General features: G+C 37.4%; 1 long non-coding RNA gene across 4 annotated transcripts; it reads right to left on the bottom strand.

Annotated features, from left to right (window-relative positions):
• Positions 1-44504: 44504 nt before the first annotated feature.
• On the bottom strand, positions 44505-92903 carry LOC134761382 (uncharacterized). Of its 4 annotated transcripts, XR_010139934.1 has the most exons (5): positions 90300-90386; positions 83210-83250; positions 82292-82382; positions 46676-46792; positions 44505-44634 (listed from the first exon to the last, which is right to left on the bottom strand). It is a non-coding gene; the product is annotated as an uncharacterized LOC134761382 (long non-coding RNA). The 4 variants fall into 4 exon arrangements; XR_010139932.1 differs by lacking the exon at positions 83210-83250 and having other exon boundaries at positions 90300-92903; XR_010139933.1 differs by lacking the exons at positions 83210-83250; positions 90300-90386 and adding an exon at positions 90406-92903.
• Between the last annotated feature and the right edge of the window lie 51276 nt (positions 92904-144179).

Here is a 144179-nt window from a genome sequence, read left to right as displayed (position 1 = left end):
ACCACTCAAAATAGACACAGCTATGGCACTGAGACAGAGTCCTGTACATCCTGTGCTGTGAATATACCTTTATTCATTGGATATATTCCGGGATCACCGGAATCCTGGGGGAAGGACCTGGGAGACTAGGGTGGTGGTGGATCACCTGGAAAACTTCAGATAGCAGCTATTTGCCAACTTATACAAACATATTTAAATATTTTAACAACAGATTTAGCCATTCTAGTGTGTAGGGATGAATGTGAGCTCTGAAAATAGCTATGCTCCAGAGAAAGAATAAATGATACTGTGAAGTAGAGAAGTTACAGTTATTGTAAAAATTGATGTCACTAAACTAAAGCCAAATTTCTTTTTGGCATCTGGATGACTTTATGATGGGGCAGGCTATAATCATTTCTTATTCTTTCCCCCTCCTACATACTGCTGATGCTAAGTTGTGGGTGAACTTAGCTAAGATCTAGAGGCTCCTTTCTTCTGCCCAGCCCCAACTCATGGGACAGACGCTGTACCTTGGTTGTGGTACTGTTGAGAATACTGGAGCCTTCATTAGCCTAGGTAATTCTCAGACCTACCTTATGGTCTGAGAGTTTCACAGTGAGAGAAGCAAGCCCGGGACACCTTTGACTGTTGCCCTCTATCAACTGAGTGTTCAGCTCTCAAGAAGGTATTTCACTCAGAAAGAAGCTCCCATTGTTCCTATCCCTAGCACCGGAGAAATGGATCCATCATTCTCAGCAAACTATCGCCAAGGACAAAAAACCAAACACTGCATGTTCTCACTCATAGGTGGGAATTGAACAATGAGATCACATGGACACAGGAAGGGGAACATCACACATGGGGGCCTGTTGTGGGGTGGGGGGAGGGGGAGGGATAGTATTGGGAGATATACCTGATGTTGGATGACGAGTGAATGGGTGCAGCACACCAACATGGCACGTGTATACATATGTAACTAACCTGCATGTTGTGCATGTGTACCCTAAAACTTAAAGTATAATAAAAAAAAGATTCTTTCCTAGGGAAGAGAGGAGAAAGCAGGTAGAATATATAACTCCAGCTGCTACCCAAAGGAACTGACTTCATTTGCAAGGAAAGATGGAAAAGTTCAAACCTAAGAACACTCAAAAGCAGTGGTGAAAGGCAACTGGGAGGAGATGGATGGGCTCACTTTAGATATAGAATAAATTGTAGGCTAACTAGTTCTCTGGGGAAAACTAAGGAAAGGGATACCTGAGAAAAGCCTTTTTTGGGTCAGAACAAATCTAAAACACCGAGGAACTATCCCTTAAAATGAGCCTGAATTTAAATGGATTAGTCTGTGAACCAATTTATACCTCAGGGCATTGTTGAAAAAAATAGAGCAATCAGCCCTCAATTAGTGGAACTTAACAGCTGAATATGGTCAGGGAAAAAGACAAAGAGGGCCCTGCCAAAATTATTGTTATCCCAGGGTGACTGTGAGCATAAGCAAGAATGCACGCCCTGAGGAGCAACATCAGAGGCGTCACACACTGTAGAAGTGGATAGACTTAGCTAAAATAATCTAGGTCATCTCCAAACAGCTAAACAAGCAACCAGCCATAACAAGCCCCAGAAGGAATACCCAGCGTCGCTACAATATATTATCTAAAATATCCAGTTTCAAACAAAAAAAATATACATGCAAAGAAACTGGAAAGTATGACCCATACACCGGAAAAAATGCAACAGAAATGGTCAGTGAGAGCAACCTGATGCCAGATTAAACAGACAATAACTTCAAAGTAGCCATTATAAATATGTTCAAAGAACTAAAGGAAGCTGGGATTAAGAAACAAAGGAGATATGATGACAATATCAAATGAAATAAAGTCCATCAATAAAGTAAAACAATTTTTTTAAAACAACCAGTTAGAAGCTCTAGGGTTAAAAAGTACAATAATTGAAATGAAAAATTTACTAGAAGGGGGACAGATTCACGGTAGATTCACAGTGGAATCACAGTAGATTTCAGGTGTCAGAAAAAAATGATTAGTTAGCTTGAAGATAGAACAATATGTATTATGCAATCTGAAGAGCAGAGAGAAAAAAAAAGAATGAAGATAAAAGAATAGAGCCTCTGGAAAATGTGGGACACTGTTAAGTGCACCAATATATGCATAATGAAAGTGTTAGAGAGGGCGAAAAAAAGAAAACAAAAAAATTATTGAAGGAAATAATGGCTGGAAATTTCCAAAATTTATTGAAAAATGCATCCAGGAAGCTCAGCAAACTTCAAATACAATAAATGCAAAGAGATCCACAAATAGACACATCACAATAAATATTCTGAAAGCCAAAGATAGGGGAAAATCTTGAAAGCTTCAAGAGAAAAATGATTCATTACTTACAGTGGAACCCCAATAAGATTAACACTCACTTCTTATTGGAAACTGTTGTTGGCCAGAAGGCAGTATGTTAACACTTTTGAAGTGCTGAAAGAAAAACAAAACAAAACAAAAATAAAGAAAAAAAACTGTCAACGAAGAATTCTATACCTAGCAAAGCTGTCTTTCAAACATGAAGGCAAAAAAAGACATTCCCAGGTAAGCAAAAACTGTGCAAATGTGTTGCCAGTAGACCACCACTACAAAAAATACTAAAGAATTCATTCAGGCTGAAAGTGGCCCCAGACAATAATGTAAATAAATAAATAAATAGCACCAGTAAAAGTAATTAGGTAATTATAAAAGACATAAAAGTATAAGTGTATGTTTCTTCTCCTTTTTAAACCTATGTAATACTGAGTATAAAAACCAATATGTATATAAAATATAAACATACTGAGCTATAGCACATAGAAATCTAATCTATCTGCCAATAATAATACAAAGGATATGAATGGGAGCAAAGCCATACTGGGCTAAGAAAATGACTCCAAATGGTAATTTGAACCCATAGGAATAAAGAAAAAGAACCAGATAAAAATATGAACATTAATATAACAATACCTATAAATGTATATTTGCTCTCCTTTCTTAGAGTCTCTTTTTTTAAAAAGTCTTTTATAGTAATAATTAAAACAATAACTCTAACCAAAAATAGTCAGGTTTTTAAAATTTATGGATATAATATGTATAACAATAATGCCACGTAAGGGGGAAAAGAGAATAGAGCTATATAGGAGTAATGTTTCTATATCACACTGGAATTAAGTTAGCATAAATATGAAGCTATTTCTGATAAGTTAAGATGTATATAGTAAGACTTGGAGCAAGAATTAAGGAAATAACAAAAAATATACCAAAAAATAATTTTAAAAATTGAACTGCTACATTTGAAAATATTCACTTAATACAAAAGAAAGCAGTAAAAAAGAATAGAAGAACAAAAATACACGAGGCATATAGAAAACAAAAAGTAAAATGGCAGATTTAAATCTATATCAGTTATAACACTGAATATAACATGGATTAAAGATTTCAACAAAGGGTAGAGTTTCTCAGACTAGATTAAAAGACAAGATCTGACTGTATGCTATCTAAAGGTGACACACTTTAGATACAAACAAATCAAAAATGAACGGATGAAGAAAGGTATGTAAACAGAACTACAAGAAAGTTGGAGATTCTGTACTAATATCAGACAAAACGACTTTAGTTGTTATAAAGAGAGGTCTTTTCTAATGATGAAAGGATCCATCTGTCAGAAAGATGTGGCAATTCCAGGTTAAGCATCTCTATTCCAAAAATTTGAAATTTGAAATATTCCAAAATGCAAAATCTTTTGGGCCAACATAATGCCATGAGCGGAAAATTCCACACCTGACCTCATGTGATAGGCCATAATCAAAACATTGTCAAAAAGTTGTTTCATGTACAAAATTATTTAAAATATTGTGTAAAATTACCTTTGGTCTATATGTATAAGGCGTATATGAGACATAAACGATTTTGTGTTTAGACTTGGATCTCAGTCTCAAGATATCTCATTATGTATATGTAAATATTCCAAAATCTGAAACACTTCTGATCCCAAGTGTTTTGGATTAAAGGATACTCAACCAGTATATACATATGTGCAGCTAATAGCAGAAAAGTAAAATACATGAAGCAAATACTAACAAAAATGAAATAAGAAATAGACAATTCAACAACATAGTTGGAAACTTCAATATTCTACTTTTAGTAACGGCTAGAACCACTAGGTAGAAAGTCAACACAGATCTAGAAGATTTTAACAATGCTAGACCTAATACATATCTATAGATAACACTCAACAGCAGCAGACTACATTTTTCTCAAGTGCGCATAAAACATTATTCAAAATAGAACATATACTAAGCCATAAAATAAAGCTCAATAAATTTAAAAACATAAAAAATAATACAAAGTATGTTTTCTGACCACAAAGGAATGAAATTAGATATAAAAAACAAAGAAATATGGGGAACTCCCAAATATGTGGAAATTATGTGACACACCAGTTTCAATGAAGATATCAAAAGATACATTTTGATATAATTTTAGGTGAATAAAAAAAGGCCAGGCACGGTGGCTTACACCTGTAATCCCAGCACTTTGGGAGACCGAGATGGGTGGATCACTTGAGGTCAGGAGTTCGAGACTAGCCTGGCCAACGTGGTGAAACCCCATCTCTACTAAACACACAAAAAATTAGCCGGGCATGGTGGCACATGCTTGTAATCCCAGCTACTTGGGAGGCCGAGGCAGGAGAATTGCTTGAACCCAGGAGGTGGAGGTTGCAGTGACCTGAGATCGTGCCATGCCATTACACTCCAGCTGAGCAACAAGAGCAAAACTCTGTCTCAAAAAAAAAAGAATATTACATGATAGAGTAAAAGCAGTACTTAGAGGTAAATTTATACCACAAATGACCATATTAAAATATATCGTACCCTTTCGTATTAAGACATTGGGAAAAGGAGAGTAAACTAAATCTAAAACTAGCAGAAGCAAGGAAATAAATATTAGAAAGGAAATTAATGAGATATAGAATAGAAAAACAGAGAAAAATAATGAAACCAAAAGCTGGTTCCCTGAAATGACTAATGAAATTGACAAACCTTTAGCTCAATTAACCAAGAACAAAAAAAGGACTCAAATTACTAGAATCAGAAATGAAAAGGGGGACAAAACTACTAACCCTAGAGAAATAAAGAAGATTACAAAGGAATAATTGAATAACTGTATATTAAAGTATTAGACACCTTAGATGAAATGGGCAAATTCCATTTTAGAAGGACTATATTAAAATAGATCCTAACCTTCCATATTAAATCAATTCAAGGAGAATAAGGATTAATTAAACCAATTGTTTGGCATAATTGCATTTTAATAATTTCAGTTCATTATACAGGCTTCATATATTTAGGTTTTGAATCCCATGTAGCCATGGATACTTCTTTGTCTTTTTCCCTAATAATCAACCCATTATTGATTTCAGGGCTTTAATTGGGTTGAAGAATGAGTACAAATATTAACTATTCCAGTCTGAAGAATGACGATTATTGTGAAAGGACTTTTTAACGTGTGCAACAAATGATCATAATTTCTCTTTGATTTTTCTTTATGATAAAGGAAAAAAGCATAGCATTAGTAATTGTTATAGAAGGTAGTAATAATATATAATAATTATATAATAATGGCAGAGTTAAGTTGAACACAATTTAGTAATCGTTTTGTTCTACAATATTTGTAAGATTATTTTTCCTTTTCTAGTAAGTTTGTGTCTAAATTTTAAACATCAGACAAATTGTTTTTAATTTTAGTGATGATCAGAGGAAATTAATGAGAAGCATTTGACTTTGCTTGTCATGCAAAGTATACTGGTTTTGGTTGGTTTTTGTTTGTTTGACATTTGACACATTCTAAGAGGTACAATTGTTTCAGTTACCTAAACTGTGTTTTATACTATATGAATGAACTTACCCAGGGAATGGAGTAGATGAAAAAGAGAAAGCAGGAAGGAAATCTCAAAGGGATATTTTTATTTCTACAAAACAGCAGACTTGTAGCTTTCCTATCAAAGAAAGAATAATAATTAATTATGGACCAGCAGCATGAACATGGGCAGCTCCTGGGAGCTTGTTGGAAATACAGACTATCAAATACCACCACAGACTCACTGAATGTGCATTTTCACAAGATCATGTGATTCCTGTGCATATTTAAATGTGAGTAGCCCTGATAATGTACCCCTCCCCTGTACTATCTAGAAGCACTTTCTGTATTTGTGGTATTCTGCTAGGTGGGGGGTTCTACCCACCTAGCCCAGTGTTTACATTTAGATAAAAGGCTTTAAGCCTTAAGCTATGAAAGATGTTTATGTAATTTACAACATTATTGATTAAAAAAGAAAGATGTATAAAGCACCAGGAGCTCTAGCTCCATTAAAACTGAACCATAGGTGTGGTATCTGTTTCACGTGTAAGTAAGCCAGCTTTTTTTCAGTTAACCAGTACAAAGTAATTTAAATTCTTTGGGTCTTGGATTTCGCTTGTTGTTAGAAGCTCTGGGCCTAAAAGTTATTATGCAATTTTGAATGAATCTTATAGGGGGTCAGTTTCTACAGACATTTGTGTCTCAAGACTGAGGATGCTATCTGCGCAAGGGGAGAGGGTATACTTTGGAAATTTTGGCACCTTTGGCTGAAAGGAATGTTTGTGGCCTGACTATATTTACTCATCCTGCCTGAGATGATTCTGTTAGTATTTTGATATAAACCCATGGTAAAAAAGATGAGTATTAAGGAAGATTCGTAAATTATGCTTGCATCGGATTGAGAATTTTGCATTCCACTATCATTGCCTGAGGACATTTGGAGAACTATTAATATATTTAAATGATATAATAGTCCCTAAATGCAGAACCGCAGAGAGTGTATTAACCTAAGTATTCTGGACAAATGTTCGCAGATTGAATGATGTCACTATGAACTAAGCAGCTGCCAGCTTGAATCTGTTGATACAATTTGCGGTCACATTAAATAGTCAGTTTTATTCATTAAATGACAACTTCATCATCCAAAAACCCATCTTGTTTGTAGTGTGATATGAATGGAGAAAAGCAGATAAAATGCAAATATCAGGGCTTTGTTCTTAGCAGTACAGTTTAAGCAATTTTCTCAACACCCTCGTTTAATTTTCTTTCAAGGAATACCTACTATCTGTTAAACACTTTCCACCTGCCCAGTATTCTAAACTTAATGAAACAACGTGGCAGTAATTTTTGCAAAAGGCAGCATTTTCTAATGAAAATGCTCTTCAGTTAAGGAACACCAGAAACACACTTTTAGTTGAACAAGTTGATTATTTATTATTTGATAAAATCAAAGAGAATAAATCCCATGGAATCGTGGCACATCTCAGTAATAGTGTTGTTATGGGTGAATATTTGTGTCCCCTCAAAATTCATATGTTGAATGAAGCCCTGATCTTGATGTAATTGTATTTGGAGATAGGGCCTTTGGGAGGAAATTAGACTTAGATGAAGTCATGAAGATGTGGCCATCATGATGGGATCAGTGCCGTTATAAGAAGAGATATGGTGGGAGTTTCCTTTTCCTCCCACCCCTGCCATATGTGGACACAACGAGAAGGCAGCAGCCATCTACAAGTCAGGAAGTCACCCCTCACCACAAACAGACCATGGTAGCACCCTGACCTTAGACTTCCAGGCTCCAGAACTGTAAGAAAATAAATTCTACTGTTTAAGGCACCCATTCTAGGGCATTTTGTATGGCAGCCTGAGCAGACCAATACAAGGGTGCTGGAAAGAACCTATAATAGCATTTGAGCATTGGTGGGGTGACTTTTGGGAGGGTCCAAGAAAGCAGAGATTTGCTCTAGATTGGGTACTCTCAAAAAGTGGGGACAATTCCATGACTGGGTATCTCATATTAGCCAGGAGATAGGGAGGTTGGGTATTTCGTGGGGGGACATAATGACCTTGATTTTGTCTATGCTGAGATAAAATTAAAAACTGACCTTGTTTTGTCTCACTTTATCATGGTCTCAGAGTGACCTTTTCTGATATTGGTGTTATGTGAAATTGTTTATGTCCCACAGGGGAATAACATGGCCTAACTGTGAGTACAAGGCCAGCTTCTTAACAACAGTGAAGCCCAGACACACATGTCAGACTAGTTCCAGATATTACAGGCTGATTTCCTTTTCACTAGCTAGAAAATTGTTTTCTAGATGTTTTGGAAGAATCATTCCTTCCAGTAGTAAAAGATATTTTATTGTAATAAAAGTATTTTTAATTTAGAGTATTTAATTCATTCAATAAGCAAACATTAAATAGATAAAAGGACCATACAGAGACTCTTAAAATTTCAGTTATGAAATAAAGCTTAAACAGCATCTAATTCAATCTCTCATTTGATACTGGTATCCTTTCTCTGACATTGCTGCCTAGTAATTGCCTAGTCTGTGTTGGAATGGTTCCAATAAAAGGAAGCACTCACCTTCCTGAGAGAATTCATTCCATAAGTTGAATAATCAAGTTAGACTCTGATACTTTGTATATTTCATCTATTGGCTTTATTTGTACCCCTGAAGCAACAGAGAGCTAAACTAATGTTTTCCATAAGAAAGGCATTCTAATCAAGGAAAAAATAATTCACACGAACTAATTCAACGAAAGAAGTATTTTTTTTTAAAAAAAGGCTACAACAGGCAATATCAAAGACAATAAAAAGAAATTCCCATCACACTGAAGCAAGCTAAGCCTCTTCCTCACATCTTCCAGAGTCATACCATCCTCATTTCTATTTTTCACTGAGTGTCCTTCCCATTTTTTCCTCCTTGCCAATCAGCATTCTGTTTCCCATTTTACTCATAGCTTCAGCCAGCTGATTACTTTGGCTTATGGTGGTCCTAGCTCCAACGGAAACTGAAATCCCAAATCTACAGGATATTTTATCTTAAGAGCTTATGAATTTATGAGGTTAAGTGACTCAGTCTTGGATTAGTTCAAATGTAAGGGTAAGGGAAATCTGCTTGGATCAGTTCAGCCTATGATTTTTCTTCCTCTAGGTCAGGTGTTCAGTCTTGTCTAATTGTTCTACTTCTTAAAATGCAGCTTTTGTAGACAAGGGCCAGCATTGTGTTCATTACAGAAACTATTCAAGGTTCAAACAGTTATTTAGAAATGTACCAGATTAGGGTAAAGGATGTGAAAATACAGAACCATTTAAGAAAATGGTCCCTAAACATATGAAAAATGCTCAACTCACTCATAATATGAATATAAAATAAAACTACTCTGTAATGCCACTTTTCACAGGCCTGTAAAATTGTGGAGTAAAATGTTAGGTATGTTAGCCAATATAGCATTTCAGAGGCTGTGAGGAAGTAGACCTTTTTACACATTGCTAGTAGGAGTATATATTAGTACAGTTTCTATGGAGATTAATTTGACAATGTGTTCGGTTTAGATTTTCATCATTAGGTACTGAATAAATTCATTAAGACGCAGTCATAGAATGAAAACCTATGTAAAAATAATAAACATAGAAATACTTTACTTAGTGATATGGTATTTCCACATAAAAAAAAAAATCCCACCTTCCTGGGCCCTTCCCCCACCCCCAAAATATCCATTAAAGAAACTAGACTCTGCTACGCTGACAGAAGAGGGCACCATTGAACTAAAAATTTTGTAAGCCTCCACAGATCTACGAAATGGATTAGAAAAAAGTGAATAAATCTATACAAATCTGCTATCTACTATAACAAAATCAAAATCAAAATTTTCATCTGATAAAAATTTGTCTTCAGAAAGCGTCACGAAGCAGAAGAAAAATGTAATAAAAAGCTCCAAACTTGATTTAGAATTCTTAAGCATTTGTTGATATGAAAACATTGAAGTCAAAGTGGACAAAAAGCTATAGAAATCAAAAGAGATTGACTAAACTCATGAAAGAAATTAAGAAAAGGAGAAAATTATCATAAATATAAAGACTAAATTATAGAGTGCCTAAGGGAGGACAGACTGAAATGAAAATTTTATGATATATCAAAGTAGGAAAACATAAAAGATATTGAAAAGTGACACACAGAAAAGTAAAATGGAACAGAAAAGAAGTGGCTGAAATGGAAGACAGGCAAAGAAGAAGACATATTAATTATAGTCTTTGTGGGTACACTAACGTGTCAGAAATCATCACTAAAGAACTTATCCATGTAACCAAAAGCCACCAGTCCCCCAAAAACTATCGAAATAATAATAATAAAAAAACTGTAGTCCCTGAAGCAGAAAAAGAAAACAATAGAACAGGGCTAATATTTAAAACTTTAATTCGAGAACACTTTCCAGAAATAAATGAAGACCTGAATGTACATATAGTAAGAGCTCAGTGGGTAGCTGGAAAAATCAACCTGGAATGGTGAACTTTGAGGCACATCCTAGTAAAACTATTAGATTTTGAAATCTAAAAAATAATTTTCTTAAGCCCTCCTACCAAAAATATTAAATGATTTACAAGGAGGAAAACATAGACTAGAGTCAGACTTCTCCAAAACAACATACAAAGTAAGAGAGCAATAGAGCAACTGTGCAGAGTGGGGAGTGTGGAACTAGGAAGAAATTTTGCAATGGGGATTCTTTATTCAGATCTTAGAACGATAGGTAAAGTCTACTAGGGATGTTTTTCTAAATAAAGGGACAACTGGGAAAACTTCAGAAATGGGGTATATGGTAAACATCTACTATATTTTATCATAGATATAAGATTAAAAGAAATATGGATACAAGGATATAAGTATAATGTAGAAATATTACATGTTCTGACAATGTAATGATGCAAACAAAAGAGAGAGGATAAAAGAGGTAAAGGTAAATAGGAAAGAGAAATAAGCTCTTGGTAGTATATTTTATATGTGAGAGTTAAAGGATCATTAAAAACTGATAAATAAGAAGGTAACAGGCAACTGAAAAAAATTATTTGCAATATACAGCCAAATAAAGGGCTAATATCCCTAATGTATAAAGAACTATTAAAATTGAGAAGAAACACCAAAAGCTTGGTAGAAAATATATGAACAATTTACAAAAAGGGATAAAAAAGTATTTGAAAGTTATTCAGCCTCACTGATAATACAGAAGTGCAAATTGAAACTACAGAAATATATTTTTCATCTCTCAGATTGGAAAAAACTAAAAAGTATGGCAACACATTTGTTGGCAAGGTTGTATGTAATCTGGCACTCTCATACTGACAACCTCAAACATGCCAGTTGGTACAGCCTTTGGAGAGGGAATTTGGCAGTATCTAGTAAAAATATTTAGACATTTACCTTTCAATGCAGACACCTTTTCTAGGAATTTATTCTGAAGATTTTCATTCAACAATTAAAAAAAATGCACGCATAAAGTTGTTTACTACAGCATTTTTTGTAATCGCAACATATTGGAAATAACCTAAATGCCTTTATGTAGGAGAGAAGTTGAGCAAATTAGAGACTGTTCATCCAATGTAGTACTATACAGCTTAAAAAGAATAAGGAAGACCTCTATTCTGATATAGAATAACTTGTGGTATACTGTTTTATGAATTTTTAGAAAGCACAATGCAAAAGAGTAACACCTATAACTTTTATTTAAGAAAAAAGGGAAATAGAAATGTATACATATTTGCTTATTTGTGCAGAGAAAAACACAAGAAACATAAATTAGAATTAAAAAATAATGAGCTAGTTGCCACCAGTGATGATTAGGAATATGAGAGAGAGAGGAAGAGAGAGAGAAGGAATGAGGTAGAATGCATGGGTTCGGGGGAGAGATAGTTCTCTAAGTATACGTATTTGTATAGTTCTGACATTTAGTACCAAGATGATGTTGCACATCCTAAAATAAATGAAGGAATGGATGAAATCGATAGGGTAGGGGGGATGATGGAATACTAACAGGATAAATGAGGCTAATTGTATTTCAAATGAATAACATAACTACACTGAATGGGAAGGGAGCAGACTCATTTAAAGAGCTTTGAACATTGTATTTTGATTATATATCCTCAGGTTACAGACAAAAAGAACTTTAAACAAACATTTATTCTAGTTAGTAGGTTTATTTTTCACAGGGAGTATTAATCTGTTGTCATGCTGCTAATAAAGGCATACCAGAGATTGGGTAATTTATAAAGAAAAAGAGGTTTAATGGATTCACAGTTTCAGATGGCTGGGGAGGGATCACAATCATGGCAAAAAGCAAATCATAGAAAAGGCATGTCTTACATGGTGGCAGGCAAGAGAGCTTGTGTAGGGGGAACTCCCATTTATAAAACTATCATATGTCCTGAGACTTATTCACTACCATGAGAACGGTATGAGGGAAAATGCCCCCATGATTTAATTATCTCCACCTGGCCCTGCCCTTGACACATGGGGATTATTAAATTCAAGATGAGATTTGGGTGGGGACACAGCCAAACCATATCACAGGGGTATAAGTTAGCAATTCTGAAACTATTTGAAGTGTATTCTAGTATAGAGTGAATATACATAGTAGTATGTGAGACAAGTTTTTTAATTATCAAAGAAGCAAGTTACAGATACATAAAGTGGAGACTAGAATGAAGTTTTTGATGTTACATTAGAATTTGAGATGCCATTATGAACTCATGGCTTTAAAACATATAATAAAATATATGTAAATAGAAACAGATCTGTGTGTGTGTGTGTGTGTGTGTGTTCTATCTTTGTCCACCAAGATAACCTAGAAACAACACTATTTAATACCATTCAGCATCCCTGCCATCCAGATAGTAGTTTCTAAATACCATTGTTTACTAAAAGGAATAGGGGTTCCTTAAAAAAAAATGACTGGTTCCAGGGCTGGTGTAGAGAAAGTTCAAGTTCAATTAGAACATCTTTTTGTGTGCTAGTAACTAAGGAAGTGATCAAATAGTGACAGAGACATGACAAAAAGGCATAGGAACTACTTTAAAGGGCCCTCACTGACCAAATTTTGGACAATTGATCATCAAAATAAACAGTGATAGATTAAAAGTCATGAGTTTTTTATATAAACACATAAATGAACATAAATGGAATAAAGGAACACTCTGTCTAATAGTGAAATATTAAGTAGTAAATGTACATGAATGATGGAATTAGAAACAAATATTGAAACACCCACCATAGTAATAAATATTTCAGTTAAGAATCATCAATCAAATTAGCGAGTAGAAATATGCTGATGAGAAACAAGTTTTTACATAATCTCAAAGTATCACCCCATAAGATACTTATTAATTACAAAAGGAAAAATAGTAACTTTATCGTGGACAAACTTTCAGACACCATCATAACCAAATAATATAAGTCAGCATTGTTAGTGATAGGACAAATGTCATGTACTTCCAGCTATGATGTACCTAGAAGACATGTATTTTCTGTTATTCCTGCCGAAAGCGAAAATGTGAATCTATACTTGAAGAAACATCAGACAAACCTAAATTGAGGGATATTCTACAAAATATCAAGGTTATTAAAGACTGAGACATTGTTCTAGAATAAAGGAGACCTGACAACTAAATCCAATATATAATCTTGAATTGGATCCTAGGCAAGGAAAAAATTATATTTCTATAAAAGACATTAGTGAGACGGTTATATTTGAATAAGGGCTATAGATGAGATAATATTGTATCAGTATTAATTTTCTGATTTGGTAATTGCACTGTGGTTATGTCTGACAATGTCCTTGACTTTGTGATATATACACTGACATATTTAGGGGTAAAGCAGCAATATGTCTGCTAAGCGAGGGTAGCTGGGGAGGAAATGATAACACAGATGTAGTAAAATGTTTACATTTGGGGAATCTGGGTGAAGGATATGCAGAAATTCTTTGTACTATTTTGTAACTTCTAAGTCTGAAATTATTTCTAAATATAAAAATATAAATTTAAGATATATAGAAATCAAAATATTATAATTTACTGTCAAAAGCAAGGTTAAAATTTCCACTTTAGGAATTTTGCTAAAGTATAAGTAAATTGAAATATATTATGGGCCAGGCATGGTGGCTCATGCCTGTAATCCCAGCACTTTGGGAGGCCAAGTCTGGTGGATCACTTGAGGTCAGGAGTTCGAGACCAGTCTGGCCAACATGGTGAAACCCCCTCTCTCTAAAAATACAAAAATTAGCCCAGCATGGTGGCACATGCCTGTAAGCCCAGCTACTAGGGAGGCTGAGGCAGGAGAATCGCTTGAACCCAGAAGGTGGAGGTTGCAGTGAGCCGAGATTGTGCCACTGCACTCCAGCCCATGTGACAAAGTGAGACTCTGTCTCACAAAAAAAAAAAAAAAGAAAAAAAGAAAAGAAAAGAAATATATTAGGTATATATAATTTTCAGGTGTTTCAAAACTCTAGTTTGTCCACTTATTTGTTAATTCATTAAAATGGTGTGAGCTGTGCTAAATGGTAGGTGCTGCACTTAAAGATATAATCAAGCTAGAAAAATCTCTTGGCACTCATAGATCTTACATTTGTAAAGGAATGACGTGTTATGGGAGACAAAAACAACAAATGTAATAATTACTATGAGGTATATGGTTATGAGGTATAAAGTAAAATAAGATGGTGTGATAGTGACAGTCACAGAGGTGTATGTGTGGAGTTGGTCAGGAGAGATCTTTCTGAGAGAGTAGCATTTGTTATACTTGAATAATGAGAAAAAGCCAATATCTTGAACCACCAGGAGAAAACTTCATAGAGGAATGTCTTAAATTTATAATAGACGTAAAGTTGAACACCATATTAGCAACCATTTGGTCTACAGGAATAATATGAAGCTTAATGCCAACTAGAAAATTGCCTCATAAGTTACTGAAACATAAGAGACATGGAATATCATTGGAAATAAAATTAGTATATATGGGGTCTGTTCTTTTTATCACTATGTAGCTAGGTCTTATATTGTGCAAATCACTGAAATTCCCTGGCTCTCAATTGTATCTGTAATAAAGGCTATGAGTAGATAATATTTATAATTTTATAATCTTATAAAATCTCACTGTGTATGATTTTACAATATAATTATGGAAGTATACATATATATAAGATAAATTAAAGTAGATAATAAAGAATAAATGATGTTTTACAGTCTGCCATTGTCCATTATCTGTACTCTCTGGGCTAGACCATACTTTGATTTTTAATAACAGAAAGGGGATAGTTCCAGGACACCAAGAAACAGAAACTTGCCAAAGAGTTTTACAAACTCCTATTAAAATCAATATTCAAACAGTACTTCAAACTTCAACAACATCTTTCCCTTTTCACTTTTTTTTTTTTTTTTTTTTTTTGAGACAGGGTATAGCTCTATCACCCAGGCAGGAATGCAGTGGCTTGATCTCGGTTCATTGCAACCTCTGCTTTCCAAGCTCAAGCAATCCTCCCACCTCCGCCTCCCAAGTAGCTGGGACTACAGGCGCACACCATGGTACCCGGCTAATTTTTTGTCTATTTTGGTAGCGATGGGGTTTCACCATGTTGCCCAGGCTGGTCTTCAACTCCTGAGCTCAAGCTATTTGCCTGTCTTGGCCTCCCAAAGTGCTGGGGTTGCAGATATGAACCACTGCGCCCAGCCCCTTTTCACTCTTAATTGATGACTTTATATCTTATTTCACTGAAAAAAAAATATAATCAGATTTGACTCTCTATATTCTTCTAACAGCAAATGTACCAACCTATTCACATCTGTCCTAGTATTTTCCGCTTTAAGTCCTGTTACAGTGAATGCGTTTTCCCTGCTTCTATCTAAGGTGAAACCATCTATGTATGCACTGAATTCCATGCTGCTGCAGCTATTATTCTCCCTCTCTTTCTTACATCATTAGTTATTCCTTCCAGCCTAGATATTCCTATCAGTATATACAAAACAGCAGCTAGCACAGAGCAAGTGTTAGTTAACCTAACAATAATAATAACCCATCAATTCCCATGGCTTTAGAAATCATCAATATGCTGATCCATCTAAAGATATATCTTAGCACAGGACTTCTGTACTTTTGAATCATATATTCAAATCCACTAAACATCTCCAATTGGATGTGCAATAGCTACCAAAAAAAAAAAACCTTAAAATGTCCAAAATTGAATCTTGGTTCTTGCTCTCCAGCCAGCTCCTTTTGTAATCTCCCTTATCTCAGTAAATCACACCTCTATTCTTCTAGTTGCTTTGGTCAAAACTTTTGAAGCCATTTTTGACTCGTCTGTTATTCTCTCATATTCCATATCCAAATCATCAGCAGCCCTTCTTGTGAGCTCCTCTTTGAAACTTAATGAAACTTACCACAATGCAATAAAGTCATGTGCAAAGAATTCAGTTTAAAAATGTGCATCATGTTATTGGAACATTAATGAAATGGCAGAGAGCAGCCTTCAGTTAGCAGGTTGGAGGCTCTAGGGTCCTGCTGCAATCCAATCCATCTTAGTCTTTACTGTGGCTTGGTACTACCTTTTGATAGTTTTCCATTTCAGTTTATATATCCATGGGACCATTCTGGAATCTCAGTTTATGAGGAACTTTCAAGGACAGGAGCAGCAGTTCCAGTAATCTCTTGTTGCCTGTTTTATTGATCTTATACCGACAGAATAGGCCAAGAGACTATTTGGGATTCAGAGACTCACCCTTTGCCTCTTCACTTCTCAAAGTTGACTACTATTTTTCTGTCTTGGTTCACTCCTTTCTCCATGTTTCCCCAATTTCTCCAAAAGATAAGAACTTTAGCCTACTCCTTTTGAGAACAGAGGGCGTATGCAGAGGCTGGGAGGCAGTTATCAAACAATTTATACTGAAGTCCAATCACTTACTTCCACTCCTATTTCCCTGATCCTAGCTACTTGATTGTTGCACCACCTTTCTGATTGACACCGTTGCTTTTACTATTGCTTTCCTGTAAACTGTTCTTAACACTGGAGTCATAGTGAGCTTAAGTCAGATCATGTGACTCTTCTGTTCAAAAGTCATTAATATCTTTCCATCTCTTCAAGAGTAAAAGCCAAAGTCTTCACAGTGATCTGCCCGTCTGTCCCACTGCTGCTTTAACTTCACCTTCTTCACTCTCTACTTCAAAAAGCTCTGAAGGACTCTTCTGCACCAGAGCCTTTATACTCACTGATTGCTCTGCCTGAAATATACTTCTTTCAGATGTTTATTTCCCTTACCTGCTTCTGGATCTATGCTCAGTATCACTTATCAGAGTTTTTTCACTGGCCACCTCTTATATAATACTCCCTCCTATCACAATTGCTCTTATTCCCTATATTAGTTATTTATTATTGTACAAATTACCCTAGACTCAGAGGTTTAAATCAATAAATATATATTGTCTCCATTTCTGTGGATCAGGAATTTAGTAGTGGCTTAGCTGAGTGATTCTGTTTAGGCCCTCTAGTCATGTTGCAAGCAAGAGGTCAGCTGAAGAAACAACCATAAGTCATGAGTGAGGCTGAAAGATCCACTTCCAAGGTATCTCACTCACATGCCTAGAAAGTTGATGCTAGTTTTGGTTGGAGGTCTCAGCTTTTCCCCATGTTGCTCTTTCCATAGGACTGCACAAGTCTCTTCATGACATGAGGGCTTCCACCAGCATGAGTGATCCCAGGCCAGAATAAAGGGAAAGCTCAGTGTCTTTTATGACCTAGCCCTTACCATTTCTGCAAAACCCTATTGGTTATATAGGTCATCTCTATTCAGTGTAGCAGAGGGCTACACAAAGGCATGCATACCAACAGGCAAGAATCACTAAGGACCATTTCAGAAGCTGACTTCTAAATCCTTTATATTCTACTTTATTTGTCTACATAGTTCTTAATTTCAACTAACTTATTATATATTTATTTTTAATTTGTGATTTATTTGCTTTTCCTCACTTGTCTCGTTTATGCCCAGCACCTTGAAATTGTTTATTTGAATTGAGTATTATCAACACTGCAATCAGGTTTTTGTTTGAAAATAGAAAATATCCATAGTTGGATAACTTTGTTAGGATAATTATACACGGATTAAGTAATAGGAGAATGTTCATACTGTGTACACCTGAAACTCTGTAGGAAATACTTTTCTACTCCTTCATCAAGGTAGAATATAGACCTAGAAATTGCCAAAAATATGGTGGCATTGACTTTTACTCCTCCATAGCCTATTCCCAAGCTCCTTCCAAAGAATAGTCTCTTATGCTTAACAAAGAGAAATGGATTTTTAAATCTTGTCAACCTTAGTAGGCCTCCCCCACCCCCATTAATAGGGTTATTTGAGGATTAAATCAGTTTTATGAATATTAGGAGACTCTCTGTCTCTGAGTGTCTATTATGTCTTCAACTTCTTTGAAGAAATTTGATTTAATTTTGGAATATTAAGGTTTTTGGTAGCTACTAGACGTTCATGTGATCCTAGCTGGTTTGTCAGAATATCAAGCTGTAGGCACAGGCTTTTGATATGGCCTGGACTGAAATCCCTTCCCAGTAAGGACAATAGTAATAAACTGAACCAGTAAAATTTTCTGTCTTGGGACTGGGAGTCATGCTTCCTTAGGGGGATGCGTCAAATCTCTCTCAAGGTCTCCATATTGATTTTCTCAAAGAAATCTCCACTGATTCTGCTATTTAGCCGCACCCCTGCCCTCCCCATCACTGAACTATATAACCTGTAAGCTTCATTTCAGCAATAAGTTCTTTGTTATTTGATGCGAATCAAAAGTTTAATGTGGGCTGGGTGCGGTGGCTCACACCTGTAATCCTAGCACTTCGGGAGGCCAAGGCGGGAGGATCACTTGAGCTCAAGAGTTCAAGACCAGTCTGGGCAACATAGTGAAATTTTGTCTCTATATATTTAAAATTAAAAAATTGAAAAAAGTTTAATGTGGTCCAAAATCACCTGACTTCAAGATTTTATTAAAGGTTGTTTCCTGGTGAGAAATTGGTAGTTGAGAAAAAAATAAATATAAAAGAAAAACGAAATATATACCTGGAGGTAGCTTACCTACTATGGAGTATCTATATAGTATTTTATGAATCTGCCTCTTCTCTAGAAGGTGAGCATCTTAAGGGCAGAAGCTAGGATTTACTCTTGAGATATATGCCTATATAGCGTTAGGGCTGACTCAGCATATCTCTTGGCGAGAGAATCTGGGAGCCATTGGAATTCTCCCCTCAACAGCTGGATTCTCCAGCCTGTAGCAGGTAATGGAGGGCTTGATGGGATGCAAATGAAACAGTTCAGGCTTGGTCAGTTTTTCAGAACAAGTAGGGGCTGAGAAGCTAGAATATAGTTCATTGATGCTAGTTTGAAATGCATGTTAATGTGCTGATTCACGTCAAAGATAAGTATGGCTTTATAAATAGTCTTTCTCTCTCTCCCAGCAAATAGGCTAGAAAAGATGATTCTCTGACAGGAATGATACTCAGGACTAGGAACCTCCTAAATGAAAGGGCCTATTTAGTTAATTATGGGGCCAATCTGTGAATGTGTTGCTAGAGGCTTGGAAATGAATACTTTCCCTTGTAGTAAAGGAGCAGTAGATGATGGTTTCAGCCAACTTCAGCTCCCTCTATGAAGAGCCCACACTTCCCTGGATAAGCAGCCCAACTGTTAGGTCTCTTTAATAATTAGAGAAGCCACTTGTTGGTCAGAGCTGACAAGAAAAAGTAGGGAGCAAATAAGGGTAATTTTTTTTCATCTCTTTCATTAGAGAATGTTCGTGTATATATGTATGTTCTGGGTTGAGAGTCAGAATCATGTTCTGAGTGAGGCATTGGGAGGGTTCTACTTCAGGAACTCTGAAATTAGCTCACAGTTTATCATATGGCACTCTAGTTCTGTCTTCTGTTCAGAAACTTTTAAAGGAAATAATGCAAACAAAAATTTCTACAGGACTTATGTATTCTAGAAAATTCTACATTTGGAACACATGAAATCAATGCAAGGAATTAAACTGTTTTGTACAGTATCTAGTCATTTATTTCTTTTCACTACCTTTTACTCAATACTTATATCTTAGTCCATTTGGACTGCTATAACAAAAATACCATGAACTGAGTAGCTTATAAACAACAGAAATTTATTTCTCACAGTTTTGGAGGCAAGGTAGTCTGAGATCAAGGTACCAGCAGATTCAGTGTCTGATGAGGGTCTGCTGTCTAGTTCATAGGTGATTTCTTCTGTCTATGTCTTCATATGGTAGAAGTGCAAGGAAGCTCTTTGGAGCCTCATATATAAGTGCACAAATCCCACTCATGAGATCTTAACCCTCATGACCTAATCACTTCCCTAAAGACCCCACTTCCAAATACCATAATACTGGTGATTAGGTTTCAACACATCATTTTGGGGGACACAAACCTTCAGGCCATAGGAACCTATTAGGTGTGATAAGAAGCTCTACTGGTCCTGTATCGAGTTCCCAATTTCTATCAATTTTGTTTCCTGAGGTCAAAAAATATGAGTGTTTGTATTCTGGTTACATATTTATATAACCTCAGAGTCTTCATTTGTAAATTAGTACCTACTTCATAGGAATGTTGTAAATAAATAAATGTGTTAATACATGTTAGATATTTAGATCAGTGGCTGCATACAATAAGTGATTTTTTAAACTTAGCCAATTATCTCTTGAACCTGTCCTATCTTTGTTTTCCTTGTTCCCTTAACTTAATCTAGGATATTATTTTTTTTCTGGATTGCAGTTCTCTCCACTAACCTCCTAGCCTCTAGTATTTCTCCTCTCAGATCCCTTTTCTACATAGCTACCAGGGTAATTTTTCTGAAATGCAAGTATTACCATGCAACTCTCTTGGTTATTTTTTTTTAATTTTGTTTTATTATTATTATACTTTAAGTTTTAGGGTACATGTGCACAACGTGCAGGTTAGTTACATATGTATACATGTGCCATGTTGGTGTGCTGCACCCATAAACTTGTCATTTAGCACTACGTATATCTCTTAATGCTATCCCTCCCCCCTCCCCCCATCTCAGAATAGTCCCCGGCGTGTGATGTTCCCTTCCTGTGTCCATGTGTTCTCATTGTTCAATTCCCACCTATGAGTGAGAACATGCGGTGTTTGGTTTTTTGTCCTTGCGATAGTTTGCTCAGAATGATGGTTTCCAGCTTCATCCATATCCCTACAAAGGACATGAACTCATCATTTTTTATGGCTGCATAGTATTCCATGGTGTCTATGTGCCACCTTTTCTTAATCCAGTCTATCATTGTTGGACATTTGGGTTGGTTCCAAGTCTTTGCTATCGTGAAGAGTGCCGCAATAAACATACGTGTGCATGTGTCTTTATAGCAGCATTATTTATAATGCTTTGGGTATATACCCAGTAATGGGATGGCTGGGTCAAATGGTATTTCTAGTTCTAGGTCCCTGAGGAATCGCCACACTGACTTCCACAAGGGTTGAATTAGTTTACAGTCCCACCAACAGTGTAAAAGTGTTCCTATTTCTCCACATCCTCTCCAGCACCTGTTGTTTCCTGACTTTTTAATGATCACCATTCTAACTGGTGTGAGATGGTATCTCATCATGGTTTTGATTTGCATTTCTCTGATGACCAGTGATGATGAGCATTTTTTCATGTGTTTTTTGGCTGCATAAGTGTCTCCTTTTGAGAAGTGTCTGTTCATATCCTTCACCCACTTTTTGATGGGGTTGTTTGTTTTTTTCTTGTAAATTTGTTTGAGTTCATCGTAGATTCTGGATATTAGCCCTTTGTCAGATGAGTAGATTGCAAAAATTTTCTCCCATTCTGTAGGTTGCCTGTTCACTCTAATGGTGGTTTCTTTTGCTGTGCAGAAGCTCTTTAGTTTAATGAGATCCCATTTGTCAATTTTGGCTTTTGTTGCCATTGCTTTTGGTATTTTAGACATGAAGTCCTTGCCCATGCCTATGTCCTGAATGGTATTGCCTAGGTTTTCTTCTAGGGTTTTTATGGTTTTAGGTCTAACATGTAAGTCTTTAATCCATCTTGAATTAATTTTTGTATAAGGTGTAAGGAAGGGATCCAGTTTCAGCTTTCTACATATGGCTAGCCAGTTTTCCCAGCACCATTTATTAAATACGGAATCCTTTCCCCATTTCTTGTTTTTGTCAGGTTTGTCAAAGATCAGATAGTTGTAGATATGTGGCATTATATGACATGTTACAAGGCATTTCCCTCTCTAACCTCAGTCTTCTGTCTATTCTTCCCATTTTTCTCTTTCACAATACTGAAAGCATTTCAGTAACCCCATTATAACAGACTCTCTTTTGCTTCCATTATTCCAATATATTCTTTTCCTTCTTGCCCAGCTGATGGGCATCTTTCAGACTCCTTCTTAGGATTCCCCTTCTATTGATGGCCTTCTGCAAGCTTCCTTAATCTGTGCCTGAGCTAATTACTTCTTCCTCTGTATTTTTTCTAATTATCAATTATGTCTTTCTTTAAATTTCACATAGTCACAGTATTGTGGCCGCACATGAGAGTAGGGTAGTTGTTTCAGTAAGTATCCAAGTAGGTGACTGCACACTCTTCGCAGGTGGAGGGCAATACTATTTGCTTAGAAAAGCGGTTGTCTGAAATTAGAGATCCAAACCTCACTTATACTAAAATAGCTGTAGTTCTGAGATGTGTAGTCTCTGAAAGGGGAACAATTGTAGAAATATTTATTTATACCCTGTGTTTGGAAGTGTGATTTAAAGTGGCTATTGTGAACTATGGAATTCAAGAAGGTACTAGTAAAAAAGTGGAATAGGATCTTTTGTTTGATTGAGAATATTCAAGTAATAGAGACTTTTGGTTGCACTCCAATTCCATTTGTCTCTTCCTGAGTATGTGTAATTAGAGTCCTATAAGAAGATGATTAGGAAGGATTATAGAAAAATATTTGAAGAAATGTTGGAGGGCATTTAAAAATGTGATACAAATTAAAAGCAAGCTCAACAAAATGCAAGTGGAAAAAAATTGCAGGACATCATAATCAAACTGCTCAAAGCCAGTGATGAAGAGAAAATCTTAAAAGTAAAAAGAGGAAAAAAGACATGTTATATAATAAGGAACAGAAATAAGAGTGACAACAGATTTCACATGGGAAACAATGCATGTCAGAAAACAGTGGAGTGACATTTTTAAGGTACTGAAAGAACAAAAAACTGTAAAGCAAGAATTCTAGAGCCAACACAAATATCTGTCAATAATGAAAAAGTAATGACTATTTCAGACATAAAAGCAAAAATACAACAGACAAGATCTGCAAAACATATCAAAACAAGTCCAGATAGAAGTAAAATGAGAGCAGATAGTAATCTAGCTATACAAAAGATAAAAGACCACTGGAAATGTTAAATATGAGGCTAAGTATAAAAACATTTGTCTTATTTTAAAAATGAATTTAAAAGATAATATATTATTTAAAACAATGATAATAACAATATAACTATATAACACATGTAGAAGTAAAATGTATAGTGATAGTACAAAGGCCAGAATATTATATTGCTGTAAAATTCCTTTACTATGAAGATGTGCTGTAATATTAACTGAATGTTGACTATAATAATGTAAAGATCTATATTATAAACCCTAAATCAACTACTAAAGGAACAAAAGAAAAAATATATATAGCCAATGCTGTAGATAATATAGAATCATAAAAATGTTCTGTTAATCCAAAATAAGGCAAAAGGGGGAAATAAAAAAGTATGGACAAATTGAAATCAAATAGCAAGATGGCAGCCTCTAAGCTAATACACAATAATCACATTAAATATAAATGGTCTAATCAGCCCAATTTAAAAAGCAAATATTGTCAGATTGATAAAAAGTGAGACCTAATTATATGCTGTCTGTGAGAAACTGACTTTAAATATAAAGACATGTGTAGGTTAAAAGTAAAAGACTGGAGGGCAGTATATTATGCCTATATTAATCTAAGAAAGCTAGAGTGGCTATATTAATACCAGGCAAAGTAAATGCCATGTGCTATTTCTAGAGCTAAAGAAGGTCATTTTGTAATGATAAGTCAATTCATAAAGAGTACATAACAGAGCTAAATATGTATGCAACTAATAACAGATATTTTAAAAATATGAAGCAAATATTGATAGAACTGAAAAAATATACACAGCCACAATATTAATCAGAGATTACAACATCCTTGTCTCAATAATTGGTAGAACAATGAGAAGTAAAATAAGAAAATAGAAGACTTGAAACAACACTGCCCCCATCTTGACTTCACTGACATTTATAGAAGTCTCCACTCAACAATATGGGCAAATGTTATTTTCAAGTGCACACAGAACATTTACTGAAATAGACCATATTCTTCACTCCCTAAAAATGTCTCAAAGTATTCAAAAGGATTTAAATTATATAAAGTGTGGAATCTGACTGCAAGGGAATCACATTAGAAATCAGTAACAGAACTTCACACTTCGGGGACTCTTGTGGGGTGGGGGGAGGGGGGAGGGATAGCATTGGGAGATATACCTAATGCTAGATGACGAGTTGGTGGGTGCAGCGCACCAGCATGGCACATGTATACATATGTAACTTACCTGCACGTTGTGCACATGTACCATAGAGCCTAAAGTATAATAATAATAATAATAATAATAATAATAATAATAATAAAAGAAATCAGTAACAGAAAAGTATTTGGAAAATTTTCAACGATTTGAAAACTAAGCAGGATCTTTTTTAAATAACACATCAGTCAAAGAAGAGTTTATAAGGAAAATTTAAAAATATTGTGATTTGACTGAAAACTAAAGCAAGACATATCATAATTTGTGTGATACTGCTAAATCGGTGCTTTGAGGAAAATTTATTACATTAAACACATATTAGAAAAGAGAAAATTTTCATTTCAATGCTCTAAGCTTCTACCTTAAGAAACCAAAAAATAAGAGTTAGTTATACCCTGCAAAGAAGTAATGGGAAAAAAATCCTAAGTGCAGAAATAAATGAAATAGAATTTAGGAAAATAGAGAAAATTTGTAGCCTGAAACCAAAATTTGATTAGAGAAAATCAACGAAGTTGCCAAATCTCTAGCTATATTGATCAAATAAATAAAGAGAAAAGGCACAAATTACCAATATCAGGAAACAGAGGGTCATCTGTATAAATCTTAGAGACTTTAAAAGAATATGGGAATATTAAAACAACTTTATGAATACGCTTGATAATTAGATGAAACGGGAAATTTCCTTGAAAGACAAAAATTGCCAAAGTCCCTCAAGAGAAAAGATAACCTGAATAGCCCTATGTTTTTTAAAGACACTGAATTTATGTTTAGATATATTTACACAGACACAAAAACACATGCACAAATAAATAAATGCCAAACTCAGAAAATTTCACTGGTGAATTCTACATTAAAGCAGCAAACAATAGCAATTTTACACAAATGTCTCAAGAAAACCAAAGAGAGAATATTTCTCAACTCATTCCATGAGTTCAACCCTTCCCTAATACCAAAACTAGACAAAGGTATTAATTACAATAAAAGACAACTGCAGACCAATATCTCTCATTAACACAGATTTAAAAATTAAAAATTTTAGCAAATGGAATATAACAATATGTTGAAAAGTTAATGCATCATAATCAAGAAAGGTTTATCCCAAGAAAGAAGGCACAGTTGGTTTAGTATTTGAAAATTAATCAATGTAATTTACCATATTAACATTTTAAAAATAAAAATTGTATGATCATCAGAATAGATGTAGAAAATGCATTTGACAAAGTCCAAATTCATTCCTGATAGAACTCTCAGCAATCTAGAAATAGAGCATTTCTCAACCTAATAAAGGACGTATATGTGCTCCCACTCTGAGGCAGACAGCACAGCATGTGGAAACTCACATCGGGAACTTTTGCTCCAAATACTACCACAGGAACATACCAGGAAACCCAAAAGAATTCACAGACCGTTTGAAAGAAGTGGCTTGTCACTGCAAACTTCATGAGACAGCCAAAAAACTATGAGTTCCCAAAGTGTGAGGGTGGAAGGTCTACCTCCATACACACATCCTCACTGGGGAACCTGAAAATCCAGATCATGGGAGAAGGATATAACCTTACCTAGAGCTGAAATGAATTTAGAGAGCCAAGCAAAACATAAGAGTAGAAGAAACTGCAAGAAGAACCCTGTAGACACTCCTGGTACCTAGGGAAGCCATTTCTGACTTTATCTCACAGGTGTCCTTGGGGAGGGCTGCCAGTGGAATTGGGGAAAGACCACAGGGAAAAGGAAACTTCCAGTGAACTTTGTAATAATTTTGACTGAATGTAAATTTTCTAGGGCAATATCCAGGAGTGAAGGGGCAGTGAATGGGAAGTGCAGCACAGAAGCTTTGGCAGGTGGGGAGGCCAAACCCTGAAAGCCCTGCTTGCTTTCTCTCAGTGAGGAGGCTTGTAGCCTGAGGCAAGATATCAGCCCTGCTCACCAGCTGCCTGGCTGTAAGCTCAGTACTTTTGGTGGGGCACACTGGGAGTGAGACTGGCCTTGCTGACTGTGTGGGAATTGGGTGAGGCCTGTCACTGTTTGCTTTCTCCCAGTTCCCTGGTGACCTGTATATGCAGCAGAAGCAGCCATAATTCCTCTGGGAACCTAACTCCATTGGCCTGAGAACCACACCCCTATCCCCCACAGCAGCCATAGCAAACCCCTTCCAAGGGGAGTCTGAGCTTAGATATGCCTAAGCCTGCCCCCACCTAATGGTCTTTCTGTACCTGCCCTCATAGCCAAAGACAAAAGACATAATCTCTTGGGAGCTCTATGACCCTGCCAATTGCCTAAGAAACCCAAATACTTATCCGAGTGACCTTAGGACAAGCTTGTATCCCCCCATGCTACTGCAGCTGATGCTGTCTTGAAAGTGCCACCTCCTGGCTGGTGGCCAACCAACTCAAACCATTACAGCAACTCATGAAAGAAAAACCGTGCTCCAAGAAAGGAGAAAACAACAGCTATTTCCACTGCCTGCCACATCCTGGCTAACCAGAGGTCCTGAGTCTGACCACATGACAACTTCACTGCTAGCACAACCAGCATTTGAGAAAACTGGTGCACTAAACAAAACTACAGCCAAGGACCCTCACAGAGTCCACATCGTTCCCCTGCTACCTCCACTGGAGCAGGTGCTGGTATCCATGATTGAGAGACCTGAAGATGGATCACATCACAGGACTCTTTGCAGACACTCTCCAGTACCAGTCCAGAGCCTGGTAGCTCTGCTGGGTGGCTAGACCTAGAAGGGCAATGACAGTCACTGCAATCCAGCTCCCAGAAAGCTCCATCCCTAGGGGAAGGGGGAGAGCACATCAAGAGAGTACCCATGGGAGAGCAGCGCTTGAGCCCCAGATCTTTTCTTTGAAATAGCCAAATGCGAAGGAACCAGAAAAATAATTCTGGTAATATGACAAAACAGAGTTCTTTAACACCCCCAAAAGATCACACTAGCTCACCCACAATGGATATAAACCAAGAAGAAATCTCTGAATTGCCAGAAAAAAAGAATTCAGAAGCTCAGTTATTAAGCTACTCAAGGAGGCCTAAGAGAAAGGTGAAAACCAACTTAAAGAAATTTTGAAAAATGCAGGATGTGGACAAAAAAATCTCCAGAGAAATAGACAGAATAAATAAAAAACAAGGACAACTTTTGGAAATGACACACATTGAGAAATACAAAATACACTGGAAACTTTCAACAATAGAATCGAACAAGTAGAAGAAAGAACTTCAGAGCTCAAAAACAAGGCTTTTGAATTATCCAATCCAACAAAGACAAAGAAAAAAGAATTTAAAAAAATGAACAAAACCTCCAGGAAGTTTGGGAACTATGTTAAACAACCAAACCTAAGCATAATTGGTGTTCCCAAGGAAGATGGGAAATCTAAAAGTTTGGAAAACGTATTTGAGGCAATAATTGAGAAAAACTTCCCTGGCTTTGTTAGAGGTCTAGACACCCAAATATAAGAAGCTCAAAGAGCAACAGGGAAATTCATTGGGAAAAGATCATCACCTATGCACATAGTCACCACGTTACCTAAAGTCAAGACGAAGGAAAGAATCTTAAGAGCTGTGAGACAAAAACATCAGGTAACCTATAAAGGAAAGCCTATCAGATTAACAGCAGATTTCTCAGCAGAAACCTTACAAACTAGAAGGGATTGGGATCCTATCGGCCAGGAATTTTGTATCCAGAGAAACTAAGCTTTATAAATGAAGGAAAGATGAAGTATTTTCCAGACAAACAAATACTGAGAGAATTTGTCACTATCAAGCCAGCACTACAAGAACTGCTAAAAGGAGCTCTAAATCTTGAAACAAAACCTTTAAATACACCAAAATAGAACCTCCTTAAAGCATACATCTCACAAGACCCATGAAACAGTAACACAATGAAAAAAAAAAAAGCCAAGGTATTCAGGCAACAACTAGCATGATGAATAGAATAGTACCTCACAATCTCAATACTGATGTTGAATGTAAATGGCCCGAATGCTCCACTTAAAGGATACATAATGGCAGAATGGATAAGAATTCACCAACCAAGTATCTACTGTCTTCAAGAGACTCACCTAACACATAAGAACTCACATAAACTCAAGATAAAGGGATGGAAAAAGATATTTCACGTAAATGGACATCAAAAGTGAGCAGGAGTAGCTATTCTTATATCAGACAGAACGGACTTTTTAACAACCATTAAAAAAGACCAAGAGGGACGTTGTATAATGGTAAGAGGACTAGTCCAACAGGAAAATATTACAATTCAAAATATATATGGACCTAACACTGGAGCTCCCAAATTTATAAAACAATTGCTACTATACCTAAGAAATGAGATAGTTACCAACATGATAATAGTGGGGGACTTCAGTACTCCACTGACAGCCCTAGGCAGGCCATCAAGACATAAAGTCAACAAAGAAACAGTGGACTTAAACTATACCCTAGAACAAATAGACTTAACAGATATTTACAGAGCATTCTACCCAACAACTGCAGAATATGCATTCTTTTCATGAGTATGTGGAACATTCTCCAAGATAGACCATATGATAGACCACAACCAGTCTCAATAAACTTAAGAAAATCAGAATTATAGCAAGTACTCTCCCAGGCCACAGTTCAATCAGTAGAAAACCTAGAGGAGATGGATAAATTCCTGGAAATGTACAACCCTCCTAGATTGAACCAGGAAGAAAGGTCATACCTTAAAGTAATAAAAGCCATCAGTGACAAACCCACAGCCAACATTATACCAACTGAGGAAGAGTTGAAAGCATTCCCACTGAGAACTGGAAGAAAACAAGGATGCCCACTTTCAGCACTTCTAGTCAACATAATAAATGAATTTGGTAAAGTTTCAGGATGCAAAATCAATGTATGCAAATCAGTAGCACTGCTATACACCAGCAGCAGCCAAGCTGAGAACCAAGTCAAGAACTCAACCCTTTTTACAATAGCTGCAAAAAAAAAAAATAAAATACTTAGGAACATACCTAACCAAGGAGAAGAATGACCTCTACAGCGATAAGTACAAACACTGCTGAGAGAAATCATAGACAACACAAACAAATGGAAATGCATCCAATGCTCATGGATGGATACAATCAGTACTGTGAAAATGACCATACTATCAAAAGCAGTCTGCAAATTCAATGCCATTCCCATCAAAATACCATCATCATTCTTCACAGAACTAGAAAAAACAAATCTAAAATTCATATGGAACCAAAAAAGAGCCTGCATAGCCAAAGCAAGACTAAGCAAAAAGAACAAATCTGGATGTATCACATTACCCAACTTCAAACTATACTATAAGGGTATATTCACTGAAACAGCATGGTACTTATATAAAAATGGGCACACAGACCAGGGGAACAGAATAGAGAGCCCAGAAATAAAGCCAACCACTTAGAGCCAACCAATCATCTACAAAGCAAACAAAAACATAAAGTGGGATTTTGGGATTTCTCTGTACCTTCAATTTATCTGTACATCTAAAATTATTGAAAATAAAAGCATATTAATAAAATGTAATTTGTTACTTATGAAGTAGAGAAGTATTAGAATTATTTATACAGACATACAGATCAATAGAACAGAATTCAAATTCAAGAAATAGGTTGACATATACAGTCAACTGATTTTCAACAAAGTTGTCAAGGCATTCAGTGGATCTTTTCAACAAATGGTGCTAGGTCAATTGATTGGATATAAGCAATAAAGTAAAATATATAAAGAAAATCTTCACACCATTTACAAAATTAACTCAAAATGGATCAGAGACCTAAGTGTAAAAGCTGAAACTATAAAACCTCTAAAAGAAAATATGGCAGAAAAATTTAAAAATCATGAATTAGGCAAAGATTTATTAAGTAAAACACAAGAAGCATAAACTAGAAAAGAAAAAAATTGATGTTACATTTTATCAAATTTAATAATTTTGGTTCTTCAAAACATTGTTACAAAATTAAAAGCCAATCTAAATATTGGAGAAAATATTTGCAAAATATTTACAGATGCTCCTTCACTTACAATTGAGTTACATCTCGATAAACTCATCATAAGTCAAGAATATTATAAGTCAAAAGTGCATTTAATACCTTGGCAAACCCACTGTAACATCAAAAAATCATAAGTCAAGCCATTATAAGGCTAGATGCTCCTTGACTTATGATAGGTTTATATCTTGATAAACCAATCATAAACTCAAAAAAATCTTAAGCCAAAATCTTAAGTTGGAGACTGTCTGTATTCAATAAAGGAATTGTATCTAGAATACGTAAGAAATTCTTACAACTTAACAATTAGAAGACCTCAAAATAATCAAGGCTGGGTGTGGTAGCTCTCACCTATAATCCCAGCACTTTGGGAGGCTGAGGCAGGCAGATCGCTTGAGTTCTGCATTTTGAGACCAGCCTGGGCAACATGGTAAAACCTCATCTTTACAAAACATACAAAAAAATTAGCCAGGTGTGGTGGTGCATGCCTGTAGTCCTAGCTATTTCAGAGTCTGAGGCAGGAAGGTCACCTGAACCTGGGAGGTGGAGGTTTCAGTGAGCCAAGATTGAGCCACTGCACCCCAGCCTGGGAGACAGGGCGAGAACTTGTCTCAAAAAAAAAAAAAAAAATCACTGAAAATTGAGCAAAAGATTTGAAAAGACACTTTAACAAGAAGACATGCATATAGAAAGTAAGCATAAGAACAGATGTTGAACATTATTGATCATTAGGGACATGTAAAACAAAACCACAATGACATACCACTATATTTCCACTGAATATCTAACATTAACAAGACTGAATATACCAAGGGTTGGTGATAATGTAAAACAACTGAAATTCTCATACACCAGTATTAGTAATTTTAAATGGTCATTAAAGTATGTAATTTTAAATAGTCTAAGTAGTAATTTTAAATACCTTTCATTTTGAAAGTCTTTTTTTTTGAGGTGTTATTCACATAACATGATGTTTTTAAAGTGTACATTTCAGTGGCATTTAGTACATTTACAATGTTGTGCAAGCACCACCCCTATGTAGTTCCAAAACATTTTCATAACCCCAAAAGAAATTCTCAATACTTCTTATATTCCCTTTTTAAAATTGTGGCTATCTTTGTGGGTATTCAGTAGCAACTCTTTGTAGTTTTAATTCTTCCTGACATTAAAACAAGTTAGATATACATCTACCATATCATCTAGTCATTGTAATGTTACACATTTACTCGAAAGAAATGAAAGCATTTGTGCTCACAAAGACTTGTACATGAATGATCATGTTTTATTTGCAATAGCCCAAACCTGGAAACAACCCAAATGTCCATCAATCAGTGAATGGGTAAACAAATTGTGGTATGGTTATATAATGGAACCACTGAGCAATATGGCTGAATTTCAAAAATGTCACTGAGTGAAATAACTCAGAAAAAGCCAATTTATAATTCTAATAATGTAAAATTCTAGAAAAAGACAAACCATTCTATGGTGACAGAAAGACCATAATTTGTTCCCTATGGATTTAGATTTGGAGATTAAGAGAAGAATGGATTACAAAGGGACAGGAGGTAGCTCTAGGGAGTGACGGGTATGTTCACTATTTTGATAGTGATGATATTTTCACAGGTATATACAACAATCATCAGATTGTCCACTTTATACACAATTTATTGTACATGAATTATTCAAAAACATTGCCAATTAAAAAAACTCCATAATTTCTACATCAGAGGAGGGAAGAGAATGGAGAACTCAAGCCTTCTCTTATTCTGTCTTAGAAGTATGAAAGGTCATTACTATTCACAGTTCATTGAGAAGAACTCATCGTGTGTTCCCACCTAATAGCAATGGCACTGGTAATGTAGGAAGCACATGGCCATTCAGTGAGCTATAAATACCTCAGTCACATTTATAGTAGAATCTAGACACCTCCAAGGTAATTATTGGGAGATGCAAAAAATTGATATTAGTCAAGGAATGTATTTAAGTTACAATGTCCTTGGAATGTAATAAGAGATTCCCTCTGAAAATTTAAGTGGGGTTAAATAAATTTTGTCCGTAGATGTGCATCCTTCTTTTTCATGAATGTTGCTGAGGGATAATTTTTCTTGAGTATCTTATGTTTCTGTGTATCTTGCAAGCAGAATAACTAACTTTTCTTTTTCTGGACTATCTCTTTAAAGATATTGATATAGTGAATATACCTGGAAAGATAGAGTGTCCCACTCTAAAGCAAAGGTAAGCTATGCTTACTGTCCCTTATAAAAGATTTGGGTTCCCTAAGCTCAGGTTTTATCTCCTGTAGTGTAACCCACTGTATGTCCAGGCATCCATCTGGGCCAATTTGTGTTGCCTTTGTGGGACCTGGAGCAGGGGGAAATATTGTAAATTATGCTGGTACTCTGGCTATTGTTACTGCTATAACAGTCTGTCCTTTTACTCTACCCTAGTGTTGTGCTTTCTTTTGCCAGCATCTACGAGACTGCTTTGGGCTAAATTATTACCTTGGAAGTAGGATAGAATCTCAGACCTTTCATGATTCTTGTATAATAAACACAGTTGATATATAACCAAAATGGTTGATAAGACCTCTAAAGGTTCATTCATTTAATAAGTTACAGGCCTAATATATGTGAGATATTATACCAGGTATTAGAGAATAATAAAGCTGGACAGGCATGGCCTTGATACTAGGATTATTTACAGTCTAGTTGGAAGACATGCATGGAAACAACAATGATAATACAGTAGCAGAACCATTGTAATAAAATGATAGACAAAAATGCAATAAGACTCTAAGGAGTAAGAGGAGCCCATTCCACTGGCAGGAGTTTTACATTGAGGAGATAGTGTTTTAATTGAAATATGTAAGATAAATACAAGTTACCCTGATGGTCAAAAAGAGAATACAAATTCTAGGCAGAATAAAAGTCTTGAACAAAAGTCCGGAGTTATGGCCTGTTTAGGGAACTGCAAGTTGTTGAGCATGACTGAAGTTTTAAGTGCCAGAGAGGATGAATGGAGAAAAGGGTGGCTTGAGAAACAGCAACAGCACTGTGAAAATGTATTGTGGTGACTATAGTAAATGATAATGTATACATGAAAATTGTGAAGACAGATTTTAAAAGTTCTTATCACAAAAAGTGATACATATAAGAGGTGAGGGATTATGTTAATGAGCTTGATTTAATCATCTCACAAGGCATACATCGAAAAATCACATTGGACATTACAAATATGTATAATTTTATTTTCCAATCAAAATAATAACAATGAAAATAAAGTGGTTTTTTTTTCAATCCTGTGGGCCACACAGAACTATTTAAGTGCACTTTGAAAAAATAACAAAAATAGGCCCAGCACGGTGGCTCATGCCTATAATCCTAGCACTTTGGGAGGCCAAGGCGGGCAGATTGTCTGAGGTCAGGAGTTCAAAACCAGCCTGACCAACATGGTGAAACACTATCTCTACTAAAAATACAACAAAATTAGCCGGGCGTGGTGGTGGGCGCCTGATATCCCAGCTACTCGGGAGTCTGAGGCAGGAGAGTCGTTTAAACCCGGGAGGCAGAGGTTGCAGTGAGCGGAGATGGTGCCATTGCACTCCAGCTTGGGCGACAGAACGAGACTCTGTCTCAAAAAACAAACAAACAAAAAAGCCCAAAAATAATTTGTGGTAATAAGACTCTCAAGAGGGTTTTAAGGAGTAAATCTTACTCTTTCTAGAATAATGATTTACTGAATTACTATGATCATCCTCCTTTTCATATAAGGTCATTCTTTTATTGATGTTTAGAATAATTTTCTTCTTATAAATAAATAAGTTATCTGTAATATTGCATATAGACTTAAAACTGATATTTAAGACAGTTTTCAAATTGCAGTTACATAGCCAAGCTGCAACAGAGCTATATCCTTAAAAGTGAGTTTTGTTTATTAAAGTCAAAGCTAATGAGGAAAGACAAGATTTTATTAAACAATAATTATATCAATTCTTTTGTACTAAAGAGGCATGATCTTTTCTATTTTTATGAAAATTTTTTCTTTTATGGAAGACTATTCAGTTTAATTTTTATATACAGTTTTGATGAAATACATTTGGATCCCTTCTAACGTACTTCTGAAAAGACTTAAATTGAAATACAGTTGGCACTCCGTGTGAAAAGTGTGTCATCTGTGTATGTTACATAGGTTACCTTAAACTTGATGGTTCCAAAACAGTATTTACATATTCTTTGAAGATGCGATGGGCACCTTTTTCCTGAAGAATGGGGTTTTCCTTGTGGTGAGACAGAGTTGAGTATGGGAAACCTAAAGAATATATTTGTTAAAACATCCCTGGTATTTGCTCAGGCACTTGCCAAGTTTGTTGAATGAGACACTGTCTTTTGTTGTTACTGGAATTTATAAAGGTAAGGCAGTTTTCATCCTATGTAGCTGCTCACCTTTTATCTTTTTGTTGTTGTTGTTGTTGTTGTTGTTACTCTGGAAAAACAAGTAAAGAAAAAAATCTATGAGCAGAGTAGGGAAAGGCACATCTTACAAAAGTGGACTGTAGGTAGCAATGTTAGAGTAACAGAGATGATGCCACAGTAAAGTAGTCTCTTACATTATAGTGTGAATTACCAAATCTCAAATAATGGCTCAACCTGGAGCTTTACTTACCTCTAATTAGAAAATAGCCAACCTATTGTGATTTTAAGAATGCTACACAGGCTTCCTGACAAGCAATATAGTTTTCTAAGTATTTATTGGTATACTGGTAGACAACTCATTCTACAATTACAGATAAAATTTAAGGTACAAATTCCCCTAGGTGAGGGAGCACATATACTTAATACACTGTATTTGAAATGCATTATAAAATCAAATGTTGTTGATAGAGATTTTTGAAAAGGTTAAATCACTTGAGTACCAGATGTATGAAGGGGAAAAGGATTTGGAAGATGAAATGAAGAGTAGTGATTCCAAAGACAAATGAAATTAAATTAGCTAATACTTACTGAGTGCCTATTGTATATCAGGCATCTAAGTTCTTTGAATGGGCCGTCTCTTAACCCACCCCAACAAACTTATGAGACAGGTACTGTTCTTATCCCACATTTTAGAGATGTGGCAACTGAAGCACAGAGAGATTAAGTTACTTTCTCAAGGTTATATAGTAGGTAAGTTGTAGAGATTCTGATTCAGACAACCTGACACTAATGCTGCACTCTTAACCATCATACTATACTTCATTGTATCACAATGCTGTGCAATAGTATGTGGATTACAGCTACTTGCATTGCACGGAGGAGTTGGAGCAGCAAGCTACAGTCAATTTACCGCAGAAGTGGTAGGGTAAATAACTGTGTGTGTGTGTGTGTGTGTGTGTGTGTGTGTTTGGTGTAATGTGAGATGACAGGAAATTTCTGTTGTTTTTTTAAAACCAATTTCCTTTATCTGCTAGCACTGTAAAAAAGAATTCAGTAAATGTTTGAATGAATCCGCAATTTAAGCATCAATTTGTAGTTTTGGATCATAAATGTAGACATTGTCAACATGCTCACTAAATTTTTTATTTCCCCACGAGCAGTACCTTAAGCTATTAGTCTTATACATCTCATAGAGAGGAGATGGGAGGGAAGCCTGGTAGAAAAGCTCTGAATAGATGAGAGAGGGCACCCCATGAAGGGGGAGAGATTCTTTTATTCTATCTTTTCTCATTTTCTCTTTCATTAGGGACAAAAACAGTCAGGTTATTAATAATTTGAGTTTTCAGCTTTTCTATTACTAAATTTTCCTTTTCTTTACCATGAAGATTCTTTTTCTTTAACATAAGAATGGATTTACCTTCTACTTTGCCCCTTTTCATGCAAGAAGAGTGAGGAAACACTACCAGTATGTTGAGATGTTTAAGAGCTCAAGCTTTTTTTTTCATTGTCAACTTTTTTTTTTTTTTTCTTTTTTGAGACGGAGTCTCTCTCTGTCGCCCAGGCTGGAGTGCAGTGGCGCGATCTCGGCTCACTGCAAGCTCTGCCTCCCGGGTTCACGCCATTCTCCTGCCTCAGCCTCCCTAATAGCTGGGACTACAGGCGCCCACCACCACGCCTGGCTAATTTTTTGTACTTTTAGTAGAGACAGGGTTTCACCGTGTTAGCCAGGATGGTCTCGATCTCCTGACCTCGTGATCTGCCTGCCTCAGCCTACCAAAGTGCTGAGATTACAGGCGTGTGTCACCGCGCCTGGCCCGTCAACTTTTATTTTTGTTTCAGGGGCTACATGTGCATGTTTGTTATATAGGCAAATTGTGTGTCACTAAGGTTTCATGTATGAATGATCCCATCACCCAGGTAGTGAGCGTGAGCATTGTAGCTGATAGTTTTTCAATCCTTGCTTCCCTCTCACCCTTCCTTCTATAGCCATCCCCAGTGTCTATTGTTCCCATCTTTATATCCATGTGTACTCAATGTTTAGCTCCCACTTATAAGTGAGAACATATGGTATTTGGTTTTCTCTTCCTGCATTAATTCATTTATAATTATGGCCTCCAGCTCCATCCATGTTGCTGCAAAGGACAGGATTTCATTCTTTCCTATGGCTATGTAGTATTCCATGGTATATATATATAACATTTTCTTTATCTAATCCTAGATTGATTACATATCTTTGGTATTGTGAATGGCGCAACGACAACGTCATTCTTCATGGAGTTAGAAAAACTATTGTAAAATTCATATGGAACGAAAAAAGAGCCCAAATAGCCAAAGCAATACTAAGCAAAAAGAACAAAGCCAGAGGCTTCACACTACCTGATTTCAAATTATACTAGAAGGCTACAGTAATTAAAACATCATGGTATGGTAGAAAACTTACACATAGACCAAGGAAACAGAAAATAAAGCCACACACCTGTAACCATCTGATTTTTTTTTTTTTTTTTTTTTTTTTTTGTGATGGAGTCTCGTGCTGTGGCCCAGGCTGGAGTGCAGTAGTGTGATCTTGGCTCATTGCAAACTCTACCTCCCGGGTTCAAGTGATTTTCCCTGCCTCAGCCTCCCGAGTAGCTAGGATTACAGGTGCACACCACCACACCTGGCTAATTTTTTTTTGTGTTGTTAGTAGAGATGGGGCCTTGCCATATTGGTCAGGCTGGTCTTGAACTCCTGACCTCAGGTGATCCACTCGCCTTGGCCTCCCAAAGTGCTGGGATTACAGGCATGAGCCACCATGCCTGGCCAACCATCTGATTTTTGACAAAGTCAATAATAGCAAGTAATGAGGAAAGGATTCCCTATTCAATAAATGTACTGGGATAGCTCACTAGCCATATGAAGAAGAATGAAACTGGACCCTTCCCTTTCACCATACACAAAAATTAACTTAAGATGGAGGAAGAATTTAAATATAAGACCTCAAACTATAAAAATTCTAGAAGAAAAACCTAGGAAATACCATTCTGGACATTGGCCATGGAGAAGAATGTATTGCTAAGTCCCCAAAAGCAATTACAACAAAAACAAAATTTGACAAGTGGGACCTAGCTAAACTAAAGAGCTTCTGCACAGCGAAAGAAACTATCAACAGAGTAAACAGAAAACTTAAAGAATGGGAGAAAATATTCACAAACTGTGCATCTCATAGAAGTCTAATGTCCGGAATCTATAAGAAACTTAATTCAAGAAACAAAAAACAAACAGCCCCATTAAAAAATGGGCAAATGACATGATCAGACACTTCTCCCAAGAAGACATCCATGCAGACAACAAACATGAAAAAATGCTCATCACTACTAATCACCAGAGAAATGCATATCAAAACCACAATTGAGATACCGTCTCACATCAGTTAGAATGGCTATTATTAGAAAGGCAAAAAAACAACAGATGCTGGTGAGGTTGAGGAGTAAAGGGAACATTTATGCACCGTTGGTGGGAATGTAAATTAGTTCAGCCACTGTGGAAAGCATTTTGGAGATTTATCAAAGAACTTAGCATTTGACTCAGCAATCCCATTACCGGGTATATACCCAAAGGAATATAGATTATTATACCGAAAAGAAACATGTACTCATATGTTCAGCAATGTTTTGTAGTTCTCCTTCTAGAGATCTTTCACCTCCTTGGTTAGATGTATTCCGTGTGTGTGTGTGTGTGTGTGTGTGTGTGTCTGCATGTGTGTGTCTGTTGTAAGTGGGATTGTATTCTTCATTTGGCTCTCAGCTTGGACATTATTGATGTGTAGAAATGCTACTGATTTTCACACATTGATTTTGGATCTTGAACATTTACTGAAGTTGTTTATCAGTTCCAAGAGCCTTTTGGCAGAATCTTTAGGGTTTTCTAGGTAGAGAATGATATCATCAGCAAAGAAAGATAATTTGACTTCTTCTCCTATTTGGATATCTGTTATTTCTTTCTTTTGCCTAACTGTTCTGGCTAGGATTTCCAATCCTGTTTTGAATGGGGATGATTAGAGTGGGCATCCTCATCTTATTCCAGTTCTTAAGTGGACTGCTTTTAGCTTTTACCTGCTCAGTATGATGTTGGGCCTGGGCTTGTCACAGATGGCTCTTATCATTTTGAGGGATGTTCCTTTGATGCCTAGTTTGTTGAGGGCTTTTATTATGAAGGAATGTTGGATTTTATCAAAATATTGTTCTGTATCTATTGAGATGATCATGTGGTTTTTGTTTCTAGTTCTGTTTATGGGGTGAATCACATTTATTGATTTGTATATGTTGAACCAGCCCTGCATCCCAGGAATGAAGCCTACTTGGTCATGGTGAATTAGATTTTTGGCGTGCTGCTGGATTCAGTTTGCCAGGATTTTGTTGAGGAGTTTTGTATCTATGCTAATCAGGGATATTGGCCTGTAGTTTTCTTTTTTTTGTTGTGTCTTTGCCATATTTTGGTATCAAAGCGATACTGGCTTCATAGGATGAGTTAGGGAGGAGTCCCTCCTCCTCAATTTTTTGAATAGTTTCAGTAGGATCAGTAACAACTCTTCTTTATATGTTTGGTAGAATTCATCTGTGAATCTATCCAGTCCAGAGAAGAGCCCAAGCTTTGAATCAAACTTGATTTGGAACCCTGACTCTATCACTTGGTAACAGCATGCTTTTGAGCAAGTTGTTAAGAACTCTACACCTCATTTTTATCTTCTACAAAACAGGAATATTTATTGGGAACATTCATAGCTGTACATAACAAAACTTCCAATTGTCAATGGGCTTATTTTTCCCCCCACTAAGAAATACAATGGTAAGCAGCTGCTGATTTTGGTGCAGTAACTTGAAGATTTCAGGGTCAGCTTTTCTGCCTTTCTCTAGGCCATTCCCTAATTCTTTTACCTCATGGTAACAAATTGATTGCTGCGACTCCAGACATTTCGTTTTGTTCAAGGCAAGAAGAAGATAGAAGTGACAGTAATAATCATTGCTGTCTTATTTTAGTCAGAAAAGCAACATCTTCCTTAGGAACCGAGATTTCTTATGCCTCATTGGCTAGAATTGTGTGACATGGCCACTCCTAGCTAAGGAGTAAAGGAAAACAAATATTTAGCTCTCCCAAAGGGAATCTCAAAGGCTGTTGGGTCAGCCAAATAACTATATCACAAAGGAGAATCATAGAATCTATTTCATAGGTTAAGTAAAAATTAAATTAGATTATACTATATAAAGTAATATTTCTGTGCCTGATAGTACTTAACAAGAGCTGGCCCTAGTTATCATTGTCATTCTGTATATTTCAATTACCACTATCAAGAAAGGTAACAGATATTCCCATGTCATAGTCCCCTTTATTTTGTGTCCTATCTTATCTCTAACTACTTTATTTAACTCTCAATACAATGATAACTGTTTCAGCAAAACTCACTGCTTGGAGTTCTCATACAAACCTTTCTGCTTCCCCTTTTCTTCTGCCTACCCTGATCCCCTACAGTGCCCTTTCCATTCTCATTGACTTACGCAGCTCTGACTCAGCCTCTAAAACCTGCATAGGCTTCACTTCTCTGGCAACTCCCAGTCCCCTTACAAATGGGATTAACATCCCTCTTCAATGTCCCTCAGGCCCTGAGTGTATCACTATCCTAGATTTTTACAAGGGTATGTAGGAATTTTTTCTTTACTAATGGCCCTCTGTGGCAGAATCTAAATTACTTCAGATCTAGAGGAGCTATCGTTTGTATCTTGGTGTTCACTAAATAGTTGGCAGTGAGTACACATTCATTAAGCACAACTGGGAAGTCATGTTGTATTTTTTTAATCTTCATTGTCCCCTCCATCCCAAGCTCTTCATAAATGTCTTTCTCTTCTTGCCTTTTTTTCTCACCTTTCTCAGGGGATTAATGATCATCTTTTAATGAAATGATAATCAAACCATGATTTATTCTGGTGTTTGGAAAGTAAACATTTACTTAGCTTGAGCTCTTGCTGATTCTGACTGCCAGTAGTAAGGAGTTAAAGATGGAAACTACATAAACCAGCTAGAGAAAGAATCTCTGTTCTTCAGGTTTTCTGATAGCTCAATTGCCGTGGAAACAGCTGTTCCCTGGTGTTAGCTCATTAGGGGTTTTTTTTTCCTTAAATAATTTGGAGGACAGCCATGTTCCACAGTAGACTACTTCATGGGAAAGAGCATACTTGTCATCTCCTTCCTTATGCTTCATTCTGTACCAAACAGAAAGCAGCTATCCTTCAACATAACATAACCTATGTTAAAAATTCACTTATTATAGCAGGCAATCCATTTGATTTTTTTTTTTTTTAAAAACACTGCTAGAGAATGTATATGAAGTAAGAACAGGAATACATTTTCAAAATCAAAATGATTCTAATAGATCTTATTTAATCTATGCATCTAGGGTTACAATCTTAATTCAGGTTTATCAGATATAAGTGCCACCTCTTCTTAAAGGAGAAGAATCAGCTTTCCCTGTGATTATATAAGGAAGTGAATTCTCTGTCACCTAGGAGTGTGTCAGATAAAATACAGATAAGAAAAATTATTTTTTGTAGATTACTGGAGTTATGTTTTCTGTTAGTTTTGGAGAATGTTTCCCCCTGAAATCTCAAATTGCCACAAGAGGAGTCACAAAAGTATGTTAGAGGTTTTCATCTGATTTTTATCAGAGCAGGCTGTTGATAGTGAATTCACTCATATTGCAAACTTTATTTTTATGGAGAAAACACTTGAATATTATGGTATATACTTGGGTTTTCCACAAAGGAATTTGAAAAATTTATCCCTTGGTTCTGTGAGGCAGAGATCAGTAAGAACTCAATTACAACTGATTTAAAACATGATTTGACTTTGAAGAAGTTCAGCCTGCCAGGAACAAACCTGCATATTTGGTACCATTGGCCTTCCCTTTAATATTTTCCATAGATTGAATAATTAGGTCTGATCATTTCTTTATTTATTAAAATTTGTCCTTCAAAAAGTCTCTAAAGCTCATTCAACAAACTGAAGCCCAAATTATTTAAAATGGCTAAAGAAACTTCCCTTGAAAAAGAATCAAGATCTTTAACTAAAACTGAGGTAGAATTTGGGCAGGAGAGAAGTGGCTCCTATCTCCCTTAGCTATAGTTGATCATCATCATTCTAACTTCAGATATATTTGAACTTTTTACCATGCTAAATTCACGTGATTCCAAAAGAAGTTTGGATTCTCATAGAAAAGTGGTAGCCTACCTAGTCAATGATCCTTCTCTAGGCAAGATATGGATTATAAAGGAAGGAGACCTTATGGAGTTGATTAAAAAAACAGCTTTGACTGTCCTATTTTGGAAAATGAACCTATGAGGAAATCTTTTAATGAGTAGTTTAGAAAGAGTGTGATGCTTTTTACTTCAGGTCTGAAATTCAACACTGTAGGAGAGAACACAACCCATCTAGCATGGACAAGAGAGTCTGAAAGTTGAAATAGCTTTCTATGTACTGAGGTCTGGAAAGAAACAAAATTTTGCAAAATAACAGAAAGAGAAATTCTATTAATGTTCCTTTGTCTATGTTGTTAGCAGCTTTTCTGTTGACTTTTGTTGTTATATCTCAGCTAGTTTTTGGAACATATTGCAATTCATTAAAAAATAAATTACAATTAATTGTTAATTTAATAACAATTTCTAAGAAAACATTGATCAGTTTCTCAAAATATTCAGCATTCAAAAAACATTAATTTTATACTTACTATGGGGAAGGTACTCTGCTAAGTATTAGAAGACAAACATGAATATGACTTAAAAGGCTTATAGTCTAGGAGAGGAAACACAAAATAATTGCAGTAAGATGCAGTGATAGAGGTTTGCCCAGAAGAGTAAAGGCCAAGTTTTATCTCACACAAAAGACTCAATCAAAGACTAGGTGTTTCTCTGTAAGGTATTTTATCTACAGAGAATAGTCAATAAATATTTATAGATATGTATGATATTGGAGCAAAGCACTGATTGAAATCTGTTATTCTTTTTATTCTTCTTTATACTTCTAACCTTAAAATACAAATTGCTTTGGGGGATACGAAATGTGTATATAATTTATAAAACACATATGAATATATGGTATAATGGATATTTACAAATATTATTTGTTACACATTTGAGTAACAGTGTGACAATACTGAATTGATTTCGGCAGACTTTGGCCTTTTTTTCTGGGGATGGACAGCGAGGACCAACATTAATAGATGCAATCAGGCAAGGTTATGTATTTATGTAATTTTAAATATAAAAGTACTCTGGGAATCCCCTGTTTTCTGAAGTATTTTTTCTAACATCATAGTCAGTATGCTAATTTTGCCTTAGTAAGGGAATTACTTCACCTCATCAATTTCATCAACACCTAGCTTTTAATCAGCTAGTCAATTAAGTAGAAATTTTGATTCTTAAATAATATGATTTTACTTATTACGTCAGTATTTATGTTTCCAGGCAAGTGTTATTCCTTGTCATTTTTAGAGATGATAACCTTCTTCCATGACTCAAAATGATTGGCAAAGTGATCTTTCAGACTCTTTCAAGTGTCTGTGACTGACCCATTCCTCTGAAAATTTCTATTTAAAAATTACATTCAGTCTATTTCTAAGACCACAAAAATGTAAGTTCACTGTAGCATATTTGAAAATTTGATAGGCAAAATAAGAAAATTTGAACCATCTATATTTCCATCTTCTGGAAATTATAATTCTCAGTATTTTAGTTTATATGCTTCTGATTTTTAAGAGAAAGATAATTTTTAAAAATTAGATCAGGACTGGAGCAGTGGCTCACACCTCTGTAATCCTAGCACTTTGGGAGGCCGAGGCGGGTGGCTCATGAGGTCAAGAGATTGAGACCATCCTGGCCAACGTGGTGAAACCCTGTCTCTACTAAAAATACAAAAATTAGCCAGGCATAGTGGCATGCACCTATAGTCCCAGCTACTCGGGAGGCTGAGGCAGGAGAATTGCTTTAACCCGGGAGGCAGAGGTTGCAGTGAGCTGAGATCCTGCCACCGCACTCTAGCCTGGTGACAGAGCGAGACTCCATCTCAAAAATAATAATAAATAAATAAATAAATAAATAAATAAAATAAAATTAGATCCTATTGTAATATTGTTTTGAAATTATTTGCTTCATTCAAAGATATGGCATAAATCTCTTTCCATGCTTGGAATTCATTATATAATATAATGTACCTTATCTAATGAACACTCTATTGTTCAACTTTACGATGGTGCAAAAGTGATATGTATTCAGTATACGCCTTAATCTACCATTGGGTTATGTTCAGACAAACCCATTGTTAGTTGAAAATATTGTAAGTTGAAAGTTTTCTAACCCATTGTAAGTTGAGGAGCATCTGGTACAAATTACTTCTTGATCACATTGCCACACTATTATAAATAGGTGGGTGGGGAGCCCCCTTCCACACAGTCATTCAGGGACCCACACTGATGGAGGCTTTTGTTTTTTACATTTAGCTTCCAGCATGGCACTGTGGATCTTCTCCATCCCAGCCAGCTATAAAAGAGAAAGAGCATGGAAGAGAGTGAAATATGTTTTTAATAGACTAGACTGGATAGTGGTATCTTCATTTCTGCTAACATTTCATTGGTTTGAATTCAATCATATGATGACATGTACACGTAAGGAAGTCTGGAAAATGTAGCTTTAGCTGTGAGGATAAGAAAAAAAGTTGTGAACGTTGATGAGCATTTTATAATCTCTGCTATACCATTACTTGTTAACATGCTTTAATCCAGAGTTATTAGGCCTAAAAATCCAATGTAATATTACGTAGCCACGTAAAATCAATGGTTCTGGTTGCTTGCAGGATCAACATAAAATTTGGCCTAACTATGTAATTTCCATGTGAATGGCTTCTATTTTCATCCAGTATGAGATTTGAACAATAGATGAACTGAGCACCTCTTTGATTTCTTCAGTAAATAGTCCCATCATACCAACACATTAACAAGCCATGTAGAAGTGATCTACAATTTCATAGGAGTGGCAGACAACATTCACCATATAGCAAACGGCTCAATACATCTTCATCACACATTTTCATTCTCTTCCAAAGTCTTCTTTCAACTGTGTGGCCATTTGAAGACTTTAAAAAAAAAACTTTTCCAGCATGAAGGCCCTAAATCTTCCCAGCTTCTATGTCCTGTACCTATATCAACTTTCTTATATATCTTGTAATAGACCAGATATACTAAACATGCATACCCACACTTATCACCTTATTTAGGAAAAAACATAAGACCCTTTAAATTACTGATTCCTTCCTCCTCAAAAAGCAGTAAGGGATGATAAATTGCATCCTGTCCTCCCCACCCGCCACTGTACAAGTTACGTCAGAGGGCTTTTTGGCAGGCTCATTTCTACCTTTTAAAATTTTATCTCTAGTTTTCCCCTTCATGCCTCCTACAATACTCTGATTATTCTGAACTCCTCTCACCATTCCTTGAACACATTATGGTGGATTTTTTTTTTCATATCTCTAGGGCCTTTGTAGAGACTACAGCCTCCACTCAGAACCCTTCTCCTGCTTCTACATGTCAAAATCCCATAAACCCTAAGGGCTGGCTTAAATGTCTCCTTCACTGTGGAGCCTTACCTACCCTTATTTCACTGCTCTCACCTGCACAGAATTTATCGCTCTTTCTTCTCTGCTCTGATAGAATTCTGTACACATTTCTATTTTAGTACTGATTGCATTGTCCAATATATTATTCAGGTATCTAGTTCTTCAGAACAGAGAGATTTTGTCACCTTTGAATTCTCAGTGTAGTACCTAAGATGGGGCTTGAAACACAATTTCTCAGTAAATGTTTGTGGATGCAAGAAAAACTGTCCTGAGAGCTGAAAGCTGGCCAAGAGACAGGGAGGCTCTCAGTCCATGACCAAAGGTTGAGTAACTAGTCTGGAACGCAGAGCACTCCCATGAAGGAAGCCTTCAGGGTAACTTTAATTCTTTCCCCCAAAGTGCTAACCTTGCAGGGGAAAAAACATTTTTGGAGCTATTTTAATTTGCTAGTTTCCAACAGGTTCTTAAATTACACTTTCTGTGAAGAGAATGCTGAAAGAGAGAGGAGATTAAGTAAAAGGAGAATACCAAGCCAGAAGCTAAGGACATTCCAGAAATGTTATGAGAGTTAAAATGTGTAACTTTTCCCTTCATTTCCTGGGTTTACATGCATTTGATGTAGCTTGACCTATTGAACTCAGCTTGGGTTTCCCTGTGGAGTCTCTTTCAGGCCAAACTATCTATCTACTGTAACAGATAGAGAAATAACCATATATCCCTAACAGTTCCATACATGCCTATGAATTAATAAAATAATCCAGAAACTAAGTTTTCTAGTGCAATTTAGAAAGTAATTAACAACACTATGAATCTTTGCATGGAGGAACATGTTGACTGTGTAGTCAGTAACCCAGCCTTCTTTGTTATTATTTTGACATTGATGCTAAAGCTGACCAGAGATAGGTGAGTAAAGTGATACCCCATCAGAAAATTAACGTACATCCTCCAGAGAATTAGGCAATAGAGATATATCCAAAGTATGATAGATGTCCTTTTATACCAACTGGAATGGTAGTTGTTTAGTGTATTATTTAGGCAACTCTAGCTGCTATTTACAAATAAATCTCCAAGTCTCAATGGTTTAACACAAAAATGTATTTCTTCCTCATGTTGGGCAACTCACCTCCAAATGATGATGGTTTAGGGATAATGGTTTCTTTTCCATGGTTTCTTCCATCCTGTGGCTCTGGCAAATTCAACATAGGACTCTCCCAAGATTTCCCTGTGGGTTGTCTTCATCCTAGGCAGTGAAAAGGGGGAAACAGCACAGAGGCTCTTATGTGGGAGGGCTTTATGCATCAGGTCTGGAAAGGGTGCACGTTACCTCTAAGTCCATTCCTTTGGCAAAAAGCCAATCACAAAACCATGCCCAACTCCAAGAAAAACTGGAAACGTATTCATGCTGTTGCAAGGAGCAGGAAAGTGGTGTGGTAGTCAATGCCATAATCTATTGAGGAAATAAATGTGGTTTAAAAAGGAAATAAGAAAAATTTACAGTTGATCCTCATTATTCATGGATTTCATATTTGCAAATTCACCTATTAGCTAAAACTTATTAGTAACCTCATAGTCAATACTTACAGTGTTTTCTTAGTCATTGTGAACATGCACAGAACAGTGAAAATTTTGAGTCACCCTATGTGCATGTCCCCAGCTGAAGCTGAATAAGGTGATATTGTGTATTCTTGCTTCAGCTCTCATCTGTAAACAAATGTGCTTTTCAAGTCTATTTAATGCCATTTTTTTAATGTTTTTGTGCTATTTTGTTAGTGATTTCACTGTTTAAAAGACTCCCAAGCACTGGGCTGAAGTGTTATCTAGTGTTCCTTAGTGAAAAAGGCTGCAATGTGCCTTATGGAGAAAATATGAATGTTAGACAAGTTTTGTTTAGGCATGAGTTATATTTTCTTGACAGCTGTGAGTTCAATGTTAATGAATTGAAAATATATATTAAATAAGATATCTTTAAACAGAAACACATGTGAAACAAGATTGCATATTGATTGATGGGTGAAATTGTGACCAGAAGCTTGCAAGAGCCTAGCCTTTTATTTTCCCAAGGAGCAATAGTTTAATATTTGCTAATTCAGTGTTCATGATGATTTTATAGAACACAACTACCATGAATAACAAGAATTGATTGTTTGTGTTTGTGTGTATGTGTATTTTTAACTTTCTATCCCATTCTTTTTTGTTTGTTTGTTTACATATTATGTCAAGTACTGCTTGTTGCTTACCCCGAAAGGCAATCTCCACTTCCCTCTGATGTCCTGGTTTTGTACACTAACAAAACCCTGATTTTGTTCAGACATCGGAAAGAGAAGAGAATCTAGATCTCAGCTAATGTCAGTGAGTACTTTGGCATGGCTGAAGTCACATGGAAGAAGTGGAAACAAATGAGACTGTAATATTAAGTTGACACAGATAGTAAAAGATTTTATGTATCATACTCAAGGTTTGAAATTTATCCTATAAGCCGGTGGATGTCAAACTTTTTTAAAGCAATTAGATACTTTAAAAACAAACAAAATCTTACCTAGAATACCAATACATAAAATAAGTAAAAGCGGAGTTCCTCTGAAATGGAAAGTGGGAGTCAGGAATCTTACTTATCTATCCTCTTCCTTTTTCTTCATGCTAACCCTTATATAACCCTAGTATTTGACAAACTATGACTTGAAAATCCACTAACAGAATCAGCAAGAGATTACCTGATATCTTAAAATAAAACTTTATTGAAACATAATTTAAATAACATAAAATTCACCCATTTAAAGTCAACAATACAATGGTATTTACTGTATTCACAGAGTTGTACAACCATGCATGCATATTCCACTACAATGTTTTCTAAATATTGGCGTCGCCCCCACTTCCCCACAAATACCCTTATTACCCCTGAAGCAACCATTAATCTGTTTCTATCTTTATAGATGTTGCTATTCTGGACATTTCATATAAATAGAATCTTATGACTGAGTGACAGCCTTCTTTAACTCTATTGTGATTTCTTTTTTGACTTATTGGTTATTTAGAAGTGTGTTGTTTAATTTCCACATATTTGTGAATTTCTCAAATTTCTTTGTTATTGTTTTCTAATTTCACCCTTTGTGGCTGGAGAACATACTTTGTATGATTTCAATTCTTTTCATCCTTTTGCATGTATTAAGGCTTGTGTTACAGACTAGTGTATGGCCTATTGTAGAGAATGTTGCATGTGTTTATTATAGTTGGGTAGAATGTTTTATAGATGTCTGTTAGGTCTAGTTGATATATACTGTTGTTCTAGTCTTCTATTTTTTTGTTGCTCATCTGTCTAGTTATTCTATCCATTATTAAAAGTAGGGTTTTAAAATACCCCACTACTATTATTGAAATTTTTACTTCTTCTTTCCATTTTTTCTCTGGTTTTGCTTCATGTATTTTAGGGCTCTGTGGTGCATTTATGGTGCATATTGGGTCATATATATTTATAATTGTTATTTATCCTTGATAGATTGACCCTTTTGTCATTATCCTTTTATCACTATAAAATGTTCCCCTCTCTCTTTAGTAACTTGTTTTTTGTTTGTTTTAAAGTCTGTTTCTTCTGATACTAGTATAGACACTCCTGGTTTCTTGTGGTTGCTGTTTGCTTGATGTTTTCAATCCTTTTACTTTCAACCTATTTGTAACTTTTACCTAAAGTGGGTCTTCTATAGATGACATATAATTGGAAGTGATTTACTTATCCAGTCTGACAATCTCTGCATTTTGATTGGAATATTTTGTCTGTTCATATTGAATGCTATTATATATTTACATAATCAATATATAGTTATATGTCTGACACTTTACTACTTTTTGTTTTTTATATGTCTAATGTCTTTTTTGTTCTTCTAGTCCTTCTGTATTATTTTCCTTGCATTAAATAAATATTTCTAGTGTAACATTTTAATTTTTCAAATTATCTTTTTTACTGTATTTTTGAGATTTTTAAATGATTTCTCTAAAGTTTGTAATATACAACCTTGAATCTATTTCAGATTTATACTAAGTTAATTCCAGTAGCATATAAAAACATTGCTTCTGATTAGCTCCAGTCCTTTTTCTCCTTTTAGTGCTATTTTGTGATGCATATTACAGCTACATATATTATAATCTCTATAATACTTCCTTATAATTACTTTAAGTAAGTGTCTCAAAGAAGCTGAGAAAAAAAGGGGACACAGTATATAATTATAGAGTGTGTTATGTTAATCTTTTGATTTATCATTTGTAATTCTTTTCATTTGTTCCTGTGAATTTAAGTTACTATCTGGTGTCATTTCCTTATTTCAATAAAACTTTGCTCCCACCTACCTCCTCCTCTATACTGTTATTGTCAAAAATTGTATTTCTCTATGTTAAAGACCCGCAACATACATATTAGTTTATCAAATTGCTTTTTAAATTATTTAAAAGAAAGGGGTAAAACTGTCCATTCACACTTTCTTTCATAATTACATTATTATTTTTATTGGTATTCTTTGTTTATTCATGCAAATTCAAATTACCATCTGGGATCACTTACTTTTAGCCTAGAGAACTTTGTAAAAATGTATTTCTTGAAAGGCGGATCTGATAACATTGAATTCTCTCAGTTTTTGCTTATCTGGAAAAGTCTTTATTTTGTCTTTATTCAGCACATTGAATATATCATCTCACTGCCCTCTGATTTCCATTGTTTGTGATAAGTCAGCTGTTATTAAGGTAACCTATGTCATGAGTCCTTTCTCAACTTGTTTCTTCATGATTCATTGGCTTTGCCTTTTGACAGTTTCATTATGATGCGTCCGGGTGTGGATTTTTTTTATTTTATCCTCTTGGAGTTTGCTGAGGTTCTTGGATGGATAAATAATATTTTTCAAGAAATCTGGGAAGTTTTCAGCCATTATTTCATTGAATATTCTGTTCCTTTTTCTCTCTCTTCTCCTTCTGGATCTCTCATTGTATGTATGTTGGTATGCTTAATGGTGCCCCACATTTATCAGAAGCTCTGTTAATTTTTTTTCATTCTTCTTTCCTTTCTGTTCTTCAGATTGCATCATCTCTATTGCTCCATCTCCACAAATTCTTTCATTTGCCTGTTCAAATCTGCTATTGAATTTCTCTAAGGAATTTCTCAAAACAGTTATTGTACCTTCAATTTCATGATTTCTATTTGGTTATTCATATACTTCATATCTTTTTTGAAATATTATCTATTTAATGAGATGTCATCATAACTTCATATTTCTTCAAGCACGGTTTCCTTTAGTAAATTTTATATTTATAATGGTTGCCTTGAAGTCTTTCTTAAATCCAACATCTGGCCCTCTGACAGAATTTTGTAACCTGCTTTATTTTCTGTGTATAGATCACACTTTTCTATTTCTTTGAAGTCTCCATTGAAAGTGCATATTTTAAGTAATATGCTGCAGCAACCCAGAACGTGATTCTCCTTCATTTTCTACAGGTCTATTTTTGTTATTATTGTTTTGTTTAGTAATTTTGCCAGGCGATTTCAGTGAAGTCCATTTTCCCTGCAGGGTGAAACTTCTGACATAGTAACCTTGTAATGAGAGCGGTTTTAATGGACTCTCTTTGATTGTCTCTTTTCCTTATCTCTCTGTTAAGCTGTGTGCCTCATATTATATCATACCCAGATATTAGGCTTCACTGATTTTAGACATATTATTCTATTGTTTTCAATAATATACTAGGGCATAGATTGTTCCACAGTCAGAACCATTTACATTTTTGAGTATAGTTTTTGAGACTAGTTTTTGAGTTCTTTAGCTGTCTCTCTCCCTTGTTCCTTCTGGTAAACTGGATGGCCTGAAGTTTAGCTTGTCTCTTTCATGGAACTAAGCAGCCTCCTTTTAATTGCTTACTATCAAAATCCTCATTGTTTCCAAGAGTGTTCCTAGGCTTGAACTTTCCCATACTCTGTTTTAATAAAGGCAGTTCCTTTGAGGAGAGCCTCCGAGCTCTGCATTCTTATGGACTACCTCTTTCACTGGGAAAAATCTCTGAGCCACTACTGCAGGTGCTTTATTGCACTGGTATATTAGTTTCCTAAGGATGCTGTGAGAAAGTGCCACAACTGAGGGGCATCAAACAACAGAAATTTTTTCATTCACAGTTCTGGAGGTTAGAAGTCTGAAACTGAGATGTCAGTAAGGCCATGCTCTTTATGAAGACTCTAAAAGACAATCTGTCTGACGTCCTTCTCTTAGTTTAGTTACTGGCAATCAGAGGCGTTCCTTGTCTTGCAGCTTTATCATTCTAATTTCTGTCTCCTTCATCATATGATCTTCTTCCTGTGTCATTCTTTGTGTCTTCTTTTCTTTATTTTTTTTTAGATGGAGTCTTGCTCTGTCTCCAGGCTGGAGTGCAGTGGCGTGATCTTGGTTCACTGCAACCTCCACCTTCTGGGTTCAAGCGATTCTCCTGCCTCAGCCTCATGAGTAGCTGGTACTACAGGCATGCACCACCACGCCCAGCCAATTTTTGTATTTTGTATTTTTAGTAGAGATGGGGTTTCACCATGTTGGCCAGGATGGTCTCCATATCTTGACCTTGTGATCTGCCTGCCTCGGCCTCCCAAAGTGCTGGGATTACAGGTGTGAGACTGTGCCTGGGCTTGTCTTCTTGTAAATACATCAGCCATATTAGATTAGGGCTCACTCTAATGACCTCATCTTCACTTTTTTACATCTGCAAAAACGTTATTTTCCTAGAGGTCACATTCAAAAGTACCAAGGTTTAGGACTTCAACATATCCTTTCTGGGGACACAAAACCCATAAAAGCAAGGGAGCCTAGACAATGTGATCTGCAGGAATTAGCATCTCAGGGCACAAAGCAGCAATAGAAAAGTAGACAGTGATTAAGGGCATTACTAATGGAGACTTAGTCTGTTTTATGCTGCCATAGCTGAATAACATGGACTGAGTAATTTTTAAAAAATAGAAGTTTATTTGGCTGAAGATTATGGAGGCTAGGAAGTCAGAGATTAAGGGGTCACACCTGGTGAGGACCTCCTTGCTGCCTCATAACATGGTGGATGGCATCATATGTTGAATAGCATGCAAGAGAAAGAGAAAGCCAAACTTGTTTTTATAACAAACCCATTCTCATGATAACAAACCCACTTCTGCAATAATGATATTTATCCATTCAAAAGGGTAAAGTCCTCATGACCTAATCATCTCTTAAGGGTCACATCTCTCAACACTGTTGCATTGGGGGTTAAGTTTTTAACACATGAACTTTGGGGACACATTCAAACCCTTTCTCAAAAGTAGCTGACATGTGGCAAACCCTGGAATCAGAAAAGCAGAGTCCAAAAACAATTTGGCTGTGTATCTTCAAAACTGTACAGTACATAGGGTGCCATGATCATTGACTTCAAATTTCCCTTCACTTTGGCATGTATTACCTCCCTGGTGGAATTGTATGATAGCCTATTGTCACATAACATTAAAATCACTAAATAAAATTTCCTTGTTGTGATTTCATGTTCAGCAAACTGATCATAATTTGGCTTTTCACACAGTTTTTCCATAGGCAAATAATGTACTAACTGTTACAGTAGGTAGTCAGGCAGACATGAGCAGGTTAGGAGACACACCCCACCCACCAGGAATGTCAGGTGACCGTCATATGGTGGTTAGGCAGTTATAAGATGTCTCTCTAAAATAATAATTGGTTGCAGCCAGCACCAGGGAAAGGCAGTCTCCCAATAGGTAGAAATACCTGAAACTGGTAATCAGCAGCTTCCAAGTAAGATCTCAGGAGTTGGGCAAGTGGGCTCAACCATGCTCACTAAAAGGCAAAATGGTAGCGTTTAACTGATGTATGACCTTTCTTTAGGAACCATACTGGTAAGGGAAAAATACCACAAGTGAGCATGTGTACAACTTCGGTAAACACACTATGCATGAGGCCCCTCCCTAGTGCTAGCAGGCCACTGCACATGTGGACAGCCCACCCTAAGGGAAGAATCAGGGGAGAAGTAATGCAACCCTGGGAGCGTGCCAAGACCCCATATCAAAGTCAAATCACACACTTGAGAGATCAAGTCATCCGCTTGGCCCTTTTCCAAGTGTACTTTACTTCCTTTGGTTCCTGTTCTAAACTTTTTAATAAACTTTCACTCCCACTCTAAAACTTGCCTCAGTCTCTCATTCTGCCTTATGCCCCTGGATGGAATTCTTTCTTTTGAGGAGGCAAGAACTGAGGTTGCTGCAGACCCATACAGATTCACTGCTGATAATACTAACCACCTTATTTGAATGTTCTCATCTGAAAAATCATCCTTACTTCTATTGTAAATTGGCATTTTATGTGCTGGTCTGGAAAAAAATCCTTATTGTACTGGCTATGAAGAACTGAGGCTAACATTGACTTCTTAATCAAATTTCTACCCTTCAAGTCACTGCCATAGTAGCCAGCTAGCCTAAGAAGATGACTCTTCTGCCTCTACTTTATATTTATAATAATTAGGTATGAGTACTGAGTAAAAAACTAAAATTTATTGAATACTTATTATTTACTATGATATATGCAATGGACTAAAGGCCTGCATATGCCCAAAATTCATATGCAACCACCAAAATCCTAACCCCAGTGTGATGACATTAGGATGCGAGGCCTTTGGGAGGTAATTAGATCATGAAGGTAGACTCCTCATGAATGGCATTAGTGCCTTATTATAAAAAGAGAGCTCTCTTGCCTTCTTTCCACCATGTGAGGGATCAACAAGTTGTCAGCTGTGTGCAGCCCAGAAGAGAGCCCTCACCAGAACCTGACCCTGCTGGCATCTTTATTTTGGACTTGCCATTCTTAAGAAGTGTGAGAAATAAATTTATTTTGCAAGCCACCATGTTTATGGTACTTTGTGATAGAAGCCCGAACTAAAATAGCATATAAAGGTTGTATATGCTGTTTCATTCAATTCTCGTAATAATCTTGTGAAATATTCTCACTTTACGTCCATGGAAACTATGGCAAAGGGAAGACAATTTCAGTGCCCCAGGTAGTAAGTTGTAGAGCTGGGATTTGAACCCATGTCTTTATGACTCCAGAGCCTGTACTATTTCCATGACAACATGCTTCTTTTCTGACTGTTGATTTTGTTGACCAATGACCAAAGGATATTTTCATGGTAATTTAATTTACTAGGTCTTTAATTAACACCTAATTTTATTTCATATATTGATAGGCGTTGTGGGGAACATGAAAGAATTTAAAGAAATTGCCTCTTTCTTCTGGAATCTTATAATCTAATTTAACAAAAAGGCAGTGCTTGAGTCCCAGAATAACATTTGTGAATTATAAATGCTGTGGGAAGTCAGAAATCAGTAAATAATTGATATAGATATGAAATACCTCATGGAGGTTAAACAGTTTATACAGAGGGATATTTTAGGCAAAAGATCTACCATTAATGAGCATATTTGGGTGAGAATGAGTGTAACATATTTAGGAATAGAGAGAAGACAATCCTAGGTAGAGCAGAGGGGATGTAAAATGTAAGAAAGAAAATAGTAGGTCAATAAGTAGTCAGGCAAGACCTCAGCCTTGGAACATCTGATTGATGTCTAAGCTTGAGTTTTCAGTCATTGTAGAAGTACTGAAGGGTATTGTACAATGCTGATTTTGAAAAAATATATATATTTTCTGAAAATTAGCCTGTCAGGAGTATGTGAATAACAAGGAGTCAAAGATAAGAGTTTGGTAAGCAAGTTATCAGAATAGGAAGTCTCAGGCTGTGCTCACTCTCCTCGACACACAGAAAGTTCAATGAGCAACTATCTACAGACCATAACATCTCTCTGAAAATTTCAATACTTGGAAACAAGGTTGAGACACCCATGTGGTCCGTGGAACTAAATGATAACTGAATTAGAAAAGTCTTGCTTTGGCCGGGCATGGTGGCTCACGCCTGTAATCCCAGCACTTTGGGAGGCTGAGATGGGTGGATCACGAGGTCAGGAGATCGAGACCATCCTGGCTAACATGGTGAAACCCCGTCTCTACTAAAAAATAGAAAAAATTAGCCAGGGGTGGTGGCAGGCACCTGTAGTCCCAGCTACTTGGGAGCTGAGGCAGGAGAATGGTGTGAACCCAGGAGGCGGAGCTTGCAGTGAGCTGAGATCACGCCACTGCACTCCAGCCTGGGCAACAGAGCAAGACCCTGTCTCAAAAAAAAAGAAAAGAAAAGAAAAGAAAAATCTCACTTCAGCTGTGTCACTACCCCCCCAGCCCCCTTGAAGTTGGCACAGTGCCAGACAGAGAAGATTCCCCTGGACCCACAGTTTTTATAGTGGGAATAAAGAATTGGAGGCAGTTATCCAGTGTCCCGAGCATTCTGAGATGTTTCCCAGGAAGCCTATTCAGGCCTCATCTTATGGGATACACTGAGGATAATGACATAGCTAAACTGTTCAAAGTCAAGTAGAAACAGAGAATGAAGGTGGAGCTCACAGTGACCAGTGTGTGGATCTTGGTGGCACCTCTGTGTTCCTACCAATTGTGGCACCCAATTGGAGAGTCCAGCAAATGCATAGCACACCTGCAAAGCTGAACTGGTTGCTTTCAGAAGAACAGTGAAAAGTTTAACTTTGGCTTGAGTCTCTAGACAACTAGTCTCCACAATCAGCCTCTTGAGACACCCCAACCACTTCACCTGGGCAAGGAGATGCTTGCCTCAGCCCATTCAGAGAAGCTTAGGGGCTAGAAGTGCTTGACCTGCAAGTGAAGAATGGCTCAGTTTAGCCAAAAAGCCCCTGGTGACCCCATTCAGGCAAGGAGATATTCACTTCTTCACATTTCAGAGAAGCATAGGGACTAGACCTGCTCAACCTTGGAAATTAAACAACAGTTTGACTCAGTCAAAAGTTCACTCTATGGCTCTGCCTGGACATGGAGGCAATCCCTAATTATGCATTTCTAAGGAGCATAGCCTCAGGTTCCACCCTTCTTGAGTAGCAACTCTGCCTAACCTCAGAGGTCAGGGCCACTGTAGACCTGCCCAGTTGCAGATTCCGAATAGTGGAACTGCCCAGCCAGGAAATACATCCTGTGACCAGCCTGACCAGACGCCATCACAGTACCAAGCCAGAAGCTCTGCCTGATAGCAGAGCCCAGCAAGTGATCTCACTGGACAGCTGAGTCCCGCCAGTAGCCCCATCTGACATCAGAGCAAAGACAATAACTCAGCCACCTAGAGAACCCACACAAACTCTTCCTACCTAAGGTTGTCACCAGCTTGCCATTTTAGAATTTCAGGCTACATAAATAATGAAGACCTATCCCTGCCAAAGAACACCTGTAAAAGTTGGAAGAGGAGGCTCTCTCTTTAAATGCACAGACAACACCACAAGGATTATGAGGAATCAAGAAATCATTACACTTCTAAGAAATACAGGTCTATAAAATGACTGAAAATGAATTCAGAATAATCCTCTTAAAGAAATTCAGTGAACTACAAGAATGTGTGGATAGAAAATTAAGTGAAATTTGGAAAACAATACACAAACAAAGCTGGAAGTTCAACAAATAGAAACAATTTTTTTTTTACAAAACTAGAAATCCTAGAGATGAAGAATACAATGACTAAACTGAAAAAATGCACTAGAAAACTTCATCAGCAGACTTCACCAAGCAGAAAAAGAATCAATAAGCTTGAAGAAAAAGCATCTGAAATTATTCAGTCAAAGGAGCAGAAAAACAAAAGAATGAAGAAAGCCTGTGGGAATTATTGAACACTATCAAGACACCAAACCTTCGCATAATAGAAGTATCAGAGAAGAAAAAATAGAGAAAGGGCCAGAAAGCATATTTCTGGAAATAATGCCTGAAAACTTCCTCAATTTGGGGATAGATGCCAACATTCAGGTATAGGAAGTGCAGAGGTCTACAAATTCTACCAAAAGAAGAGTTCACAAAAACATGTAATAATCAAAATATCAAAAATCAAAGGCAAAGAATCCTGAGATCAGCAAGAGATAAGATATATAAAGGAGTCTCAATATCACATATAAAGGAGTCTCAATATGACTATCAGCAGATTTCTCAGCAAAAACCCTACAAGACCGGAGAGAGTGTGATATTATATTCAAAGTGCTAAAGGAGAAACACTGACGACCAAGAATACTTTACATAGTAAAGGTCTCTTTCAGACATGAGGGAGAAATAAAAACTTTCACAGATGAATAAAAACTAAAGGAGTTCTTTACCAGTAGATGTGCCTTACAAGAATTGCTAAAGGGAGTTATTTAATCCAAAACAAAAGGCTGTTAATTGACAACATAAAACAAATGAAAGCACAAAACTGAATGTCAGTAATACAGAGCCATGTTGAGAATACTTTGGGAATGTAAAAATGGTGTTTAAAGCAATTTTATCTCTGGCACAAAGGTTAAAATACAAAACTATTAATAAAAACTATAGCCAAAATAAATTGTCAAGGGATACACTTTACAAAATGATGTCCATTGTGACATCAAAGATGTAAAATGTGGGGAAGTGGAGTAAAAATGTAGATTATGACATCAAAGTTGACATTAGCTTGAAATAGTCTGTTGTAAGTATAATATGTTCTATGTAAGTATCATGGTAAACATAAAGGAAAAATCTTTAGTAGAATCACAAGGAAAAAAAAGAATTCAAAGCATACCACTACATAAAACCATCAAACCATAAAGGAAGACAGCAAGAGAGGAAGAAGGAAGTAAAATAACTATAAAACAACCAGAAAACAATTCACAAAATGATAGTAACATGTCCTTACCTATCAATAATTTCCTTGAATGTAATGCATGAAATTCTCCCATAAAAATACATGAAGCAACTTAACGGAAAACAGCAACAACAACATGACCCAACTATCTGCTGCCTAAAAGGGACCCACCACATTTTTAAGGATACATATACACTGAAAGTGAAGGCATGGAAAAAATATTATTCCACCTAAATGGAAACCAAAAGAAAGCAGCAGTAGCTATACTTATATCAGAAAAAATAGACTTTAAGTCAAAAACTGTAAAAAGAGACAAGGACGGTATATAATGACAACTGGATCAATTCCTCAAGAGGATTTAACAATTGTAAATATATTTGCACCCAATATTGGAGCACCTAAATATATAAAATAAATATTAAAGGATATGAAAGGAGAGATAGATATTATTCAGTACAACAATAATAGGGGATATTAATATTCCACTTTCAACAATGGGCAGATCATCCAGACAGAAAATTAATAAGAAAACATTGGACTTGAATAGCACCCTAGACTAATTGGACCTACCAGACTTATACAGAACATTCCATCCAACAGCAACAGAATACACATTCTTCTGAAGTACACATTTGACATTCTCTAGGATAGATAATGAAAGGTCACAAAATAAGTCTTAGCAAATTAAAAAGACTAAAATCATATCAAGTATCTTTTCCAACCACAATGATATGAAACTAGAAATCAATAACAGGAAGAATTTTAGAAAATTCACAAATTTATAAAAATTAAACAACATGCTCCTGAATGGGCAACAAATTGAATTAAAAGAGAAATTTAAAAATATCTTGAGACAAACCAAAATGGAAATACAACATACCAAAACTTACAAGATACAGAAAAAGCAGTTCTAAGAGGTAAATTTATAATACATGCCTACATCAAAAAAGATATCAAATAAACAACTTAATGTTACTTCTCAAAGAAGTAACATTAGAAAAAGAACAAACTAATCCTGACACTAAAAAAGGAAGGAAGTAATAAAGATTAGAGCAGAAATAAATGAAATAGAGATTAGGAAAAAATCTTGTCTGATCTCAGAAGCTAAGAAAGGTTAGTACTTAGGTGGGAGACTAGAAAAACAATACAAAAGATTGATGAAGCTAAGAGTTGATTTTTGGGAAAGATAAGTGAAATTGAAAAACCTACATCTAGACCAAGAAAAAAGAAAAAGACTCAAATAAATACAATCATAAATGAAAGAGGAGATATTGCAACTTATACCAGAGAAATACAAAGGGTCACAAATGATGATTATGAACAATTATACACAAATTATCTAACCTAGAAAAAATGGTTAAATTAATAGACATGTATGCTCTACCATGAATGATAAAGAAATAGAAAATCTGAACATACCAATAATAAGTAAGAAGATTTAATCAGTAATACAAAGTCTTCCATCAAAGAAAAGACCAGGACCTATGGCTTCACTGCTGAATTCTACCAAATGATTAAAGAAGAATTAGCACCAATCCTTCTCAAACACTTAGAAAAAATTGGTGAGGATGGAATACTTCCAGACTTTTTAATGAAGCTAGAATTACCCTGATACTAAAGCAGAAAAGAACATTACAAGAAAAGAAATTACATAAATTTAATATTCTCTATAAATTTTGATGCAAAAATCTTCAACAAAATACTAGCAAATCAAATTCAACAATACATTAAAAGAATCATTTGCCATGATCAAGTGTGATTTTCCCCAGTATACAAAAATGGTTCAACATACACAAATCAATAAATGTGACACACCACATTAACAGAATGAAGGACAAAAAGAAAACCACCAAAAATCATCTCATTTGATACAGAAAAAGAAACTGACAAAATTTAACATCCTTTGATGATAAAAAATCTCATCAAATTAAGTATAGAAGGAATGTACCTCAACACAATAAAGGCCGTATATAATAAGCCCACAGCTAACATACTCAACAGTGAAAAATAAAAAGCCTTTTTTCTAAGATCTGGAAAAAGATAGGGATGCCCACGTGTGGCACTTGTATTTAACATAGTGTTGGAAGTCTTTGCCTAAGCAATTAGGCAAAAGAAAGAAATAAAATGTATTCAAAAGGAAAGGAAGTGAAATTGTTACTTTTTGCTGACAACATGATCTTATCTATAGAAAACCTGAAGATTCCACCACAAAACTATTAGGACTAATACACAAATACAGTAAAGTTTCAGGATACAAAATCAACACACAAAAATTAGTAATATTTCTATACATTAACAATGAACTACTTAAAAAAGAAATCAAGAGAACAATCTCATTTACAATAGCCATAAAAAATGTTACTTAGAAATAAGTTTAACCAAGGAAGTGAAAGACCTGTATGCCGAACCCTTTAAAACATTGATTAAAGAAATTGAAGAGCCCAGGCATGGTGGCTCACACCTGTAATCCCAGTAGTTTGGGAGGCCAAGGTGGGTGGATCACTTGAGGCCAGGAGTTAGAGACCAGTCTGGTCAACATGGCGAAACCCCATCTCTACTAAAAATACAAAAATTAGCTGGGTGTGGTGGCAGGTGCCTGTAACACTAGCTACTTGGGAGGCTGAGGCAGGATAATTGCTCAAACCTAGAGGGTAGAGGCTGCAGTGAGCCAAGATCACACCATTGCACTCCAGCCTGAGTGACAGTGTGAGACTCTATCTCAAAAAAATTAATTAATTAATTAATTAATTAATTTGAGAAAACACAAATGGAAAGATATCCCTGTACTCATGGATTAGAAGAATTATTATTGTTAAAATGTCCAGCCAAAGCAATCTATAGATTTAATGCAATCTTTATCAAAATTCCAATGTTATTTTTCCTACAAATAGAAAACAATTATGTATTGGTCTGTTTTCACGCTGCTGATAAAGACATATCTGAGACTGGGCAATTTACAAAAGAAAGAGGTTTATTTGACTTACAGTTCCATGTGGCTGGGGAAGCCTCAAATTCATGGCAGAAGGTGAAAGGCACCTCACACATGGCAGCATACAAGAGAAAAGAGCTTGTGCAGGGAGACTCCTGTTTTTAAGACCATCAGATCTCCTGAGACGTATTCACTGTCATGAGAACAGCACAGGAAAGACCTGCCTGCATGATTCAATTACCTCCCAAGAGGTCCCTCCCACAATATGTGGGAATTCAAGATGAGATTTCAGTGGGGACACAGCCGAACCATATCATTCTGCCCCGGCCCCTCCCAAATCTTATGTCCTCACATTTCAAAACGAATCATGCCTTCCCAACAGGCCCCCAAAGTCTTAACTCATTTCAGCATTAACGCAGGAGTCCACAGTTCAAAGTCTCATCCAAGACAAAGCAAGTTCCTTCTGCCTATGAGCCTGTAAAATCAAAAGCAAGTTAGTTACTTTCTAGATGCAATGTGAGTACAGGCATTGAGTAAATACAGCCATTCCAAATGGGATAAATGGGCCAAAACAAAGGTGCTACAGGCCCCATGCAAGTCTAGAATTCATCAGGGCAGTCAAATTAAGCTCCAAATGATCTCCTTTGACTCCATGTATTACATGCAGGTCATGCTGATATAAGAGGTGGGTTCCCATGGTCTTGGGCAGCTCTGTCCTTGTGGCTTTTCAGGGTACAGCCTCCCTCCCATCTGCTTTCACAGGCTGGCACTGAGTGTCTGAAGCTTTTCTAGGCACACAGTGCAAGCTGTTGGTGGATCCACCATTCTGGGGTGTGGAGGATGGTGGCCCTCTTCTCACAGCTCCATTAGATGGTGCCCCAGTAGGGACTCTGTGTGAGGGGTGCAACCCCACATTTCCCTTCCACACTGCCCTACCAGAGGTTCTCCATGAGGGCCCCACCCCCTCAGCAAACTTTTGCCTGAGCATCCAGGTGTTTCCATATACCTTCTGAAATCCAGGCGGAAATTCCCAAACCCCAGTTCTTTACTTCTGTCCACTTGCAGGCTCAATACCACATGGAAGCTGCCAAGGCTTGAAGCTTGCACCCTCTGAAGCCATGGCCCAAGCTCTACATTGGATCCCTTCAGACACGGCTGTAGCAGCTGGGACGTGGGGCACCAAGTCCCTAGTCTGCACACAGCAAGGGGACCTTGGGCCCAGCCCACAAAACCATTTTTTCTTCCTAAGTCTCTGAGCCTGTGATGGGAGTGGCTGCTGCAAAGGTCTCTGACATGCCCTAGAGACATTTTCCCCATTATCTTGGTGATTAACATTCAGCTCTTTGTTATTTATGCAAATTTCTGTAGCTAGCTTCAATTTCTTCTCAGAAAATGGGATTTTCTTTTCTATCTCATTGTCAGGCTGCAAATTTTCCTAACTCTTATGCTCTGTTTCACTTTTAAAACTGAATGCTTTTAACAGCACCCAAGTCACCTCTTGAATGCTTTGCTGCTTAGAAATTCCTTCCACCAGATAACCTAAATCATCCCTCTCAAGTTCAAAGTTCGACAAATCTCTACAGCAGGGGCAAAATGCTGCCAGTCTCTTTGCTAAAACATAACAAGAATAATGTTTGCTCCAATTCCAAACAAGTTCCTCATCTCCATCTGAGACCACCTCAGCCTGGACTTTATTGTCCATATAGCTATTAGCATTTTTGGCAAAGCCATTCAACAAGTCTCTAGGAAGTTCCAAACTTTCCCTTCTTCATCTGAGCCCTCCAAACTGTTCCATCCTCTTCCTGTTACCTAGTTCCAAAGTCACTTCCACATTTTCAGGTATCTTTTCAGCAGCATCCCATTCTACTGGTACCAATTTACTGTATTAGTCTGTTTTCATGCTGCTGATAAAGACATACCCAAGATTGGGCAATTTACAAAAGAAAGAGGTTTATTGGACTTACAAATTCTATATGGCTGGGGAGGCCTCACAATCATGGCGGAAGGTGAAAGGCATGTCTCACATGGTGGCATACAAGAAGAGAGAGCTTGTGGAGGGAAACTCCTGTTTTTACAACCATCAGATCTCATGACATGTATTCACTATCACAAGAACAGCATGGGAAAGACCTGCCCCCATGATTCAGTTACCTCCCGCAACATGGGAATTCAAGATGAGATTTGGGTGAGGACACAGCCAAACCATATCAAATTCTAAAATGCATATGAAAATATAAAAAAAACAAATAGCCAAGGTAATCATGAGCAAAACGAACAAAACTGGAGGTATCACACCACCTGATATCAAACTATACTACAAAGCTATAGTAATTAAAACAGCATGGTACTGGCATAAAAATAGATACATTGACCAATGGAATAGAATAGAGTTAATAAATGAATCCATGCATGTATGGTCAGTTGAAAACAGGTTGGGGGTGGGGTGGGGTGGAAACTACATGACATTGGTCTTGGCAGTTATTTTTTTCTTAATTTGACCATAAAAGTACAGGCAACAAAAGCAAAAAAGACAAATGTGATTACATCAAACTAAAGAGTGTCTGCAATGTAAATAATTAGCACACTGAAGAGACAACCTACAGATTGGGACAAAATATTTGCAAGTCATGCATCCAATAATGAGTTAATTCTCAAAATATATACTGATCTCAATTCAATAGCAAGAAAACAAAAAACACAATTAAAACAAATCAGCAGGAGAACTGAATAGATATTTCTTTTAAAAAATACATACAAATGGCCAAAAAATATATGAAAAAATGGTCAACATTACTTATCATTAGGAAAATGCTAATTAAAATAGCAAGATATCACCTCACACATTCCAGAATGGCTGTTATTAAAAAGATGAAAGATAAGTGTTGGTAAGAAAGTTGAGAAAGAGAACACTTGTATACTATTGGTGGGACTGTACAATAGCACAGCCATTATAGAAAATTGTATGGAGATTCTCTAAAAAGCTGAAAATGGAATTATTATATGACCCAGAAATCTCACTTCAGGGTATTTATCAAAAGATTTGAAATCAGTTTGTCAAAGAGATATCTGCAAAGATTAGATACAGATATAGATACAGATACAGATATACATATATATACATACACATATGTATAAATATAATCATATAAATAGTATAGTATTCCATTGTGTATATATATATATATATGTGATATTGTATATTTAGCCTTAGAAAAGGAGGAAATTCTGCCATTTGCAACAACATGAGTGGAACTGGAAAACATTATGCTAAATGTTATATATTAAGCAAAATAAGCTAGGCTAAAAAGACAAATACTGCATAGTCTCACTTATATGTGGAATCTAAAACAACTGAACTCATAGAAGCAGAGAGTAGAATGGCAATTACAGAGCTTGGGGTTGAAAAGAATATGGAGACGATCATCAGAGGATTCAGTCTCAGACAGGAGGAATAAGTGCTGTTGGCTTTTTTTGAGATCTATTGCATAGCACAATAAATATAGTTAATAATAGTGTATTGTAAGTTTTTAAATTGCTGAGTAAATTTCAAATGTTTTCATAACAGAAAATAAATATTTGAGGTGATGGATGTGTTAATGAGCTTTATTTAATTCTTCCACGTTGTATTCATAAATTTTTTTTTTTGCTAATTTTTTTTCTTTTTATTATTATCATTATTATTATCACTATTATTATTATTATTATACTTTAGGCTCTATGGTACAGGTGCGCAAAGTGCAAGTAAGTTACATATGTATACAAGTGCCATGCTGGTGCGCTGCACCCACCAACTTGTCATCTAGCATTAGGTATATCTCCCAATGCTATCCCTCCCCCCTCCCCCCACCCCACAACAGTCCCCGAAGTGTGATGTTCCCCTTCCTGTGTCCATGTGTTCTCATTGTTCAATTCCCACCTATGAGTGAGAATATGCGGTGTTTGGTTTTTTGTTCTTGCGATAGTTTACTGAGAATGATGATTTCCAATTTCATCCATGTCCCTACAAAGGACGTGAACTCATCATTTTTTATGGCTGCATAGTATTCCATGGTGTATATGTGCCACATTTTCTTAATCCAGTCTATCATTGATGGACATTTGGGTTGGTTCCAAGTCTTTGCTATTGTGAATAAAGCCACAATAAACATACGTGTGCATGTGTCTTTATAACAGCATGATTTATAGTCCTTTGGGTATATACCCAGTAATGGGATGGCTGGGTCAAAAGGAATTTCTAGTTCTAGATCCCTGAGGAATTGCCACACTGACTTCCACAAGGGTTGAACTAGTTTACAGTCCCACCAACAGTGTAAAAGTGTTCCTATTTCTCCACATCCTCTCCAGCACCTGTTGTTTCCTGACTTTTTAATGATTGCCATTCTAACTGGTGTGAGATGGTATCTCATTGTGGTTTTGATTTGCATTTCTCTGATGGCCAGTGATGGTGAGCATTTTTTCATGTGTTTTTTGGCTGCATCAATGTCTTCTTTTGAGAAGTGTCTGTTCATGTCCTTCGCCCACTTTTTGATGGGGCTGTTTGTTTTTTTCTTGTAAATTTGTTGGAGTTCATTGTAGATTCTGGATATTAGCCCTTTGTCAGATGAGTAGGTTGCGAAAATTTTCTCCCATTTTGTAGGTTGCCTGTTCACTCTGATGGTAGTTTCCTTTGCTGTGCAGAAGCTCTTTACTTTAATGAGATCCCATTTGTCAATTTTGGCTTTTGTTGCCATTGCTTTTGGTGTTTTAGACATGAAGTTCTTGCCCATGCCTATGTCCTGAATGGTATTGCCTAGGTTTTCTTCTAGGGTTTTTATGGTTTTAGGTCTAACATTTAAGTCTTTAATCCATCTTGAATTGATTTTTGTATAAGGTGTAAGGAAGGGATCCAGTTTCAGCTTTCTACATATGGCTAGCCAGTTTTCCCAGCACCATTTATTAAATAGGGAATCCTTTCCCCATTGCTTGTTTTTGTCAGGTTTGTCAAAGATCAGATAGTTGTAGATATGTGGCATTATTTCTGACGGCTCTGTTCTGTTCCATTGATCTATATCTCTGTTTTGGTACCAGTACCATGCTGTTTTGTTTACTGTAGCCTTGCAGTATAGTTTGAAGTCAGGTAGCGTGATGCCTCCAGCTTTGTTCTTTTGGCTTAGGATTGACTTGGCGATGCGGGCTCTTTTTTGGTTCCATATGAACTTTAAAGTAGTTTTTTCCAATTCTGTGAAGAAAGTCATTGGTAACTTGATGGGGATGGCATTGAATCTGTAAATTACCTTGGGAAGGATGGCCATTTTCATGATATTGATTCTTCCTACCCATGAGCATGGAATGTTCTTCCATTTGTTTGTATCCTCTTTTATTTCCTTGAGCTGTGGTTTGTAGTTCTCCTTGAAGAGGTCCTTCACATCCCTTGTAAGTTGGATTCCTAGGTATTTTATTCTCTTTGAAGCAATTGTGAATGGGAGTTCACTCATGATTTTGCTCTCTGTTTGTCTGTTATTGATGTATAAGAATGCTTGTGATTTTTGTACATTGATTTTGTATCCTGAGACTTTGCTGAAGTTGCTTATCAGCTTAAGGAGATTTTGGGCTGAGACAATGGGGTTTTCTAGATATACTATCATGTCATCTGCAAACAGGGACAATTTGACTTCCTCTTTTCCTAATTGAATACCCTTGATTTCCTTCTCTTGCCTAATTGCCCTGGCCAGAACTTCCAACACTATGTTGAATAGAAGTGGTGAGAGAGGGCATCCCTGTCTTGTGCCAGTTTTCAAAGGGAATGCTTCCAGTTTTTGCCCATTCAGTATGATATTGGCTGTGGGTTTGTCATAAATAGCTCTTATTATTTTGAGATACGACCCATCAATACCTAATTTATTGAGAGTTTTTAGCATGAAGGGTTGTTGAATTTTGTCAAAGGCCTTTTCTGCATCTGTTGAGATAATCATGTGGTTTTTGACTTTGGTTCTGTTTATATGCTGGATTACATTTATTGATTTGCGTATATTGAACCAGCCTTGCATCCCAGGGATGAAGCCCACTTGATCATGGTGGATAAGCTTTTTGATGTGCTGCTGGATTCTGTTTGCCAGTATTTTATTGAGGATTTTTGCATCAATGTTCATCAAGGATATTGGTCTAAAATTCTCTTTTTTTGTTGTGTCTCTGCCAGGCTTTGGTATCAGGATGATGCTGGCCTCATAAAACGAGTTAGGGAGGATTCCCTCTTTTTCTATTGATTGGAATAGTTTCAGAAGGAATGGTACCAGCTCCTCCTTGTACCTCTGGTAGAATTCAGCTGTGAACCCATCTGGTCCTGGACTTTTTTTGGTTGGTAAGCTAATGATTATTGCCACAATTTCAGCTCCTGTTATTGGTCTATTCAGAGATTCAACTTCTTCCTGGTTTAGTCTTGGGAGGGTGTATGTGTTGAGGAATTTATCCATTTCTTCTAGATTTTCTAGTTTATTTGCGTAGAGGTGTTTGTAGTATTCTCTGATGGTAGTTTGTATTTCTGTGGGATCGGTGGTGATATCCCCTTTATCATTTTTTATTGTGTCTATTTGATTCTTCTCTCTTTTTTTCTTTATTAATCTTGCTAGCGGTCTATCAATTTTGTTGATCCTTTCAAGAAACCAGCTCCTGGATTCATTTATTTTTTGAAGGGTTTTTTGTGTCTCTATTTCCTTCAGTTCTGCTCTGATTTTAGTCATTTCTTGCCTTCTGCTAGCTTTTGAATGTGTTTGCTCTTGCTTTTCTAGTTCTTTTAATTGTGATGTTAGGGTGTCAATTTTGGATCTTTCCTGCTTTCTCTTGTGGGCATTTAGTGCTATAAATTTCCCTCTACACACTGCTTTGAATGCATCCCAGAGATTCTGGTATGTTGTGTCTTGGTTCGCGTTGGTTTCAAAGAACATCTTTATTTCTGCCTTCATTTCGTTATGTACCCAGTAGTCATTCAGGAGCAGGTTGTTCAGTTTCCATGTAGTTGAGCAGTTTTGAGTGAGATTCTTAATCCTGAGTTCTAGCTTGATTGCACTGTGATCTGAGAGATACTTTGTTATAATTTCTGTTCTTTTACATTTATTAAGGAGAGCTTTACTTCCAAATATATGGTCAGTTTTGGAATAGGTGTGGTGTGGTGCTGAAAAAATGTATATTCTGTTGATTTGGGGTGGAGAGTTCTGTAGATGTCTATTAGGTCTGCTTGGTGCAGAGCTGAGTTCAATTCCTGGGTATCCTTGTTGATTTTCTGTTTCGTTGATCTCTCTAATGTTGACAGTGGGGTGTTAAAGTCTCCCATTATTAATGTGTGGGAGTCTAAGTCTCTTTGTAGGTCTCTAAGGACTTGCTTTATGAATCTGGGTGCTCCTGTATTGGGTGCATATGTATTTGGGATAGTTAGCTCTTCTTGTTGAATTAATCCCTTTACCATTATGTAATGGCCTTCTTTGTCTCTTTTGATCTTTGTTGGTTTAAAGTCTGTTTTATCAGAGACTAGGATTGCAACCCTTGCCTTTTTTTGTTTTCCATTTGCTTGGTAGATCTTCCTCCATCCTTTTATTTTGAGCCTATGTGTGTCTCTGCACACGAGATGGGTTTCCTGAATACAGCACACTGATGGGTCTTGAGTCTTTATCCAGTTTGCCAGTCTGTGTCTTTTAATTGGAGCATTTAGTCCATTTACATTTAAAGTTAATATTGTTATGTGTGAATTTGATCCTGTCATTATGATGTTAGCTGGTTATTTTGCTCGTTAGTTGATGCAGTCTCTTCCTAGTCTCGATGGTCTTTACATTTCGGTATGATTTTGCAGTGGCTGGTACCGGTTGTGCCTTTCCATGTTTAGCGCTTCCTTCAGGAGCTCTTTTAGGGCAGGCCTGGTGGTGACAAAATCTCTCAGCATTTGCTTGTCTGTAAAGTATTTTATTTCTCCTTCACTTATGAAGCTTAGTTTGGCAGGATATGAAATTCTGGGTTGAAAATTCTTTTCTTTAAGAACGTTGAATATTGGCCCCCACTCTCTTCTGGCTTGTAGGGTTTCTGCCGAGAGATCCGCTGTTAGTCTGATGGACTTCCCTTTGATGGTAACCCGACCTTTCTCTCTGGCTGCCCTTAACATTTTTTCCTTCATTTCAACTTTGGTGAATCTGACAATTATGTGTCTTGGAGTTGCTCTTCTCGAGGAGTATCTTTGTGGCGTTCTCTGTATTTCCTGAAACTGAATGTTGGCCTGCCTTGCTAGATTGGGGAAGTTCTCCTGGATAATATCCTGCAGAGTGTTTTCCAACTTGTTTCCATTCTCCCCGTCACTTTCAGGTACACCAATCAGACGTAGATTTGGTCTTTTCACATAGTCCCACATTTCTTGGAGGCTTTGCTCGTTTCTTTTTATTCTTTTTTCTCTAAACTTCCCTTCTCGCTTCATTTCATTCATTTCATCTTCCAGGGCTGATACCCTTTCTTCCATTTGATCGCATCGGCTCCTGAGGCTTCTGCATTCTTCACGTAGTTCTCGAGCCTTGGTTTTCTGCTCCATCAGCTCCTTTAAGCACTTCTCTGTATTGGTTATTCTAGTTATACATTCTTCTAAATTTTTTTCAAAGTTTTCAACTTCTTTGCCTTTGGTTTGAATATCCTCCCGTAGCTCAGAGTAATTTGATCGTGTGAAGCCTTCTTCTCTCAGCTCGTCAAAGTCATTCTCCGTCCAGCTTTGTTCCGTTGCTGGTGAGGAACTGCGTTCCTTTGGAGGAGGAGAGGTACTCTGCTTTTTAGAGTTTCCAGTTTTTCTGCTCTGTTTTTTCCCCATCTTTGTGGTTTTATCTACTTTTGGTCTTTGATGATGGTGATGTACAGATGGGTTTTTGGTGTGGATGTCCTTTCTGTTAGTTTTCCTTCTAACAGACAGGACCCTCAGCTGCAGGTCTGTTGGAGTACCTGGCCGGCCATGTGAGTTATCAGTCTGCCCCTGCTGGGGGGTGCCTCCCAGTTAGGCTGCTTGGGGGTCAGGGGTCAGGGACCCACTTGAGGAGGCAGTCAGCCCGTTCTCAGATCTCCAGCTGCGTGCTGGGAGAACCACTGCTCTCCTCAAAGCTGTCAGACAGGGACATTTAAGTCTGCAGAGGTTACTGCTGTCTTTTTGTTTGTCTGTGCCCTGCCCCCAGAGGTGGAGCCTACAGAGGCAGGCAGGCCTCCTTGAGCTGTGGTGGGCTCCACCCAGTTCAAGCTTCCTGGCTGCTTTGTTTACCTAAGCGAGCCTGGGCAATGGCGGGCGCCACTCCCCCAGCCTCGCTGCCGACTTGCTGTTTGATCTCAGACTGCTGTGCTAGCAATCAGCGAGACTCCGTGGGCATAGGACCCTCTGAGCAGGTGCGGGCTATACTCTCCTGGGGCACCCTTTCCTAAGCCCGTCAGAAAAGCACAGTATTCGGGTGGGAGTGGCCCGATTTTCCAGGTGCCGTATGTCACCCCTGGAAAGGGAACTCCCTAGGGAACTCCCTGACCCCTTGCGCTTCCCGAGTGAGGCAATGCCTCGCCCCTGCTTCGGCTGGCGCACGGTGCACTCACCCACTGACCTGCGCCCACTGTCTGGCACTCCCTAGTGAGATGAACACGGTACCTCAGATGGAAATGCAGAAATCACCCGTCTTCTGCGTCGCTCGCGCTGGGAGCTGTAGAGCGGAGCTGTTCCTATTCGGCCATCTTGGCTCCTCCGAATTCATAAATCTTAACATCACTTTGTACCCTATAACTATATACAATTATGAATTGTAACTTACAATAAAATTTTTCTAAAAATAGGAGTTTTATTTGGGCCAGAGATGCCAGCCAACAGTTAATGGGACGCATTCCCAGGTTAGAGCAGTGCTATGCTGACCTTGAGAGCTGCACTTGTGGCCGGGCTTGGTGGCTCACGCCTGTAATCCCAGCACTTTAGGTGGCCGAGGCGGGCAGATCACCTGAGGTCGGGAGTTCGAGACCAGCCTGACCAAGATGGAGAAACCCTGTCTCTACTAAAAATACAAAATTAACCGGGCATGGTGGTGCATGCCTGTAATCCCAGCTAAGACTCGGGAGGCTGAGCCAGGAGAATCACTCGAACCTGGGAGGCAGAGGTTGCAGAGAGCCAAGATAGTGCCACTGCACTACAACCTGGATGACAGAGCAAGACTCCATCTAAAAAAAAAAAAAAAAAAAAAAAAAAAAGAGAGATAGCTGCACTTGCACAGACAGCCTTTCTGCTTCCATTCATCAGTTGGAAATATTCTTCCTCTGGCCAGTGTTTGGATCTGTGGCACTGCCCTGTGCAAATCATAATGAGGGAGGTAGAGAGTTTACAGATGCATTTGTTCAAGGAATTTATCCCTCTTAAGCAAGCAGTTTGTTTAGTGAGTTTTGGCATGGTCCTGCTGTACAGAGCCAGGCTCCTTTAGCACTTAAAGTATTTTGGAGGAAAGGTGCTATGCAAATTGAATTGATGCTATTTATGACTGCTTTGGTTTTTCTCTAAGTGTCTGGAATGTCTACTTAGAGATTACCAACTTGAGGGCTCAAAAGGCATGCCCGAGAGACCTTGCCACAAGTGGCAGTTCTATCAATATCCAGTTGTGTAAAACGGCAAGATTTTGTGACTATTGGGAAAGCTAGTGCTATTTATACCATATAAAAGATTGCTCAAGGTCATCCCTCTTACACCAGCTTTAGTAAATTCAGTGTGACATGTGGTTTTCCTCAATTGTTGACGAAATGTCTCCTTTGGGGACACCCGCCAGCAAAGGATAAAGTTCAAACTTTTAAACTGGTATTCAGTGTTGTCTGTGACTCTTCTTTTAGTCTCTGTTTACTACTTACCTACACAAACCTCCTGCTCTGATCAAACAGCCCTACTCACCATTGCCCAACTTTCCACTTTCTCACCAGTGTGTTTTTGTTCACCCCCATCTTCTCCTCCCCCACTTCTCCTCCCTAATCCCTTCTTCTTGACCATACCAAAAACTCAGTATCCTCTATTTAAATCCTATATGCCTTTTACGAGGCGGTATAAATTCTGGTCCTCCGTGAGGACAGCTGCAGAGAAATTATAGATGACCTACTGTTTATTCATGCAGTTGGTGTTTTCAATTTAGATTATGTTTTGCATTTTAAAAAAAAATGGTTTTAGATTTTAAACTCCTAAAGGGCAAGAACTGACTCTATAACTCTGCATACAACCAAGAGCCCTGTGTAATTAAGAACTCAAAAGTTAATGCTTTTAATGTCACTGATATTATGAAGATAAATAGAGGAATGCAATAGGGAGAGTTGTTAATTACTTATTCCTAGAAATTTACTCTATGATTTTTAAGAAAAATTTATGTTGACCCAGATTCCCCTGAAGAATTTGTATAGATGTGTGAACTTTGCTATCACTAGTGTGCTTCATCAAGGGTGGCTGGTTTTGTGGGGAGGAGTGAAGCTCAGTAAGGCCTGCTGAGTGGGATTCTCAGACTTAACATTAATGATCTTTCCCCTGGACATAGAAAAATTATGTTCTCTGAGTAAAGATCACTTTTCCACAAATGTGGAAAGTTACCACTTTACCCCTGGAAATCTTGGGGTAGCTAGTAATGTGTTCCTGTTTGTCTGCCTGATATTATAATTTGATGTCTAGCTCAACAATTGTGGCAACACTGTGATTGCTTTTATAGTCCTCTTCCTGGTGATGCTGATTTCTTTCAGCAGGAGCAGCAGTTGCTCCAACCATCACCAAGAGTGATAGGCAAGGGCAACATGTGCTGACCTAAGGCCAATAAAAACTAGAAACCTCCAGCAGTCATTGAGGATAACTTAAAAGCATACCCAACATTCACTTTTATTTCTTATCTTTTCCCCTCGACGCCCCATTTATAGTGCACCTAACACTTTGCTTGATGACTCAGAATTGCTCTATGCACAAAAAGTAGTTTGCTGCCATTTTTATAAATGCTTTGGATGAACCAGGATGGACTATAAGTGTCTTACTGCCTGATATTGTCACTGTTTATAGGAGATGCTGCTTCTGAGACTGAAATTCTTAACAATATGTTCCTTGTGACCTATTTGGATCACAAATCCAGTTCCTTGCTGAATGAAAAATAATATATGTGGAAGACCTATAAGTTGATCTAACGCCAAATGTCATGTACTCCCATCATTATCAACTAATATGCTAAAAGGTGGACATAGTGCTTTTCTCTTTTATTCTTTATTACCACTTTGTTCTGTCTTATGGTAACATGCTATAATAATGGTAGAAATATATGTAGCATTTAATTCAAAACTACCAACAATGTTTGGTACTTAGTTTTCGAAAAGAAGGAACAAATCCATTTTTTCTTGCCACTGCTCGTGACTTTCATCAAACAGTTACCACCAACTCATCATGTGCTATGAAGCATCAGGCAAGGTAGGTCATAGGAAAACACTTAAAGAAATTAGAAGTTAGACTATACATAAATGTTAGCCTGTTGGGGTGTTTTCCCAATTGTAAAAATGTTAGAGAAATATGAAGAAAATGTGCACCATTTGCTTAGAGAAAGAATGCTTTATATCCTGTGCCAATGTCTCTTTCTTCTTTTACTTGCTTACTTTTTTTAAGGATTAGGAATTAAAAATATTTGGTGCAGCCTTAAGTAGAATATGATCTAGTGACAAAATATAATTGTGAATTTGTCCAGCTTCTAATCTGTTTTAACTTCTTTTTTTAAACCTCTGCGCAATTGACTTCTGGATAAACTCACTTGTTACCGCCCACCTTCTTAATTACTATTAACTAAATCATAATATGGGTCCTCCTGGGGGATCTTTTGTTGAGTAAAGTTATTTCCTTTACTGGATCCTTCTCAATATGGTGTCTGTAAAACTTTCTGAATTTTTTTGTTATTATCAAAACAGTCTCATAAGCCCACGGTCTGGGTTGCGATTTGGATTAGAAAGCTGCAGTTTAATACGGATCAAATGAATATGCATTTCTGGAAGGAAGAAGCATTTTTTGTGGTCACAGTGAATGCCACTGGACATCACCAGTGTTAGACTTAGGGGCATCTGAGAAGAATGTGATATTTTTTCATATTTTAGTTTCTTGCTCAAAGCTAGGTTCCTTGATTCAGTGGCATGCTCTTATACTGGAATAGTTGATTTTGTTTGTTTGCTTTCTTGCTTATTGTGATTACAGATGTGCATGGTCATCTGTAATCAGCCTCCAAGATTTGGGAGCACCCTGAATTAAATGTGCATAATGAATCTGGCTACGCACTAAATAAAAATAAGAAATTTGATGCAGATATATTACAGTTTCTGTTCAGATTTGGGCACCACTCAAAGTTAAGAAGGGGAAAGGGAGGATATGTATAAAGATAATTTATCAAGGAACAGGTTTGATTCTTTTTTTTTTCTTGGTTTTGACTTAATGAACCTCAGGATTTTTTGAAAGGGATATATGGAAATCATAGGTAAAGGCATGAATGGTTAGTTGTGGAATAAGGAGAAAGGAATTTAAATAATAGGAATATAGATTAATTTGGTAATGGATCAGGAAACTTTGGTGGGAGATAGACATTTCTAATCATCTTTATATAATTCATTTTAAAATAATTTCTGATAGAAAAAGTGTAATGACAGTACAAAGAAGTCTTCCTTGCTCAAGTTCTCTACCTGTTAACATTAGACCACATTTGTTCAGTCTTCCCTAAATCCTTCAGTGTGTTTTCCAAAAACAAGAACACACTCCAGCATAACCAAATGCATCCAAACAATGAAACCAATAGTCATACAATAACACTATCCAATTCACAGACTCATTCAGATTTTTCCAACGGTACCACTTGTGTCTCTGATCCAGCATCCAGTACAGATTATGTGTCACTTTTAGTCCTCATATCTCTTGAGGTTCCTCCACCCAGAGCAGCTCCTTAATTGTTCCCTGGCTTTCATGCTCTGCACAGTTTTAAATAGTAAGGCCTTTCATTTTGAAGGGTGTTCTACAAACTGGGTTCATCTGATATTAATATTTACTTGGAACCAGTCTCAAGTTATGATTTCCTAGCAGTCATACTACAGAAGTGATGCGGTGTTCTTCTCAATTCAGGATTATGGGTATGCACAATGTCTATTTGTCCCACTACCAGTGAGGCTAACCCTGATCACAAGGCAAATTAGTGCCTACCAGATTTCTCTACTGTAAAGTCACCATTTTTCCCCTTGGTAATTGGTAAGTATTTGGGGGGGGAAGATATTCCAAGATCATGTTAATATACTTTTTTGTAGCAAAGTTCCACCCAGCAGCCTTAGCATTCACTGAGCATTCACTTAGCATTCACTGAGCAGCCTTAGCATTCATTCATGTAAACCACCAATATGGCTCTTGCCAAATCTATATTTATTAGCTGCATTCTATAGTAAGAAAAAGCTTCCCCATGAGTTAGTCTGAGTTCTCCAGAGAAACAGAACCAATAGAATCTATCTAGATTGATCTAGATAGATAGACAAAGATAATGATGTAGATATAGATACACAGAAAGAGATTCACTACAAGGAATTTGCCCATTCAGTTATGGAAGCTGAGAAGTCCTATAGTCTGCAGTTAGCAAGCTGGAGAACAAGGAGAGCTAATAGTATACTTCCAGTCTACTGGAATAGTATACTTCCAGAATCAGGAGAGCTGATGGGGTAAGTTTTAGTCACAGTTAAAATGCCTACCAAGAGAATTGACAATGTAAGTTCCAGTCTAAATTCAAGTCTGAAGACAGAAGATCTGTGTCCCAGCTCAAAGACAATCAGGCAGAGAAAGTGAATTACTCTGCTTTTTCCATCCTATTCAGGCCTCCAACAAATTGAATGAGGCCCACCCACACTGGAGAAGGCAATCTTCTTGACTCATTCTACTGATTCAAATGGTAGTGTTATCCAGAAATACCCTCACAGACACACCCAGAATAATGTTTAAACAAATATCTGGGCACTTCGTGGTTTAGTCATGTTGGAACATAAAATTAATCATCACACTCCTTCTCTTTCATTCAGTCAATAATTCATATCAGTATGCAATCAAGGATGCTTGTTTCATTTGGTGGTTTATAACCATGACTATCATTATTTTGATGCTGAAATTGTCCCAGTTTGGATTGCTGACAGTCACTTTCAACTGGATTCTGTGTTACTTTGACATACCTGCATTTTTCTTTAAGAATTTTCTTACTTTCTAGCACAGGAAGAACTTCCAGGTCATTTTGCATTTTCATTCCCTTTGACTTCGATGCAGCACTTGAATCCACATAGCATCACTTTCTTCAAGTAAGGCTTTTTACTTTTCCGGCTTCCATAATATTGCAATGGTCTATGCCTCCCTTTTACTTCAACAATTTTTTTCTCCTACTTTGTCCTCTTCCCAACTTCTAAATGTAAGAATTTCCCAAGATGTAATCTGAAGTATCTATTCTTTTCACAGACTCTCAGAAATCTTCCTCTCTCAGTACACATGTGATTTCTAAACAAGTGAATTCCCCCATGGCTGTATTTATAGCCTTGAAGTTTTTCCTGCATTTGTATTTGCCAGCTAATTATCTACTTTTAAAAGCTTTAATGTTATCACAAAATATGCTTAGCACCAGAACATCTTCAACATTCTGAACAAAACAGACGGTAAAGTTTCCGATTCCACATGTCAGGAACTTATAAGTCACTACTCACTCCTAACAAGTGAAAGGCTGAACAACCTGAAAAACCAACTCTTAGATCTTTAAAAGAAGTGAGGTCCCAAGGCAAATTGCTGCCCTCAAATTGGAGGGACAGGCAGGTGGATACAGAAAATCATGACATACCAGAGCAGAAACCTCTTCATGAACCAGTGCGAGGGTGGGAAAACATGAACTGTAATAAATTGTTGGAGGCTGGGAGTGGACAAATCTGAGAATTAAAATCTCCAGGTGGGTCCAATCATATGGATTCCCCCACGCTTTTGTGTTTTACCTCTAGGAGCTTGACCAGATTCTCACAGTAAATACTGGAGAAAAATTCCCTCATTCTTTCAGCAGTCAAAGAGGAAAAGGAACCATTTTGAAATATACCAGAGCACTCTGTTCTTAATAAGTTCTGCCCTCAGGAGAAACTAGTTAATCACAGCCTAACTTTCTGGGGTTTTATCACATCCTACCTGACTTGGGGAAAGAGAGAAGGAAAATACCTAACTCTAGTCCACTTTAGCCATTCTGTCTCAGCTAAGGGGTAGAAAAAAACAACTGTGAAACACTGTGACATTCAAAGTTCAGAAACAGGTTCACTAAAAGACAAAGACCTAATCTTAGAACTATAGGATGCTTCCTCTCCTCCCACAACTTACCACCACATTACTGAAGGACTATTCCCAGCAGATCCTTTTACCCAATACCTCATGTCAGCTCTCAAGAGAAAAATTACAAAGAATACTAAAAGGCAAAAAAAAAAAAAAATCCTACAATTTGAAGAGACAGAGCAAGCACAAGAACCATACCTGGAAGGGATATTTCTAACAGAGATGTTAAATTAACTAAGATTAATATGCTAAAGGCCCTAATGGATAAAGTAGACATCGTGCAAGAACAGATGGGTAATTTAAGCAGAGAGATGGTAATCCTAAATAGAAAGCAAGAAAAAGAAGTGCTAATGATCAAAACCACTGTAAGGGAAATGAAGAATATCTTTAATGAGCTTATTAGTAGGATGGACATGGCTTAAGGATGTATCAACAGAAACTTCCAAAACTGAAAAGCAAAAAAAAAAAAAAAGAAAAAAGAAAAAAACAACAACTGGTAAAACAGAACAGAATGTCTAAGAACTGTGGAACAACTACAAATGGTGTAGTGTATGCATAATAGGAATAGGAAAGGTAGAAGAAAGAGAAAAAAGAACAGAAGGACTATTTAACATAATAATCATTAATAATTTCCCCCAATTAACATCAGATATCAAACCTTAAATCCAGAAAGTTCAAAGAATAACAAATAAGATAAATGTCAAAAAATGACATTTAGGTATATCATATTCAAACTACAGAAACTCAGAGATAAATTAAAATCCTGAAAGAAGCCAGAGGGGGAAAGAAACATTTTACCTATAAAGATACAAAGATAGAAATTTCATTTGACTTCTCTTTAGAAACCATGCAAGCAAAAAGAAAATAGAGTGAAATATTTAAAATGTTAAGACAAAAAAAACCCCACCAACCTAGAATGCTGTGTCCTGTGAAATTATTCTTCAAAAATGAAGATGACATAAAAGCTTTCTCAGACAAAAATTGAGGAAATGTGTTGACAGTGGACGTGACTTACAAAAAAATGTTAAGATAAGTTCTTTAGATCTACATAAAGAAAGAAAGAAAGAGCATTGAAGAAGGAATAAGTGAAGGTAAAATATAAAATGCTCAGTGAAAACCACAAAAGGCAGAAAAAGAGGGAAGATAAAAATAAGAAAAAGGAAAAGGACAAAAATCAGAAAACAGTAACAAATATGGTAGATATTAATTCAACTATGTCAATAATCACTTTAAACATCAATGGTCAAAATGAGCCAATTAAAAGACAGAGATTGTCAGAGTGGATTTAAAAACAAGACTCAACTATATGATCCATTCAAAGAACCCACCTTAAGTATAAAGATATAGATTAAAGGTAAATATTAAAATTTTTTTTTATTCCATAGGTTTTTGGGGAACAGGTGGTATTTGGTTATATGAATAAGTTCTTCAGTGGTGATTTGTGAGATTCTGGCATATCTATAGAGAAAGAGATACCTTGCTAACACTAATTTAAAAAAGCAGGAATCATCATATTAATTTCAGACAGAACAGACTTCAAAGCAAGGAAAGTTATCAGGGATAAAGAAGGGCATTACATAGTGATAAAGGGTCAGTCCTCCAAAAAGACATAACTATTCTTAATGAGTATATGCCTAACAACAGAGCATCAAAATATGCAAGGCATAAACTGGAAAAACTGCAAGCAGAAATAGATGGATTCAAATTGGAGATGTCAACACTCCTCTTTCAGAAATGGACAAATCCAGCAAGCATAAAATTGTAAGGACTTAGTTGAAACCAACATTATGAGTCAACTGGATATAATTGACATCTATAGACTGTTTCATCCAGCAACAGCAGAACACACAATATTCTCAAGCTAACATGGAACGTTCACCAAGATAGGCCACATTCTGGGCCATTAAACATACCTTAACAAAGTCAAAAGAATAGATATCATGCAATGTCTGGTCTCTGACCACAACAGAATTAAACTACAAGTCAGTAACAGAGATAAGTGGAAAACTTCCAAATACATGGAGATTAAACAAGACATTTCTAAATAACACATGAGCAAATAATAATTCTCAAGAGAAATCTCAAAATATTTAGAACTAAATGAAAATGAAAACACAACTAATCATAGTTTGTGGGAAGAGTGAAAACACAGTTTAGAGGAAAATTTATAGCATTGAATGCATATATTAGAAAAAAAATATATAAAATCAATCATCTAAACTTCTACTTTAGGAAACTAGAGAAAGAAGAGCAAATCCAAAGTTAGCTGAAGAAAAAAGTTAAACATTAGAGCACAAATTAATCAAACTGAAAATAGGACATAAGTAGAGAAAATCAATAAAGCTAAAAGTTGCTTCTTTGCAAAGACCAATAATATTGATCAACCTCTAACCAGGCTAACTATGAAAAAAGAGAAGAAACAAATTACTAATATCAGAAGTGAAATAAGGAGCATCACTACAGATCTTATAGATTTTAAAAGAATGATAAAGGAATACTATGAACAACTCTTTGTCTACAGATTTGATAACCTAAATGAAATGGACCAATTTTTTGAAAGAGACTATTTGCCAAAACTCGCACAAGAAGAAATAGGCAATCTGACTAGGCCTGTATCTACTAAAGAAATAAGATTCAATAATTAATAACCTTCCAAAACAGAAAGCACCAGGCCAAGGTGGGTTCATTGGTGAATTCTACCAAACATTTAAGAAAGAACTTATAGCAAAGCTCTACAATCTCTTTCGGAAGATGGAAGCAGAGGGAACAGTTACTAACTCATTCTATGAGGCTAGTTTCACCCTAATACCAAAACCGGTCAAAGACATTGCAAGAAAAGAAAACTATACACCAATATCTCTCATAAACATAGATGCAAAATTCTCAACAAAATACAGTCATATGCTGCATAGTGATGTTTTGGTCAATGATAGACCATATACATGATGCAGTACCATAAGATTATAATGGAAATGAAAAACTCCTATTGCCTAGTGACATCATAACATCATAGCAAAACACATTACTCATGTCTTTGTGGTAATCCTGGTGTTAACCTGCCGCACTGCCAGTTGTATAAAAGCATAGTATGTACAATTATGTGCAGTACATAATACTTGATATGTTACTAGTTTATGTATTTATTACATACTTTTATCATTATTTAGAGTGAAGTTCTTCTCTATATAAAAGAAGTTAACTGTAAAACAGCTTCAGACACATCCTTCAAGAAGTATTCCAGAAGACAGCATTGTTGTTATATGAGATGACAGCTCCATGCATGTTATTATCCATGAAGACCTTCCAGTGGGACAAGATGTGGAGGTGAAAGACAGTGATGTTGATGATCCTGACCCTATGTAGGCCTAGGCTAATGAGTGTGTTGATGTGTTAGTTGTTAACAAAAAAAGCTTAAAAAGTAAAAAAAAAAAAGAATTTTAATAAAACAAAATGCATAGAATAGGGATACAATAGAGAAATATTTTTATACAGCTATACAATGTGTTTGCGTTTTAAGCTAAGTGTTATGAGTCAAAAAATTAAATGATTAAAGTCAGTAATTAAAAAATTTATAAGGTGACAGTTATAGTAAGTTAAGGTTAATTTATTGATGAAAAAAGAAAACTATTTTGTAATAAGTTTAGAGTAAACTAAGCATACATTGTTTTTAAATTCTACAGTAGTGTACAGTAATGTCCTAGGCCTTTATATTCACTCACCACTCACTCACTAACTCAGCCAAAGCAACTTCCAGTCCTGCAAGTTTCATTTATAGTTATACTGTTGTACCATTTAAAAAAATCTTTTGTATTGTGTTTTTACTGTACCTTTTCTTTCTGTTTATTTATTTATTTATTTATTTTGAGATGGATTCTCGCTTTGTCACCCAGGCTGGAGTGCAGTGACGTGATCTCAGCTCACTGCAAACTCTGCCTCCTGGGTTTAAGCAGTGCTCCTGCCTCAGCCTCCGGAGTAGCTGGGATTACAGGCATGCATCACAGCACCTGGCTAACTTTTTGTATTTTTAGTAGAGACAGGATTTCACCATGTTGGCCAGGCTGGTCTCAAACTCCTGACCTCAAGTGATCTCTCTGCCTTGGCCTCCCAAAGTGCCGGGATTACAGGAGTGAGCCACCATGCCAAGCCTTACTGTACCTTTTCTATGTTTAAATACATAAATACTTATGATTGTGTTCCTATTGCCTATAATAGTCAGGGCAGTTACATGTCATAACAGTTTGTAGCCTAAGAGCAATAGGCTGTGCCATATAGCCTTCATGTGTAGTAGGCTACACCATCTAGGTTTGTGTAGGTATCCTCTATAATGTTTGCACAATGACACAATTGCCTAACAGTGCATTTCTCATAATGTATCCCTATTGTTAAGTGACGCATGACTATTTTAGCAAATTGAATCCAACAACATATTAAAAGAAGTATATGCCAGGACCAAGTGGGATTTGTCACAGATATGCAAGGCTAGTTCAACATTAGAAAATCAATTCGTGTAATCCATAAAATGTACAGACGAAGGAAAAAATATCACTACAATTATATCAATAGATAGAAAAAGGATTTGACAAAATCCAACACCCGTTTATGATAAAAACTCTCAATAAATTAAGAATAGAGGGGAACTTCTTCAACTTGATAAATAATATACATGTAATCCACAAGTATATATTATATATATTTTATATATAATCTATAAATATTATATATATATAATTTACAGCTAACGTCATACTTACTGATGAGAAACTAGAAGCTTTTTAAGATTAGGAGAAAGATAAGGATGTCCTCTCTTGCTATCTTTCTTGAACATTGTACTGGAAGTCCTAGCTAATATAATAAGACAAGAAAACACAAAGTATACTAGTTAGGAAGAAAGAAGTAAAACTTACTGTTTTATTTTGACATGATTGTCTATGTACAAAATAAAAAAAAATTGACAAAAAACTTCCTGGAACTAAACAGTGATTATGATTATAGAAGGGTTGCAAGGAAAGTTACTATACAAAAGTCAATTGCTTTCCTATATACTAGCAATGAACAATGGAAATTTGAAATTTAAAAAACAATATGATTTACATTAACACCCTCCAAAAATAAAATACTTAGGTGTAAAACTAACAAAATACGTACAAAATCTATGTGAGGAAAACTACAAAACACTGATTAATGAAATCAAATAACTAAATAAATGGACAGATTCTGTTTATGGGTAGGAAGACTTAATATTGTCAAGATGCCGGTTCTTCCCAACTTGATCTGTAGATTCACTGAAATCCCAAACAAAATCCCAGAAAATTATGTAGATATTGATAAACTAATTCTAAAGTTAATATGGAAAATTATGTCAGCAAGATAGTTGACTAGAGATGTCTGATGCTTGTTCTCCCCTAAAAAAAAAAAAAGGACAAAACTAAAACAGTGAATAAACAAGTATATTTTGAGTAGAGAGACAGAGGAAACATGCTGAAGATCACCAGAGATAAAATCCCTGTGGAGCAGAGAAGCCCAGGATAGCAACATAGAGAAGGGTTAGAGGAAACGTCTGCACTGTCAGGATCTTTTCAGAGTCAGGGATACTTATTAAAGGGAAAAGGTTAGCTAGAGATAGATGCCCAGTAGTCTCCAGTGCCATTGCAGACACCATTAGTCCTTACCGCAGGGGAGCTCTCCGGTCCTCACAGGCTCCAAATCCAAGCTGGAGAGTGGATAGGAGTTTGTGTGGCTACATTGCCTCAGAGTAGGAACCTATGTTGAACACTTCTCACCCATGTGACTTAAGCTGCTATGGCATGACACCACCTTGAATCCAGATCCACTGCTAGAGTCTAGACTATCCTGGGGGCCAGTAACCATTGACTTTCTCCATCCCTAAGGTCCCACCATTATTTCACCACATTCACACAGGTGCCTGCAGTGTTGCAATAATGGCTGTCTGGAGGCTAAGACTGATGGTACAACCAAAACCCCAGTGTCTAAAACTACATAGCATACCCATCACTCCCTACCCAGCAACAGGCCAACTTGCATAGCAGAGAAGCCACCTAATAGCCAACCATCCACTGCACCTGCATGAACCCATGCCACACAGTTGGCCACCTCACCAAGCCCACCAAGCATGCATGGGCACGTGTGCACACACACACACACACACACACGCCTTATTTAATAAATGGTGCTGAAATAACTGGCCAGCTAAATGCAGAAAATTGAAACTGGACCTATCCCCTACACCATATAAAAAATCAACTCAAGATGGATTAAAGACTTAAATGTAAAACCCAAAACTATAAAAATACTATTAAAAAAATCTAGGCAATATCATTCAGTACATAGGAATGGGCAAATATTTCATGACAAAGATACCAAAAGCAGTTGTAACAAAAACAAAAATTGACAAATTGGATCTAGTTAAACTGAAGAGCTTCTGTGCAGCAAGAGAAACTATCATCAGAGTGAACAGACAACCTACAGAATGGGAGAACATTTTTGCAATCTATCCATCTGACAAAGGTCTAATATCCAGGGCCTACAAGGTACATAAACAAATTTACAAGAAAAAAACCCATTAAAAACTGGGCAATGGACATGAACAGACACTTCCGAAAAGCAGACATTTATGTGACCAACAAACATATGAAAAAAAGCTCAACATCACTGATCATTAGAGAAATGCAAACCAAAACCACGATGATACCATCTCATGCCAGTCACAATGGCAATTATTAAAAAGTCAGGAAACAAAACAACAGATGCTGGGAAGGCTGTAGAGAAATAAGAATGCTTTTACATTGTTGGTGCAAATGTAAATTAATTCAACCATTGTGGAAGACAGTATGGCAATTTCTCAAAGACCTAGAGCCACAAATACCATTTGACTCAGCAATCCCATTACTGGGTATATGCCCAGAGGAATATAAATCATTCTGTTACAAAGATACATGCACATCCATGTTCATTGCAGCACTATTCACAATAGCAAAGACATGAAATCAACCCAAATGCCCATCAGTGATAGACTGGATAAAGAAAATGTGGTACATATTCACCATGGAATACTGTGTAACCATAAAAAGAAATGAGATCTTGTCCTTTTCAGGGACATGGATGGAGCTAGAAGCCATTATCCTCAGCAAACTGGTGCAGGAACAGAAAACCAACCACTGTATGTTCTCACTTATAAGTGGGAGCTGAACAATGACAACACATGGACACAGGGAGAAAAATGACACACACTGGGGCCTGTTGTAGGGGGTGGGGGGAGGGAGAGTATCAGGAAAAATAATTAATGCATGCTGAGCTTAATATCTAGGTGATGGATTGATAGGTGCAGCAAACCACCATGGCACATGTTTACCTGTGTAACAAATCTGCACATCCTGCATAGTTACCCTGTAACTTAAAAGAAAAGAAAAAGAAAAAAAATTATAACTGGTACACAAAGAAAACAAAGTTTAGCACCACAGGAAACCACCAAACCAAAGAGGTAAACAAGTGAGAAAGAAAGGAACAAAAATTCTACAAAATATCTGGAAAACAATTAACAAAATGGCAGTAGTAAGTCAAGTTTTTACCTATCAATATTAACCTCAAAAATAAATGCATTAAATTATTCAATTAAAAGATATAGAGTGGTTAAATAGGAAAAAAACAAACTACATGCTGCCTATAGGAGACTCAACTCACTGTTAAAGACAAACAGGCTGAAATGATGGGATGAAAAAGATATTTATTGCAAACAGACATCAGAAGTGAACAGGAGTAGCCACATCTATGTCCGATAAAATAGACTTTAAGTCAAAAACTGAAAAGATACAAAGAAGGTCATTATAAAATGATAAAGAGAGCAATTCAACAAAGAATATATAAAAATTATAAACATATATGCACCAAACATCAGAGCACCTGTATTAGGCTGTTCTTGCATTGCTATAAAGAAATACCTGAGACTGGGTAATTTATAAGAAAGAGGCTTATTTGGCTATGGTTCTGTAAGCTATACAGGAAGCATGGTGACATCTGCTTCTGGGGAGGCCTCAGGGAGCTTATACTCATGGTGGAAGGCAAAGTGGGAACAGGTCATCTTACATGGTGGGAGCAGGAGCAAGAGAGAGACAATGAGAGGGAGGTGCTACACACATTTAAATAAACATATCTCATGACGACTCACTCACTATGAGAAGAACAGCACCAAAGTGATGGTGTTAAACCATTCATGAGAAATTCATTTCTATGATCCAATAATCTCCCACCAGGCCCCACCTGCAGCATTGAAGATTATAATTTGACATGAGATTTCGGTGGGGACACATCGAAACCATATGATCCTGCCCCTGACCCCTCCCAAATCTCATGTTCTTCTCACATTTCAAAATACAATAATGACTTCTCAACAGTCTGCCAAAATTTAACTCCTTCCAGCATTACTCAAAAGTCCCAAGACTCATCTGAGACAAGACTAGTCCCTTTTACCTATGAGCCTGTAAAATCAAAAACAAGTTGGTTACTTTCAAGATACAATGAGGGTATAGGGCTTGGGTAAATACTCCCCTTTGAAAAGAGAGAAATTAGTCAAAAGAAAGGGGCTACAAGCCCCATGCAAGTCTAAAACTCAGCAGGGCAGCCATTAAATCTTAATGCTTCAAAATAATCTCCTTTGACTCCATGTCCCACATTCAGGGCATACTGATGCATGGAGTGGGCTCTCAATGCCTTGAACAGCTCCACCCCTGCAGCATTGCAGGATTCAGCTGCTGTGATTGCTCTCATCAGCTAGCATTGAGTGCCTGTGGCTTTTCCAGGCACAGGGAGCAAGCTGTCAGTGGATCTACCATTCTGAGGTATGCAGGATGGTGACCTTCTTCTCATAGCTTTACTAGGCCAGTGCCTCAGTGGGGACTCTGTGTGGGGACTCCAACCTTACATTTCCCCCTTTGTACTGCCCTGGTAGAGGTTCTTCAGAGGACTCACCACCTGCAGCAACTTTCTGACTGGACATCCAGCTTTTCTATACATTCTTTGAAATCTAGGTGGAGGCTCCCAAGCCTCAACTCTTGCACTCTGCACACCTACAGGCTTAACAACACGTGGAAGCTGTCAAGGCTGATGGCTTGCACCCTCTGGAGCTATGGCCTGAGGTACCTGGGCCCCTTTGAGCCATGACTGGAGCTGGAGTGGCTGGGATGAAGGGAGCAGTGCTCCAAGGCTGTACAGGGCCACAGGGCCCTGGATCTGGCCAATGAAATCATTCTGTCCTCTTAGGCCTCCAGGACTGTAATGGGAGGGGCTGCTGCAAAGATCTGTGAAAAGCCTTTGAGGTTTTTTTCCCCATTGTCTTGGCTATCAGCACTTGCCTGCTTTGTAGTTATGCAGATATCTTCAGCCTACTTGAATTCCTTTCCTGAAAATGGGCTTTTATATTCTACAATGTGGCCAGGCTTCAATCTTTCCAACTTTTATGCTCTGCTTCTCCCTTAAATATAAATTCCAACTTTAGATAATTTATTTGCTCATGTATATGAGCATAGCCTGTTCTAAGCAGTCAGGAAACATCTTGACCACCCAGCTGCTTAGAAATTTCTTCTGCCACATGCCCTATATCATCACTCTCAAGTTCAAAGTTCCACAGATCCCTAGTGCAGGGACACAGTGCAGCCATGTTTTTTTGGTAAGGCATAAGCATAGTGACCTTTGCTCCAGTTCCCAATAAGTTTCTGATTTTCATCTGAGACCTCCTCAGCCTGGATTTCATTGTCCATATCACTATCAGCATTTTGGTCACAATCATTTAACTAGTCTCTAGGAAATTTTAAACTTTTCTCCATCTTCCTTTTCAGTTATGAGCCCTCCACACTCTCCTGACCTTTGCCTGTTACTTAATTCCAAAGCTGTTTCCACATTTTCAGGTATACCTATAGCAATACCCAACTCCTGGCACCAATTTTCTATAGTAGGCCATTCTCACATTGCTATAAAGAAATACCTGAAACTGGGTAATTTATAAGAAAAGAGGTTTAATTGACTTATGGTTCTGCAGGCTGTACAGGAAACACGGTGGCATCTGCTTCTGGGGAGTCCTCAGGAAGCTTATATTCATGGCAGAAGGCAAAGTGGGAGCAGGCCTTCTTACAAGGCAGAAGCAGGAGCAAGACAGAGCAAACAAAGGGAGAGGTGCTACACATGTTTAAACAACCAGATCTCACAAGAACTCACTCACTGTCACGAGAACGGCACCAAAAGAATGGTGTCAAACTATTCGTGAGAAATCTGCTCCCATGATCTTATCATCTCCCACCAGCCCCCACCTCCAACACTGGGGATTACAATTTGACAGAGATTTGGGTGGGGACACAGACCCAAACCATATCAGCACCCAGATATATAAAGCAAATATTATTAGATCTAAAGGGAGACATAGATGGCAATAAAATAAAAGTAGGGTACATCACCACCCCACTTTCAACAATGGATAGATCATCTAGACAGAATGCAACAAAGAAACATTGGGCTTAAACTACATGATTGACCAAATGGAATGTACAGACATTTACAGAACATTCCATCCAACAGCTGCAGAAAGCACATTGCCCTCAATAGCAAATGGAATATTCTCTTGGATATATTATATATTAGGCCACAAAACAAGTCTTAACAAATGTAGGAAGATAGAAATCATATCAAATATTTTTGACAATTGTATAAAACTTGAAATCAACAATAAGAAAAACTTTGAAAACATTCCAAAAACATGAAAATTATATGGCATGTTCCTAAATAACTAATGGGTCAATAAAGAAATTAAGAGAATGATAAGGTTTGGCTCTTTGTTCCCACCCAAATCTAATGTCATAATCCAATCCCTAGTGTTGGAGGAGGGGCCTGGTGAGAGGTGATTAAACCATGGAGGCAGACTTCCACCTTGCTGTTCTTGTGATAGTGAGTTATCATGAGATCTGGTTGTTTAAACGTGTGTAGCACTTCCTTCTTTGCTCTCTCTTTCTCCTTCTCTGACCATGTAAGACATGACTCCTTCCTCTTCACCTTTTGCCACGATTGTAAGTTTCCTGAGGACTTCCCAGTCATGCTTCCTGTACAACATGTGAAACTGTGAGTCAATTAAAACTCTTTCTTTATAAATTATCCAGTCTCAGGTAGTTCTTTATAGCAATGTGAGAATGGACTAATACAGAAAAATACTTTAAAATTTTGTGAAACTAACAGGATTGAAAACATTATGACAAAACGTATACAACACAAGAAAAACAGCTCTAAGAGGAATGTTTGTAACAATAAATACCTATGTCAAAAAAGAGAGAAATATTTAAAATGATCTAATGATTTACCACAAGGAACTAGAGAAACAAGAACAAACTAAACCCAAAATTGCTAGAAGGAAGGAAATAATAAAGCTAAGTGCAGAAATAAAATTCAAGATAAGATTCAAAAACAATTTTTTCCAAGATTGTGGATTAGAGGCTTTCAGCATGCCCCAGTCACTTGGAAATTGCAAGGCAATGAATAAAGATTAACTCTATGAACTTTAATTCAGAAGGTAAATGGGAATCCACCAGACTCACGAAAGACACCCCAGATCCTGAGGAGAAGAACATGAGCAAACAGCCCCCATGATGGCATCTGGTTGATAAGAGTGAAGCCACAGTACATGAGAGGGTGCAGAGAGCCTCCTCCTGTGACTCATCTTTCCACTGGAAATCTGAGCAATCCAGGCCAGAAGGAAATCATTTTGTTTCTCCTAAGCTTTGGAGCCAAGTTAAGGAGAGATTTGGAGGCACTGAGAGGGAAATACACTGGGAAATGCTGCAGGCATTTTCCCAAATCTGGGACCAAGGGCAGGATGAGATTTTTCATCTGGATGATTACAAAGTCAGTCATTCCTTGGCAACTTGGCAGTGGGTCCACACAGGCATTTTAGTCTCAGGCCAAAAACTAGAGTGCTTGCTCTGGAGCAGGGTAGTGGCTTTCACAGCCAGAATTCTGGAACGTGCCTCAGCAGTAGGCAGTGGAATTGTGCTGTCTGCCATTGCAAGCCTAGGGCAAGAGGACAGCTTCTACAGCTACAGTTTCTCCTGAGTGATGAGACTTGCAGCCAGGGCCAGCTTGGTGAACCAGTCTGTGTGTGTTATTGTTGGGTGCCCCAGCCTGCTACCTTGAGATCATGGTGCAGTGGGGCCTTCTCTGCTCCACCCCTAGAAAGATCTCCAGGCATTTGAAGCACCTACTCATAAGAACTATCACTCTGAGCCACCCCACCCTTCCTGTGCATAGATCATAATGCAGTTGGCTGTCTCTGCTCCACATCCAGGCAGACCTTCAGGCATTCAGATCACCCATTTCCCTGGATTAGAAGCCCAAGCCACTCAACCCTCTCTGTGCATAGATTGTGGTACACTTGAGCCCTATACACTCCTCAGCCAGGCAGATCACCAGGCATTCTGAACACTCACTCACCTAAATCAGCAGTCTGAGCCACCCTACTCTCCCTGTGCAGAGACTGTGGTTCAGCAGAGCCCTATATGCTCCATGCCCAGGTAGATATCTAGGCATCTCAAGTACCCACTCTCCTGGATTAGGAGTTTAGAGTATGTTTCCCAGCTCCATACCTAGACACTCCTTGGGGCACTTGGTGGCCACCCACTTGATTCTCATTCAGTGCTGGTACTTGTGCCAGTTATTGGGGAAACTGTAGGTGGGCATGCATAGTCTGACCCCACCCATCTTGTCCCATACCTCCCCAGCGCTGAGCAGGGATCTCAGAACACTGTGTACTTCACAGATCAGCCCATTGCTTGAAGTAACAGAGAGTTTCTCCTAGAAAAAAAGATAAAGTATATACCCAGTCACATTGGCTGCAGCTGGCTTTTTACTCATAAGAGCCATTTACTGGCTTGTAGGTCAAACAGGGCAGCATAATATAAAGCCTGATGAAACAATTTCTTAGAGCTATAGAAAAAAAAAAGACCAGAATATTCTTCCCAACTTCTTCACAGTCAGACACTATAGAGGCAGGGGGAAGGGAAAGGAAAACAAAATAATAATATTGTAGGGAATAAAAGGGAAACAAAAAATCCTACCCACATAAAAATAATTACAAAAATTAGAATTTCTAGCATCTCCAGATGAGAAGGAACCAGCACAAGAATTCTGAAACCGTGAAAAATCTGAATGCAGTGACACCACCAAAGGATCACAATAGCTCTCCAGCAATGGTTGCTAACCAAAATGGAAATTCAGAAATTACAAATAAGGAATTCAAAACATGGATTTAAAAAAAGCTCAGTGGGATCCAAGACAAGGTTGAAAGTCAACACAAAGAAACTTCTAAATCAACCCAGGAAAAGAAAGAAGAAATAAACATCTTAAAAACAAATCACTCAGACGCCTGGATTTGAAAAAGCTCACTTAAGGAATTTCAAAATATAATTGAAAGCTTTATCAATAGACTGGAACAAGTAGAAGAAAGAATTCCAGAGCTTGAAGACTGGTCCTTCAGAGTAACTCAAACAGACAAAAATAAAGAAAAAAGAGTTAAGAAAACTGAGCAAAATCTTTGAAAAATATGGGATATGTAAAGCAACCAAACCTACAAATTTTTGGCATTCCTGAGAGAGAAGAATAAAAAGAAAATAACCTGGAAATCATATTTGAGAGGATAATTCCAGAAAATTTCCCTAATCTTGTTAAGAGGTAGACATGCAGATACAGGAAATCCAGAGAACACCTGCATGATACTACGTAAAATGTACATCACCAGACTGTCAAGGTCAATGTGAAAGAAAAAAATCTTAAAGGTAGCTAGAGAAAAAGGCCAGATCACAAACAAAGGGAACCCTATCAGTCTAACGCAGATTTCTCAGCAGAAACCTTACAAACCAGAAGAGATTGAGGGCCTATTTTCAGCAGTCTTAAAGAAAAAAAAATTGCAACTAAGAATTTCATATCCCATCAAACTAAGCTTCAGAAATGAAGGAGAAATAAAATCTTTTTCAGACAAGCAAGTACTAAGTGAATTCATTAGCACTAGACCAGCCTTACAGGAGATCCTTATGGGAGTTCTAAACATGGAAACAAAAGAATGATATCTGCTACCAAAGAAACACACCTAAGTACATAGCCCACAGACCCTATAAAGCAATGACACAATAGAAGATACAAAACAACCAGCTAACAACTTTATAAAAGCATCAACACCTCATATATCACCATCAATCTTGGATGTAAGTGGTCTAAATGCCCTACTTAAGAGGTACAGAATTGCAAGTTAGATAAAATTTTTAAAAAGACCTATCCATCTGCTATCTTTAACAGACACATCTCACACATAAAAACACCCATAGTCTCAAAATAAAGGTTGGAGAAAGACCTGTCATGCAAATGGAAAACAAAAAAGAGCAGATGTCACTATTCTTATATTAGATAAAACATACTTTAAAATGAAAATGATAAAAAGGACAAAAATGGGCATTAAACAATGATAATGTTCACTTCAATAAGACTTAATTATCCTAAACATATATGCACCCAACATTAGAGCACCCAGATTCATAAAACATCTACTTCTCAGCCTACAAAAAGACCTAGTCACACAATAATTGTGACATACCTTCAACACCCCACTAACAATGTTAGACAAGTCATCAAGGCAGAAAACTAACAAAGAAATTCAATTCTGGACTTGAATTTGACACTTGGCCGACTGGACCTAATAGACTCCACTCATCAACCACAGAATATGCATTCTTCTCATCTGCACACAGAACATATGCCAAGATGAACCACATACTTGACCACAAAGCATATCTCAATAAATTTTAAAAAAATAAAAATCATACCAACACAACTCTCAGACCACTGTGGAATAAAAATAGAAATCATTATCAGCTGGACACAATGGCTCACACCTATAATCCCAGCACTTTGGGAGGCCGAAGTAAGTGGATCACCTGAGGTGGGAGTTCGAGACCAGCCTGACCAATGTGGAGAAACCCCATCTCTACTAAAAATACGAAAAAATTAGCTGAGCCTGGTGGCGCATGCCTGTAATTCCAGCTACTCGGGAGGCTGAGGCAGGAGAATCACTTGAACACAGGAGGCAGAGGTTGTGGTGAGCTGAGATCATGCCATTGCACTCCAGCCTGTACAACAAGAGTGAAATTCCATCTCAAGAAAAAAAAAAAAGAAAGAAAAGAAATTATTACCAAGAAGATCTCCCAAAACCACACAATTATATGGACATTAAACAACTGCTCCTGAATGACTTTTGGTTAAACAATGAAATTAAGGCAAAAATCAAATAAATGAAAACAGACACATTATAACAAAATCTCTGGGATGCAGCACAAACAGTGTTAAGAGGAAAGTTTATAGTGCTAAATGCCTACCTCGAAAAGTTAGAAAGGTCTCAAATCAATGATTTATCATCAAACCTAGAGGAACTAGAAAACAAGAACAAAGTAACCAGAACACTACTAGGAGAACAGAAATAAATAAAATCAAAGAACTGAATGAAATTCAGACCCCCAAAATCCATACAAAGAACCAATGAAAGAAAAAAGTAGGTTATTTGAAAGGATAAACAAGATGGGTACACTGATAGCTAGATTAACAAAGAACAAAAAGAAGATCCAAATAAGCACAACCAGAAACAACAAAGGTGATGTTACAGCTGATTTTGCAGAAATACAAAGATCTTCAGCGACTATTATTACCACTTCTGCACACACAAACTAGAATTTCCAGAGGAAATGGATAAATTTCTGGAAATACACAACCTTCCAAGATTGAATCAGGAAGAAGCTGAAACTCTGAAAAGACCAATATCAAGTTGCAAAGTTGAATCAGCATGAAAAAACCTACCAACCAAAACAGGCCCACACCAGTTGGATTCACAGTCAAATTCTACCAAACGTACAAAAAAAAGTTGGTACCAATTCTACTGAAACTATTCCAAAAAATTCAAGGAGGAACGATTCCTCCCTAACTCATTCTATGGAGCCAGCATTACCCTGATACCAAAACCTGGCAAAAACACAATGAATAAAGAAAATAGAGGCTAAGGTGGGAGGATTGCTTGAGCCCAGGAGTTTGAGACCAGCCTGAGCAATGCAGGGAGACTCTGTCTCTACACGTAATTTAAAAATTAACGATGCATGGTGGCACATGCTTGTGGTTGCAGCTACTTGGGAGGCTGAGGTGAGAGGATCGCTTGAGCCTGAGAGGTAGAGACCTCAGTGAGCTATGGTTGCATCACTGTACTTCAGGCTGGGTGATAGAATGAGACCCTGTCTCAGAAAAAAAGGAAGAAAACTGCAGGCCAATATCCCCAATGAATATAGATGCAAAAATCTTCAACAAAATACTAGCAAGCGGAATCCAGCAATATGTCAAAAAGCAAATTCACCGTGATCAATTAAGCTTCATTCCTGGGAGGCGACGCTGGTTCAATGTATGCAAATCAATAAATATGATTCACCACATAAACATAATCATAAACAAAAACCATATGATCATCTCAACAGATACAGAAAAAAGCCTTCAATACAACATTCTTTCATGTTATAAACTTTCATTAAACTAGTCAATAAAGAAACAGGCTGGGTGCAGTGGCTCACACGTGTACTCCTACCATTTGGGGAGGCTGAGGCAGGCTGATCACTTGAGGTCAGGATTTTGAGGCCAGCCTGGCCAACATGGTGAAACCTCGTCTGTACTAAAAATACAAAAATTAGCCGGGTGTGGTGGTGCACGCTGTAATTCCAGCTACTTGGGAGGCTGAGACAGGAGAATTGCTTGAACCTGGAAGGGAGAGGTGGTAGTGAGCTCAGATCATGTCACTGCACTCCAGCCTGGGTGACAAAGTGAGACTCCATCTCAAAAAAAAAGGGACATACCTCAAAATAATAAGAGCCATCTATGACAAACCAGAGTCAACATCATATGGAATGGGCAAAAGCTAGAAGTATTGCCCTTGAGAACTGCAATAAGACAAAGTGCCAACTCTCACCACTTCTATTCAACATAGTGCTGGAAGTCCTCGCCAGAGCTATCAGGTAAGAGAAAGAGATTAAAAGCATCCAAGTAGAAAAAGAAGAAACTAAACTGTCTCCCTTCACTGAGGATATTATTCTATGCTTAGAAAACCCCAAAGTCTCTGCCTAAAGACTCACGGAACTGATAAAAGACTTCAGTAAAGTTTCAGGATCCAAAATCAATGTACAAAAATCAGTAGCATTTCCATACATTAATAGCATTCAAGGTGAGAGCCAAATCAAGAACATGATCTTGTTTACAACTGCAGAAGAAAATAAAATACCTAGGAATACAGGGAACAAAGGAGGTAAAAAACTCTACAAATAAAACTGCCAAACACTGCTGAAAGAAATCATAGCTAACATAAACAAATAGAAAAACATTCCATGCTTATGGATTGGAAGAATCAATATTGTTTAAGTGGCCATACTGCCCAAAGCAATCTACAAATTCAACACTATCCTTATCAAGTTCCCAATGTCATTTTTTATAGAATTAGGGAAAAACATTAAAATTCATATGAAACCAAAAGACAGCCTGAATAGCCAAAGTAGTCCTGAGCTAAAAGAACAAAGCTGGCGGCATCTCATTGCCTGACTTCAAAATATATTGTTTAAGAGAGAAGAGCCAAGATGGCTGACTAAATGCAGCCAGGAAGCGCTTCTCCCACTTAGAGATGAGATCATTAAGAAGACTGGCACAATCTGAATAATCTTTGGAAGGAAGACATTGACAGTGTATGGAGTGAGGACGCAGACTGTGAGCTGAAGTGGGAGGAAGCTGGGAACCCTGCACAAGGGTGCTGAGCACCAGGACTCATTCCTGGCTCCAAGTAACTCCTAGGGAAGGGATGAGTTAAATAGCTGTGGAATGCCTCACTCTAACCATGGACCTCCTGAATCCTAGCTGCAGGACCCCCAACAACCCCCACAGACATTTGAGCTGGCAGGGAGAGTTTCTTGGAGAGTTGGCAGGGACAGAACTCCAGCCTGTGTGGAGCCCAGAGAGTTTGGCATGGAAATAGCTGCAGTGGAGCACAGCCAAGGATGCCCATCCCCCAAAGCTCACCATGCTCCTCTAGGTGGCTTCGGACAGAACAGGGCTGTCCTACCAGTGAAAGGGGCCAGTCTGATCTGAGCACCCTGCTGTCTGAGAGTCTTTCCCAGGATCCCTGCCTGGCTGCATCCACTTGCAGCAGGGCCAGAGATAACCAACTGAGGCACTTCCCAGCAGCTACTACCATAGCTCCTTCACAGGTAGACCATGCCTAAGTATCATAGAACTTCTGCAGATGGGCCACTGTGGGCACATACCCACCCATAGCCTCCCCCTATGTCTTTGCCAGCACACACTCATGCATGGCCTTCCATCACCATTTTGCTTACATGTATGAATCCATGGACCTTACAGTCCTGCCCAACCTGGTGCACATGCAGACCCCACCATACTGCCACCACTGGCACACAAACCTGTGCACATGCAAACCCCATCATGTCAGTGCCTCACCAGCAGGCATGCATGCACAGACCTCACAGCACTGCCACCATGACGCTGCTGGCATGCATATGTGCAAGGACACACCACACTGCCAAAGCCCTGTCAAAGTACTTTTGCCAGCCATCCACATCTGAGTGTTGTTGCCAGCATACTGGGAACACCTCAGCCCTCCCTGCACTACAGGTACTCAACCTCAAGGGGACAAGAACAAAGCCATGGGCCTGGTCCCAGCCCCCCAGGGTTACACCACATAGCCCAGGAATGCTGAGCTGAGACTTGTCACCCTGAAATCATCCAGAAACTAAACCGGTTTACCGAAGCCAGCTTATGCCATAGTCAAACTTCAAGGGCATCCAAGAAGACAAAAAAATCCCCATCCAAAGGACAGCAACTTCAAAGATAAAAAGGAACATCAGCCACACAGATAAGAAAGAATGAGTGAAGAACTCTGGCAACTCAAGAAGCTAGAGTGTTTTCCCACCTCCAAATGACTGCATTAGCTCCCCATCAATGGTTCTAAAACATACTGAAATGACTAGAATGACAGACATAGAATTCAGAATCTGGATGAAGATCGAGATGCAGGAGAAAGTTGAAACCCAATTCAAGGAATCTAAGGAATCCAGTGAAACAATACAAGAGCTGAAAGACTAAATAGCCAGTTTAAGGAAGAACCAAACTGATCTGATAGAGATGAAAAACTCACTATAAGAATCTCATAATACAATTGCAAGTATTAACAGCATAATACACTAAACTGAGAAAAGAATCTCAGAGCTTGAAGACCGGTTTTTTGAATCAACTCAGTCACACAAAAAGAACAAAACAGTAAAAAAGGATGAACAAAACCTTCAAGACTTACTGGATTATTTAAGGAGACCAACCATATGACTCATTGGCATTCCTGAAAAAGAGAGGGAGAAAACAAACAATTTGGAAAACATATTTGGGTATACTGTCAAAGAAAATTTTCCCAACCTCGCTAGTGAACTTGACATTCAAATTCAGGAAATTCAGAGGACTCCTGTGAGATATTACACAAGGTTACCATTCCAAAGATGCATAGTCATTAAATGCTCCAAGGTCAACGTGGAAGAAAAATATTAAAGGCAGCTAGAAAGAAGGGGCAGGTCACCCACAAAGGGAACCAAATAAACATAATTAGAAATAGCAAAGGGGATATTACCATGGACTCCACAGAAATAATAAGAAAAACAAACCCTCAGAGATGATTACAAACACCTCTATGCACACAAACTTGAAAACCTAGAAGAAATGGATAATTCTTGGAAATATATATTCTCCAAAGGTCGAACCAGGAATAAAGTTAAACCCTGAATAGACCAATAATGAGTTCTGAAATTGAATGAGTAATTAAAACCTATGAACCAGAAAAAGCCCTGGAACAAATCGACTCACAGCCAAATTCTGCCACATGTATAAAGAAGATCTGGTGCTAATCCTACTGAAACTATTCCAAAATGTTGAGAAGGAGGGACTCCTTCCTAACTCATTCTATGAGGCCAGCATCATTCTGATATCAAGACTTGGCAGAGACATAACATAAAAATAAAACTTCAGGGCAAATATACCTGATGAGCACAGATGCAAGAATTCTCAACCAAACACTAGCAAACTGAATCCAGCAGTACATCAAAAAGCTAATCCACCACAATAAAGTAGGCTTTATTCCTGGGATGCAAGATTGATTCAACATACACAAATCAATAAATGTGAGTCATAAACAGAGCTAAAAATGAAAACCACATGTTCATCTCAATAGATGCAGAAAAGCTTTCAATAAAATTTAATGTCTCTTCATGTTAAAAACTCTCAACAGACTAAGCATCAAAGGAACACACCTCAAAATAGTAAGAGCCATCTATGACAAATCCAGAGTCAACATCATACTCAGTGGGCAAAAGCTGGAAGCATTTCCCTTGAGAACCAGAGCAAAACAAGGATGCCCACTCTCACCATTTCTATTCAACACTAGTACTGGAAATCCTAGCCCGAACAATCAGGCAAGAGAAAGAAACAAAATGCATCCAAATATGAAGACAGGAAGTCAAACTATCTCTTTTCACAGATGATATGATTCGATACCAAGGAAATCTTACAGTCTCTGCCCCAAAGCTCCTAGATCTAACAAACAACTTCAGCAAAGTTTCATGATACAAAATGAAGGTAAAAAAAAAATCAGTAAGCCTCCAAAAGCGATTGCCACAAAAACAAAAAATTGACATTAGTGGGACCTAAGTAAACTGAAGAGCTTCTGCAAAGCGACAGAAACTATCAACAGAGTAAACAGACAGCTTACAGAAAAAAGAAAATATTTGCAAACTATACATCTGACAAAGGTCTAATATCCAGAATCTGTAAGTAACTTAAAAGTTCAGCAAGCAGAAAACAACCCCATGAAAAAATGGGCAAAGTCAGGATGTGGGCCACATGTTCAAGCAATTCATCAAGTTAACTGAGGGCAAGGCAGACGTGCAGTCCATCATTGGCCTGCAGTGCTTCTTTGCAATGCACATGAATGAGGCCTTCGGTGCCTCACAGTTCTCTGCTGTACTGGTGGAGCCCCTAACGATGAGCCTGCCTGGTGCTTGCCTGAGTTCCCAGGAGCTGTCTTGTGGCCCTGGTGATGGCCCCTGAGGCCGGAGTCCACATGGACAGCCCAGCCTAGCTTTGTTCTCTGTCCTGTCACCCCATCCCCACTCCCCTGATGGCCTGACTCCCACTCCCTTGTGGCCTCATCCCTCAGTTCCTCACGATATGGTTTTTACTTCTGTGGATTTAAAAAAAACTTCACCAGTTCAAAAAAAAAATGAGCAAAGGACGTGAATAGACACCTCAAAAGAAGACATACATGTAGCCAACAAGCATATGAAAAAATGCTTCACATGTCTAATCATTAGAGAAATGCAAATTAAAACCACAATGAGATATCATCTCACAACAGTCAGAATGGCTGTTATTAAAAAGTCAAAAAATAACAGATGCTGGCAAGGTTATGGAGAAAAGAGAATGCTTATACACTATTGGTGGGAATATAAATTACTTCAGCCATTTATTAGTGAACAATAAATACTCTTATTTATTTTATAATAATCTTATTTATTTAAATAAATTATTTTATTGAAAGCTTTTAAAATTTTTATTGAAAGCCACTGTGGAAAGCAGTTTGGAGATTTATTAAAGAACTTAGAACTACTATTTAACCTAGCAATCCTGTTAGTGGGTATATTGAGGAATATAAATTGTTCCACCAAAAAGACACATGCATTTGTATGTTATTGCAACACTATTCACCACAAAGCAAAAAATCAACCTAGATGGCCATCAGCTGTGGATTGGATAAAGAAAATGTGATACATATACACTATGAAATACTCTGCAGCCATAAAAACAAATGAAATCATGTTCTTTGTAGCAACATGGATGGAGCTGGGGGCCATTATCCTAAGTGAATTAATGCAGGAACAGAAAACCATAATACAATTGGAGGTATAATAGTGAATATCATGGACATAAAAATGAGAACAATAGACACTAGGCACTACTTCAAGGTGGAAGGTAGGAAGAGAGTCAGGGTCCAAAAACTGCCTATTGGGTACTATGCTCATCACTGGATGATGAAAAAGTCTGTACACCCTATACCTGTGACACACAATTTACCTATGTAACAAACATGCACATGTACTCTCTGAACCTAAAATAAAATTTGAAAGAAAAAATAAATTTAAAAATTAATAATTAAATAAAATTATACTCCATGAAAAACAACAACCAAAACAAAATATTGCAAGTCTACATTTACCAAATCAGCATGGTATTGGTATAAACATAGACACATAGACTAATGAACAGAATAAGGAAGCCAGAAATAAAGCCACATACTTACATCCAACTGATCTTTGACAAAGTTGACAAAAACTTACATTCGAGAAAGGACACCCTCTTCAACAAATGGTTCTGGGGAAATTGGATAGCCACATGCAGAAAAATAAAACTGAACCCCTGTCTCTCATCATATACAAAAATCAACTCTATGTGGATTAAAGTCTTGAATGTAAGACCTGAAACTCTAAACATACTAGAAGAAAACCTAGGGAAAACTCTCCTGGAGTAAAAAATATATGACTAAGACCTTAAAAGCATAGGCACCAAAAACAAAAATAAACAAATGGGACTTAATTAAACTAAAAACCTTTTGTACAGCAAAAGAAATAATTAACAGAGTGAACAGACAACATGCAGAGTGGGAGAAAATACTTGGAAACTACGAATCTGTCAGGAGACTGACATCCAAAATATACAAGGAATTTAAACAATTCAACGGGAAATAAAACAAATAATCCTCTTTAAAAGTGGGCAAAGGACGTGAGTAAACATTTCTCAAGAGAAGATGTACAGCAACTGTGAAAAACAGTACAGAGATTACTCAACAAACTAAAAACAGAATTATCACTTGATCCAATAATCACACTACTGGGCCTCTACCCAAAGGAAATTATATCGATGTATCAAAGGGATATCTGCACCATCATGTTTATTGTAGCACTATTCACAATAGCAAAGATATGGAATCAACCTAAATGTCCATCAATAAGTGAATAAATAATAGACATGTGGTATATATACACAATGGAATACAATTTGTCCATAAAACAGAATGAAATAATGTCATTTGCCGCAACATGAATGGAACTGGTGGTCATTATCTTAAGTAAAATAAGCCCGGCATGAAAAGACAAATATCACATGTTCTCACTTATATGTTGGAGCTAAAAATGTGATGACGTGGAAGTGGAGAGTGAAAAGATAGATAACAGAGACTGAGAAGGGTGAGTGAGGGGAAGAAAAGAGGATGAACAGAAGTAGATTAAAGGGTACAAACATACAATAAGATGAAATAAGTTAAATATTTGATAGCATAGTAGGGTGACTATACTTAACAAAAATGTATTGTACATGGGTGCTGGATACCCTAAATGCCCTGGTTTGATCACTACACATTATCTACATGTAACAAAATTTCACATGTATTCCATAAATTTTTACAAATAATAAATTAATTAATTAAACCTTATTAAAAATTTGAAAAAGAAAAAAGAATAAACAGGCTGGGCTTGGTGGCTCATGCCTGTAATCTGAGCACTTTGGGAGGTCAAGGCAGGTGCATTGCTTGAGATCAGAAGTTTAACACCAGCCTGGGCAACACAGCAAGATGCCATCTCTACAAAAAATTAAAAAATAAAATTTAGCCAGGTGTGGTGGCATGCACCTGAGCTACTCAGGTCATAGGTCATGGTCTTGCTCTGTCACCCAGGCTGGAGTCCAGTGGGGCAATCATAACTCACTGCAGTCTCGAACTCCTGGGCTCAAGTGATCCTCTAGCATCAACCTCCCCGGTAGCTGGGACTACATCTGGCTTTTTTTTTCTTTTTTTAGAGACAGAGTCTTGCTGTGTCACCCAGGTTGGTCTCAAACTCCTAGTCTCAGATGAGCCTCCTGCCTTGGCCTCCCAAAGGACTAGAATTACTGGCATGGGCCACCATGCCTGGCCTGTGTTTGTTTCTTAATTTTGTTCTGTTTTGTTTTTGCTTTGCGTGTACTTATGTGTAATATTATTTTTATTCTTCAAAGTAATTCATATACATAAAGTCAAATATTGCTGTTAAGTTTCTAAAGAAATGATATTTCTCTCATCTTCCTTTTCTACTTCTGAATCCTGTTCCCTAGGAGCAACTGCTTTCAACTGTTTTATTTTTTTCCTATGGTATTCTTCAGTAAACAAACTTATGCTGCCATTTCTGGATTCCTTTTTAGTTTTAGATATTATCTATTTATTTATTACTGGAGAATGTAAGGCTACATTTCTGTCATGTATCTCCTTTACCAAAAATATATATGTTCTAATTTCCCCTCCACCTCTTTCCTATATAGTTTTTTTCACAGTTTTTGGATGGGTCAATATTCAGGGTTTATATTATTATAGCCATTGAACCATGTTGCATATGACAATTTTTTCCTTGCTTATATAACCTTTCTTATTTTTTTGATAAGAATTCCTGTTTGGTAGTTTTCATACTTATTTGTATGCCTATCAATTAGTTCTGCCAGAGCTCTCCAGAAGCACTATAAAATCAATCTTATGTTTTTTAAAATAATGTCAAATGCATTAGGCAAACTGTCAATTCTATTTTTTTTTTTTCTTGAAAAGCTATCCCTTCCAGATCCTTTGGTCCTTTTGCTCCAGTCTGGATGGATTGTTCTCTCAGTCTGTTGCCTGTTATCCTGCAGTTTCCTCACATCCTGGCACTTCACTAAACCATCATTCCAGGAATGCTGTGTAGCTTTCTTCTATACTAGATCCCTTATTTCTTGTACTTTTTCTTTTCCATTTTTTGAAACCCCATTCTTTATTTATTTACTGTGTGCACCATCTCTTCTAGGAGGTTCCTAAGAAAGAAGCCATAGAGGTAATGTTTTGACCTTACATATCTGGAAATATGTTTATTTCATCTTTATTTTTTATTGATAATTTCATGTTGAATTCTGGGTTACAGATTTTTTTTTCCCCTTAGTTTAGAAGGCATTGCTCTACTGTCATCTAACTTTCTATGTTGTTTTGAATAGTCTGATATTTTGCTTCTCAATCATTTATCATGTTGTTGTGTTTATTCTGCTGCATGAAGTGAGAGATGGGGTTTAGGGGAACTCTTTGATGTGGTTTGGCTCCGTGTCCCCACCCAAATCTCATCTCGAATTGTAAACCCCATGTGTTGAGGGAGGGACCTGGTGGGAAGTGATTGGATCATGGGTGCAGTTTTCCCGTTGCTGTTCTCCTTATATCTAGTGAGCTCTTAAAAGATCTGATGGTCAAAGTGTTTGGCAGTTCCCTTCACTCCTACTGCCTTGTGAGGAAGGTGCCTGCTTCCCCTTCACCTTCCATCATGATTTTAAGTTGCCTGCAGTCTCCCCAACCATGTGGAACTGTGAGTCAACTAAACCTCTTTCCTTCATAAATTACCCGGTCTCAGGTATTCTTTATAGCATTGTGAAAATGAACTAATACACTCTTTATTCACACTCCTGATTAATCCTCCTGTTTAGGTCCTCCTGTTTTAAGGTTTTGCAGTACAAATTATCCTGCTTCTAGTTGATGCTACTTTTTGCTGGCACTTGAGTTTGAACTTTACCTGCTCTGTTATGTCAGGTATCACTCAGTCATCTATTTTCCATCTTCCAAAGTTGTGTTTAAATCTCTAGTTTTCTGTATTTCTTTCACTCTTTTATTCTTGTGACTTTTATATATTTAGAAATTTCTTTGGATCAATTTCTGGACATTGCAGATATAATCATATGTTGAATATGTTATGCTTAAAAGGAAATTAAGGATTTCAGAATTTCAAGGTATAAACCTATCTCCCCACCTTTGTAAATTGTTTTATTTTAAACAGTCCCAATTTTCTTTTTCTTATTATTATACTTTAAGTTGTAGGGTACATGTGCACAACGTGCAGGTTTGTTACATATGTATACAAGTGCCATGTTGGTGTGCTGCACCCATTAACTCATCATTTACATTAGGTATTTCTCCTAATGCTATCCCACACTCCTCCCCCAACCCCATGACAGGCCCTGGTGTGTGATGTTCTCCACCCTGTGTCCAAGTGTTCTCATTGTTTAATTCCCACCTATGAGTGAGAACATGCGCTGTTTGGTTTTCTGTCCTTGTGATAGTTTGCTCAGAATGATGGTTTCCAGCTTTATCTATGTCCCTACAAAGGACGTGAACTCATCCTTTTTTATGGCTGCATAGTATTCCATGGTGTATATGTGCCACATTTTCTTAATCCAGTCTATCATTGATGGACATTTGGGTTGTTCCAAGTCTTTGCTATTGTGAATAGTGCCTCAATAAACATATGTGTGCATGTGCCTTTATAGTAGCATGATTTATGATCCTTTGGGTATATACCCAGTAATGGGATCGCAGGGTCAAATGGTATTTGTAGTTCTAGATCCTTGAGGAACCGCCACACTGACTTCCAAAATGGTTGAACTAGTTTACACTCCCACCAACAGTGTAAAAGTGTTCCTGTTTCTCCACATCCTCTCCAGCACCTGTTGTTTCCTGACTTTTTAATGATCGCCATTCTAACCGGTGTGAGATGTTATCTCATTGTGGTTTTGATTTGCATTTCTCTGATGGCCGGTGATTATGAGCATTTTTTCATGTCTGTTGGCTGCATAAATGTCTTCTTTTGAGAAATGTCTGTTCATATCCTTTACCCACTTTTTGATGGGGTTGTTTGTTCTTTTCTTGTAAATTTGTTTAAGTTCATTGTAGATTCTGGATATTAGCCGTTTGTCAGATGGGTAGATTGCAAAAATTTTCTCCCATTTTATAGGTTGCCTGTTCACTCTGATGGTAGTTTCTTTTGCTGTGCAGAAGCTCTTTAGTTTAATTAGATCCCATCTGTCAATTTTGGCTTTTGTTGCCATTGCTTTTGGTGTTTTAGTCATGAAGTACTTGCCCATGCCTACGTCCTGAATGGTATTGCCTAAGTTTTCTTCTAGAGTTTTTATGGTTTCAGGTCTAACATTTAAATCTTTAGTCCATCTTGAATTAATTTTTGTATAATGTGTAAGGAAGGGATCCATTTTCAGCTTTCTACATTTGGCTAGCCAGTTTTCCCAGCACTGTTTATTAAATAGTGAATCCTTTCCCCATTTCTTGTTTTTCTCAGGTTTGTCAAAGATCAGATGGTTGTAGATGTGTGGTATTATTTCTGAGGGCTCTATTCTGTTTCATTGGTCCATATCTCTGTTTTGGTACCAGTACCATGCTGTTTTGGTTACTGTAGCTTTGTAGTATACTTTGAAGTCCAGTAACATGATGCCTCCAGCTTTGTTCTTTTTCCTTAGGATTGACTTGGCAATGCGGGCTCTTTTTTGGTTCCATATGAACTTTAAAGTAGTTTTTTCCAATTCTGTGAAGAAAGTCATTGGTAGCTTGATGGGGATGGCATTGAATCTATAAATTACCTTGGGCAGTATGGCCATTTTTCACGATATTGATTCTTTCTATCCATGAGCATGGAATGTTCTTCCATTTGCTTGTGTCCTCTTTTATTTCGTTGAGCAGTGGTTTGTAGTTGTCCATGAAGAGGTCCTTCACATCCCTTGTAAGTTGGATTCCTAGGTATTTTATTCTCTTTGAAGCAATTGTGAATGGGAGTTCACTCATGATTTGGCTCTCTGTTTGTCTGTTATTGGCGTATAGGAATGCTTGTGAATTTTTTTAATTTACTTTTTTTAATTTATTATTATTATACTTTAGGTTTTAGGGTACATGTGTGCAATGTGCAGGTTAGTTACATATGTGTACATGTGCCATGCTGGTGCACTGCACCCACCAACTCGTCATCTAGCATTAGATATATCTCCCAATGCTATCCCTCCCCCCTCCCCCCACCCCACAACAGTCCCCAGAGTGTGATGATCCCCTTCCTGTGTCCATGTGTTCTCATTGTTCAGTTCCCACCTATGAGTGAGAATATGCGGTGTTTGGTTTTTTGTTCTTGCGATAGTTTACTGAGAATGATGATTTCCAATTTCATCCATGTCCCTACAAAGGACGTGAACTCATCATTTTTTATGGCTGCATAGTATTCCATGGTGTATATGTGCCACATTGTCTTAATCCAGTCTATCATTGTTGGACATTTGGGTTGGTTCCAAGTCTTTGCTATTGTGAATAGTGCCACAATAAACATACGTGTGCATGTGTCTTTATAGCAGCATGATTTATAGTCCTTTGGGTATATACCCAGTAATGGGATGGCTGGGTCAAATGGAATTTCTAGTTCTAGATCCCTGAGGAATCGCCACACTGACTTCCACAAGGGTTGAACTAGTTTACAGTCCCACCAACAGTGTAAAAGTGTTCCTATTTCTCCACATCCTCTCCAGCACCTGTTGTTTCCTGACTTTTTAATGATTGCCATTCTAACTGGTGTGAGATGGTATCTCCTTGTAGTTTTGATTTGCATTTCTCTGATGGCCAGTGATGGTGAGCATTTTTTCATGTGTTTTTTGGCTGCATAAATGTCTTCTTTTGAGAAGTGTCTGTTCATATCCTTCGCCCACTTTTTGATGGGGTTGTTTGTTTCTTTCTTGTAAATTTGTTTGAGTTCATTGTAGATTCTGGATATTAGCCCTTTGTCAGATGAGTAGGTTGCGAAAATTTTCTCCCATTTTGTAGGTTGCCTGTTCACTCTGATGGTAGTTTCTTTTGCTGTGCAGAAGCTCTTTAGTTTAATGAGATCCCATTTGTCAATTTTGGCTTTTGTTGCCATTGCTTTTGGTGTTTTAGACATGAAGTCCTTGCCCATGCCTATGTCCTGAATGGTAATGCCTAGGTTTTCTTCTAGGGTTTTTATGGTTTTAGGTCTAACGTTTAAGTCTTTAATCCATCTTGAATTGATTTTTGTATAAGGTGTAAGGAAGGGATCCAGTTTCAGCTTTCTACATATGGCTAGCCAGTTTTCCCAGCACCATTTATTAAATAGGGAATCCTTTCCCCATTTCTTGTTTTTCTCAGGTTTGTCAAAGATCAGACAGTTGTAGATATGCGGCGTTAGTTCTGAGGGCTCTGTTCTGTTCCATTGATCTATATCTCTGTTTTGGTACCAGTACCATGCTGTTTTGGTTACTGTAGCCTTGTAGTATAGTTTGAAGTCAGGTAGTGTGATGCCTCCAGCTTTGTTCTTTTGGCTTAGGATTGACTTGGCGATGCGGACTCTTTTTTGGTTCCATATGAACTTTGAAGTAGTTTTTTCCAATTCTGTGAAGAAAGTCATTGGTAGCTTGATGGGGATGGCATTGAATCTGTAAATTACCTTGGGCAGTATGGCCATTTTCACGATATTGATTCTTCCTACCCATGAGCATGGAATGTTCTTCCATTTGTTTGTATCCTCTTTTATTTCCTTGAGCAGTGGTTTGTAGTTCTCCTTGAAGAGGTCCTTCACGTCCCTTGTAAGGAATGCTTGTGATTTTTGCAGATTGATTTTGTATCCTGAGACTTTGCCGAAGTTGTTTATCAGCTTAGGGAGGTTTTGGGCTGAGATGATGGGATTTTCTAAACACAGAATCATGTCATCTGCAAACAGGGTAAACAGTACCAATTTTTATATGAGATTCTATAACAGTACAAAGTAACATTTGCTAATATAAAAATACTAGATTGGGCAGGGTGTGGTGGCTCACACCTATAATCTCAGCACTTTGGGAAGCCGAGGCGGTTGGATCACCTGAGGTCAGGAGTTCAAGACCAGCCTGACCAAAATGGTGAAACCCCCATCTCTACTAATAATACCAAAAATTAGCTGGGCATGGTGGTCGGTGCCTGTAATCCCAGCTACTTGGGAGGCTGAGGCAGGAGAATCCCTTGAACCTGGGAGGCGAAAGTTGCAGTGAGCCAAGATTGCACCATTGCATTCCAGCCTGGGCAACAAGAGTAAAACTCTGTCTCAAAAAAAAAAAAAGTGCTAGATTGGAATTGAATTAATGAAAATCAAATCAACACATTGAGGATTTACCATGACAGTAGTTGGCATCAAGGGGATATAAAATAAACATATGATATGGTCTGTCTTTTCAAGGAGCTTGCCAACTTCTTGGGATGATAAAATGTACCCACTATTCATGTGAGAGAGTGAAAGACTTCATCAGAAGCATAAAAAATATTAGACATGGACTTAAACAGAAAATCAGATGATTTAATGAAGTTAAATATATAAGATATGTGCTTATGAATGAGAATGTACAAGTCAAGGTATGAATACAAGTTTAAACCTATAATGGTTTGGTAAATAAAATACATTTGCAACACTAACAATTTCCTACCTATTTTGTTCATTTCATGTCATCTTGTGTGTGTGTGTGTGTGTGTGTGTAAAGGAGTGATTGAAGCTATAGCAATAATCATTTCCAAAGAAATGTTAGTAACTTGAATATTTGCAGTCATTTTAGAAACAGGTATTGTGGACTTAGAATGGGTTTCTCTTCACATAAATTTTTTGAGTATATTTCAACTACATGATTTGAAGTGGAGTTCAGCCCCTGTGTCTGGCAAAGCTAGACTTAATTGGATTAGCAAATGCAATTCTAGAATTTTAAATAGCAAATTTGTGCACATTCTTGGCATTCTAAATTCATTGGAGGCATTCTGGAATGCTTAAAAGTGTCCAAAGGGTCCAGACTAACCAATCTACCCACTTAGGCAAACATTTTGACCTAAGAGGAGACTGCATTTTAATTTTAAAATGTTTTGTAATTTCGCAGTTTAGCTCTATAGTTAGGCTCATGAGCCTAAGCACATCAGAAACTATACCTCTTATTATTATTTTGTTCCCATTTACCATTTTCCCCATGTGATAAGTGGATGCTAAATATAATTTTCATTTTCAGATACTTCAGTTCTCATTCAAATTTCCTCTTAAGTGAAGTCAAAGAGTGAAAATACCTCATTCTCCCTCTTACCTTCATCCCTGGAATCCTGGGAGTTTAACTGGCTTGACTTTATGAAATTTTATTCTGGTGATCACCTTCTGATTTTTCCTCAATGTTTAATTAAAGTCCACTATTCTGCCACGAAACTTTTCCCAATTATTCTTGTCTGTATTTAACATCACATCATCTGAATTTGTATTTTACCTACAAATTCAGACACTTTAGCTTGTATTTTTTCTCTAATAATATGACATGTATTTGATGTGTTCAGTTCCCCTAGATTATGAAAAACAGTTTTCAAAGATGGCATATTACATAGAAAATGTAATTTGGCTGGTAATTCAATTCTTCATTAGACATATAAATTCAATGAATTAGTTTTATTGCAAATGATTGTACCAGTTGTAACTGCATTTGGAGTAATCTTAGGTTTAAAATACCTGACTTCAAAACATATATGTTGCCCTAAAAAATACATGCTGTGACAGATTTTTGAAAGTAAAAAATATTTACATCCTGGAAGTTAATTTTGCATCTCAGAAAAATATTTCCATTCCAGAATTCTTGCCATTTGTGAATAAAAGGTCTTCAGTTGAACTTTGTGTTTGGTGAGTGAAGTTTTTCTAAAGGAGAATGAACATCAAGATTTCAGCCTAATCTTTGGTCATTCTTTGCACATGTAGTCCTCTTGTATCCTAACGTGACTTTGAGGTGGTGCCTGGATCTAAGCAAAGACTAGTAACACCTGTATCTTTTTGTCTTTCCATTCAGTCTCAGTTTTCTATATTATTCTGGGTTTGAAGCCTCATTTCTCTACACTTCCGATGAAAAAAGCAGTGAAGAAAGAAAGGAAGGGAGGGAGGGTGGGAGAGAATCATTCATCTCAAGTCATGTTTTGTGATGTTGAGGCTTTCCTGAAGATGGTTATAGAGAGCGGGTTATAGCTTAGAGCTTGGAGCCTTTTCTGCCTTTCTTTCCTCCTTCATTTTCCTGGAGTCACCAATACATTTTTCCTCTTCTCTTATGTGAAGTACATTCATTCATATCTAGGACCTAGAGGCTCAGCCTCTCCTCCAAAATGGGCTTTAGAAATCTTATCTTCAATAAAGGTGAGCCCTCTCCTTACAAGTGAACTTCGTATTAGTAGCCAATAAATTATTTTTTCAGATTTCTTCTTTCAAATATCCTTAGCGGTAACTGGGACACTTGACCTTATAAATTTTATATTGAAGTAGAAGACACTGCGTCCTTGATTCCACAAGTATTTGTAGCCATGTGTTTGAAGTATCATGTACTATTACCATAGTAGCTAACACTAAATAAATGTTTACCTTGGCTATGCACAGATCTATCTATATTCCCCACAAAAACCCTATAATGTCATTGTATTCATTTCTTGGGGCTTCCGTTAAAAATTACCACAAACTGGGTGGTTTAAAACAACAAAAATATATTTTCTCACAGTTCTGGAGGCCAGAGGTCAGAAATTGAAGTATTCTAAGGGCAATGTTATCGCTAAAGTCTCTAGGAGAGGATTTTTCCTTTCCTCTTCCAGCTTCTGGTGGCTCCAAGTATTCCTTGGCTTGTGACTAAATAAGCCCAATCTCTTCCTTTGTCTTCACATGGCCTCATTCTCCATTTCTTCCCGTGCAGCTCAACCCTGTGCATCTTTCAGAAAGCCACTTGTCATTGGACTTAGGACCCACCAGAAAACCCAGAATGATCACTTCTCAAAATTATACCTGCAAAGACTTTTTTTTCTAAATAAGGTCACATTCACAGGTTTTGGGGTTAGGACATGGACAAATGGGGTCCACCATTCAACCCCCTATAGTAAGCTTATTTTATGGCTGAAGAAACCAAGATCTAGAAAATTTCCATAACTTAGCCAAGATTAGAAAGGCAGAATTTGAATCTGAATTAATCTCCCATCAAAATGCGTGTCATTTCTATCACACAGTCTCTTATGTGACACTCTCTGGACTGCATGTATATCTTGAGTAGAGTTGGACATTTGTAAACATGATAAACCTGCCCTCAGCAGGAGAGATGCCTATGGACTGTTCTTGGGAATATGCCTGAATTACAGATATCTCAGTTATCCACTGTTAAAATGCTGATAAAGAACAGCAGCCTCCCAGCAAACCAACTCACTGCTGTAAACAGCGTTTACATCATTCCCTTTCACATCAGAAAAAGAGGCAGATGGTTTAACTCATGCATTTGGGTTATCAGCAGGACAGAAATTTCCACAGATAAATGTAAACAGTGCTTTTTTAAAACATAATTTTTATGGCATATTTTAATCTGAGTAGTTGTTTATCACTAAAATTCAGAAGACACTCTTAACTTGGTACACATGACATGTTGACCTAGACCCAGATGTCAGCACACAACCTATCTAAGTATTTTTATTTTAGCCTCAGCTGCCATTTTCCCTGACCTCTCTAATGGGGTTATTTCATAATAACAGATATTTTGTTTCATTTATTGTTCCAAGAATGGCAAAACTTCATCTTTTTTTTTTTTCATATTCTGGGTTTATTTTTTCCTCTCTAGTTCATTTCAGTTCTTTACCTCAGCAACTGCACCAAATTGCACTGTAACAAAAAATGTCAGGACTTTTTTAAAAGATGAAAATTAATTCAGTGATGTATGCTTTTGACTGATAGTACTTTAGTACAATTTTGTAGCTAGGGAAGTGGGTTCAGAGGCAAATGACTTCATAAGTTAAAAGGCAAATTCTCAGAGATTTCCTGACCATTGCTCTGAGGACCATTGTTGACTCTCTCTTGTTGAATATAACCCATATAAAAATAGACTCTAAGCTTTTTTTGGGGGGGATGGAGTCCCCCTCTGTTATCCAGGCTGGAGTGTGGTGGCACAATCTCAGCTCACTGCAACCTCCGTCTCCCAGGTTCAGGTGATTCTCCTGCCTCAGCCTCCTGAGTAGCTGGGATTACAGGTGCCTGCTACCATGCCCAGCTAATTTTTGTGTTTTTAGTAGAGACGGGGTTTTGTCTTGTTGGCCAGGTTGGTCTTGAACTCCTGACCTTAGGTGATCTGCCTGCCTTGGCCTCCCAAAGTGCTAGGATTACAGGTGTGATAGTTAGTCTTTTTTATTCTTGCAATTGTCACATCCCGTAGCATCTGCTTAGCATTAAAGCAATTGCTCTGAGTATATTAAGTTGTTTAATAATTACTTTCTTCATAATTGTATTTTTTTAGAGTCTTTATGTTGATTATAGGCTGAGAATCTTTGCTTTGAATCCCTTATCTCCCAAGATGCCTGGATTGTAGTTCTATTCACACTGGCACACAGTGTCTACTAATAATAGTGTCCAGAAAGGGAAGTCCATGCTTTTCAGGCACAGGAAGCAAAGGTTGCTCATTTCCACTACATTAGGCTACCATTACCACAGCACTGCATGGTTTTAAAGATCATGGACTCCAAACACAGGCCACCTGTTTTCAATCCCAACTCTGCTTTTTGGTCAAATTACTTAGCCTATCTGTCCCTCCGTTTTCCAACCTATAAAATGGAGATAATAATACTATTATATCATGGGATTGGTGATGATTAAGTGAGTTAATACTAGAATGAGAACAGTAACTTGCATATAGTGATCACTAAATATGTATTTATTAAATAGGTAATTTTTTCCAGGATTACTCCTACTGCCATGTGTTGTCTGTGTGCACCAGTCTTGTCCCCTACCAATTCACTTTCCATTGAAACCTGAGTGACCCTTCTAAAGTACAAGTAGGTTATTTTACTTCTCTGCTTAAAAACTAATTGGGGGGTGGATTTCAGCTTCCAGCATTTATGAATTAAATGGTGCCCAACTAGACTTCTGGCACAAACATCTCAAGCAACTGACAGTTTTAAGCCTGCGATCTTTGAAAAGAGGGAAACTCATGAATTGGGGTCCACAATTGCCAGTTCTCTGCCTGAGAACAATTTTCTGATTGCAGAACAGAAAGCTGGAGTCAAGCAGAGTACAGTGGTCCCATTGAGCATAGGGGCAGAGATCAGAGTTCTGGGTAGCTGAAGCAGCAGGAATATAATAGGTAGAACGTCATAGAAGAAGAAAGTGTCTCAGAAATTTGTGTGATGGAACACTTCAAGTTCATGACTGAGAGGGGGTTGTATAGGTTCAGGGCAAATAACCCAAGGCTTAACAGCTAGCAACTGCTCTAGGGCTGAAAGGTGAACAAAGATATTGGAGGTTAAGCAGTACCTGCAGATACTGGAGTTCCAACCTTGCCACAGTGGAGAAATGTCCTTCAAGCCTCTTTAAAACCTCTGGAATCCAGTTGAGATGGCAGAAAGACCATGTCTTAAGAGTAAAGACCATGCCCTAGAGAAAGACTTAATGTAGGATTATCTGAAGAAAGCCTAAAACCAAGCTCTACCAAGATCCATAGAGAGACAGTTTGGAGGCTGAGTCTTACCAACTTAGAGGGGCTTGCAAAATACCTTGGGTTTTTTACAGTTCCTAACTGTATTAGTTCATTTTCACACTGCTAATAAAGACATACCCAAGACTGGGTAATCTGTAAAGGAAAGAGGTTTCATGGACTCACAGTTCCACATGGCTGGGGAGGCCTCACAATCATGGCAGAATGCAAAGGAGAAGCAAAAGCATGTCTTACATGGCGGCAGGCAAGAGAGCTTGTTCAGGAGAACTCCCAGTTATAAAACCATCAGCTTTCATGAGACTTATTCAGTACCACAAGAACAGTATGGGTGAAACTGCCCCCATGATTCAGTGATCACCTGGCCCCACCCTTGACACATGAGGATTATTACAATTCGAGGTGAGATTTGGGTAGGAACACAGCCAAACCATATCACTAATTAATGAAGCACAAAATCAAGCCTAGACACATTCTAGGGGACAGCCAGAAATTAAATTTGTCGCTAAATAGGAAGAAAGGAAGATAGAATCCTAATTTTCTAAAATATAGTATCCAAAGTATCTAGTATTCAATCACAAAATAAACAGAAATGTAATATATATCCTTTATCAAAATGCTTGGGACCAGAAGTGTTTTAGATTTTGGATTTTTGCCAGACTCTGGAATATTTGCATATAGATAACAAGGTATCTTGGAGATGAGACCCAAGTCTAAACATGAAATTCATTTATGTTTCATATACACCTTATGTACTTAGTCTAAATGTAATTTTACACAACAGTTTTCATAATTTGGGGCATAAAACAAAGTTTCAACTATAAATTGTCACATGAGGTCAGATGTGGAATTTTCCCTTTGTGAGGTCATGTTGGTACACAAAAACTTTTAGAATTTGGAGCATTTTATATTTTTGATATTTGGATTAAGGATGCTCCTCCTATACATACTCAAGAAAAGAAAAAAAGTCAGTAACTGTAAAAATGGAATTGATTTTCTGTAAGATAATTCAATGAGAAATGATAGTCTCTTCAATATATGGTGCTAAAACAATTGGAATCTGATCTCCATATGTAAAACAATTAACTTCAACCCTTAGTTTACACCATATACAAAAATCAAATTTAAATGGATTATAGATCTAAATGCAAAGATTATGACTGTAAAGCTTCTATAAGCAAAAATAGGAAAAAAAATCCGTAACCAGAAAACAAAATATTGATAAATTGCACTTCTACAAAAATTAAAATAATCACTTTTCGAAGAAGACACTTAAGAAAATAAAAGGGCAGGCTATGTACTAGAAGAAAATATTTACCACAATATAACTAACAAAGTACTTGAATCAACAATATATAAAGAACTCTTTCACAATTAATGGCAAACAATGTAAACAAATTTTACAAAAGGCAAAATACAAATGGCCAATAATCATGTAAAAATGATGTTCAGCATCACTGATCATCACAAAAGGACAAATTAAGATCACAATGAAATACCACTTCACACCTACTGGAATGACTAAAATTAAAATGACCAGTAATATAAAATGTTGACAAGAATGTGGAGAAACAGGAACTCTCATACATTTACAGTAAGGTGTAAAATAGAGTGACCACGTTTAAAAAAACAGTTTGCCAGTTTCTTATGAAGTTAAACCTACTTATGTGACCCACTGATTCCGCTCTTAGGTATTTACTCCAGAGAACGAACAACTTACGTTTATAAAAAAGGCTGGTACATGAATGCTTATGGGAGCTTTATTTGTAGCAGCTAAAATCAACCCAAATAAGGGTGGGTTCTAGTAAATTAATGATTGGATAAACAAATTAGAGTATATCATAAAATCAAATCCTACTCAGCAATAAAAAGGAATGAGCTACTGAGATACACAACAGCATGGAGGAATCACATAGACGTTATACTTAGAAAAGTCTATTTATATTAAATTCTAGAACAAGTAAAACCAATCTATAGTGATAGGAAGTGGAGCAATTTCTACCTGTATTGGGGGTGCTGGGGAGGGAGGGGAGATGACCGCAAAGGGGCACTAACCAACTTCATCAGGAGATGGAAATGTTCCATACTTTCATTGGATTGCAGGTTCCATATGGAAACATTTTTCAAAATTCATTTGACCTTAAGAGTGTGCATTATTGAATATAAATTGCACCTCAATTCAGTCCATTTAAAAAAAATTAAATCTTTCATAACCTGACTTTCACCTTTCTCAGCAGCCAAATCTATAGCTGTTTCAACTTGAACTTTAAGTTTTTCCTTTTTGGGATGATTCTCCATTCCTTACCTTCAAGTTTTTGGATATAATGTTCCTGTTACCTGATCATCTTTTTACTTCTTCTTCACTTGAAAAATCACTTCCTTATAAGCCCAGATTGGTTAAGTATTCTTCCTGTTCCCACAGCACTAGAATAATGCTCAGTAGAGAATATATCGCATTTTATTGTTTTTGCTTAGTTAATTGCCTGCCTTTCCTGTTACGTTGTAACAACCCCCCCTCGCCCGCAGTACAGGAACTGTGTGTGCTTTGCTCCCCACCGTACATATCCCAGCCTTGGCTTATAGCAGGCACTTAAAAAACATTTGTTTAATCAGTGAATGAATGAACCAATAATGAACAAATGAGCTCATATAAACTTCCTGAGATCTTCAGGTAGATTCTCAGTGATTTCTGAGAAGGTTCTGTTTTCAAAGGGCAATTAATTGAGGGTTTCCCCCCTAAGTAAATGTTATGTTATTTTTGGTATGGCACCTCACATTTTATTATAGATATTTTCTTCTAAATTGTATTTCTCAGAAGCCACCGTTTTTGTAGGAGCAGTGAGTCACTGAAATGCAATTCTTGGCTGTGCCTTACCCCACTATCCTGTCACCCCGGCTAGCCAGACCAAACATTCCATATTAACTGTGTTTTTGATTGTCTAAAGGATTTCTGTCTGTTTTAGATGGTTCATCATGGTATTTTATAGTCTTCTTCTACTCCAAGAAGTGTAGCATATTCTTCTCTTCTTATAATGTCTTTTACCTTTTTGCAAATGCTTTTGAAAAATAAGCATCCAAAATATATATAAACTATATAGATGAAGTCTAATAAGATAGATTCTTATTTATCCATGCCACTGTTTCTTGTGTCTTTTATTCTATTTTTTTTTTTTTGACATGTAGATTCAGAGCTTTTAGGAAAAACGATGCCATTTCATTAAATTCAAAGCATTAGATAAAAGTAATACCGTCTCTTCAACTTGCTTAGAGATTCATGTGGACTTAAAAATAAACCAATCATTGTGTACTCTGTGAAACAGTAAAGTCATGTCCAGGACACTAAATGACAGTTGGAGTCTGCAATGCTGTATACATTATGTCTAGTTATTAAACATCCCTGTAAGATAGGCATTAATAATCTCATTTTACAAACAAAAGATAATGAGCCACAAGGCAGTAATGTTTTCAAGGTCAAAGCTAAGTGATTGAGCCAAATTCCAGGCCTGTGAGACTTTTAAGCCTATGCTTTTTATATGCACCACATTGCTCTCCTTAGTCTGCAGAGGAAAGGACATGAAGGAGGGAAGAATGACCCACAGTTTTTCAGCTAGGCAGACTGCATGGCAAGTGCTGGTGCCCATATTCTGAGACTAAGAATGTAGACAGGGGCAAGTTTGGAGAACATGATATTTGGAGATGTCTGAAGATCAGTGTTTGATGACCCTGGACAGAGATGCCTGTAGGTCATTATATCCAGCTACTGCAGACAGTTGGGAATGAGAGTCCAGAGTCCGCAGTATAGGCCTGGGCTGGAAATGAGGATGTGAACACCATCCATACCTATCTAGTGGCTGAAACTCTGAGTATTACTGAATCATACCGAAAGAGTATATAGATTGAGAAGAGGCTGAAACATCCATTATTGATTCATTGAATTCTGGATCCCTTGTTGCGTACCTTGTAAAAGAATCTAGCTGGGCACAGTGGCTCATGCCAGTTATCCCAGCACTTTGGGAGACTGAAGTAGGAGGACCACTTGAGTCCAGGAGTTTGACAGCAGCCTTGGCAATACAGAGAGAACTCATCTCTTAAAAAAACAAAAAACAAACAAACAAAAAACCCAGCTGAGTGTGGTGGCATGTAACTTTAGGGTAGCTAAGGTGGAAGGATTGCTTGAGACTGGGAGGCAGAAAGAAATTGTAGTGAGCCAAGATCATACCACTGCATTCCAGCCTGGGCAACAGAGCAAGATCTTGTCTCAAAAAAATTGGATTCATTCATTTAACAAATATTGATTAGTTACTGGTTTTCAATTATGTGCTTAACAGTAGGCTAGGCTCTGTGGCAAATGGAAAGGAAGAAGGTATAATTTCCCCTCTCTAAGAGCCTGCAATCTGGTTGGCAAGTCTGCATACATTTATATACCAAGTACAATCTAGACTGTGGACAGGACCAGCATGTTTTATGCTCCTAGATATGTTTCAAGGAAACTTTGGGGATCTCATAGCAAATCATCCCAAAGCATCCAAAAGGTGCAACATAAATATTACTGATATAAGCTCTTCCAAATTTGCTACTTCTCTATTCTCCTCTTCCGAAGCTGTTCTTTCTTGAGCATTTTATACTTTAAGCCCATTTATTTTATTGCCAAAGAATGCAGCTGGGCCTCAGGAAAACTGGGACTCGGAATTGCAAAGCTGTAAGGAGACCCACGCATGACCTCACTCCATCTTCCATCTCTGCTTCTTACTGCATGTCTGATTCATTCTTCTCTCCACAGAACTTCTGTCTCTTTGCTCCAACACCTGGCTGACAAAATATAACAATTCCAAATAGAATATGGCTACTCAGTGTTTTCTTGGTCTTGAGTCCCTCTTGGTTTTCATCTCTTCTTAGCACTGTGTGTGTATTATTTTTAATCCTGACGACAACCCTTAAAGACTGAAATTATTCCTTCTGCATTACACATGAGGAAACTAAGGCTGGGAGAGATTGTGAGCCCCCGAATCACTGTCATCTGTTGGGGATTCAAAGACGGAAAGACAAGGTCCCTATCCTCATAGAATTCAACAGTACAGTGACAAAGCAGGTAGTCATCATCTTATACACATAGTCATACAATGATCATTATAGCATTCTGCGAGAAGTGCTATCATAGCTATGTGAACAAAGAGTTGTAGTAACACAAAGAATGAAGGCTGGGCAATCGGGAATCACTGTAGAAAGGACACTTTCACAAAACTTGAAAGGATGTATGGCTCTCCAGGTAATAAAGGTGGGGGACATGACATCTTAGTCATTAGGAATCTCAGGTATAGTGATAGACTCATAGGAGTACTTATTGTAAACAGGAAAAGTAGTGCTGTTTGTGTTTCTCTTTGGACCCACGGCTCACCTGCTGAGCTGGCAGCCGAAGCACAGGTGCACTCATGGCAAGCCTGGCTATTGATTAGTTACTGGGTATCAATTATGTGCTTAACAGTAGGCTAGGCTCTACTAGCCTGCTGAAATAGTTCAGAATGATCTGATTTCCAATAAACCAGAGAAGAGAACGCTGGAGACTAATATTTGGTATAAAAATTTATTCTCTCTCTTGCTCTCTAGTTTTTTCTCTCTCTTTCTCCTCCTTGCACCCCCACCCCAAACACAATATAAATCAGCACAAAAAACAATGTGGGCTTTGGCAGTAATTACTGTTACTTTTGGATGCTGAGTACCTACCAGACATGGGCATTACAAAAGCTGCTGTGTGGTACGTTACACTTTTTCTCAGGATACCATCAAGGATACTTGTGTTGTCTCTATCTTATGGCCTGTATCATACAGCTTTGCATAGACTTTTTGGTAATATGACTGCGGATTTTGTACAGACTGATTTGACAACATATAGGTTACAGAATCTTGCATATGTCTCTTCAGAAATAAGGTTGAAACGTAGATGCTATCTATACCCAGAGCAGCCAAAGACTGTCTCTGGCTTGCTGTAAATAGAGAAAAGTACTAATAGTTTCTGCTGTTTTCAAGGTGCATTTCCCCATAGCTAAGTATACCCTCAAAAATGTTTAAATCAAAAGTTTTTCTTAAGCCATATGAAATCCTAATAAACAAGAAATCACTTAAAACATTGTATTTCAGTTAGTAGAATTACTCCCAAACATTTATAAACTCATTCTATTCCTTAAGCTCTGAAGACGGTGGGCGTGTGTTTCTCAAGAAAGCTCTTTCAGCTTACAATTTGTCAGTAAGACAATTAAACTTGAATGTCTTTTCTACGTGCCATTGTTATCAGAAACAGTCCCATGTTTTTCTGAACCCTAGCTAAAGGTCTTGCTGGTTCAGGACATAAAAAATATTGCATATACTAAAATGCCTCATTTTATCTAATGTAACTAAAAATTAACTAGTTCAGGACTCAGATAAAAGCAAGCACAAATGTATTTATGTGTGTCATTGATTGAGGCTGCCTCACTAGCACTCACCACCATTGGGTACAGCATATAATGATAGCAGATACATTTCTTTTCTCTTTTTTGTCCAGGTAATCACGTGTCCATAGTAAAAAACAGAAATATCTATATTCACTAAAAAGTAAATTTTATTTTTATATATACATAAAGGTAAAAGTAAATTTTTCTTCTTCACCACTACCTCCAGCCATCTAGCCCTTTCTCCAGAGGCAATTACCATATCCAAACTTTCTCTATCCTTCCAGAGATATTATGCATATATAAATATATATGTATATGATGTATATGTACTTTAATTTTACACAAATAGTGGCACACAATATACACTCCTTTGCATCTTGCTTTTTCACCTAATAGATCTTGGAATTACTGCTTATTTGTTCATGTAAATCTGCCTCATTTCATTTAAGTCCTTCTTAGTATTCAATTATTTCATTGTGCTGGAATTTATTTACCGGATTTCTATTGATGAAAATTCATGTTGTTTCCAATATTTTGCCAAAATACACAACGCTGCAGGGAATATGCTTTGCATATATATGGGAATATTTAAATTGCTGGATAAATTGCTGGAAGTAGAATTGCTGTGTTAAAGATGGGGCAGAGGTGAAAGGGTACTTTTTGAGTAAAAGTTCGGAAATGATTAGGGGTTGTATACTTTAGCCTAGCTCTGTGTCTCTCTTATTCCTGCCTCTATCAAGTGGATTCATTAACTGAGACTATTCAGACACCACAGTACATCTCATTTCCACTTTCTTGCCGGTACTCTGAATCCCTTCATCTTTTTAGCCTACTTGCTTCATCAACCCTCAAATCTGGATCAAACAAAACACCTGCCTTCTTCACTGCTATACCTAGACTGGCAAGTATTTGTGGGGAAACACATGTATCTTGGCCCTATTACAAATTTATATTTTCTGAAATATAAATCTATACTACTCACAAATCCTTTTACTTACAACTCACTGTGCCCCCATTTCCAACACTGGCCATTCCACTGGCTGAGCCATATTCACAAACTTCCCTTCCTCCTCTTACCGCTCTCACTCTCAGGAAGTGACTTGGTTTCCTACCTCTTAGAGAAAGATCTCATTACGTAATGATTTCCTTAAGTTTTAGCTTATTCTTACCTTCAAAGTTTCTACATAAAATTCTCAGATGATCTCGAATCAGGAGCCCCCTTTTACTATTCATTTGTAACCCTGCCATATACGGCTTATTCCTGCTGCTTCTCTACTGATTTATTACCCCAGCCAGTAAATACATTCTTTTTGTTTGCTTGTTTTGAGACAGAGTTTCGCTCTTGTGGCCCAGGCTGGAATGCAGTGGTGTGATCTTGGCTCACTGCAACCTCTGCCTGCTGGGTTCAAGTGATTCTCCTGTCTCAGCCTCCAGAGTAGCTGGAATTACAGGCATCCGCCACCACGCCCAGCTAATTTTTTTGTATTTTTAGTAGAGACGGAGTTTCACCATATTGGCCAGGCTTGTCTCAAATTCCTGGCCTCAGGTGATCAGCTTGGCCTTCCAAAGTTTGTTTGTTTGTTTGTTTGTTTGTTTGTTTGTTTTCCCTCCCTCTACCCTTTATTCTCCTCCAGTGATTGCTTCCCATTTCTTCCCAAATAGTGTTCTTAAGAGAGAAGGTCAAAGAATAGATATTTCTACTGTTTCATTTCCAATCTGCTTGTCCATTGTCCGTTCACTGAAGAACGGGTATCTCTCTACAACATCACTGAAGCTGCTCTTGTCAACATCCCCAGAGAAGGTCAAATTTCCAATGCTTTTGAGCAGTCCTAGGCATCACCATACTTGAATTTTCTTCAATATCTGCTACTGTTAATTCACCCCTAACCCAACCTGCCTCTAGCGGAATTTCTGTTGTTTTTTCTAATACTTTCTCTTTTGGTTTTCCTCTTACTTATTTTTCTTTTCTTTTTTAAAAAAAATATTCTTCTAGTTTCTTTCTAACTTTAGGTCTTTATGTCCAATGTCTCCTAGATTAAGTTGTTATTAAGTTTTTCTTCTCACACTTTATTCTTTACATAGATGATCTCATTTACTCCCTAGCTTCAGTGATCACCTATATGCTGATGACTCACAGAGCCTGTCCAACCCTCTCTCCTGGGCTCCAGACAATATTTACAACTGCCTTCTTCTTCTTGGTTGACTCACAGATACCTGAAACATAACATGTCCCAAACTGAACTCCCTTTTCAGCTCCCCACCCCATTTCCCGAGGCTGTCCTTCCTCTCCATCATCCACCCAGTTGCCTAGGCCAGGAATCTTTAAGTCATCTCCTTTTGCTTTCCCTCTTCCAACCACACCTAATCAGTCACTAATTTCTGGTGTTTCTATCTCCTAAATACCAATTGAGTCCATTCCTGTATTTCCATTCCCATGTGACTGCCTTAGTTTTATTCCTTATAATGTCTGAACTATTTCAATAATCTGCTAACTGGCCTCTATCAAATTACGTGTTTGTAATTAAACCACTTCACACTGCTTGAGAGAGTTTCTAAATTGTTTATCTTATATTACTCCCATACTTTATTTGCTGGATCTTCATTGCCTTCAATACAGGTTGAACTTCTTACTACATCTTACATTTTATTTATTTCTCTAGCCTTATTACCTCTGACCCTTCAACATAGATTATATGCTACAGTCTTTAAAGTCTAATTGCCTCTATATTCCTTTTCTTTCTATCTGTGAATGATTGTTCATGCTATTGCATTTGCATTGATCTTTTTCATCCTAGAGAGTATCTGTTGATCTTTCAAACTCCAATCAAGTGATTTCCCCACCATGGTTTCTTTTTTTTTTTTTTTTTTTGTGACGGAGTCTCACTCTGTCACCCAGGCTGAAGTAGTGCAGTGGCACAATCTCAGCTCAATGCAACCTCCACCTCCCAGGTTCAAGCGATTCTTCTGCCTCAGCCTCCCGAGTAGCTGGGACTCCAGGCACGTGCCACCACTGGCTAATTTTTGTATTTTTAGTAGAGACGGGGTTTTGCCATGTTGGCCAGGCTGATCTCGAACTCCTGACCTCAGATAATCCACTTGCCTCGGCCTCCCAAAGTGCTCCATAGATTTTTTATAAGTGTACATTTTTAAAACTTATTTGTATATTTCCTCCATGACACTACAAGGCTTTCCTGGGAAATGATCATGTTTTATTCATCTACATATCCATAATATCTTTCACAATTATTTGCACTGAGAAGGCATCCAAAAATATATTCACTGAATGATGTTCCTATGCCTGGTCCCTCTTCTTCTTTCTTCATTCTATTTTATACCGTCAAATTAGCTTTCCTAAAATAATGCTGTAATTATGTAGAGTTATTCTCTATTCTCAACTTTTCAAGGGACTCTCCTCAACTGTAGCGTAGTGTTCAAACTCCTTGACATGGTGCTTGAGTTCCTTACAGCCTGTTTCCCCATATGTCTTTCCAACATCACTCTTGATTTCTCCATGGACATCTTTTACTTTTTAACCAGGGTGGTCTATTTTATATTCTTCAAATGCTCCATGTGAATTTTCACTTCCTTTTTAATGTTCAAATTATCCTAGGGTCAAATGATCTTTCTCCTTTCTATCTTGTGCAATCTGACTAATCCTTCATGGTTTAATCTAACTCTAAACCTCCATAAAATTTCCACTGACCGTTCTCTCAATATAAATAACTTTCACCCACCTATCACAACACTTGATTGATCATTGTGTTCAGCATTCTTTTTTTTTTGTTTATGGCTGATTATCTCTACTATTGGTGAAATTTTAACTTATGCAAATCTCATTATATGACTAATTCAAATGCCTCAAGAATAGGGACTACAGTCTCCAAAGTATTTGTTGAATAAATGCTTTTATTACCCCTTACATCATTGATCAGGACTATTGTGATTCTCATTTTTTCTCACATTTAGTATGACAATTTAATGATATCCTTATTTAACATACATGATTTTAGTCTTGTCCAAGTTTTATAGGTATTTTTGCTTATTCTGACCATTTCTTATGATATTATTTTCCATTGATTCCTGATTTTCTGCCTTCATGACTGATGGCCTTTAAAAAAAATGTAGCCCTTGCTTTTTAACTTCCCAATTCCATCACCTTCCTCTGCACTAAGCCAATGGCTAAGATTATGACAATGAGAAGAAAAAAGAAAAGGAGGCGTTAATCTAGATGGTAGCATGCCTCAAGGTACAAGGATTTGGTGTGCGTGTGTGTGTCTGTGTCTGTGTGTGTGTCTGTGTATGTGTCTGTGTGTATATATATATGTGGACACTGTTATGAGAAATGTGAATTTTAGAAATACAACATATTCAGTAAGTAGAGATAGAAAAAACTGTTGCTCTCATTCATATCCCAAGATATGAAAAGAACATGTGGTCACCAGATGTGATAGAATGTCAGGACCCCACTGTCCCAAACCCACTAGGCCTCTTTTGAATGCTACCACCACCCAGAGATTGAACAGAGACCATTCCCCCAACACACACACACACACACACCTGTCTCATTTCCAAGGCCATGTCTCTAGAGTCATGGCCATGTCTTTTTCATTTTTTAGGCTCACTGCTTAAAACAGAACTTCATTTTACAATAATGGTGAGGTATTTGGGTGCTCATAGCATTAGTTATTATTTGTTCAGCTTTCTCAAACTTGAAGAAAACAAAGGATTTTATTAAAAACTTGTGTCACCTTCACCACCTGTTCCTTGGCCTCCCTCCTGTTAGCCTTTCTAGACCTCCAGGCCCAGTTAAAGCTCGTTTCCTGCAAATCCTGTGCCTGTCCCCAGCTTCTGTTCTCACATGCTGAGCATCTGTGCCCAGTTCCACTGTTTCCTTTGCCAGATGCAGCCAGCTTTGCAAATGAAATTATACTTTTGAACCAGATGAGTTTGGCTTGGTGATTGGCCCTGTGCAGAGTCTATAATTTGGGTCAGACTAATGAAAAGTTTGGTGAATTTGGCACCATCTTTGAGGAGTGTGGACTGTCTTAAAACTCCAGAGAGAAACCTTCAGGATCTCAGACATTCCATCTTTTGTGGGCTTCCAGAAAAGGCCACCCTCAGTTGGCATAGGAGAGAGGGCTCATTTTCAAACTATTTAAGTCATGTTGTGACTAGAAGTTGAAGTCTGGTGCAAAATCATGAAAACTGAAGATATCATTTGCACTGATGCTAGAATAAGCAGCTTTACTGTATAGGAACTCTGGTTTAGACAATCTAGGAAGACAATATTTCTACCACTGAAGTAGAATTCTATTGAAGAGTTTGTTTTAAGCCATTTGTATATCATAGAATAATTGTCATTTCTAAAATGTGAGGAAAAAAATAGAGCTGAGTTAGTTTGTTGAGGGAATCCAATGACCTGTTCCTATTTATCAATTAAAAGAAATTTGTAGGTTCCAAGATGAGATTCCCTCTATGCTTCCTCCTTTTGTTGGCTTCAGTAGGAATCAGGCTTCAATTAGGATCTCAGTACTAAGGTCTAAGAATTTTTTCCACCCCAGATTTTTAAAGAATCATAAAGCAGCTTGAAAGAAAGCCTCACTCACTCACACTGAAACCTCCACTGAAAAATAAATAATTGAAACCATAGCTGAACATGATTAATGAAGATACATTATAATAATTTTTAATAGTGTTTTTGGAGGGCTGTTTTTCCTCCATTTTTCCTCATCTGTCTCCTCTATTACCTCTCCTACTACATTGGAGACTGAGCAAAATGCAGATGTTAAGAACATAAAGATATCAAAGAGTTAGTTTTGGCTGAGTTGGCAGTGACCACATTACAGATCTCAGATTTTCTCTCCTTTCATGTGGCTATTTTGTAGGCTGGACAATAAATCTTCCACTACACATTTTATTCAAACGTGCTGCAGTGGATAAAAGAGAGTAACTACGGATAGGTCTACTAGAAACTTGTAGATCAGACTCAGGCATGCACAGAGGACCCTCAAATATAGATGAGACTTTTTCAAATCTAACAAATGCAGTGTTAAAATATTTGGAAGATTCTTAAAACAAATAATAGAAAGCCTTCCTTGTGCCTAACTACTACATGCATTTTCATACAGGAAGCCATATAATTATAATTAGCTAATGCAGATTCTATTTGCCAGAATATATCTCTACCTTGGGTGAAGTATTACGGTCTTAACATTCTAGCTGCACCACTTACCCCTTGTTTTACAAAGCCCTGATGCTTAAAAGTGTTTAATTATATATGGGTGGTATATCATCATAAAACACTGCTAAAAATGTGTGTTTCTTGTTTCAATTGTTAAAGCTTATTTTTTTTCTTTTGAGACGGAGTCTCACTCTGTCACCCAGGCTGCAGTGCAGTGGTACAATCTCGGCTCGCTGCAACCTCTTCCTCCTGGGTTCAAGCGATTCTCCTGCCTCAGCCTCCCAAGTAGCTGGGATTACAGGCACGTGCCACCACACCTGGCTAGTTTTTGTATTCTTAGTAGAGATGGGTTTTATCATGTTGGCCAGGCTGGTTTCAAACCCCTGACCTCAAGTGATTTGCCCACCTCGGCCTCCCAAAGTGCTAGGATTATAGGCATGAGCCACTGTGCCCAACCGGTTGTTAAAGCTCATGTCTAGAAAGCAAGAGCTTCTGTATTTTTATCTCGAAAGAGTATATTTAGACCAGGCATGCTGGCTCACACCTGTAGTCCCAGCACTTTGAGAGACCGAGGTGGACAAATCACTTAAGGTCAGGAATTTGAGACCATTCTGGACAACATGGTAAAAGCCTGCCTCTAGAAAAAATTACAAAATTAGCTGGGTGTGGTGGAGCTCACTTCTGGTCCCTTCTACTCAGGAGGCTGAGGTGGGAGGATTGTCTGAACCCAGGGAGGACGAGACTGCAGTGAGCTGTGATCACACCACTGCACTCCAGCCTGAGCAACAGAGTGAGACCCTGACTCAAAAAAACAAAAAAGAGAGAGAGAGAGAGAAGATATTTAGAGCAATGATTTTCAACCTTAACTGCACATTAAAATCACTTGAGAAATTTTTAAAAATTCTAATGCCCAGGCCATACACCAGACCACTTAAATCAAGAATTTTAGAACATGATACCCAGGGATAAGTACCTTTTCTAGCTCCTTTGATAATTCCAGTGTACAGCCAGGGTTGAAACTACTAATTTAGAAAGGTAGAATGTTCTGGTAAAAAGAGCAAGGGTTTGGAATCAGCCAGTTCTTTGGTTGTCCATTCTATTTTCAGCACTTCATTCATTTAGTCAAATATAGTTTAACACCTAATAAAAAATAAAATGCCTAACATATGCCACATACACCAGGACATGCAATACATAGAAAGTATAATAATATAGTATATTAATAAAAGTATTTATTAGTGACATTATATATAGAAAATAAATATTATTAACTTAATAAAATTGTATTTTAAGTGTCTTGATGTGCTTGAGGGTTAAATTATATATGTTGTATTTCTACGGATGACAAAGCCAAATAGACATATCTCATCCTTTGAGTCTTTTTAACACTTTAAAGACTTTGAGTCTTTTTAACACATTGTACTTCCTTTAGAATGATTATTTTAGAATGATTATTTTAATCCCATCTTGGATTGTGTACATATTATCTTTATCACCGCATGAAAAATATTACCTTCATCAGTGCACAGTAAGCTTCTTGAGACTGGAAGATCTTTCTTACTCACTCTGGTGTCTTTCTCTTAGATTGGTGCCTTTTTCTCCATGATGCAGCTTATTTTTCCTGAAACCAATGTTATAAACAAATTGTGCTGTATTTGTTTGGTTATATTTGGGAAGTTATTAAAGATAGGGATTATAAATTATATATCCATGTGGGATGTGTGTATTTGTCTGTGTGTTGTGGATGTGTTTGGAGAGAGACAAAAAAAGATTTTCTGTTAAAGAAAACTATGCTCCTTGGCTCATGGTCTCTTGTAGTAGGCATTTTCCTGAGGGTTGTCAGAAGACTGATTTTGTGGGTGGTCTGCCATACTGAATTTTGGATCTAAGATCTCAGCTCCAAGGCCCTCATCCTCCATAAAGCCAGCAGACGGTACAGTCCATCAACGCCTAATTACTTCCTAGTAGTTTGAACCCACAATCTTTTTGGTTTGGTACCAGAATCAACTTCTGAAGATATTGAAGAAAGAATGTCTGGAATTGGGAACCTAAATATGTGGACTTTTCTTTGAGAGGTGAACATCAGAAGAACATTTGCTATCCACAGTGTGCTTACAGAAGACAACTTAGAGAAGGAGGGGTTTTAACCTCATGGCAACCATTCTTGCCCACTGAAGCTTCTGACCTGATTGCTTGTTGCTTTAGCCCCTATTTTTATCAATAATTTGAGGTGGAAACTAGTTAATTAAAATGGTATAGTCCTTTTAACTATCAATTGACTACACTAACCAAACTGCCCTAGATTTCACTTGTAGCTGAAGCCTCCACAGAGCTGAATCCCTCATGCACCCTAAACTAATCGGGGAAAACCTGAGCTAAGGGTAAAAAGGGTTTCTGCAAATGGTCTTTGAAAGCAGATAATGTGTTTTCTAAAGAAGTAATGAAATAGAAGAATATTTGTAGCTTTGCCTTGCTCTACTAAATTTATGGTCATGTAGAACCTATACAGATGGCTAGTTGAGATCAGGGATTGATATGGTTAGGCTTTGTATCCCCACCCAAATCTCATCTTGAATTGTAATCTCCAGGTGTTTAGAGAGAGACCTGGTGGGAAGTGATTAGATTATGAGGGTGGTTTCCCCCATGCTGTTCTCCTGATGGTGAGTGAATTCTCATGAGATTTGGTGGTTTTATAAATGGTAGTTTTTCCTGCACTGGCACAAGCACTCTCTCTTGCCTGACGCCATATAAGACGTGCCTCTTCCTCTTATGCTGATTGTAAGTTTCCTGAGGCCTCCCTAGCCATGCAGAACTGAGAGTCAATTAAACGTCTTTCTTTATAAATTACCCAGTCTCAGGTATGTCTTTATAGCAGTGTGAAAATGAACTAATACAGGGACTATAGATGGGCTTACATCATTTTACTGAGTCAATTATCTTAACAAATATAATATCTTAATTAATCCCCACAACTTCCACAAAACCCATGAAAACAAAGCTATGTAAAATAATAGGTGGAAGCAGAAAAGTAGTAGGATGCAGATGGCAGCTTTCTCCTTTTCTACATGCTGGTTTCCCTTAGAGGGAATGACTAGCTTTCTTCCTGTGTATATTATTAATTTTATTAAAATTATCCTTGACAGAGCAATGTCACTGGGTATAGAAGCAGTGCTGAAGATGCTTTCTCAATGCCAGAGAGATCTGAGTCCTAATCAGTATCAACCCTGAGTATATATGAGTATCTTCCCATATAACTAGGTTAAACTGTTGATTTTTAAATGGGAGAAAAGTACATTTAATTCTGAATCTTAAAGCTAATTTAAAGAACATAAATCCTTTAGGTCTGAAAGTAATACTGATTATCCACAAATGTAATTAATTTTGAGGTATTTTACAGAGTAGGGGATATTGAAAAAGGAATAAAAGAAATTGAAACTTCCACATCACAGATACCAATCAATACTTTGAACTTGGATGTATTTGAAATCCAGAATTATTCTTCAATCAACAGTTTCTGGTGTATGATCTCACCTGAGGACAGAAGAGCCTATTAAAGAGAGAAGGAAAATCAATGAACACTGTACTATTTCCCACCCCTGACATCAGTACCTCTGCAAAGACCCATTTCTTCTTCTTCACAATTGGGATCAGTGAGACATTCCTAACGTGCAAACATATTTGTATTCTCAGAACAAATTTCTCCTATTCTTTTCTCTCACCTTAACTTTAGAGTTTTGAATACATACATCTTCTCTATTCTTGGCTACTTCTAATTTTCTGTAGTCAATCAAATCCTGGGACATTAATCCATTTACATTAAAAGTGTTATACATTTTGTAATGAAACTTTGTTGGATCAAAAATATCCTGTTTTATCCCTGTGAAATGGGAAAATACCTGAATCTTAGAGGGCTATTCTAAGTAGGTTTAAGTTAAGAACACCCAGCTTGACATTTTAATACAAGCAATATTTTGAAAACCATAGTTTTTGACAAAATACAATTAATGCTGTGACTGATGAGTCACAAAGCAAAATGCAAGCCAGTAAAGACATCATTTTCTCTAAAAGAGTTGGAAACTTGGGAGAATATTTTTAATGGCTGGTGTTTAAGATTGGCCTTTGGTCTTTCTCTAGTTTTTATAGTGTATATTTTGTAAACTCCTTCCTCTACTCACCCACACCTTCCCTCACACTTGGCATTGGATTCAATGACTTGAAATGGAAATCCTCCCATATCTCTAAACAGATCTTTCTAGTACAGAAGTTTCACTGGACTCCCACCTTAATCAGTAAGAGATACTATATGGTTCTCAGCATCCCCTGCCAAGAACATTAATAACATGATTGATTCATTTGGCATTAATCTTCCCTTTTTCTGTTCTGTGATCTAGGTTATGATGGGGCAGTGCCTGAGAGAACTGTAGCACCAGTGAGCCAGATCCTACTTTCCGCTGTAAAATTTCTTTTTCTATTGGGGGTTTCATGCTTAGCCTCTTACTGTTTGTGTGAGGGCAAAATGTGTCTGACCCAAAGATATTCTAATAGCACATCTTGGGAAGCCCCGCCAGCCAAAAACATCATTGGATGTTCATTTTGTTCCCTAGTTTAAAGAGAGAAAAGCAAATCATACCTTATATGTGATGCCATAAATGTGCTTTCTTTGGTCAATTATGAAGAGTGTGCATTGGATTTTAACATGTTGGTCTTTGACTTTGGGGGTTGAGATATTTTACAATCATCAGATCACCTGGTTTGCTTCCAGTATAATCATTTAATTAAGGTATTAAAAACTTAATGAAGGCAACATGGAAAATATTAATATCAATATATAACATTTATTGAATGTCAGCACAGCCCAAGGAATTGAACAAAGCACAAAATTACAGTGCCTGCCAGTTAGCTTAGCACACATCAGCCAAATTTTTAAACTGTTATTAAAAAAAAAAACACAGAATGTGCCTTTATAACCACTGCAGAATAAAACCTAACTAAAAAATTTGGTTGATCCCTTTCACCAAAATCCGTTTTCATTGATCTGTTTTACTCATACCTTTTTAAAAATACTACTTCCACTATCTTCACAAGTATGTCAACGTGTACTGGAATAACTCAATCTTCCTGTCAAATTAGCAATGGGGAATTTGGGGGGAGCTGGATAAATAACCTTAGCAAAACCAAATTTTTTTTTTATTTTAAGTTCTTGGATACATGTGCAGAACATGCAGGTTTGTTACATAGTTATACATGTGCCATGGTGGTTTGCTGCACCTATCAACCTGTCATCTAGATTTTAAGCCCTGCATACATTAGGTATTTGTCCTAATGCTCTCCCTCCCCTTATCCCCCACCCACTGACAGGCCCCAGTGTGTGATGTTCCCCTGCCTGTGTCCATGTGTTCTCATTGTTCAACTCCCACTTATGAGTGAGAGCAGGTGGTGTTTGGTTTTCTGTTCCTGTATTAGTTTGCTGAGAATGATGGCTTCTAGTTTCATCCTTGTCTCTGCAAAGGACATGAACTCATTCTTTTTTATGGCTGCATAGTATTCCATAGTGTATGTGTGCCACATTTTCTTTATCCAGTCTATCATTGATCTATCATTTCTTTATCCAGTCTATCATTGACTTGGAACATTTGGTTGGTTCCAAGTCAGCAAAACTAAATTTTATCTTAAGAGCTAACTGAAGGAAAGATTATGTCTCATCCCAATAAGTCTTTTGGCATGAGTAATTGCAGGTTACTATACATTCCCTAGCTGAAACCTACATGAGCGTCCAGTTGATTTTGAGTTCTGCAGTGATTCACTGGTCATGTATTCACAAAGAGGAAAAGCTAATAGCTGTTCTCACAAATAATTCCTACACATTCAGAATCTCCTCTTTACCTGCTCCTTTTCTTTTTTGGCCAAATTGATCCAAAATACAAACAAACAAAAAACCAGGGCAGTCTACATGTGCTACCTACTCCTCTTACTTGACATCCACCCCTACTACTGAAGGCAAACTCCTCTGAAAGATCTCGTGTAACTCTAATTACCAGATTGAATGGCTTTTACCCAGTCCTTGTTTTCATGCAAACTGTAAAACAGTTAACAGTAGTTAAGACTGTTGAACAGCCCCTCTTTTATTACATTTTCTTACAGAGACTCTCCTCTCCTGGGGTCTCCTTGTCATCTTCCTTTAATATTCTTTTCTCTCTATGTTTTTCCACTACCTAAATGGAGGCATTTCCATAGATTCTGTTCTTGTCATCTCGTTTTCTTTCTCTTCAAAGGACTCTTATTCTTGCAATCATTGTATGAAGTTAACTCTAAGATTTAGTCTGCTACCTCTGTGACCCCCATCCCCACTGTCTGCTCCCTTGCTCCTTCTGATTTAGCCACACTGGTTCTTTTGCCATACCTTGTATTTGCCAAGTCTACTCTCACCTCAGAACATTTCCACTGGATGCCCTCTGTGCTTGGACTGTTCTTCCCGAAGTATTTGAATGGCTTCTTTTCTTCTCTCCTTCAAGTCCTTGTTCAAGCATTGACTTACAGGTGAGGATTTCCCAGATCGCCTCATGTAAAATAGTAATTTCTACCTCCATGCTCATTTTCTTACTTCACATTTCTTTACACTACTTAACACAATTGCATATATTATGGATTTTATTTTCCTTATCATCTGCCTCTCCATTCTTGAATGTGCGTTCCGTAAACACACACAGGGATCTTTATCTGCATTGTTCACTACTATATTCTCAGTGCTTAGAATTGTGCCTGGCACATAGTAGGCCCTCAGTAAACATTTGTTGAATAAATGAATGAATGTCAGAAGAATTATAAGGAAGTGAAAAACTCTTCATTTCTCCAAAATTCCTAAATGTTACTATCCTTCATCTCACCTGTGGGATAACAGCAGTGAGGCATCTTCTCAAGTCATCTTTCAGATTATGATATGAGAATTTGTGTGGCAGTGATTTATTAAGGCAGTTCTCCCAGTTTCTTCTCTGGAGATAGTGCTGGGAAAGATGGAAGAATCAGGCAGAATATAGACCTGAATCTGACCCCAGTGCTTTTGCCTAGAAAACCCTTCTCAGGTAAGAAAAAGTAGTCATACATAAGATTCACAATAATCTTGAATTCAACTGAATTAATTGTTAATTGTCATCAACAATTTGTTGTATCATATTGACATGGCCAAACACAGCTCATTGACAAAGTCAGTAGCTGGAAGAGCCAAATAAGATTTTAAAATTCCATGGTTTTGATAGGTCATTTTGCCAATAATCAAATGATATGGCACTACAAATCACAGGGGTTCTTATTTGAGCTTTTCAATATATTCATATTAGACTCTTCTTAAGATCAGAATATGGTCTCTTTGTTATTTTTATGTCTATAGGCTCATAAATCCCACTGAAAAAAGGTCTTCATTAAAATGTTTTGTAAAAAAAAAATTTAAAGCCTTTCTATGACCAAAACTAAGTTTTTTCACATTCCTAAAAATATATTCTATATAAAAATCACAACTCTCAAGTCTGGTTAACTCACAGAACATTTTCTTGTTTTCAAGAAAGCAACTATCACAGTGAGTGCAAAGTAAAATGTTAGGGTACAATACTGTATATTCATTTCAGAAAAGGTTTTATTTTAAAATACTTCTTTCAAGGAATATTTGTCTAGACATCTCTTCCTTCCCTCATGTGAGATTAATAACTTAAAAAGAACTTGGTGAATGGTTCCAAATGCAAACTTCAAAATTGTTGAATAACTTAATAAGGATGCATTTCATTCCTGGTTTACCAAATATGGTTTTGACAGTATTTCCAATAGTCAAGATGGTTTCTATAATGGAGAAAGCCACATTATTTAATAATAATGGCACCCTAACAAAGAACTGTAAGTGCTCTTTAAGACTTTAACTGCACAGACCATCTATTCAGTATTGGAAAAATAACTTCATGCAAGTGTCCTCTGAGATTAACAGGGTAGAAAAAGGTTTTCTAACAGAGAAAATGCTCTAATTTGAAAGAAAAAGTCTGCATCTCTCCCCTATTAGCAAAGAGAAGTGTTTACTTGACCAACAATTGTACAAACTAACATTGGTCTATGTGAAGTGGAAACACACTTAATGGAGAAAGACTCCTCACTGAAACTCCTCACAGTCTCAGATACTTTTACATACATTATTTTATTCAGTCCTCAAAAACAACCCTATCAGATAGGTGTAGTTATTTTTGGATGTCCAGGAAAATTCTGATTACAAGAGATTAAAGGATTTATAGCCAAGCTAGAATTTGAACCCAGGTCATGACTCCGTGGCCAATGTTCTTTCCAATAAATTATTCTATCCCATGAGTCTGTCCAATCATCTGTGAGGCAGAAATGCTATTCACAATCCTTTGGTCAACAAATACCATTAAGGACTGTCACAAACACCAGTGCTCCCCCCATATTCCTTCAGAAACTTCCCACAGAAATTCTTAAAATTTCAGTGTCTAGTGTTCTAGACTCTATGGCTTGTAACAAACTATCTCACAACTCAGTGGCATGAAACAAACATTCATTATGCTTATGGATTTTGTAGGTCGAGTTTGGACCAGGAACAGCATGGGCAGAATGGCCCTAGCCTATGATTTCTGGGGCATCATCCAGGAGGCTGAGAGATGGAATCATTGGAAGACTAACTCATTCACATGTCTGTGATTGATAACGGCTATGGGCTTAGAGACCTTAGTTGGAGTTGCCAGCCAGACATCTCCATGTAGATAAGGCTTCCTCATTACATGGTACCTGAGTTCTAAGGACAAGAACTGCCTGAGAGAGAGTCAGAATCAGGGAGTAGGACACCTTTTTGAGCCTAGCCTTGGAATTCATGCAGTGTCTCTTCTGCTGCATTGTATTCATTGGAAGTGATCACTAAGACATGCCCATATTTAAGGGAAAGAGAATTAGATCACCTTTTGTGGGAAAAGCATTGAAGAATTTATAGTGATGTTTTAAAATTACCATACTGCCCCTCCTTAGCATTGATGTGCTTTTGCTTGGCCGAGTCCATTCCTATGATTCTTTCTTGAAGGACTGCCCTTAAGTAGAGCCACTTTGCTCCTAAGCCACAAGCACAGAAAGCCAGAAGTGCCTGAGAGTTGACATAGGGAAGACCTTTTTCACAGAATGGAACCAATTTTATTATTTTGTATGTGGAAATCCAGTTTTCCTAACACCATTTATTGAAGAGATTACCCTTTCCTCATTGTGTCCTCTTCATGCCCTTGTCAAAAATTAGGGGACCATATATGTTTGGATTTATTTCTAGACTCTATTCTTTTCCACTGGTCTGTCTGTTTTTATGCCAGTAACATACTGTTTTGATTACTATAGCTTTGTAATATAATTTAAAATCAAGATGTGTAAAGCCTCCAGCTTTGTTTTTCTTTTATATAATTGTTTTGGCTAATTGGAGATTTTGATAGGGGTTGCATTGAATCTGTATATTGCTTTGAGTAGTACAGACATTTTAGCAAAATTACTTTTTACAATTCTTGAGCACAGGATACCTTTTCATTTATTTGAATCTTCATCAAATTCTTTCATCAATGTTTTTACAGTTCTTAATGTACAGATCTTTCACTTCTGTGGTTAAATTTATTCCTAGTTATTTTTATGCTATCATAAGTGAGATTGTTTTCTTGACTTCTTTTTCAGATAGGCTGTTGTTTTGTGTTTAATGATGATATTGAGTTTTGTGTGTTGATTTCATATCCTACAACTTTACTGAATTCATTTCTTAGTTTTAACAGATTTTTGTGGAACCTTTGGTATTTTTTTACATACAGAATCATGTCACCTTAAAATCAAGATAATTTTATTTTTTCCTTTCTGATTTGTATGCCTTTTATTTTTTTTTCTTATCTGATTGCTTTTGTTGGTACTTCCAGTACTATGTTTAACAGAAGTGCTGAGAGTGGAAATCTTTGCCTCAATCTTACTGGAAAAGTTTTCAGTTTTTTCCAGTTGATTATGTTAGCTGTGCATTTTTCATACACAGTCTTTATTACATTGAGAAACTTTTCTTCTGTGCCTAAACTGTTGAGGATTTTTATCAAGAAAGGATATTGGACTTTGTTGAATGCTTTTCTCTTGTCAATTGAGATGATCATGTAGCTTTTGTCCTTCATTCTGTTAATGTGATGTATCATATTGATTAATTTGCATATGTTAAACCAGCCTTGCATGCTAGGGATAAATCTTACTTGGTCATGATGTGTAATCTTTTTTATGTGTTGTCGGATTCAGTCTGCTAATGTTTTATTGAGGATTTTTGCATTAATGTTCATCAAAGATTGGCTTGTAGTTTTTTTTTCTTGTGATCTCTCTGTCTGGGTTAGGTATCAAGGTGATGCTGGCCTCATAAAATGTGTTTGGAAATATTCCCTCCAATTCTATTTTTGGAAGAGTTAAAAAAGCATTGTTATTCTTCTTTGAACATTTGGTAGAATTCAGCTGTGAAGGCATCTGGTCCTGGGCTATTCTTTGTTCGGAAGTTTTTTATTGTTTCTTCAATGTCTTTATTTGTTATTTTTCTCTTTAAGCTTCGTAGTCCTTCCTTATCTTGGTAAGTTGTATTTTTCTAGGAATTTATCCCTTTCTTTTAGTTTGTCCAATTTGTTGGCATATAATTGTACATGATAGTCCCTTATGATCCTTTTTATTTCTGAGACATCTGTTGTCATTTCTTCACTTTAATTTTTGATTGTATTTATTTGTGTCTTCTCTCTTTTTCCTTAGTTAGACTAGCTAAAGGTTTACCAATTTTGTTTACCTTTTTAAACCAACAGTTAGTTTTATTGATTCTTTTTATGGCTTTTTGCTTTCTATTTGATTTAATTCTGCTCCAATTTTTGTTATTTCCTTCCTTCTGCTAATATTGGGTCGAATTTGTTCTTCTTTTTCTAGATCCTTTAGGCATATTGTTAGACTGTTTATTTGAGATTTTTTTTTTCTTTTTTAGCGTAGGCATTTATTGCTAGAAATTTCCCTGTTACAACTGCTTTTCTGAATCCCATAAGTTTTGCTATGCTGTATTTTCATTGTCATTTGTCTCAAGATATTTTTAATTTCCCTTTTGTTTTCTTCTTTGATTCACTGGTTGTTCAGGAGCATATTGTTTAATTTTCACATATTTGTAAATTTTCTAAGATTCCTCTTGTTATTGATTTCTAGTTTTATAACATTGTGGTCCAAAAATTATACTAGATAGGATTTTGAGCTTCTTAAATTTGTTAAGACTTGTTTTGTGGCCTAGTATACGGTCTATCCTGGAGTGTGTTCCACGCATGCAGGAGAAAAATGTGTGTTTTTCTGCTGTTGGATGGAGAGTTCTGTATATATCTGTTAGGTCATTTTGTTCAAAACTGCAATCAAATCCAGTATTTCCTTATTAATTTTCTGTCTGGGTGATATATCCAGTGTTGAAAGTGGGGTGTTGATATCTCCTACTATTATTGTATTGGAATGTATCTCTTCCTTCAGATATATTAATATTTGTTTATATATTTAAGTGTTCCAATATTGGGTGCATATATGTTTATAATGGTTATGTCTTCTTAATGAATTGACCCCTTTATCATTAAATAGAGACCTTCCTTTTTTCTTGTGACAGGTGGTGAGTATAGCCACCCCTGTTCTTTTTTGGTTACCATTTGTGTGGACTATCTTCTTTAATTCCTTCACTTCCAGCCTATGTGTATCTTAAAGTTTAAATGGGTCTCTTGTGGGTAAGATATAGTTGGATATTGGGGGTTTTTTTAGCCATTCAGCCACAGCATGTATTTTTTATTTTAGAATTTAATCTATTTACATTCGTGATTATTCTTAATAGCTAAGGACTTACTACTGCCATTTTACTTGTTTTCTTGCAGCTCGTTTGTTCATTTCTTCCCCTCTTGTTGTCTAACTTTGTGATTTGATAATTTTCTGTAGTGTAAAGCTTTGATTCTTTTCTCTTTATCATTTGTATAACTGCTGTAGTTTTTCATTTTGTGGTTATCATGAGACTTACGTAAAACATCTTTTAGTTATAATCTACTATTTTAAGCTGATAACAACTTAATGTCTGTTGCAAAGAAAAACTCTCAACTTTTACCCTCCCCTGAAATTAATGTTTTTGATGTCACAATTTACATATTTTTATATTGAATATCACTTAACAACTTATTGTAGCTTTAATTATTTTTTATTATTTTGACTTAAAATAATTTGCACACTACATTACAGTGTCAGAGTATTATGGATTTGACTATGTATTTGCCTTCACCAGTGAGTTTTACACTTTTATATCTATTCACTATAGCAATTATCATCCTTTCATTTACATTTAAAGAACTCTGTTAACAATTTCTTTTAAGACAGGTCTAGGAGTAATGAATTCTCTCAGCTTTTGCTTCTCTGTGAAGGACTTTATTCCTCCTTCATTTCCGGAGGACAACTTCCTTGGGTATAAAGTTCCAGGCTTGAAATTTTTTTCTTTTGGCACTTTGAATGTATTATCTCATTCTCTCCTGGCCTGCAAGATTTCTGCTGAGAAATCCACTGATAGTCTAATGGAGATTTCCCTATATGTGACTGGATGCTTTTCTCTTGCTGCTTTCTTTGTCTTTGACTCTCGACAGTTTGATTATATTGTGCCTCAGAGAGGACCTCTTTAGGTTGAATCTATTTGGAAACTTTTGTGTTTTCTAGATCTGAATGTCCCTATTTATCCTAAGACTTGAAGATTTTTCAGCAGTTATGTAATTAAATATGCCTTTTGTCCCTTTCTCTCTCTTTTCTCTTTCTGGAACTCCCATAATGTGAAAATTTGTTCACTTAATGATGTCCCGTAAGTCTCATAGGCTGTCTTCACTTTTTTCTTTCTGTTTTCATTTTTTTCTCTAAGAGTCATTTCAAAAGAACTATCTTCAAGTTTATAAATTCTTTCTTCTGCTTGATGTAAATGTTTGTTTCTTTAGGGTCAGTTACTGGAGAATTATTGTGTTCCCCAGGTGGTGTCACATTTCCTTTGTTTGTTTGTTTCTTATGTACCAGCATTGATGTTCTGCATCTGGTGGTATAGTCATCTATTCCAAACTTTAAAGAGTGGCTTTTATAAAAGACTTTCACCAGCATATGGGCCTGAGGGTGCCAGTTCAACAGAGTGCAATGGCTCTGATTCCATATAGGTGCAGTGGTATAATTACCATGCAGCTTCTTCATTTGTCGTCAATGTTAGTAATGACTGTAAGTGTCTCAGTGGTCTACGCTGCAGGGATTATGGCAGTGACAGTGACCGCTTAGGTTATTAGGGCAAGGGCTTTAGGGATCCTCATATTCTTATCTTTCTCACAGTGGGGAATCATAGCCATAAGAGGATCTCTCTTAGCATTGGGACTGACATGGGTCACAGGCAGCTATTGTAGCCATATGGGTGACAATGGCACTAGAATCCAGGGCATAGATGTTCAGAGCAGCTGCAAAGCTGGTTTCCTGGGCTTGAGGTCTTATAAAACTAATGTAGCACCAGGGACTTGAGGTGCCAGTTTACTCTCCAAAGCACGAGTGAATGCTGTTCTCCCACTAACCTGGGGTCTGCTGCTCTGAGGCACACCCCAGGAGCTTGGGCCCAAAGGTCTGTGATATAGCTGTGGTTCTGAGCCTGGTGGGGAGGGGCACAACACTGGCATAGCTCTGGGAAAGAATGAGTGCTCTGGAGGGCCCCAAGATGGCTTGCTATTGAGGTATAGTACTGGCTAAACTTCCAGGACAGAGAGGTGCAGTGGCTACTCACTCCCAGAGCAAGACACACTGTAGCAGGGTTTGGTCCCCAGGAGCAAGGCACAGCTGCAGTTCAGTACTGAGGATCCAAGACAGCATAGTGACAGCTCGGACTCTGGGTGATAAAGTACCATGCTGTGGTGACTCTGGGCCCTAGGATGATGGGACATGACAGTAGTCCAGGCTCTGTGAGGTCAAGTGCAACAGCAGTAAGAACCCAGGAATGTCAATGTCACTGTGGCTGTGCCCAAGGGGAAAGTGGGGTGAAGGGGAGCTGTGCAGCAATGACTCCACTTCCCATAGAGGCAGGGTGCTCAGCAGTTCAGGCTATGGGACCCTAGTCCAGCTCCAGGTAGGCAGGAGACTATGACTGTTTGTCCTGGACTGTGGAGTGCCACAGTTCAGCCAAGGCTCTGATTCCCTAGGATGTGAGTCACCATGTCTGCCTGGCCCTGGAAAGCCTGGCTACATGAGTCAGTGGAGTCCCTGGATCACAGGGAGTGGGTCAATGCCTTAGCTGTGGTGCTAAGGGGCACAACTGCTGTGGTGTGCAGGAGACCTGGGGTGCCTAGGAGCAAAGTGCTGCCTCAGCTGTGGCACCAAGGGGGTGTGACTGCTCTGATGTGAAGGAGGCTGGGTAGTCCTGGGGGTGGGATGCTGCCTCAGCTGTGGCACCAGGGGTATGACTGCTCTGGAATTTCTAGGCTTCAAGTCACCAGAGGTGGGACACCACTTCTGCTCAGCCCTAAGGAGAGGGTAAACCAGCAACTAGGATAGGGGACAAAGTCGTTCTGTGGTAGCTTGGCCCTAGTGGTCAGGTTATAGCGCAGCTTTGCCCCATGATGGCTCGCTACTGAGTGTGGTATAGTGCTGGCTAAACCTCCAGGATGGAGAGATTCAGTGGCTACTCACTCCCAGAGCAGGCCACACCTTAGCAGTGGCTCAGGTTCTGAGAGGGCACAGAGTAGTAGCAGAACAGGCCACAGAGGGGTGGGGCACAGTGTCTGCTTTTTCTCTGGGCGTAGCCCAGGATTTAGACTCCAGGGAGCTCCCTCAGTTGGGCTCAGAACCTGCGAGGATGGCAGCAGTGTCCAGCAGTGAAGACTGAAGGTGTCCACAGCCGTGACAGGGGCTTCTGGGTCCTCTTGCTTGCTTTTCTTCACAGGAAAGAAGTCCCTCCTAGCTCCTAGGGGCTTTGATTGTGGGCGGCAAGGGTGTGGCAGAGGCGAAGTGTCTCCTTCCTTTCTCTATGTGATCATCCTGAGTTTCTGTGCTTTGCCCGATTTTAGCTGTTTCTTTGTTGTTCTCCAGTGCTCTCCTTTATTTTTATTTTTTTGTTAAAATGCGGTTGTAAATTCATTGTTTTGGGCTTTTTGTGGTAAGGAAGGGACACTAGGAGGGTCTAAACAGCCATCTTGTTGACTTTACATCTCCAATTTGGGACTTTGGAATGGGGAAGCAATCTGAAGGGACTGAATAAGAAGCATTACATTGATGTGATAAAAGTCCTTCTGCATGCTATTCTGATTTTTAAAGTCAGCTGAATATGCAAATTGTTGTTATTGTTGTCTTTTTAATTGAGACATCATAGTTGTACATATTTTTGAAGTACATGTGTCATTCTGATACATGTACACAATGAGTAAAAGTCAAATCAGGGTATTTGGGATATCTGTCACCTCAAACTTTTATCTTTTTTGTGTTGGGAACATTACAATTCTTTTCTTCTTGACTATTTTGAAATATACAATAAATTACTGTTAATTATAATTTTCCTGCTGTACTATCAAATACTAGAACTTATTCCTTTTATCTGACTGAATTTTTGTACCCATTAACTCAGGGGACCCCAACCTCCAGGCTGCAGTCTGGTACTGATCCGTGGCCTGTTAGGAACTGGGCTGCACAGCAGGAGGTGAGCAGCTGGTGAGCAAGGATTACTGCCTGAGCTCTGCCTCCTGTCAGATCAGTGGTGGCATGAGATTCTCATAGGATCATGAACCCTATTGTGAACTGCGCATGTGAAGGATCTAGGTTGAGCACTCTTTATGAGAATGTAACTAATGCCTGATAATCTGAGGTGGAACAGTTTCATCCTGAAACCATCTCCCTCTCCTTCACCACCCCCATCCATGGTAAAATTTTCTTCCATGAAACTGGTCCCTGGTGCCAAAAAGGTTGGGGACCACTGCATTAACCAACTTCTCTTCATCCCCTGCTCTCCCTTCCCAGCCTCTGGTTATCACAATCCTACTCTCTACCTCTGCGAGATCCACTTTTTTAGTTCCCATGTATGAGTGAGAATGTACAATCTTTGTCTTTCTGTGCCTAGCTTATTTCACTAAGCATAATGTCGTCCAGTTCCATCCATGCTGCTGCAAATGACAGGATCTCATTTTTTAATGTCTAAATAATATTCCATTGTGTGTATATATATGTATATGCACACACATACACCATATTTTCTTTATGTGGATGGACACTTAGATGTGCTCCATATCTTGGCTATTGTGAGTAATGCTGTAAATACATTGGAGTGCAGATATCTCTTGGATATACTGATTTTCTTTCTTTTAGATATATATCCAGCAGTGAGATTGCTGTATCTTATGATAGTTCTATTTTTAGTTTTTTAAAGAATCTCCATACAAATTCTTCATGTGACTGATTTTAGTTGTAGAAACTAAAGGGGAGCTGAATATTAAAGTGAGATCAGTGTGCTGTAGAAAAAAATACATTAATTAAACATATAAGGCCCAAAAACAGTAATGTCATGGGAATATAGACCCAAGGAATTTACAGAAATCTTGGAAAGGTTTAGTATTTTCTTAGATTATAAAATTAGATTGAGGCAATTCTAAACATATCTAAAAGGTTTAGAAAGCTCCAACTGATATCTGGGTTTCAAATCATTTTATCAAATTCCACCCCCTAGCATGTAAAAAATATAAATCTAAAGTTATTTAGTAGTATTTAACTAGACATATTGAACTGATAATTATTTTATATGAATTGACATATTCACAATATTAAGACTTTTCTTTCTTAATATTGTGAAGAAATATTGTGAAGGATATTGCAAGTCCTCCCCACCTACCCCCTTCCTGTGTCCTCCAGGAGAATCAACAGAATGTGCCCTTTATCAAAGATGTGAGAAATAAATTCACGAAGGAAGCGCTCAGCATCCTTGAAGCATTTCGTGGTGGAAACACTTTTATTCATTGAGGAAGTAAACAAAAGTGTTATAAAGTTTTATTCTGATAGAAGAAATTTATTACTGGATATTTTCTCTCTTGTAGTTGCAATTGTGAAGGGTATATTTTCATTATTTTTCTATTAATGTTAAAATATAGAACCATTAATTTTGGATTAATTTTATAAATGACAAATTTTCCTGAATTATAGTATTATTGTTAAACTCTTCCTCAAACAATAGATGGTTTCAAAAATTTTAACTCCATAACATGTGGGATTATATTATTGTAAGGTTAATGAACTATCTGACCCAAGTCTATATATGGGAGTTCTAATGTCCACTTGTAAAATCCAAATGTATCCCAAGTCTTCATGGCAATTGCTATTCTCATTTACATATCAATGGGGACAATTTTGGACCTGGTGGCTGGCTGGAACTTACAGCATAGCAGCTGTGATTCCAAATCTCTTATTTGGTACCTGTTTTGTTAGCCAGATCTGGGAGTATTGGCCCAGGAGAATTATTAGGACATAGGAACTCACTTTGTTTTCTCGTATCTTTAGATAGGGCTTTCTGCCATATACATGTTTGTCCCTCCACTCCATGTCCCTCGACCTGAGAAGATAAGAACTTTTAGTCATTTGAGAACGGAGTCTTGAGAGGGAGCTAGAGCCAGTGGTCAACCAGGTGATATCTGAATTTTGATAATTCTGGGTTACCTAATGGCAATTTTCTTTGCTGCAATTGGAATCATTGTCTGATTAACTTTAGGGTAATTATATATTCTCTGTCATTATTAAGATCCATCTGTGTTCTGGACAGGTCAGCTAGTTAAGTTCAATAGAGATGTGGTGGGTACTAATCTCTACAATCTTTCAGGAAAGCAGTATTTCTCTTTGGCTTACTATTTCTGGAGATAGAGGCAGTCCTGGTGGCCTGCGTTTGACCTTTTCTATAATAATGGCCCTCACTTCATGAATCAGGGAAGTAATATAAGGACTCTACCAACTGTGGAGTAATGCTTTCCTATTATTCATTCCAGAACTTGGGAAATAACCACAAGATCAATTCAAGGATCCACTGGACACACTGCAATAGACCTGAGCCAAAATTTCACTGGTCCCCTGATTCTGCATAAGCCCCTGCTCTGACTGGTGGGCCACAGTGATGCTTGGGTCTCTGGGAATTAGTATCAGTTCAGAGCCAGTGTCCAGTGATCCTCCAGTAATTCTGATTATTTTAACTTCCTCAGTGCACAGCTGCATGGAAGGCTGGGAGGAAGATTAACCATATAGATTTTTGGCAGTATAGAAGAGTCCTTCAAAAGAACCTTGCACGTTCTTCAAGGGAACTCAGGCTCACCAACATCAAAGGGGCTCTGAGTCTGTGAAAAAGTTCATAACTTGGAATTGATTGAGACCTAACTTTCTGTTTAAATAATTCAAATCAGACCTCTCTTCACTAGACATAGAGCTTTTCTGCCTATACAGAGTAAGTAAGAGTTTAGTAGAATATCTATCTATTCAGTTTTAGGA

The sequence above is a fragment of the Pongo abelii genome, chromosome 4 (assembly GCF_028885655.2).
Source record: "Pongo abelii isolate AG06213 chromosome 4, NHGRI_mPonAbe1-v2.0_pri, whole genome shotgun sequence".
In the NCBI taxonomy this organism is placed as follows: Eukaryota; Metazoa; Chordata; class Mammalia; order Primates; family Hominidae; genus Pongo; species Pongo abelii.
This window is presented reverse-complemented; position numbering and strand designations above follow the sequence as displayed.